This window comes from Pelodiscus sinensis, chromosome 4, assembly GCF_049634645.1.
Source record: "Pelodiscus sinensis isolate JC-2024 chromosome 4, ASM4963464v1, whole genome shotgun sequence".
NCBI lineage: Eukaryota > Metazoa > Chordata > Testudines > Trionychidae > Pelodiscus > Pelodiscus sinensis.
The window spans coordinates 57846959-57991137 of NC_134714.1; positions in this window are offsets into that span (position 1 = coordinate 57846959).

A 144179-nucleotide genomic window follows, 5' to 3' on the forward strand; every position below is an offset into this window, starting at 1 on the left:
GTAAATGTATGGATGTTGGCATGCTCTACTTATGTGCTGGGAATGGCCTTATATGCAGGTGGTATTAAAATAAAGTGTTTAAGAAAACTGATGCCTTTTTGTGTGTCTATTGTCACAGAGGTTAGCTGCCTGAATAAAGCTCAAAAGTGTTGTGCTGAACCCTACCCTCACATATCAGCTATAAGTAGCTCCTACAATTTTTTTTATGCTGTTGGTCACATCCGTCTTTTTCAAAGATGTTTCTGAAGTCTTTTGGTCTAATTAATTTTGTTTCCTATTCTTTTTCTCTTCTTGCCCCTGTTGTGTCCATGGGTTAGGGAATAATGTTGTTTAGCCAATGGACGGCAATGTGTATTTTGATGCTAGTGACAGACATCTCACTAGGCTTTAACAGGGAAGTGGGTGAGAAGGAAGTATTGAATTGCAACAGGCTGAGCGGGATTGCTCGAAGAATGGGGAGGGGAGCAATTGTTTGAATTCTTGTCTCCAAGTGTGAGCTGTGGAACCAGACAGCACAATTCAATGATAAAGATGGCATCGGCACACACTATCAGCCCTAGGTTAGGAGGAAAATCTCAGACTTTAAAATAACACATTATTTCCAGTGCTGTGCTCGCCCCTCCTTAATGGCAAGGTGCTCTTTTAAGTAGTCAACAATAAGGACTGTTTTGATGATGCCATTCTGAGGAAAAGGGAAGACAACATAGCTGGGATGTGAATTTAGGGGAGAGAAAAAGAAGGTATAACTAAGCCATTCCTTCTGGTTGCTTATGAGGTCTTGTTAGATTTGTCTTTGTCCCTTGCCTAAATTTAGCAGAATCCAGTGAAGCAAATCAAGATCTGAGGAGTTCATTACCCTGAGATGAACATGGATGAACTACTGACTTGGATGAAACTTGCTCCCTTCAGTTCACCTGGTATTGCAGATAGAGCCACTGCTTTTAGACCACAGTTGTCCCAATTCATATCTCCGCTGTGGACAGTGCTATATAGGACTCACATTGATACAGCATAGGAGAAGCCATTAATAATTCAATCCATGATACCATGTAGCCAATTGCTGGAAGGTATAGCATTGATCTGAACGTAGCTAAGGTATAGACACTGTGTGGTATTCTGAATTCAGGACAAAGCACAATAGACACCTATGTACTGTTATGCCACTTATTTCACTTCTGAATATATAATATGATGTAACAGCAATGCATTAGCCAGCTGATGAATGGGTCTCATCTGCTTCTTTGAGTGGTACTTTGATAATGGCTTCAGGAAAGACACGCAGGTTGGGGCTGACCTTATGGACAGTTAAAACAAGCAGATGTGTGAAGTTCTGTGTTGCTAAGATAACTATAATTGTTAAATTGACTTCCCAGCAAAAAATTGTTATTTATTTTTGAATCTACATTTAAATCATCCACTGTTTAGACTGGGCCCAGATGTCTGAACATTTCTGAAATATAGAAAGATTTTGATCCGAATTCAGATTCAAATTTTGTGGTTTAACTCTTCCCTCATATTTACATGCATCCTCTTCAGAAACTCAGCTGCTGTTTCTTGCATATCAATGATCTAATACAGGCAGTCCCCGGGTTACGTACAAGATAGGGACTGTAGGTTTGTTCTTAAGTTGAATCTGTATGTAAGTCGGAACTGGCGTCCAGATTCAGCTGCTGCTGAAACTGATCAGTTTCAACAGTGGCTGAATCTGGACGCCAGTTCTGACTTACATACAGATTCAACTTAAGAACCCCAGGCATCCCTAAGTCAGCTGCTGCTGAAACTGATCAGCAGCTGATTCCAGGAAGCCCGGGGCAGGGGCTTCCTGTAGTCAGCCACTGGTCAGTTTCAGCAGCAGCTGACTTGGGGACGCCTGGGGCAGAGCAGCTGGGGTGCTGCTGGGTTGGTCCAGTAGCGCCGCCGCTCCTCGGCGCTACTGGACCAACCCAGCAGCACCCAAGCTGCTCTGCCCCAGGCACCCTGATTCAGCCGCTGCTGAAACTGACCAGCAGTGGCTGAATCAGGACGCCTGGGGTAGAGCAGCTGGGGTGCTGTCGGGTTGGTCAAGTAGCGCCCAGAGCGGTGCTACGGGACCAACCAGCAACGCCCCAGCTGCTGTACCACAGGCGTCCGGAGCAAAGCCGCGGAGCACGGGCAGGGGGACAGCCCAGACGCGCCGTGGCTGTCCTGCTGCCCTCGGGCTCTGCGGCTTTGCTTCCTCTCCCTGGTCTGCTGGAGACCAGTGAGACGGGCCCCGTTCGTAACTGCGGATCCGACATAAGTCGGATCCGCGTAACTCGGGGACTGCCTGTATACAATTTACTTTGAAAAATGACTATACAAATGATGTCTTTTATTATGATGGTTTTCTATAATGTGTTCAGCTCACAAATAGTTTTTTCTAAGTTGCCTACTAAAGCTGGCTTTTGCAAGTCAAGTCAAGTTCTTTCCTTCTTATGCAGTAATTGAATGAGCTGCAATCCAAAATATACCGTCTGTAATACCTGTGCAATACCCTATCATAAAAAGACACCTTCACTGATACCTCTGCAATCTTTTTGCCTTTAAAAACTTTCCAAAATTTAACTGATTGAAACCTAGTAAAAAAGCCTCAGGATGCAAAAGGGGGAGTAGAATGCAACTCACTTTCTTTTTTCTGTCTTGGATTTACAAACCTAACAAGTAAAAAGTAATAAAATTAATTTTAGCTCCTAAAGCCAGCAGATCTGATGTCAAACATTCACATTAACATATCTGTTGAATATAGAAGTGCCACTTTTGCATATGGGTCACTTTTCATAGTCAAACTGCACTGTAATAATGGCTATAATTTTTTAATCAGCCTGGAGGTCAGAGGCTTTTATTGGCATTTTGTGTTTAAAATAAAAATCTAAAGCTACAAAATTACTTCAATAACATTTCAACGTTATGAATTCCTCCCTAACTGAAGTTGTTACTAAACTGAAAAGCTCTGTAACTCTGGACAAGACATTATGGTTGTTTTTGAAAAAAGTTTACAACCAAACATTGACTTATGTTTAACACAGTACTGTGCTGTACAGTATTTGCTTTTGTTTTATATTCTTTTTTGTTTCTGTTACCTGACTACATAATTCCAGTTCCAAATGAGGTGTGTAGCTGACCAATCAGTTCATAATTCTGGTATTCATAACTCTGAGGTTCTACTCTAAAACTGCTTCTCTCTGATCCACATAGGACACTCTGAACTATATGGTGTCAGGTGCACTAACAAGAATATGTTCATAGGTTACATGAGAAAGTGGATGCTATTTTTTGCTGTGACCATCACAGTCTGATACCACAAAGCATAAATCACCACACCCTGTTCCAAGTTTATTTACAGGACCACTCCTTTCCTCCACACTGAAAAAGGTTTTGAAATAATTTTCTCTTTCATGATAAGGATGCGCATTTTGTCCTTAAAAAAAAAAATACCTAAGATCTCGCATCCTGAATGGAAGGAATCATTCCGAATGTGTAAGTCTTAAAATGTCCCAATATACATAGATGTTAAATAGAATACTTAAGGGATTTAGAGCCTCTCAATTCTAGGGGTACGTCTACAGTACAGGATAAAGTTGGATTAAGATATGCAACTTCAGCTACATTAATTGTGTTGCTGGACTTGAAGTACCTTAATTTGACTTTTGATGCTGTCTACACTGCAGGAAGTCGAAGGCAGAACATGCTCCCTTCAACTACCCTTACTCCTTCTAGAAGCAGGACTATCGGCATTGACCAGAGTGCCCCTCTCAGTTCAAATCAGCATGTCTTCGCTAGTCCTGCTAATTCAAACCCTGGAAGATCAACAGCGGCAGCTTTGATCTTCTCTGTAGTGTAGACTTACCGTAAATGTCCAGTTTAAATTCAGTCCAGATAGCTGTATGATGGCCAATCTCTACCAATGTGAAATGAATTTGGTGATCTCAGCCTAGTATCCATTGGCAAACAAATATATGTTACACACACATACATAGAATACATTACAGCTTTGGACATTAATTAGTAACTTTCTTGGCAATCTGAGAGACACAGGACTGACATGCACAGATGTACTTGAAATACATTGCAATATCTAGAGGTGGTTCCTCCAGGATTGGGTTTGATGCTCTGTAAGAGGAGGACTGACTAAACAGAAGGCTTCTTTCAGCAAGTTTGTAAATGCAATGTTTTCACAAGCATTGTATTCATATGCACAAATTTAAACAAAAATTGCAGATAGTACAATGCTAAGCCTGAGGCATTATGGGTGTAGCTAGACTACATGGCTCTGTCAATGGAGCCATGTAAAGTAATTTACTCGACATAGTCAATCAAGTGGGGATTTAAATAGCCTTTGTCGACCACACCGCGTCTAGACTGCCACGCTGTGCCGGATTAGCTGATTGTCGGCGCAGCGCAGCAGCCATTTTTATTTTAATGAAGCGGGGATTATTTAAATCCCCACTTCATTGACTATGTCAAGTAAACTACTTTACATGGCTCCGTTGACGGAGCCATGTAGTCTAGACACACCCCATGTGTGGGCATGACACTGCAGGTGGCAGGACAAACACCAAATAGTAACCTCTGTCCCTCAAAGGTGTGTAGGATTTTGTGCGTAAAAACACATTTTGGGGCCATAATTCAAACCATTTTACTCCAGGAGGAAATGCCACTAACTCCTATCCCTTTGTGAGGTGCTTTTTGTTTTGGGTTTAGGTGGGGGTTGTTTGTTTGTGTACTGACTGTGTGTGTGGTGGGACCAATATATTCATTCAGATTTAGTTTATCTCAGGTTTAAAGTAGACATTTGGTTTAAATGTTCTCCAAAGGAAAGGAGCATTACAAAGAGGATCTTCACCCAGGTTTGGATGGCTGACAAGTGCTTTTGTTCAAATCTACTAAATTATTCACCACCTTACTTGTAATCAGAATATTTCATCCTCTGTTTGATCTGGAGCTTGATAAGTAAAGAAGACCACTGGAATGGAGCATTGTGTTTAGACTTGTTACAACAGGTCAGAAACCAAGCAGCAAAATCGATCACATGATTGCTATTAGAAGAAGAAAGGTAGCATTTTAGTGTGCTGTACTTTACAAACGTCATTAAACCCACTAATGAAGCAAAACTAAAGTAGATGTCTCAGGCATCTAGCTGTAGTTAACTTCCCATCTTTGAGATTTAATAATGGAAGTGAGTAGATTCAAAATAATAGTTAAAAGGAAGATGAAAATAAAACATACAATTAGTAGTTTCTGAAATAAATCTTGATTTTTTTCAATGTTCTCTTCCTGTCTCCTCTTCCGTGGCCGTGTCATTAGATTTGAGACACAGAATTGCATTCAGTGCCTAAAGAGGACAAAATCTGACTTTTGGAAGCAGCAGCCCAAAGGCAATGCTTAAAAAACTGCAGCTGGCAACTTGTTAAAATTCCATAAGAAACTCACCTGTATAGCAGGGTGTGTTTGCATATCAGCTCTTCTGAAAGAAAAACAAAACAAAACAAAACAAAACAAAAGCAGGCAAACAGAGAACCATCACACATTTGGAGAAGACAGATCTTACCTGAAGACAATAGAAACGCCTTCTGACTGAAGATTTTCAGAATAATTTCTGCTACTTAGAACGAAGCAGCAGTGTTTTTGATCCTTTGTGAGTTCATTCCCTGCAACCCCGACTCTTTGTTTAAACACACATTTCATTGAGGTTTGCTGTTTTGTTTTGTTGGTTTATTTTTCCAGACAGAAAATGTACTGTTATTCTGTAAATGGTTTCTTGCTGTCATACTTCCCAGACTATTTTCTTCCTATTTTTGGAGGCCTGAATCTGCCTTTGGTCACACTATTTGCTCCTCTATGGTCACCTCTGAGAAGATTAACCCTTTCATTAAAAAAGCTTGGCCAGGGTCAAACTACCGCCTGGCTCTGGACTCTTACATCCCTTTGATCTCCCAGCTATGGAGAAATTATTAGCAAATTCTAAGCCTTCCCATGTGATTTGTTTTTGTAAATTTGTAGAAATTATTCCTAATCCTATTACGTGGCCTAGGGCAAACCTGCATTAAATATATGAGACTTTTGTTATGTGGCAGATGGATAATAAAGGAATGCTGAATGCAGCCCCATTCCAAGTTATGGGAATCTGGACACTTCATCAGCATTCGCTTAATCCTCTGCCATGGCCTACGCCTTTGATGAATGCTCTCATTTATGACCACTGATGCCACTCACTTAATTTCAGAGAAGAAAAATAATACCTAGCTGTTAATGTGAATATTTGAGTTTATGGCTGTGCAATGAATAATTGTGACATTATCAGGGGAACGTCTTCTTATACATTATTCACTTGTATAGACCACATTAACCAGAGAAAGGAAACTTGCAATTTTGCATCCTCCATCTTCTTTGGAAGGTAGACACCATGCAGACAAAAGTCAGTGTCTTAACCCAAATTCTAGCTGACAATGCGTATCAGCCTTCACTATATTTTGCTCATTGTGGTGCCAATCTCCTATCTTACCAATGACATTTTTTCAAAGAAAGAGTAGATTTCCTAGAGACTCTACCCCATGCAACTTCCATAGCTTATTATTGAATAGGAAAATGTATCCCTCCTTTTTGCTTTAATACTCTTGCCACATAAGATGTCTGTAAGTTTAGGATGAAAATTAAGTTAGCATGTACTTAACTTTTTATTCTTCATAAAATCCAAATTTATTTCTGCTAATAATTTTACTACCATGCTTTTTAAAAATTTTAAAATTAGGGTGAGGGTATTTAAAATTCCCTATTGCTCTTTTATTTACTATTTTCAGCTTTCTCATTTAGATACACACATATACATGTGCAGAAAATACATAGTATATATTAAATTACTTGTTTTACACTCAGCTACATGGCCTAAGACAGCATTTTGTTTAGAATGTTCACACTACAGCTGATCTTTCCTCAGAAATTTTTGTTTCATCCAAGAGAAGATGTAATTGCACTGACTGATCGTCTATAATTATGAAACTTGTTAATTCAATATATAAATATATATATCCAGAGAAAGGAACGTGTGTGTGTGTGTGTGTGTGTGTGTGTGTGTGTGTGTGTGTGTGTGTGTAAAATGTGTATGTGGTTACATTGCTATGTTTAGGAGCAGATTTTCCCTAAAGATATTTTTATTCCCCATTTTAGTAAATCTAATCAGTTTGGCTAATATTCACCAGTGGCACAATTTCTAGAAGTAATACTTCTGTTGTCCTTTTGATTAAGATTTGTAAAATTGAGAGGTAGAATGAAGTGCTGATAAATCATCAGCATGTGAAACTTGTCTGGATTTAGTAACCATAATAAAAAAAGAAGTTGGACATCTTTTCCTTGTGGGAGTTTTCACACACGGTAATTAATGTATTGGAATCAACTGAAGAAATAAAAATAAATAGTTTGCTCATTTATAGTACATTTGCTATAGTACTATAGTACTAATTTAAAAAAAACATATAAACATATATCAGGGCTTCAGAATGAATGCAAATAGGGATCTCATGTAGAGTAGTTTCTTTAATCATCCCTTTCTAGTCTCTCACCAGATTTAACACATATGCTGTACAAGTTGCATACAAGCTTTCGCATGCACGTGGTACTACTTATTTGCTGTATGTTTTGAGATGTCTGTCAGAAATGAGAACACTGAAAATTTTTAAAAAATTATTTTGAAAAAGCGCTAGTACTATCTTTAGCACTGTGTCTTTATAATTATGGTTAGTCAAGGTGCGTTTTTTTTAAATGGTAGAAAGAAATACAAACAGTTTTGTGATTGTAAAGTGATACAATGAGGAAAGATCACAGCTTAATTGACTTCAGTGGAAGCAGGACATGGCCTTAATTTTAACATCATAATGAGCTAAGCTAAATTCTTTTCACCCTTTGAACAGCCCATTCTGATGCCTCTGCTTATCTGGTCTGGGTTGTTTTTTCTAATAATCAGAAATGAAAAATGTTCCACAAATCCATATTTTATTACTATTGCAGAGTTGGTTTAGGTTTTAGATGATTAAAAATTATCCATAATCCAAATTATGCTAGTTACCCTTTATTTTCAAAAAGCACTATATCCTAAATGACTATTGTAAATTAACAAAGCTAGCCTACAATCATATAGGATGTTATTGACTAGGTGTTGAAGCCTGCTCTTCATCTTTAGACAAAAATACCTTTAATTTCAATGAGAATTTTGCTTTAATTAAGAAATGCAGAATTGTACCCAGAGGCAAAAACCTATACATTCTGTAGAAAAAGTTTGCCAGAAGGAAATCTAGAAACAAGATCAAATCACACAACTCAGACCTGGATTTAAAACAGTGCAAAATTAAGGTGTTTTTTTAATCTAGGGGTTTTTTTGCCCCAATATAAAGAAGTGAAAATTGGCAAAATTCACATTTAGCTACATACCTTGGACATTCCTAACATATAGGAGGTTTTGGATTGAGAGTTTTGAGGCAAACTCATCTCTCATATAATCTCAAATGAAAGCTGTAATGTTTATGCATTTATGTGTAATGTTTGTGTATTACGTGATCTCTGTTTTCTAGAGTCCACTTCTCAATGTTATCCTTCATGGATATATTATAAAAGTAAAGGTTTGATCACACATATAAAATGGCAAGTGTTTGGGGCTTGTAGGAAAGGTTTTAAAGCAGTTATGACCAATAGGCCAACTGGTTAAATCAACCATTTAGTATCAGGTGAAGTACAGATCAAGCTATCATTATAACATTAAAGATCATTGTCTTATTACATAAGTTACAAAAATGGAAGGTAGAAATAGAAGAGAATAAAGGAAATGTTAAGATGTTTTGGTTGTGTGTCGGGGTTTGGGGTTTTTTTTTTAAGTTTACAGTTAAATTGGGACTTGCAATTAAAACATTTTCTTTTCCAGAAAGTGCATTGCATAATCTCTTCGCTTTCTAAAAAAGATGCATTTATTTTTAAAGCTGACTGATGTAAACTGGTTATTTTATTTTATTTTATTTTATTTTATTTTATTTTATTTTTAGAAAATATTATTTTAAACTCCACTTAGATGAATTTTAAATAAAGTCCTTCCTGAATTTACTACGGCTTACGGAAAACAACGCATTCTTTTCATGTCTGAAATAAAATGATGATGAAAGCACCAATGTTGTGGATCCAATGGTGTAATCCGAGGACGTTGCAGAAAATACAAGGGGAAGCAAGGCCAATAAAGATCAGAAAAATACCATCAACCTGGCCTTGGCTGTATTACACTGTGGGCACTGAAAGTAGTGTAAAGATGGCTTCCTGCCTATCATGCAGAGTTTTTATGACTGTTGTATAATTCCCTCCAAACCCTCTGCACCCAGAGGTTAAAGTGCTTTACCTGAAAAGAAGACATAGATGGCTTCCTTTCCTGATTTCTCTTTCCCATGTGATTGGCTTTGAAACATAAAGTATATATCACAGAGATAAATTATACTTTACTGAAATGTTGCCTTGCTAAAATATGCTAAGAAAGCTGTGAACAATATTTACAAATAGTTTAAGTGTCACAACAATACACCCACCTCTCAGGTTTTCATCGATTTTCCTATAATAAGAGTTGTAATAAAGGATACCACTTTTAAGTATTATGAAAGTATTCTTTACAAAGAAACATAATTGGGAGAAAATCTCTAAAATCTATATAAAAATCATTTTCCAGATCCTGCAGTCTCAACTGTCAAGAAAGCAACCACAATTTCTCTTGTCTAAGAAGAATCAGCAGACACTGTACTGTTATTGCCTATTTTTGTCTTTTTTCCTCCCAGTAAGTTAATTTACCAACACAACTGAAAACTGAGATTCTATTGTTTTAAATGGTTGAAAATATGTAGCTGTGAATTAATTTAAGCTGTGTCACAAGAAAGAGCAGTGCAGTTAGTATTACTTTTAGGAATAGTTTTTTGTTTTTAAAGCCTTTACTCCAAGAACTAAATCCTGCTCTCTTATCTCAGGGTGAGTCTAGACTACATCCCTTTTCTGGGGAAAGGTGTGTAAATTAGACACTTTGAAATTGCAAATGAAGCCAGGATTTAAATTTCCCACACTTTATTTCATAATGGCGGCTGCGGTTTTTTTCAACATGGGACTTTTCGATGGAAAAACAGTAGTTTAGACTGGGATCTTTCAAAAAGAAAATCCTTTTTCAAAAGATCCTGTAAACCTTATTTTTTGAGGAGTACAGGATCTTTTGAAAAGGTTTTATTTTCAAAAGATACCCGTCTAAACTACCGTTTTTCTATCAAAAAGCCCTGTGTCGAAAAAACCGCACCCACCATTATGCAAATGAAGTTCAGGAAATTTAAATCCCAGATTCATTTGCAATTTTGAAGTGTCTAATTTACATCCCTTTTTCGAGAAAGGGATGTAGTCTAGACACAGCCTTAGTGTAAATCTGCAGTCATGCCACTCAAGTTGAGAGAGCGACTCCAGATTTACACCCGTGGATCAGAGAGCAAAAAAATAGCTCTTGACCTCAATATGATGCATTCTAAAATTTTACACTCACCCCAGTGAAGTAGTTTTCTTGTATACAGACTTTTATTTTGCAATTGCTTTCAGAGTAGGGAAAATAGAAACATTCAAAAACAGGCTAGCTATTTTTTTCCAACGATGTTTATTTTCATTCAATATTTTAATAGAAGTCAGGGAAATTATTAAAATATTCTTAATTCAATAGGACCAGCTGCTGAATTTTGCCCAGTTTGTTTTGTTACGGAAAGTTACTATACCTGAGTATACTCACCATTTGAATTTTGACAGAAGCACAATCATATTATATGAGTATATACTGGAGAAGTAGTTAAAGTATATTTGAAAACATATACAGTGAAGTGGATCATTTTTTTCTGTCTAAAAAAGCAAGGTACAAGTTGAAAGCTATTTCTCTAGCTGGTGTTTGCTATTATTTGGTTAACCAAAAGCAAATATGGTGTAATCTTGAGCACTCTCACTCCACCTTCCAAACATACTGCCTTCTTTTCAAGTAAAATGGATCTATAGATGCAGTGACTTCTTGAACCCCTCTTTTTTCCTCATTCTGAATGTAGCACTTCACTTGTGAAAAGAAAAGCCTAAACACCAAGACTACATGAGTGTAAGTAAAGATCTACAAACAGACACTGCCAAAATGCATTCCATCTGCATTTTTAGCATAGCAATTGGGGATAACAATCAGGTGAAAAACTAATTTATGTCAGCATCAAACTACTTACAAAGACCAATCTGCATTTTTCAAATATTAATATCAAGAACTAAAACAGGCTACCACCCCTCTTCCAAGCTCATATTAGTGGAGAGTATACCCCCCTTCCCTCTTCTCTCCCTCCTCTTCCCCCCCCCCCCCCCCCCCCCACACACACACACACAAAGGCATAAGATGTCTTGCTTTGGTGATACTGGCACAAATAAGGGAGGGGAAGGAGGGCTTGCTGGGGTTTGCTTGATTAGATTTTTATTATTACATTAACATTTTCTTTTTAAATCATAAAGATTGACATACTATTAGCAAAACTTTCAGGGGCAAGTAACACTTGTGTTGAACGTCATGTACAAAGAATTCCAACAATCAGGGAGAACATTAGTTAAGATGAACTACTATGGGAGTTGGGATGGAAAGGACTTTGCAGGTGCCTGTTTAGAATTACATTTTCCATCTTGATACAATTGTTTTTAACACAGTTGATATATGGTTACACTGTAATAAATATAGCAGTAAAATCACATTTATATTTCATTTTAGATGTCTCCACTCCCCTAAGCTAAAAGCACAATGTGTGGTTTTACAAGGGTCTGACTGTAAATAATCTGGTTAACTAAAAGGTTACCATGCCTTTACAATAGAGTGTCACAAAATAGTAAGCTTCAAGCCCCTAGATGACGTCTCTTGCCTCAGACACAGCAAATGTCTTTGATTTTGATTTTTGTTTGTTCAGTAAAGAAACTGCATATATTTGCCCTATCTTTAAAGATTTATTTTGGTATTTTAAAGGAAATGCTTTTCAAGGCTTGCAAATTACTGAATAACTTATATATATATATATATATATATATATATATATATATATATATATATATATATATATATATATATATATATATATATATAAATGTGACACGGAAAAATATTTCTAGCTCTATTGTTCTACTTATTTGGAATTAGAAAGCAAAGTGTAATCTAGAAGATCAAATGAGATCTTTATTAAAATGGCACCTCTGTATTGTGTTTAAAGGTCTGCCAGTATTTCCATTACGAAACCCATTTTTCAGACTTCGAACACTTGTCTGTATTCACACCAGAGTGAAACTTGACACTCAGGATTACAGCCCAGGAGCAATTTGTGCTGCTGTTTACGAATGTCTCTTGGCATTCATTTGTAAAAATAAAAAATTCTCAGTTAAATGGTGTATGGTCATTTGGTTATTTAAAATGCAAGTGTGTGTGGAATTAAGAGGAATGCTAGGAATACTGTTACAGTCCCATTCTGCAGTATTGAGTTATTATATTAGGTCAGTGTGCAACACTATCTTCAAATATGTGTTTTATCCATTTCTTTAAAGCCTGTAGGAAAATATTGTGTATTTTCACCTCAGAAGGAATTTCCAACAGGTAAATAAATGTGTTTTAAAAATCATATAGGTCCATACTCAGGTGCCAGGTCTCCAAAAGGGATGAAGGCAGGTAAATAGTATGCTTTAAAGGTTCCTTTACATAATTCAGAGATACATATTTACCATGCACACACACACTTTGTCACAGATTTCTTTGATTCTTTATTCTTGTTCATTTTAACTTCATAATAAAGTGAAATACTACATTTGCTACCTAATTCACTGCAAAACCTAGGCAGAGTGGAATGGGTAAAGAATAGAGCCTAAAATGAATTCTCCTCCACACTCTCATTATTTGAATGTAGATTTATTGTGATTCAGTTATTTTGTTTATATGAAGGAACTTGTGTTTGCTCTTTACATATAAAATCAGTCCATTATCAAGTCATGACAGTTGTCAATATTTCAGTCTAAAATTTAAAATTCCGACTTATAGTCTCAGTTGGGGCAAATCTGCAGCAACGATGGAATTATTGACTTCAGTGGAAGAACTGTGCTGGCTTACACTAGCTAAGGATTTAGCCTGTTCTCATTACAGACATGGTTGTCTAATGGATCTGAAGAAAGAGATGGTCTGAAGTAGTTTGAGAAAAGTTATGAATGCACTGTCATTTACCGTTGCCGTCATACATCACCATGAATGGAATCCTGTTCCCTCCTCCTTAATTTTTTTTAACAGATGCAGAATCAGGTAAGAAGCTGAGTGAAATGTTCCCTATTTAATTGGTATTCTTAATTTTATGTGAAGATACATGTGTGAGACAGAGGAACTGCAAGCTGTCCGTTTAAAATGTCACAGATAAAAGAATGGCACAATCTTAGCATTCCATCTATTGTCAGGTCACTTTAGGTTTTAGGGGGCGGAAACTCCTTGTTGCTCAATATAGGCTCCAGAAATAATTCTGTAAAGTAGTTCTCTAAATAATATGACTTATAATGTAGAATTGTTCTTCATTCTGTAGTTTCTATCCCTCAGTTGTGGGGAGGAGGAAGTGTCTTGAGTTTGCGGATTTGTTGAGGATGGGTTGTTTTGGGTTGGTTTTTTTAGTACTGTGCTTTTTACTGCTGCAAACTTTTCTGAGAAATCAAAGGCTATTTAGAATACAATAAAGAATAAAAGTGTGATCAATTGTAAAAAGTATTTCCGTGAAGTCTGAACAAAGTGGGAATCTGAATTGCAGTCCCAACTATTTATATAAGCTATTACAAAAGGAGTGCTAAGAACCATTATATTGCATGATTTCTTGTGAATAATAGAAATGCTCTCTATCAGATATTTTTACTTAAATGGAATAAATGTTTGAGAGAGATGGAGTTCACCCATTGTAACCTTTCACGCCACTACTATTAGTATTGTTAGAACTTTATTTTTAAAAATATATATGCTTTGACTCTATTAAAACATTTTAAAACTTAGCAAGAAGTGTCATTTTAAACCCAGATATATTAGTATCTCTATCGTTTGGTAGTGCTTTAACAACATCAGTGTAGAATTTCAGCATTTCTACACAGAAAATGCCTGTCATACACAAACAACATTATGGCACACTTTTAGTATAATATGCCTGGAGTAGCTCTATTATTTAATGGTGTGCTTTTTATATTGTTCAAGTATGTTTTTAAGGGAAATGTAGCTATTGCATATGTGATGACTAGTCATAGGGCCTGCATAAATGGGACTGGACTGCACTTGATGTGAGAAAGGTGAACAAGGTTTAATCCTTAGTCATCATGGTCCTGGTCCAGCAACATTCAAGTCAATGGGTTGGTTGCTATGTATTTATTTCAATAGGAACAGGAACAGTGTCTATGTCCCCCATTCAATAAAGCATGTAAACACATATTTAAATCCATCCATTTTCAACTACAGAAATTATATTTGTGCCTAACTGTTTTGCTGAATTGTGGCCTATGAGCATAATCCTATGTCTTTATTCAGGCATAATTCCAGCTGACATTAAAACTCCCATGGGCATCAGTGGATATTTTGCCAGAGAAAGACCTGAAGAACTAGCCAAATGTTTTCTTGAGACTCTTAAAGTAAAATAATGAGAATAAACCATGCTACCTTGTTATAGTCAATGGCATGAGGACTGAAAATCAGATTCCACATCAGCAAAATGAGGGTCAGCTATGGAAATTAATGGGAAAAAATTCTAACTTCGGTGAGAGTTGTGCCCCAGTAAGGATATCTAGACCAAGTTCACCATTATTGATGCCAACTAGTTGAAATAGTGCCAAATTGTATTTCATGAAATTGAAATAATAGTGCATATAATCACAGGAATGGTTACATTGGACTTTGAGGGAGCATGCAGATTTCTAATCAATTTTCATGCACATAAAAGGGGGAATGCTTCTTTTACTTTAGTTCATTTGCTCTAGACCTCAAAGAAATATCTATAAAAGTGATGTTTTGGAAGGAATGCTGTTCAGTAGCAACACTCACTTTCTACATTTTTACTAGTAAATATTAGTGAAAATGGAGAAATGCTGTCTAATTTTAATGGTTTGATTATGATGCAGAATTTTCCCATTCAAAGAATAATCATTATAACGTTTTCCTGTTTTCTTTAGCTGTATTGGGGGTTGTTTTTGTTCATTCAATATCATTTTCATTACTTTTTTCTTACTTTACATTATTACTATTTCTGTTTTCTTGGAATGCATATGGTGGCCAATATTAATAGCAAATAACATGTTTGTACCTACTTCCCTATGCTGAATCTGAATCCTTCCTGCCCTATCCAACAACCATTAAGGCATGATCGCATTCTGTGAATTCTCTGTTAGCGCACAAGGTTTATTCTCCAGGCTTTAGCTCATCAGTTGACAAATACACATAACACTGAGTGAGGGAATGAAAAATGTATAAATGCCATTAGTAAAATCTGTTAAAATATTTTATTTTATATATAAAACACTTACAATGCTTGCCATTTAAATTAGTAAGACTTTATGTGTAAAGTATGCAAAGTCTGATAAATACGGGACAGGCATATACATCATAGTTATCAGAGAATATGACTCTTAATAATGAGAGTTGTTTCACACACATATTAATGCAGGTAGGTTGCATATGAATATTATAAGTTACTTAAACTCAATTAAATACCTCTTTTGGACTCCTCAGTGCTCACTTGAGCATGTAAGGCATGTTCCTTAGAGGAGGGAGTGCTTTTAAATCCTATTACCTTCATTGGGAGGGTTCTCAGCACCTCTCAAAGGCCTCCTATCTACTTCCGCTGAAGTCAATCATAAAATTCCTGTTAACTTCAGTGGTGAAGGATCAAGCCAAAAATCAGGCTTCTTTGTACATGTTTAGGAGCCTATCATGAAGATTTAGCTGTTCAGCTTTAGACCAATGAGTTTGAAAGTGTGGCCCATTCTTTTCAGTAGAATTGTACTGCATTTTAATAACTAATCACTATGATTCAACCTATCAGAAACATATGAATAATAACTTTTATTTAACACACAATAACGCTTTTTGAATCTACATAATTCTTTATGTAGATTTTAATAATCTTCATTAATAAAGTCATATGTTCTCAAATTGGAGTAATGCATAATTCTCCTAACTTTGGAAGGGGATTTTGCATGTTCAGATAATGTAGCTCTTCTTGAGTTGAGACCGTTTGCATGCCACTGATCTTTAAAATATTATCACACACATACACCACTGAACAATAGCAGATACACTGTTCTAAATAAGGCTTGTTTTACCTTCAAACTGTTATTGGCCTCTTTGTTGGACCAGGTGGGAAGTTCATTTGAACAGGAACACTTCAGTCCAAGTGTATAATATACAACACACCTGGCCTATGTTTGGAAAAGAAAGTCTCTCTTGTTTTGCTACAAACATAGACACAGAGAGCCAAGACAACCTTCATTTATCCATTAAAAATGTAGGCCCATATTTAAGAGTCATCCACAATAGAGGAAAATATACTGAATCATTTCAAGTGCATGCTAATCATTTAATGTAATAAATGGAGCAACTCTAATTATCTCCTGAGGAAATGATTTCACACTAAAACAATGGAAATGAAGAGGTTACTTCAGGAGCATTATACACAGCTGAAAATTACTCAAGTGAATCTACAGGATATTTCATATAAATAGAAAGAAATGCTCCTTCCTTTAAAGTATTCATTTACTGTTATGAGAGAAATACTAAATGATGTTAAAGATATTTAGTAATGTGCACACAGCCTCTGATGATTTTACAGGTACAATTATACAACCAAACTGCTTCCTTTTACTGAGACAGTGGTTAGCGGAAGATCAGTGCCTGTCATAACTGCAGGTTCTTTATGCAGGATATCTGAACAAAGCAAAGAAAAATGAATATATTTGTCTATAAGCTAATTGCAGTCTGCATTTGTAATTGACAATATGAAGGGCTCTTTCTCTGAGCTTTTTAGGACATTTTCTTTTTAAATGGTAAATGAGTCATTTTGATTTTTTTTAATAAATCCTATACAAGCTTATTTTGGAAATTTGGCACATTTTTAACCAAGGAATTAAAAAAATGGGGCAAACTTTTAAAGAAGATATAAAAATTTCTCAAGGAGAGAAGGTTAACTTACAACTGAGCTTAATTATTCAGTCCATTCCCTCCACAGGAACTGATTTCACTGTAAGCTAAGATGTTTTGTTAAATTATGTATTTCTGTTGCTTGGATGTTATATTTCTCTTGGAAAAGCACAGGATATCCTCATAGGCACTATCGTAAGCACTATACTTGCAGGCATTTTAAAAACATATCCATGTTAAATAGAATATATAGACAGTGGTTGAGCATACAATCCCTTTATACTAGATAACAAAAATGATTTTGACTTGTTTTAAAATCTTTTTTCCCTTAAATGGTTCCAAATCTAAAACTAAAAGACAGATAATGTGGGTTGAACATTTTTCACCTTGCTTTCAGTTTTGTAAAGAATAGCACATTAGAAGCACTTTCCTTTCTATAAGAATCATATTGAAACACTAGGAAAAAGCCATCTGTTTTGGCTAGAAATTTAACAGCATGCTTTCCAGAACTTCGTATTCATCTTTATTAAAAGCTCAAGTGTAGCTTGTTCACCTTTTTGTCCATTCAAATACCATACTACTATATATGTGCTAGTCCTTACTGCTAAAATTAGCTAACACTTTAGAGAATATGACTATTGTACACAATAGAAGATAAGACCAAATTCTAGACAAATTAATGCACAATGATTGTAAAAGCATAGATAGAGGACTTTAACTTTCTGAAGGTCTGCATTTATTCTAAAGCAGACACCTATATTTCACAAGGGAATATTTAGACAATTGCTTTTTATCATAAGATTACTGTTCATCATGTACAAGAAAACAATTGTTATCAGGTATGAACTTAATTGGAATCAACTGTACCAGTCTTTACAGGAATTTACCGAAATGTCTGCCATTCAGAGCTGGCTTACCATAATATTCTCTATGGAATAGTTGACCACAGGATTCTCATTCACAAACAGCCAGGTTAAACAGTTAAATGCTAGCAAATCCTGCATAGCCCTGTGGGAAATTTCACTTTAATCCCGAATTTATAAGAGGACAATCAAAGCCCAAAGCCTGGGTAACAAATCTGATCCTCTGTTGCAATCTGTGTCCTCATGGGAAGGAAAGAGATGCTCCCTGTACAAGCCTGAGATGGATAAATACCTAAATGATGAGATAGATGGGGAATGCAGAAGAAGCGTCTGGCTTCAGCCATTCGCTTCCAATTTCACATTACATTGTGAAAGGCAATTCTTGTGCAGCTCGGGAACAGCCAGTCCTGATTACTATAAGTTGAAGTGTGGCTTAAGGAATGATTAATGACAGTGTCAGGAGAAAACAAAGCACAATGAGAGTTATCTCTAATCCACCTGCTTGCAGATGCTATAGTAAGGGAATGAAAATGGCCCCGGCGAGCCCTGATAATAAAAAAATCAAAATAGAAAGGTGCAAAGCTGTAGATATGTATTAATCTGATATATAAAAACTAGGTCTTAGCTTGAATAAAGCATTAGGCATGAATGGAGCCCCATAGGTGATAGATATTAGAGCATAGTGGACTTCACATTGTCTGTATTTTTTAAATCAAACAGAACTGTTCCCTTCAGTATTGCCTTTGACATTAATGGGTTGGTATTTGAAAAGTCACAGTTCACTAGATGAGCGGGCTTGGGAGTTCAAGCTCATTAAACAAAACCTCTTTTTTGTTGTTGTTTTTTAAAAAGTGACACCACACCACCACCTTGTGGCTTTTTAATGAAGAAACACACAGACGAGAGAATCAGATATTCCCAGTTCCAAGCAGGATCCATCCAGGTAAAACATAATTATAAGAGCTACCTCTCTTTCCCCGCTCCCTCCCTCCCCCCGCCCAACACAGACATATTTATAAGCTAATTTAGTTAATACGAAACATCTGAAATAAGAGAACTAGAATATTTTAAATGGCTTTTTGGATAGGGATCAGAGCAACTCAGGCCATTCGAGTTATATTTGCACTAATTTATGTCTGCAGCTATCACAGAATTAAGGAGCTCACTGATCAGAGCTACAGTGGAATGTGAAAAGTACATTATTTTGCTTCAGCTTGATAGTTGTTGTCGTCTTCCACTCTGGAATGAGGACACGGAGGAGGGTCAGAACACAAGTCCTGCTTGGGTCCAAGTCCTCATTTCACAGTATAGACACAGGTCAAGCCATAAACTCAGGCCATAATGCAGCTATGAGACCAGGGTCTAGCAATTGTAAATACAGGTTTAAAATGCAGTATGAATCCTCAAGCACAGGCTTGGAACCACTGAGTCCATAAACCCAGGTGTCACAGACCCAAGTTTACAATGCACTATAGACTTACTCAGTAAAAATGCCTTTTGTTTCTTGGTCTAGACAGGCTACGCCTAGTAATGTCATCCAAACCAGAGCCCAGTTAATAATGGTGCAAGTACTCTGATTTGAATGATAGTGTCCCCAAATTATCTAGCTGTTTTAGTTTCCCTTTGTCCTTGTTAAAAAAATCTGATAGACAATTGTCATAGTTCCAATAATATTGTTTTTACTTGATATAATTACTCTACTTTAAGATGGGGGATAAAAATTTACATGAACCTAAATGGGATAGATGCCTAAATCACATTAATTTTCAAGAAATCTACTGCTTCTTATGTACCTAAGTCACTGCTGAAAATCGGATGTAGGATCCTAAGCCACTTAGGTGAACCTTTTAGCCACCTGGCTACATCTACTTCTACTTGCTACCAGGCTAAATATTTAGGGGGAATTCCTGGGCCCACTGACTTCAGTAGCAAAACTCCTATTGATTTGATTGTGCCATGATTACATCCCTGCTGGTTTCCCCTTTTTCTCAATATGACCAGCAACAAGTTAAATGTTAATTCATATTTCATGGAAGTATTTTAATACTGAAAATCTAATGAAGATTTAGCACTCAGTTTTTAATGAGGCTGACATAACTGTCGAAAGAAAGCAAATACATTATTTTAATTAATATCAATTCATAAGTGCTCCTGATTTATATATTAAACAAAGAGAAAGTGGCTTGTCATACACTACAATTTATTCTGTATTCACCCATCATTTACTCAGAATCTTTTTTTTTTCATGTGAAATGTATGATGGAACCTGCCATGTAGAACCGTACAGCTGCTGCACACACTGTAAGTACTGTGATCACATCACCCTTATTTTCTTATGACGTGCCTCAAGTCATTTCTATCTGTGTGTGTCTGTCTCCACCTGACACCTACTGCTATCAAATAATCATGCTGTATTTTAAGCTTAAAGCCTTTGTATACTGTATTTTTAATGGCACCGGGGAGCCAGACAGTTTGCATGTTATAAAAAGTATTGTTATAACTAGAAAGGGCCCAAGTCACAAAATTTTGAATCTGGATTTTAAATCCAATGAAGTTCAAGAGTGCTTAGATCTGGGATTCGGTTTGGTCCATTAGAGAAACAGACGAGACCAAAAAAATTGGATTCTGAACTCTTCTTCCCATATTCCTTAAATTCAGAGGTATCTAGAAAAAAACATTTTTAGTTCCACATTTAATTATACAGTAATAGAGTTGAATGCAGCTGAGAGTCAGGGAGAAAGTGGCCTTAAATGTAAAAGTGTTACAAATAAGAACTTTAAATAAAGAGAGGTGAGTACTTATACAGGTTGAACCTCTCTAGTCTGGCATCCTGGGGATCTGACTGGTGCCATCCAGAGAATTTGCCAAACCACGAGAGGTCAATATTGACTAGCAGCATTACCAACTCTTCCAGTGCTTACTGGACTTTTAGAAGACATTTAGAAATAAATTAGAGCCACTTACTGAGAGCCATGACTGGTGGCTGTAAACAAACTTTATGGGCCACAGGAAACTTGGTCACACCCATGATAAGTGAACATCCAACTAACAAAAATCATGCCAGACCACAAATGTTGCCAGACCAGAGTGCTGGACTACAAAGGTTCAACTTGTATTTGTGCAAAATTTAAGAGTGAGATTAAACCAAAACAGAATTGTATTGTAACAATGGTCGATTTTATGGCTATGATGGAACAATGCCAAAACTGAAATAATAAAGGTAAATAGTAATTTTGTGTGAACTTCATAAGTTCATTTTGAGTAAATGCAGAAATGTTTAGGGATCCACTTCTCTGTTGATGTTACTCCATTGAAAACAACAAGGCTACCCCAGCTGAGCATTTTCTTCCAGAGGCTTATAGAATTATACCATCTTACTGAGGCCTTGTCCCTCCTTCCCAACATTCTATTTTTCCTCTTCATTAACCCAACCCAAGCACAACTTTCTCATTTCCTCCAATCTCTCTGATGATGCCAACTCTCTGGCCAGGTATATACTAAAGGGGATGGTTGAATCAAGATACACAACTCCAGCAATGTTAATTACGTAGCTGGAGTCAATGGCCTTTTTTTCTAGTTTCCCTTCCATCCCCACAATGGGAGGCCAGTGGGAGCAAATGTAACTGTTGGCTTTCCTTTACTCCTCACAGAAGCAGGAGTACTGGCCACCAAGAGGTATGCCCTCTGAGTGTGATTTATCTCATCTTATCTAGACCTGATCAATCTAATTCCAGAAGATCAATTGCAGCAGCATCTATCTTCCATTTAGTGAAGACATGGCCTCTGTTTCTTGACTGTAAACCAGCAACTCAGCTCTACAACTCCATCTCCCAATCCCCAATAACTCTTCCTTAACTCAACAAATGTCTCCTGACAGGCCTGCTACCTATGGATACTATTCTAGTCATGGCCTTTGGCATCTGCTTAACTTTTTTATTTAATATGCATGAGCTTGAGTGCTTTCCACTCCTAACTGTATTGTTTTCCGAAACCATTCAAGCATAGCACCTTACCTTGCAAGATTTGAAGACAGCCTCTATCCCAAAATTGTATCAACAATCCCAAAATGGATTTGAAGAAAGATTCAAATCTTATTGTGGCTTGTTTGAAAGCAAGAAGTAAAAGTAAATGGAGAAATTATCCACACTGGATTCAGATTCATTCTAAGAATCTGTCTGATCTTCAAGCCAGCTCTGTCCATGATGGCTTTGTCTGAAGTGATTCACTCACCCCCCCCAACCTAGTGGAGCTGCCTTCTCTTTCACTAATTCAGAAAGCACCTCCACTAGTGATTTCTAATGGTCTTTCACAAGTTTTCTTTCTGAACAACACATAGTCCACCTCGTAAAGTCAGAAATCAGTCAAAAACTAATGTGAATAATTTCCAACAGGCTTCTTGACAACCGGAGTTGCTACTTGCAAAACAAAACCAAAGTTCTTTCATCCAGAAACTCTCTAACTTGGGTAAAGAATGGATCCTGCATGGATCAAATCCATTTCTACTAATGAATTTTCCTTTACATTAAATGGATCTGTTTTTTTTGTTTGTTTTTGCTTTTTGTCCCTCAGTTGTTGTTGTTATATACTGTTGCTGTTGTCATTATACTTATAGTGACTGTTAGCTACTTCTGGGATGAAATTTATGTTTTAGAAGTGGATGAAGTAATCTGAGGCATTGTGTAATCATTAATGTGAATGGCTGGACTGCTACCCTATTTGATGTTACCATGTAGTTGTTTTGCAGTAAGTCAGTAAATAACTCATTGTATCACTCTGTCCCATTTTCAGATGGAACATAAGATGCTATTTCTGCGTTAATACAAAATCCTTATGCCTCAGATTCCTATCTAAACTACATGCCAGGCAGCATCAACATTTTAGGAGTGTTGTTTATCTAAGCCCTGGATATATTTCCAGTATAATACAGTGACTTTTAAGCCATCTCTGTTCATGTGTGCTAACCTACTGCAAAAGAAAGTTTTGACTATAGATTTTACAAAAGACATCATGATACAGAATTGAGGTATGTTTACTTTAATTAGTAATCATTCTTTTCATGTATGTGGTTACTATTCCTGCTGGTGATTATGTGGAGCAATAGTAAGAAGCCATTGCCAACAATGAAATAGACTTAGAAAATGGATCACTCGTTGTTATTCAGTAGATGGCAAATATATTTAAGTGGTGATTTTGTGTTTGAGAAGTGTATATATTTAGGGTGCATGGCTTTAATCCTCCACTAACCCCAATGTAATGTACAGAGTTTTTGTGGCACTCCTGTTTAAACCCGAAAGACAAAGAGTGCTGGTCTATATAGTCGCTGTTTAAATAGAAGTATGTCAGTTATAGGTGTAATTTCTTTTTTAACCAGTATAAGTAAGGGAGGGATCTCATACTCCCAGCCCATAGGCCAGTCCTGGCTGGACCAATTGAGAAATCTGGCCCCGGACTCCTGGGGGGCCAGGGAGGGCCTATCCATTACTAGCACCCAACCTATGCTTCTTCCCAACATCCGCTCCCTTCCTCTCCTTCTCTCTATGGCAGCCCATTCCCCAAGCGCACAGCTTTGGGGATCACCACATGGGCCTGGCAATGCGGGGTGGCAGCATTTGCACCCTCTGCAGTTCCAATGGGGGCAGGAGCCATGAAGGAAGCAGAACACACTGGCCAGGCGCACTTGTTCCACTGCACTCTGCTCTCCTGCCACTGCTGCCGCTTCAGGAAGTGTGGGAGGGTACAACTGCTGCTGCTGCAGGGCACCAGCCCCTCCCTCCAGTGGTCCCCAAAGCTGTGTACTCAAGGGACGGGTTGCCATGGGAGGAGAGGGTGGGGCAATAATGAGAAGGGGCGGGCCTTGTAACTGGTAATGAACAGGCCACTCCCCAGCCCACTGGGGCTGTGTGTAGACTACATGCCTCTGTCGTCAGAGGCATGTAGATTAGACACATAGGTAAAGTCAAATGAAGCCGCGATTTAAATGATCGCGGCTTCATTTAAATTTACATGGCTGCCGCGCTGAGCTGACAAACAGCTGATCAGCTGTTTGTCAGTTCAGCACGCTAGTCCGGACGCTCCCCTGCCGACATCAAAGCCCTTTGTCGGCAGCCCCGTTATTCCTCATGGGATGAGGTTTACCGGGGCTGCCAACAAAGGGCTTTGATGTCGGCAGGGGAGCGTCCAGACTAGCGCACTGAGCGGACAAACAGCTGATCAGCTGTTTGTCGGCTCAGCGTGGCAGCCATGTAAATTTAAATGAAGCCGCGATCATTTAAATCGCGGCTTCGTTTGACTTTGCCAAAACAAGAAATCTACATGGCTCCGTCAACGGAGCCATGTAGTTTAGACGTACCCTGGGAGTCCTGGGTCCAGACTCCAAAAATGTTCTGTCCAGGACTGACTCATGCACCAGGAGTTTGAGACCCCTGAATTAAGAGAATAAAACTCGTAGCGTGACTACAGTTGTACTAGTTTAAAGGTGCCTTTATCAATTGTAACTTTTTCCCCATCCCACACAGGATTAGCCTATACCACTATATGTGTATTTATTCCAGTATAATGGTGCCTACACTATGGGGGAAAGGGGAAGCTTTAACTATACAGTTAAAGGTATACTGTAAAATTATACAGGTATAGTTAAAGTGCTACACTTGTGAGTGTCAAAGTCCTAAAAGAGGCTACTTCTGTCGAGTCAGTGATGGTGTTTAGTTTGGAAAAAAAACTGAGAAAAAGCATAAAGTGAGAATGCATTTAACATCTGCAAACAAAAATCAGTAAGCACTCAGATAAATGTATTTCCATGCAAAGTTCTTTTCCTTCTTCCTTTGTTAAGTATGAGCTCTTTTTTTACAGCTTGTGCTAGATCTGCTCCTGGCAGTATGTTATGTTCACCCATTAGTTTATTTTTTAAGACTAAGAAGAGATATTTCTACATTATAAATAATGTATAAATATAAGAACAAAGGGATTCTGTCAGGGAAGCTGGTACTTTGAGAAAACAAAACATAACAAAAAAAAGGATGATGAATTTATGAAGAATGCAGTTTTAGAAAGAGGGAGGGGGAACACTACTACTAATTATTATCATTCATCTGCAGACAGGGCCCTGAAAGGGCAGGATTAGAGAGATACATCTACATCTGTCTGTCACAAAAAGAAACCTCATTAATGGTTTACCAGACTCACAAAACTTCTTCTAATGTTAAACTTGAGGGTCCCTAGCAGGGGGAGAAAACTTACTTTTGGCCCATTTAGGAAAAAAAGTGATTTAAAACAAGAATGGAATTGACATTTTCAGTAGCAGTTCCAGAATGAGTGAATCTCTCTTGAGATGACATGAAGTTTCAAATGTAATTGAAAAAGTTATGGGTATTACTGAAAGTTTCCGAGCTTTCTGTTTATACAGCCATATACACTTTATGATGGGATGTTGCTGCAACAGTGTGATAGTTTTGATACTGAGAATCCCTTTCATCATCTGGACATTTCTTTTCATCTATAAAAAGAAAACTCCAATAAGTTGCTTTGATAATTCAAGATGCTGAGACACAGTTTCTCCTCTTTAAAGAACATTAAGGTTAAATATAAGTGTACAAAAATAACCTCCCATGATAAAATATATTAATAGGAAAAACTTGGATATATTATAGTGTTTGATCAAAGAGGCAGGCCTATGGAGGTAAAATCCAGTTCAGTTACCCTTGTCATTTTGTTTTTCAAAGCACATTATTTTATCCTGAGTACACATCATTATAGAAAATTCTAGAGCACTGTTTTGTTAGTATCTAATTGTTAGGTACATCCATTCTAATGCGGTCTATCCCTGGTGCTTGTTGGATTTGAAATCTGTGTTTCCTGGTTATGTATTCTGAATGTCATCATGTGATTTATACAATTAGCTGTATTAATGTATGCAAAGAAGTGCAGGAGAGTGTTTTCAACGTGAGCATTTTAGAACAGATTTTTAAAAGTGGCAAGATAAAATTCCGAACACTTTTTAAAACACCTAAACAATTCCCAAGCCAATAGAGGATCATTTCCAACAGCAGGACTTTGCAACAAAGCAATGACGATTTCCAGCCTAGGCTTCCCTACCATGGCCTCCACAGTCCGAGAAGAGACATTGCAGCATCAGCTAATGAGGAGCTATGAAAAGTTTGAGAGAAACAGGGAAGTCATCTCCCCCCCCCCACCCCCGCTATAACAAATGTCTTCCCCGATTCAAATCACAGAAAGATTAAGTGGTCAAGGTTTGAATCTAGTTTATAGGACCCACTGGAGTATGTATATTCTATGTGGCACACAAAAACACATTAGAACTGGGAATATAAAGGATGGTTCATATGACTGGAGTTGTGCAAGCAGGTATAAGATCTTTTATCTTTAACCTAGTTGTTCCTCCAACATTATCTGACAATTTCCTTCATCCAAAAACTCTTTTGCTGAACTATGCAGCTGAGTAATCCAACTGAGGTTCAAAAACAGTGTAGAAACCTCCCACTACAAGCTTTGGAAAAGTCTTAATGTAATCCTGACTGACTTTTCTAAATAAAAAAAGATCCAAACTGTAGTGTCCAGCAGACAAACTGTAGGGTCCATCAAATAACAGATGAAGATCACTGAGAAACACAGATATGTAGGTATGAAACACGATCATTCTCCTATTCTCCTTTTGGTAATATATTCTCCTGTCTTCTTTACTTTACCCTTGTCATGTCTTTTTGCGATTTCCCACATTTTAGAAGAGAAAAATTCAAGTGCTGAATTTAGTACTTTTAAAATGAGGGAAAAAAATCTTCCTACCAATATTCCCTTGAAGGTCTTAATCAACTGCTCTGCCCTGCATTCCTTACCAACATGCACTACAGTTTTTTATTGCTCTACTGTAAGAAATATAAAAATATACACAATGATTTAATATGGATTAAATTTCACATACAGCCAGAAGATATTTTTTCTCACACACACACAGAGTACATATAAGCCCATTTAGTCTTAGAATTCTGATAGAATGAAAAGATAACATAAAAGCCAAATCTCCATATTTTTGCACTAGTTTTCTGCTTGATATTTACAACTAGGGTGTAGAGAGAGAATAATTTTTATCTGGAGCCATAAATGTTTTTAGTTTCTGCTTCTGTAACAAATATGTGTGGGATGGACAATCATGTTAGACAGGATCCAAGTCTCCTAAAGTGTGCTACTCTGAAACTGAATAGCTAAGGGGAAAGGACATACCAGCAGACATTCTCTGTTTTAGTATATTATGTCTCCTCATAATAGAGGATTTCAGCTGAATGCCAGATATTTTAACTAATGCACATCTTGATATGTGTAGCACAAGACACTCTTGAGAAACATTAATGTTTTTATTATAAAATTCATTTTATATAAAATAAATGCAGTGTAAACTAATTTATTTCTATATTTTAAAGCAATTTATCATTAGATTTTTCTTCAGTAGAGGTGCTCAGAATTTTGCAGCATCTGGTAGATCTAATGTTGACCTCAGTGATACTAAGGTACATGAACAGTTCTTCCATGTAAATTAGTGGAGCTACACCACTATAGAAAAACCCACCGTCACTAAGGCTATGCCTACACTACAGAGCTTCCATCAAGAGCTTCTCCTATCGACATAACTGACACCAGACACAGAGGGATCCATGTAAGAGCTCTTTCTCACCATCTCAGAGCAGCTATATAAAGAGTTTACATCAGAGCAGGTGCATCAGTGATGCTCTGCCACTGTAAGCTCTCCAGCATAGCCATAGCTTAAGATCAAAATCAAACTAACTAGTGGAGCTCAATAAAGAGTGGTGAGGATTTTCCACATGCAAGCCTCTGTATCAGTGGAAATCCAGTTAGATAAAAGATGGATGTTCAAAAAGCCACTTAAGAAGAACATATTCTGAATGGGAATAGAGGGTATGTGTAGAGGGCAATGTAAGCCCAATGTCAGTGAAACTCAAGTTAGCCAATCCTGGCTTTGTTTACCTACGGCTTGTTATCTACACTCCTTTGTAACCTCAGATTAGAAAGTGTTGTAGCCTGGGATTCCAGGGTCTACACAGCAGTATTTGGGCCTGAGTGTAACCGCCCTATATCTCAGACTTTGTAGTGTCACACCCTCCCAAAATGTGATCCCCTCTAGCCCTTTATGGTGCACTGTGGGAAAACTTGACAGTTCAGAGGACAAAGAGATTGGCCCACAGCATTATGGAACTTTCAGAGAACCGCCAGAGCAAAAGTCTAGTGGTGCTGCATCAACACTGCCAAGCCATAAGGCTTGACTCATGCTCAGACCCTCCACCTCCATGGGATATTGGGGCCTTCATGCGGTGCAGCTTGTATATAGATGGAGGGGCTATGCTTGAGACTGAATTTAAACCCCAGCCTTACACTACAGTGTACATATGAACACCACCATTTGATCCTGGGATTAAGATACTGAATGCAACCCTGGTGTTCTGTGATTGTACTGATCAAGATCTTACTGATGAAGACTAGGTGTTAACCTTTCATTGTAACAAAGTAAAGCAGTTAGGTGACCTTAAATTGCTTGACAAATGTTAGATTGATAAGAAGAATGACCATGTTACCCAAAAGAAGCAAAATTCCAACAGAAGAGAAAAGGAAAGATTATTGTTATTGCAATGTCTGTTTTGAAAGCTGCTGTTTGCATTTGTATGGTGTATAAGAATGTTCCATAAGGCTTTTCCCTTCCTTCAGGATGCTGTCATATTGCAGCATGATTTTCCCCTAAAAGTATGTGTCCATTTTTTTGTCTGAAAAAGCCCATTGTCTAGGGACAGATTCTATATTGCTGTGTAGATTGGCGTAAAGTAGGAAACATTCCTAAAAAGTATTCCATGTACAGTTAGATTTGATTATTTTGTGGCCTCTGTACTGAGAGCTTCAGGTGCCCTCTTTTGGCACAATAATAGAAGTACAAGCTGATTCTCTTTGTTTAAAAAACTTTTGAAAATCACAGGTTCGCACTTAACAAATCTCTTTCTTTATGATAATCCTATCAGGAGTATTACATAGATGGAATTTGCCTCTAGTGCAAGTGCTTTGTTTTTTATGAAAACTCACTATAAGGCACACTTCATCATTTATCTCCCATCAGATCATACTTTTCCATTCTTTGTACTTTCAGATTGGGTATTGGATTTTAATTATGGTAGTTCAAGAAATATATATGCCTAAAGTCAACATGCTGGCATGAAAGTGGATATATAATTCAAAGAAAGCTACAAGCTGAATTTAAATATATGGATATGTCATCTTATCTATGTGCTTTGCCTGGCATGGGGATTCATTCAACAATGTGCATCATTTTTATTTTCAACTACTGTCTAACTATGAAGAACCAATTTCTTTTCTTTTGAGGGTCTTCATATGAAAATGGGAGATTTTGATTGATGTCCACTGAGAATATTTTTTATGTGCTTATCCTTTGTTTTCTGAGCATCTGGCTTTGGTAGATCTGACTATAGCTAGTATTTCTGCCTCCATGTATCTCACTAGCTGGACCAAAATTCTAGCTATCCTGGCTATGTATACCAGGAATAATCTTATCTATGTAATTTGCCCTTCCAAGGGGTCTCCTGTCTTGTTCTGACTTACAACAAACTCCCTATTCATTTCTTCACTCACAGAAGCACTGAGCATCTTGCAAATTTTCAAATAAAATTTGCATAACTGTGGATCAGTAGCTAAACTTAAATGTGCTTTATGTGATGAAGAGTCCTGAATAATAATTCTGGTACATGTCAATTTTTGGTGCTCTTATGTGCTTTTTATATGTACCTGGACTAGGAATTGCCTACTGAGGAGGAATGTATGTTAGGAATAGCAAGGAGGATCCAAGTGGGTCAGTACCTGAATGATTGTTCTTCAGATTATACTTTCTTAGAGTTAATGGAATGGTGGTGTTGCAAGAAAGAAAAAGGGGTGGTGCCTCAACAAATTAAAAAAAAAAGATGTACATTAGCAAACATGACAGGGTGCTTAGAAATTTCACAAAGCTGCTCAGTTATTTTAGGTATGTTCTTATTGCCCGCTAGGCAAATCACTTTCCACTTCTTAGATCATATCAACATCAAAATAGAGAGTAACAAGTCAATTCTTTATTTTTATTAGAAGATAGTCTTGCTCAGTCCACTTACGCCCTGCAACAAAGTGAATCAGTCAAAGATTTGTATCAAATGGGTAGAAAAACAAGGCTTTAACAGAAGATGAATATGGATCATGCTATTAGTTTACAGGTCTCACTAATAAAAGGAATGGCCATTGTATGGGTTTGTTGGTGTTGATGTTATCTCAGAAAGGAAGTGCTTCTTATAACTACAGCTAACTGGTGGTAGAGTATGAATGACAATAACATTTCCAAATGTAATGTCAATAACAGCGCATGCAGTCTGAGGGCAGCGGGCTATGATGCTGTATCAATTTTTAATCAGAACTCTCCAGTTAACTTTTAAGTAGAAGTCTACATTGACTTAAGAGTACAATATGACCCCATGGCTAGGCTTGATCCACATATTTAAAGGCTAGTGAAACTTACATGGATTGTAATTTGTAACATTGTCATAATCAGGAGAGCTGACCAATACCTGGTGACTAAGGGGTTACCCAGGTGCCTAGCAAAGTATCAGGTGGTCAGCCAATAACAATGCAGGTAGGAATTTCAAACTGGAAAAGGTGTTTTTCTATCTCTCTCCTTTGTTTAAGATCCAGAGCAGTTTCTCCCAGCTACTGAGGTAGACACTTCTTTCACCAAGAACAGACTTCTTACAATGTGCAAGCAGGGAAAAGTTTAGATAGTCTGTCAGAGTTTATTGTTTTCCTTGTTTTTATTTGGGGGATTTGGAAATAATGTCAGAGCTTGTGAAGTGTTTTGTTCTCTTTTGTAACTAAGCCTTCAACCCAGGGACTTTCCCTGCGTACCTATATCAAAGGTGGGTCTTTCCATCTGGCCAATTTACTATGCTTGCAACTGCAGTTTTGTTTTGATAATAAACTATTGTTTCTTTATTCTAATTAACCGATATTGGTTGCTTTTTGTGTCCTAGAAGGTCTGTCTGTGTGAATCTGCATGCCTGACTGAAGGGTTAGCTACCAGAGACTGCAGCTTGTTTTTCTCTTTTCTTTTTCAAGCTCTTTTGCAGAGAAAGAGCTTGGGGTACCCCTGGGGGTTGGTTTCAAATATCCACCCCATTTGTGGGTTCAAAAGCACTTGATGGTGACAGCAGGTCCCCCAAAATCTGGGTATTAGGATTTTGGGGGAAGTTTTTGTACCAGAGCCTATAGAGGCAAGGTTTTGGAGTGCTCTTGCGGGCCCCCAACTTCTGTATTCGTCATGCCAGAGTGTAGAACAGTCTTGACAACCATACATAAAGGAAATGGCTATCAAGCTCTCTTAATCACTACAAAAAGCAGAAATACAAAAACTGCAGCTCTTATGGCAAAATTTCGATCCAATTGTATATGCAATTTCTATAGCGTGGGATGTAATATATTATTCATGATGTGGTGATTAATCAGATGTGTGGCCACTCGGCACACACATTTTTTTTTCAGGCAGTTAGGAGACAGGGAATAATTGTAATAGACATATACCACTGTCGGGAAAGGAAGTAGTATTTTATCCCAGTATTCTTTCTCAATGATAGGAATACTATGAAAGTCACAGGAAAGATATCTAATTGTAAAGGCAAAACTGGAAAATGTTAAGTGTTACCATCCTGTAGACAAGAGCAGGAACATGGGAGCAAAAAGCTAATGATAATCATAACACGTCACGTATAAAGAAAAAGTATTAAGTGCCAAACAGACATATAATGCATGTGCTCAAAGTAATCCATAGACGTGGATATAATCCAATTGAGAAGACAAGAGGCAGCCTTGATAGGGAAGGGAGAGCATCTACAGGCATCTACCTAGAATTTTAATGGCTTTGGATATGAGTACATTGTTGCCTTAAAAGTACACTTAGTGACTGAAAAACCTATTAGGCCACCTGCTTAGAAGGTGGTTGCAATGAAATCCACCTGCAATAAGGTGGCCTTAGTTTGGCGAGGGCAACCAAGAAAATCAATGGGGTTGATTAGATGTAAAGAATTGTGCTAGTGGTGTGGTAGTTGCTTTTTTCCAGTTCTGGGATGGCAAGTCTGTAGTATGTGTACAACAGCATCTCTTGAAGTTGGCCACTGAGAGTAGGATTTCACTGGAACTGGATTTTTCCTAATTTGTAGAGTGCACAATATGCCATGAGAGGTTATGAAGGGACAAATTCTGAACTCAAGAGGGTTGTGCAAGATTCAAATGAGGGCAAAATATGGCCCTAAAGATTGTGATCAATATCTGTCATTAATTGAAATATAGTTTCATAAACATGTCCCCATTGTAAGGCTTTCCATTCAGTCAGGTGAAGTTTCATTGTCCCTCTTAATTTATTCATTTCAAAGCACTGAGTCATTGTGAAGAAAGCTATTTAAAGGAATCTTCATTTTGTCCACACCGCCTCTGATATAGATTTGTAAATTTCAAGGCCAGAAGGGACCACTGTGATCATTTAGCCTGACCCAGGCCAAAGAAATTCCCCCAAAATAATTCCTAAGCAGTTCTCATAGAATAAGCATCCAATCATGATTTTAAAATTGTCGGTATTGGAGAATCCATTGCAGCCCTTCATAATTGTTCTAATAGTTAATTACTTTCGCTGTTAAAAATGTATGTATTCTTCCAGTCTGACTTTGTCTAGTTTCACCTTCCATTGTATTGTGTGATAGCTTTCTCTGCTAGATTGAAGAGCCCATTATTAAATATTTGTTCCCCATGTAGATACTTATAGACTATGACCAAGTCACCCTTAACCTTCTCTGTGTTAAACTGAATATATTGCGTTCTTGGAGTCTATCACTATAGGGCATATTTTCTACTCCTTTAATCATTCTCCTGGCTCTGCTCTGAACCCTCTCCAATATATCAACACCCTTCTTGATGGCAAGTAACAAGTTATACAATGCCCTGGTAAATAGGCCATGGCTTGTAATATTGAAATAGAGCTGTGTTGAGGGGATTAAATGCTTGTTTTCAGACTTCCAATGTTATGAAATTCTTTGCCAGTTATGGGATCAGTGCTAAGTCTGCCAGTCCCTAGATAGTTTTCTGTAAATCTTCAGTAAGTTTTTGATTCACCTATACAAGGAAGGAGGATCACTTAGAACCAGATCTTTCTTCCTTTGTAGACAGTGACAAAACTCAAATTTATTTCAGTGGGAGCAAGATCAGAGCTTTAGTTTTATCCATATTGGTTCTTTGAAAACAACTGAGCCTTCTTTCTTGCTTTCTCGATTTACTAAATAGGAATACTGGCAATTCCAAGCATTTAAAAACAACAACCATTAATCAGCCCATCAGAAATCAAGAGATTGTCTTAAAAATAAGGTTTAAAAAAATAGAACATGGGTGGGTGTTACTTTTGTCTTCTAATTTTGGCATCTTAAGGGTCACATTTTCAAATGGTTTCTGCAAGCATGAAAACTAGAAATTTGTGTGTTAATAAAAGATGAGATTCTTGTCTAACAGGCTGAGTCCAGGAGTTGGAGCTTTAAAAAATACCCACAAGGATGAAATCCTAGTTCTACTGAAGTCAATGCCACTGATTTCATTGTAGCCAGGATTCCATTCCAAACCTCATGAGACTCATGATAATATTACATGACTTGGGCACATTGAACAAGTTGATTTTTTTTTCCAGAGAGATAGTGGGTATTATTATTCTATAGAACTTACTATGATTTTGGACATGGGGATTAATACTCTGCATCAGTGTCAAAATATCAAGGTCCAAATTCAGCTCTAGTGTTAACTCTATTTAGAGCAATGAAGTAAAACCAGCGTTGAATTTGACTTGGGGAACATAAATATATTAGCATAAATAGCAAGATTTTGCAATGTGGTCAAGGCTTTAATATTACTTTGTGGCCACGTAGACAACGTTTAAATAAATATGTCCTTAGCATTTTTAAGAAGATGTTTGGAAACGGATTGGTTGGAAGAAAAAAATTATCATGTTCTTTGTGGTTTTTTACCCAATGAGAGAAAGAGAAGTCAGATACTTGTTGATCATCTTTTGTTTTGTTGAAGAGACAACATTGCTGTGAAATAGCACATCCTTGTCAGTGGGAATCATGGAAATATAAGGCTAAAGAAATGAAGAAGTCATCATGTCCTGTCCCCTCTGCTGTGACAGGGTCAAATAAATCTAGACCATTCCTCACCAATATTTTGGCAGATTTGGTATTTGATCTGAGGAAGTGGGTCTGGCCCACGAAAGCTCATCATCTAATAAACCATCTTGTTAGTCTTTAAAGTGCTACATTGTCCTTCATTTTGCTTCAACTACCCCAGACTAACACGGCTACATTTCTATCACTGTTCCAGTGATGGGGACTCTCTGACCTCCTTTGAAATGTTATTGCAGAGTTTAACTACTCTTCTAGTTAGAAAGCTTTTCCTTATATCAAACCTAAATCTCTCTTACAGCAGATTAAGCCCATTACGCCTCGTCCTACCATGGACATGAAATTCATTACCATTCTCTTTATAACAGCCCATATTGCTACACAGTCTTCTTTTCTCAAAACTAAACATGCCTAATGTTTTAACCTGTCCTCACAGATCAGGTTTTTTAAATCTTTTATTTGTTGCTCTTCTCTGGATTCTTTCCAGTTTGTCCACATACTTCCTAAATTGTAGTGCCCACAATTGGATATAGTACTCCAGTTGTGTCCTCACCAGTACTGAATAAAATACCTCCTGTCTTACATATAACACTCCTGTTAATACACTCAACATCATATTGGCCTTTTTTTTTTAAGCTGCATCTCATTGATGACATCTACAATTTGTGGTCCATTATAAACCTCAGATGCTTTTCAGCACTATTACCACTTAGACAGTTATTTCCAATTTTATACACTTGATTTTTCTTTCCTAAGTGAATGACTTTCCACTTTTCTTTACTGAATTTCACCGTTGATTTAATACCAATTCTCCAATTTTTTGAGGTTGTTTGGAATTTTAAACTTGTTCTTCAAAGTGCTTGCAATCCCTCCTTGCTTTGTGTCATCTGCCAATTTTATAAGCATGCTCTCCACTCCCAATATCCTAGTCATTAATGAAAAATATTGAATAGTACTGGACTCAGGTCTGAGCCCTGCATGACCCTACTAGTCACACCTTCCCAATTTGACAACAAACCATTGATAACTACTCTAAGCACTCATGCACCTGATAGCAAATTCTTCTAGATAGCATTTCCCTAGTTTGCTTATAAGTGTGTCATATGGAATTCTTTCAAAAGCCTTACCAAAATCAAATTATAACATGTCTGTTGGTTTCCTCCTCCCCTCCCCCCTATCCACTAAGTCAGTAATCATATCAAAGAAGGAAATTAAGTTGGTTTGGCATGAAGTTGTTTTTGACTGATCCAGGATGACTATTCCTTATATTGCTATTATCCCCCAGATGCTTACAAACTGATTGTTTAATAAGTTGCTTCAGTATTTTCCCAGGTAGGTATTGAAGTTAGGTTGACTGGTCTATAATTTCTGGGGTTGTCCTTGTTTCCCTTTTTAAAGATAGGTACTGTGTTTGCCCTTCTCCAGTCTTCTGAGTTTTCTCCCAATCTCCATGGATTTTCAAAGATAATTGCTCATTGCTCTGAGATGTCATCAGCTAGTTTTTAACTATCCTAGGACCATTATTACTTGAATGCCTCTAACTTATTTAAACATTCTCCAACCTGTTCTTTTGCTATATTGCCTTGCATTCCTTCCCCCGGTTGTCAGTATTAATTGTGTTGACTATCTGGTCATGTTTAATCTTTTCAGTGAAGACTGGAGCAAAATAGCATTAAGTACCTCCACTCTCAAGATTACTGAGAATTTAGTATTTAACTAGATGAATAACTGATCTTTTGGTTTGCTGGAAAATCCAGAAAAAAATCTGAAATGCAGTGAATCAATAAAGTTTCATTTTGGGTCAAACTAAACAGTGTTTTGTTTGGGGCATTTTAAAAGATAAAAGCCAAAAGAAATTAAGGGCTAGACCCACAAAATGGTCAGAAGTGGCGATGGTGCCTTCCTTATACCCCTCAGCCCAATATTCACCCAAGAAGTGGAAAATTGCTGTTTAATTCCCTTCTTCTGAATGATGTGGAACTGCAGAAGGTCTGAACTGTGTTTTCCCATTTTACAGGGGTGTGCACTAACCATTTCAGCATGGGATATTCTGGGGGCAGTGTTCTCTGTCTCTCCTATTGAAGCTGTTACACTGTGTATAAAAATTAAATAGTCTTTGGAATATGGATTTACACTCAGGTCTTCTCCCTCTCAAGTAAGTGCCATAATTTTGTGGCTATCATGGAGTCTGGCTTGTAGGTTTCTCACTCCCTTCTGTTGAAGCTGTTCCACTTTGACAATTCAGGTATTTTGTATATTGGACCAGAAAGAAAGAAACAGAGAGAGAGAGAATAGGAATGAATCTACAGCCTGGGATAAAATATAAAATATGATATCTGTATATCTTATATGTACTGTGTTAATTTTTTCAATTTAACACATCAATGATCTGAGGCTATACCTGACAGCTCTTCAAGCTCAGCCTACCCATTATCAGTTGGCCAATATCTTGCAGAAAATGTAGGATGTCTTTTTTCCAGATTAAACAAATCAGCTATGTCTACACTGGCGGGTTCTTGCGCAAGTACCACAGTTCTTGGGCAAGACGTCTTGTGCAAGAACATGTCCACATATGGATGTGCTGCGGATTCTTGCACAAGAATGGCCATTGTTGCGCAAGAATCTGCCAGTGTAGACATAGCCATCCAGTTTTCTCTACCTCTTCTCTTAGGGTATGATTTCTAGACCTTTAACCTTTTTTTTACCTGCTCTTCTCTAGACTCTCTCCAATTCTTTCCTGAAAGTGGTATTTAGAATCTGACATAATACTCCAGTGGAGACCTAACAACACTTAAGTTGAGGCGTAAGTGAAATCAAAGTGAATACTGCCATTATCCACAAAAACTAGTGTGATATGCCACTCATTTATGAACCTATACATAAACAGTTATAATACAAGATAAGTAGCCAGTGAGAACCCTCCTAAGAAAAAATACGTTATCGAGAAGCAGTCAATGCACTGATGCTCTTTAGATGACTGTGATAAAACATCCTTCCCTGCAGCAAGTGAGCAAGAAAAACTGCTTACATTAAATGTCCTATGAAATGAAACTATAGAGATCAATTATGCTGCTGATTTTTTTTCCATTAACAAAGATATATGCATTGAAACTTTGTGACTTTTGGCTAATTGTGTTCAGACTGAGGGATAATCTACAAACAGCAGAGGATAGCAAACCATGAATCATGTTGCTCTGTATCTTCATTTCAATTGAAGTAATGCTATAAAAACAGTAAAAGTGGCACCCCCAACCTCCCCAACAAGAATAAAATAAGATTTAAGATTTTGTCACTATTACTAAAATATCACCAAAACGTTTTCATATATTACTTAAAATATAAAGAGCTATACAATAGAGCTGAGCAATTAATTCACAATATGCAACTTACCTGAGCCAATTAGCCTTTCTTTCTCTTGATGGGTTAACCCAGGACAAAATCAGATTGCCTTATCATTTCTTCACTAATCAAGTATGTAACTGATTTTATTTTTGAAACTTGTTTTGCCTCTTTTCTGCAAGCATTTTATGTTGTGCATTCATATTGTGTTGCTGAGCTATGATTGGTTGGGTTTGTGAATGACTGAGGGCCAATCTACCCTACTGTACTACCATGCAGCTGTGTCAATGTAATGCAATAGATGAAAACATGCTATATCAACAGGAGAGTGCTCTCCCATTGGCATAATTATTCCACCACCACAAATGGACTCTGCTTAAGTCAGTGTAACTTACGTCATTCCATTGGAGGTTGTTCTCACACCTTCTTGCAACATAAATTACATTGAATTCAGCAGTAGTGTATACCAACCCTAGGTAACATTACTAGATCAAATACTAAAATATGTGAAACTAATACTATTTAAATGAATTCTTGTACATGTAACTGAAATTCACAAGCGAATTATTCCAATGAAAGTTCATTGCACAAATGTTGACAGCAAGGGAACATAAAAGGGGCGCTAACTTAGCCATAATGAATTCATTTTAAAATATGAATGATCATTGACAGAAAATGTATTCAACTAGATACACATTCTTATTTGTACTAGGAAAGTTATCCATGAAAATATTGCTCCAGAAGTTCTGTGGCATTTCTTTTGCGATTCTTTTCACAGAAGCACTGTGTGAGGGGAGATGTTTCTGTTTTATTATTTTGATTTGTTTTTTGCTTTATTTCATGTAGCATGATTCTGGTGTTTGCTGAAAGCAGTCACACACTGGTGCAAAAATGATTTTGGTATGGAAGGAAGGAAAGAAGGAAGATCAGTAGGTAGGCAGGGGAGAGACTTGTCTATACAATGGCTTGTAGGTTAATGGAAAACGTGCTAATCTACCGGACCAGAGACTCTGACTATGTGCACACAGCAGCTTAAGTTGGTATAAGTTATATCTCTCAGATTGTGACTATGCTACACTATCGCCTGGAGTGGTGTAAGTTGCACTGACCTATGGATTGGTGTAGACACTGTTTTGTCAGCAGGAGAGCTTCTTCTGTTGATTTAGAGCTTGTGCCTCAGCTGCAGCTGCTTGCGGGGGCTGGAGTAATTAAGTCAGTGGGAGAGCTTTCTCCTGTCAGCTTAGTGTTTGCACTAGCAGCACCTCAGTGACACAGCTATACTGGTGCTGCTGTGCCACTGATCTCTGGTGTACTGCCATACCATGAGTTTTATTAATTCATCCTAAGTTTTCTGCTGACTTGTATGTTGTCTTCACTGTTACCCACACTAGCGAGCTCAGGAAGGCTAGCCCATTCACAGCATTTCCTGTGTAGGAATGAGTAAAACATATGCACAGTGTGTCCTCTGTCTCCTAGTATGGGCTGGTTCACATAGAGGATAACAGCTGCAAACTACTTCTGTAGTGGAAATGGAAAAGGTCTGTGCTATAGACGTGAAGTTCTGCTAGTGATCCTTACAGGAGTGAAAACCAATGTTCAAGGATCCTTGAGTTATTGTTGGTGTGATTTTTATATTGTAAAACATAATTTTGTATTCATGTCATATTTTTAGCATTTACATTTTGATTAATCCATGTTGCCCTTTCCAGAACAGGGCATAAGATATGTCTGAAAGAGAATGAGAGCAGCCTATGGGAGATTTTGTCCACTCACTTGGAATATGGGCACCTAAGCTCAAACAAGTTCCTGTTGTGCTGAATTATTCCAAACCATTGCAGCTTCCCTGCAGCATCTGATTTTCAGTAACATCCTTCATGTTGAGAGACAAGGTGGGTGAGGTAATATCTTTTTTTTTTGTACTAACTTCTTCTACCTTATTATAAAATATATTTCCTCACCAACCTAGTTTCTCTAATATCCTGGGATTGACACAGCTACACTGCAGCCTTAATGTTCAGCATTCTTTTCTTTAGTCACGTTGACTGAGAAACAAGGTCAAGTGACTTGCTCGGATAAATCAGTTTCTCATCCTGTATTTGAGGCTGATTCATAAGGCCTCATGAATCACAGTAACATTATTAGTTATTATAGATATTAGTTTAGCACTGACAAGATGCTCGGACATAACAAGAGTCCCTGTCCTGAAGAGTTTAGTCTAGCAGCCCAGGCCTGCAATTAACTCCATGAAGCTGCATAGGAGTATCCTATTAATATCAGTAAGGTTACAGAGGGAAGCAGGGATCTGATTATAAGATCAGGGCCTAGAAGAGAGGAAGCAGTGGGAATCCAGAGGAAAGAAAAACATAAGTACATGTTTATTATTGCTAGGAGCAATGCATATATTATGCTTTGTGGCACTGAAAAAAATGTCCTAGTACTATCCAGGCTACTTCCAAGGCTGATCATTATTAGGTAAAAAATAAGGCTAAAGTTTGGATTGTGCCCCTTTCTTTTGGGCTTTGGAGGCCATTACAAGTTACCACATAATTACTTTTAACATTTATGCAGTATTTTAAAATAAAATATCAATAAATAAAACACAGAACCCAGAAAAATAGTGGTGTTTAAAAAATATCAAAGTTCCACTGACTTAGATCACAGCATTATTGAATTGTATATACAAAATAAGCAGACCGTTAATTAGCCAGCATGTAATAGTCCACAAGTATCCAGTAATATATGAGACTTCTGGGAGCCTTTCAGTTTGCAGTGATTGATTTTGTCTCAGAGCCAAAAAGTGAATAGAGACTCTAATTTTTTTTTCTCCTCCAGAAATTTACCTGATAAATTTGGCAGTGGCTTTTCTTTTCATACCCTCTGTTCAAATCATCCCATAATTACTTTGGCATCAAGATCGGGCAACTTGGCTAGCTGTGAGAGATATCAGATGTTTTTCTCATGCTTGCTGAACCTCTCTCAGACAAATTTTGCATTGTTTTTTATGTCACTTTTATCGTGGAACATCGTGCTGCCATCTGGAAAGAAAAACAACATGGTACAGGAGCAGCTGGTGAATGAGAATGGCCAAATAAACATTGGCAGTCACTCTGCCATTAGGTGAGATAAGAGGGCTGAGGCTGAGCCAAAAGAGAGAGCGCCAAACTGCTGCCACTATTCTTCACTGTCCCTTTTCCCTTTATCCTCACTAGAAAACATAGTTATCGGTCATTTAGAGAAGGGAACCCTAGCTCTCAGATGTTGGATGTGGCCTTTGGAAGCCTGGAAAAAGGAGATATCCAGAGTTGCAAAGCATCTAAAAATGTTGGTGTTTGAAAGCTTTTGTGTTTTCTTGGAAAATAAGGAGAATACTTGGTGTTTCAATAATGGCTCCTGTCATAGGCACTCAAAGCACTTACTAATTAATATACTGAAATGCTTTGCAGCAGGCATGTAAGAAGAATGTCCTTTTTTGTGGACAAGCTCAGATACTAGGAGGCTAATACCTAATTTACTCAAGGGCAGGCAGGAAGTCTGTGGCAGAACCAGGAATAAGTCTTCATCTCCCATCTCCCAGTCCTGCATCTCAACCACATAATCAACCTTCTTGCAAAAACTTGAAGCTGGCTCAACAGTCTAGAGTCAGGCCAAACTGCAAAATTAAGTTCAAGTGTCCATCTAGGGAATAAAGAAGTGCACAGGTTGCATGCTTTATTATTTGCTTAAGAACTCTATTGTTTTCTAGTGATCCCTCCCTGTCAGACATACCAAGTGGTGCTGATAAGATTCAGAAGGACTTCATCCAAGCATCTTCTATGGAGAGGGGTGAATGCCTTTGCCATATGTGGGCACCACAGGCAGAGCAGGAAGATTCTCTGCTATTAGAACAGACCCAGAAGATTTTGTTTTTGCTTTTAGAATGTTTGCTTGCATTTTCAGTTTGGGTCAGACAAGAAGTGCTCAGGTTACATTTGCAGTCCCTTTTGCTGTCACTCCAACTGTATATATTTACATTCTCTGAATCATTGCAGCACTTGTGAAACATGCCTTCTAATTCTGGGATGTTCTATTTTAAATAAAAATCTAGTCTCTTTTTAAAAAATATTTTTCTTTTAATAATTATAATATATAATCAAAATAAGATGTAAAATTCTAGCGTGGCAGGTAAAAGAGGACTAGGAAAATATTAAATCTAAGGATTAGGTAACTATTATATTCTAGGTCACTGGATAAAATGTAGCCTATTTAGGCCAAATCTAGCTTTGGTACCAATAGTGACCAAAAGTCTTTGCCATCTGTCTTGTGTCTTACAGGGAATGAGTTTGGTGATCTCAGTTGAGTTCTCATCACAAAGCCACATGTAGTACTAACTGGGACTCTCGTCAGTCCTAGCAGAAAAGCCAAAATCTGAGGTCATGAAGACGGAATACCTCTTACTAATAAGTCATGTTTGCACAGCAGAGCTGAAGCCAAAATAAGCTACATAACGAGCTATGTCAAATGTGTAGCTTAAGTCAAAAGATTTTATATCAGCTTTTGTTGCTGTCTACACAGCAGGAAGTCAGCACTCTTTCTTCGACTTCCCTTACTTCTCATAAAATGAGGGTTACAGGATTTGGAGGAAGAGGTCCTCCAGCTCAACATTATATTGACATTGTCAAAATAATTGCTTGTAGTGTAGATGCAGACTGTTATTTCGGACTTATGCCAGTTACTCCAAAATAATAATGCGGTGTAGGATAGCCATAGAGACCTTCAGAAATAAAGCAATGTTCCTACAATAACTCATCTGGTATAATAAAAACTGACCCAAAACTCATTCTTGATCTTCTAGGGTAAATATATATTCTAAAATTTCCTACCACTCTGATGTTTCCATTGCTAATACCAAAAGAAACAGGAAAATATAAAGTGCCGTGAATTTCAAATTTTCTCCTTTACCTCTCTCCTTTCTCCCCTATTTATTTTGGGTCTGCATATCCTAAACTCAAAACTCTGGTCATCTGAAGAAGTGAGCTGTGCCCACGAAAGCTGATGATACCATCTATCTGTTTTGTTAGTCTATAAAGTGCTTCCAGAACAATTGTTGTTTTTTTTAGAAAAACAAAGTGCATATTGGCCCCAGCACCATAATCAGTGCTGTTTCTTGCATGAGCAGGAGACAGCATTGGCTATTGTCAGAACTCTTCTGGCACTCCTGTGACAGTGGTTGTGAAGAGCATTAAAGGACCCAGTGCTTTCCCTCCACCAACCTTTCCTGATAGTCACTGCTCACTTTGCGGGCTGTTCTGGCCCTTTGTGTGCACATCAGTGGAGGGAATGTTGCAGCAGCAGCTCTCCCCATCAGTGAACTTTCCACCACTAGAATTCAGGAAATTAGGCAGAAGCCAGCAGCCCCTTCCTTTAATTGAAAATGACCCAATATGTAGTGAGTTCATGGAATATCTTACATAGTAGTATTTAAAAATGAAGGGAAATCATTTGAGTAGCAGGCACTGAAAGGCAAGTGCTCTCTGAGAGAAAATTTTAGTTTGAATTAAAAAGCTGGAAGAGGCATCAGGAGGTGAAGCAACTTATATGTTTTTTTAAGTTGGAAAACCTCCAAAGACAGAGTTTCAGGAATTCAGGGAGGAAGTAACAAAAGCATGAATGAGCAACTCAGTCTTCACGTGAGAGGTAGTATAACTTTGCAATGTCTCTGAGATGATACAATACCTTCCAAGTGACAAGAGCTAATATGATCATTAGAAGATGAATTGGAGTCTGTGGCCCTTAGAGGTGCATCACCTGAAGAGCTAGACCCGCAACTTCGTGTCACTTACCTAGATTGATGAAGGGAATAGTTGATCTCAGGGTATGTCTAGACTGCAGCCCTCTGCCGACAGAGGGATGCAGATTATGCAGGTCGACATTGCAAATGAGGTAGGGATTTAAATATCCCATGCCTAATTTGCATAAAATGGCCTCTATGTTTTGCCGACTCAGCACTTTGTCGGCAAAAAGCAGCAGTCTAGAGGGGGATCTGTTGAGAAAGAAAGCCTTTTTCAACAGATCCTGTAAACCTCCTTGCAGGAGGCATAAGAGAGCTGTTCAAAAAGGCTTTCTTTCTTGATAGATCCCCCTCTAGACTGCTGCTTTTTGCCGACAAAGTGCTGAGTTGGCAAAAAGCAGCAGCCATTTTTATGCAAATTAGACACGGGATATTTAAATCCCTGCCTCATTTGCAGTGTCGACCTGCCTAATCTGCAACCCTCTGTCGACAGAGGGATGCAGTCTAGACATACCCTCAGTGTCATGAAGAAATTACAGGTTGAACCTCCCAAATCCAGGACTCTGGTCTGGAAATATCTGTGGTCCAGCAAGACCACAGATGTTGCTGGACCAAAGAGCCCTGGGATAACAGGGTGTGTGGAGTCCTGGCTAGGCAGGGAAACCCTGGTCAGCTGGACCAGACAGCATCTGGTAGCCTCTACCCCAACCGGGGAGCCCCTCCAACCCCTGGCATCAGTGAGGACAGGAAGCCAGAGCGGCTCCAGCCAGGGAACCCTGAGAACTCCCCAGAGACATCATGGCCATGCAGTGGCCCAAGACCCCTGACCAAGGAATCCTGGTGGTGGGAGCCACGCGGCAGCCCCAGAAGGGGAATCCCCAGTGGCAGTGGGGCTGGCCTGGCAGTCCTGGCCAGGAAACCAGGAATCCCCCCTATGGCAGCAGATTTGGAGGCAGCCCTGGATGAGAACCCCCAGGTGCAATGGAGCCGGGCTGCAGCAAAGGGCAAGTAGCAGCCAGGCAGCCTTGGCACCAGGAAATCCCAAGGAATCCCCAGGGGTACCATGGCCAGCAATGGCTGATGGGGGCTGGTGGTCACCAAGCAGCCCTGGCTCGGGGACCCTCAGCAGGGCAGCCGTGAGAGCCTCAAGGAGAGAAGCCGGCAACTGGGCAGCCCGCAGTGGAGCATTGACGTCCTGGTTGATTGAACTCGCTGATCTGGGATGCCTCTGGTCCCGAGGGTGCCAGCCAGAGAAGTCCAATCTGTACTAGTAGCAGCTCTATTTTACCAATAGTAATACTTGGGCAATTCAAAGAGTGCTGGGAAATATTATTGACCTACGTAAAGGACTCTGTCAAGACTAAAATTGTACAGGATATTAGGCGGATAGGGGAACAAACAGAATGGCTATAGTAAATAACAATAGGTTTTTAATGAGTAAAATATTTCACCCCGAAGAGGTTTACTATGTGGACAATGTACTCTGAAGACCCAAAATAGAACTACAGGAAACTTATGAGTGTTAAAGCAGAACAGGGCCATATGAGTAACCAGGGCTCGCTGAACTGCGGCGAGCCCCGCTCGCCAGCTGCGCTGTCCAGCAATCTGCGCCATGGGCGAGTAGATTGTATAATTTGTCGAGCCCTGTGAGTAACGTATTGGCAGAATGTGAGAGTCCCAACAACCAAATTTGTCTCCCTATACTGAGATGAACCAGGCCACTGCCAAGTGCCCTTCCCAGTAGTAGAAAGAAAGGATAGCACCCATTTTAAGCAGTCACATTAAAGTTGAAAGGAGAAGAAGGTGAATGGGAAGCAGGAGAAAGAGAGAGAAGAAAAGTAGGACATTTGGGGTGTAAGTGAAGATTGGAAGGAACAGAATTGCAACAGTGAATGTTGGTAAAATAAAAACTGACCTGAATCTTGGCTCTGATGCTCTTGTCAAATAATTTTTAGGATATGGCATTTCTTTGTGACTATTTTGCAGTTCTTACACAGTCATTTCTTAAATCAAACTGCCTCAAACCTACGTTGATAAAATGTGTTCTTTTTAAACTACCCTAACTAGCATTTTCACTGCACAAAGAGGTTAATAGAGCCAAAGAACAGTCTTTGAAGTCCCCTAGGGATTTCAATATTGCTTTTTTAATTTGACCTGGGAAACAATCACATGCTAGGAGACCTTTAATATCAGTGTTGTTTAATCATTCTTCTGTGATCACCATCACCTATACCCTACTTTAGTTAGGGATTTCAGCATATGCCTGTAGTGCAATTGAGGGTGTGATTGCAGCTCATGTTGGCACACCCACGCCAGCTTTAGTTTAGCTAGCCCAGCTAAAAATAGCAGTGAAGGATGCTGCTGCACAGACTACAGTGGGAGTGGTACAAGCCCACCCAGAACCCTGGGTATGAGCATGTGTTGCTAGCTCATACCACTGTGTCTTAATTGCATGCTAACTAGAATAAAGTTAGCATGGTTTTGCCTACGCACCTGCAGTCAAACTTCCAATGGCAGTGTAATTACACTTTCAGTGGACCTTGACTGTAGGGCATAGTGACACTAACTGGTCATAACTGAGACTGAAAGTCCCTATCTTGGATTGCAAAGTAATGTGTTCTGGGGGTTGCTTCTCTCCTTTTTCCCTCCAGGTTTTCCACTAGAAGGGAGCAAGTTCTGAAATGTTGGTTTGCACAAGGGATGTAATAGTATAGTCGATTAACCGATTACCAAAAGGGGAGACAGATCCAAGGCAAAGGGCAGGAGGTGTGCAGCAATGGGGGGAGGGGCAGCTGAAGTCCTGTGCTTGATAGCCTCTTACCCAAACCAGTCAAGATCACCTGTCAAAGGCTCCAAGATCTACCAGTAGATTCCCTCCTACTTCCTGCCCTTTGCCTTGGAGCTATCTCCCCTTGTCCACACTTGCTGTACAGGGAAGGGAGAGAAGAGGGCGCTGATGTCAGGGTGCCCCCCTCCCAACCTGTAGGAGGAAGGACAGGGGAGAGAGGGTGGATGGAGTGAGCAGAGGTAGGGCCTTGGAGAAGGGACACAAAGGAGGCAGGGCCAGGGTATTTGGGTTTGAGTTAGATCCTGGATTGCACTTAAATTCATAAAAGTGAACTTGTGCTTAAAAAGGTTGTGGACCACTGGACTACACACATTCCCCCACCCTCTTTGTGCCAGTAAATTTTTTAGCAGGCTGGCTAGCAACCCAGCTCAGTCCTGACTTGCACTGGGTCCTGGACCTACCCCCCACTGCCTCTTTGTATTTAAAGTGTATTAGGAGCCAGGCAGGTAAGCAGCCAAGCTCAGGCTGGGTCCGGGAGCTCATACCTCTCCCTCCCGTCTCCCTTCCTCTCCCGCACAGGGGCTGCCCTGGGACTATAGAATAGTCGACTAACCAATAACAATTCATGAGGTTATTTGACTATTCAATTGAATGATAATTATCATCTCTAGTTTGCCCAAAGCAAGCATTTCCCCTCTGATTTTGATCCATGGTGGATTTGCTATTCTATTCCCACATCCCCAGTTCTGTTCTGGAGCTTCCCTTTCATTTACAAGTTTGGTTGAGACAAGTTTAATTGACAATGGATTATCTGCCAACCCCATGCAAAGTTTGCAAAACCATACAATGGCGGTGGCCCAGACGGCTTCCCTAGAATGGTTCTTGCACCTTACTAAATCTTTCCATGAACTTGATGTGAGTTTCTAGTTTGTACCAAATTCTAAAAGCCAGTGAGTTTCATGTGGTTTGGGGTTTATTGTGAACTGGCACTTCTCAGCTTCCCCATCAACTGTCTGATTCCAGATATATTCCTCTCCTTTTTTTCTTTGCATTTATTACACACATTAATATGCAGTGGGGCCAGGACTACACACTGTCATGCCAGCAGTGGAATTGAGGCAGCTGGCCAGCAGCCGGGTCAAAGAAGCTGGAAGCAGGGTGGAATGGCAGGCTGAGGGGGCTGGTGACAGGGGACCTTTGCTACTCCGGCAAATTCCCTCATCTGGGACTGCTCAGGTTATGAGGCTTCTGGACCAGGGAGGTCCAACCTGTAGCAAGAGCTCCATAGGCCCTCACTTGGATATCACAAAATTAAAATAAATCCTGACTCTGGTTTTCTTAGTAGCAGGGAGCACTCAAGCCTCATCCTCCTATATAAGATGATTATTGACTGATCCTAGGGAAGGTACAGTTGGTGCTAAATGACCCACTGAACTCCTGAAAGATGATTCAGGATGAATGCATATGAGTACAGGCAGTCCCCGGGTTACGTACAAGATAGGGACTGTAGGTTTGTTCTTAAGTTGAATCTGTATGTAAGTCGGAACTGGCGTCCAGATTCAGCCGCTGCTGAAACTGATCAGTTTCAACAGCGGCTGAATCTGGATGCCAGTTCTGACTTACATACAGATTCAACTTAAGAACCCCAGGCGTCCCCAAGTCAGCTGCTGCTGAAACTGATCAGCGGCTGATTCCAGGAAGCCAGGGGCAGAGCAACTCTGCCTCGGGCTTACTGTAGTCAGCCGCAGGTCAGTTTCAGCAGCGGCTGACTTGGGGACTCCTGGGGCAGAGCAGCTGGGGTGCTGCTGGGTTGCTCCAGTCAATGGGTTCAAACTACAGCATAGCATCTTTAAATTAAATCTCAGGAAAGACTTCCTAACTGTAAGACCAGTATGACAAAGGAACAGACTGCCTTAGGAAGTCATAGACACTCCTTCACTGGAGGTTTTCAAAAGGAGGCTGGCTGGCCATCTGTCTTGGATGGTTTAGACACAACAAATCCTGCATCTTGGCAGGGTGTTAAACTAGATGACCCTTGCAGTCTCTTCTAACCGCAGGGCTCTATGATTGGACACATTGAGCAGATATGACTAAGATGTCTCCCAAGAAACAGCTCAACACCACCATATAATAAGGTTGGTTTTTACTGTGGCACTATTGTAGCCCACATTGCATTTTAATTACAGAGGTCCATGTATTCTGCTGGTGTAAATCAGCATACCAACAATGAAATCAGTGAAGTTATGCCAATTAATAGAAGATGAGAATCTGGCTCACACACTTCAATGTCCAAGCAGCAGAGTTCGTATGCAATATTCCCCATACACACAAGATGGCACTGCTCCCTAACAATTACCATCTATTATGACCACTGTGCTTGAATAGAGATGTGACCTTATGGGTACCTCTACATGGCAAAACATTTCCCATGGTAGAAAGTCTCAGGGTACACTACACTGTGATAGAAAACTGGTGGCACAGCCACAGCTAAGCCTAGTCAGCTGACTCAGGTTGAGGAGCTATAAAACTGTAGCATAGACATTGACACTCAGTCTAGAGCCGGAGCTCTGAAACCCCAGGGAGTAAGGGTGAAGGTCTCAGAGCCTAGACACTAACCCAAGCCCAAATGTCAACACTGCAATTTTTAGCCCCCCAGCCCATGCTACATGGCCCTTTACATTGCTACCAGAGCACCTCATGGCATGGTTCAAAGCCTGGGTGGCACATTCCAGACAGCACTGAGGGGGAAATCGGTGTGGACCGGGAGGTGCTGAGGGCCAACTGCCCTTCCCCTTCCACCTGAGATCCCACCCCTTCCAGCAGTGTAGAGCTGCCACCTCCCACTTGCCCAGGGGCCTGGAGACTCTGTTGCTCTCCTGACAATGCCTAGCACAAGGTGGTCCTGAGTCTGATTGTAATAATTAATGGCAATAATGATCCCGATCTGCCTGTCCTACAGAAATACCCTGGGGGTAACCTTTGTGACATTTTGTTTGTCCTGCTCACAAGCCTGTGGATCCTTAGGAATCTGTGGAGGCTATCTATGTGACAGATTTGTGCCTGAAACAAGTATTGCACTAAGCTCACCTCTCCTACCTCCCTGGCAATGCATGACCTCAAGTTCCTCAGGATGCTATCATGGGAGTCCAGTGGGGAATGCTATATATCCTACATGTTGTATTCCATGCAAAGGAGTACAGACTGCATCAGCTATGAACATAAGGAATCCTTCTTTGCACTCATTGGGGATGCTGGCTGCACACAGACACAAGCTGTCCTTAACTCTCTAACTCCCAGACAGGTGGCTGTTGTCTATATCTTTAAACAGTTGCCACACTGGGCCTGCTTAATCCTGCACAGATCAAGCAGTCAAGAGTAGAATGCTTGTTGTACTACAACAGCCATTCCTCTTGGCCTGCTCATTCACCAACCCCTCCCCCTGGGCTGATCATGGACTTACAGAGAGGCTTCCACATGGGTCATGGGGTTTCCACTTAGGGGACAGGGAACATTTTCTGGAGTTCTCAGAGCACCCCTTCCACATGGGGGAAAAGAGATATGAACTTGAAGGGTCCCTTCCACACACCCATTTGAGGAAACAGTCCAGATCAGTAATAACAATTGCAAACAAATAAATCAAATGGAACATGATCGTGTTATATCTAACAGTAAACAAATGAATTTCTGGATCAAATTTAACCCTGACATTTGGCAGTGGCATGCTTTAGATGTCAATAGGAGTCATAGCTATTGTCACCTGGACTGAATTATCTCTGTTAATCTAAATCTGATAATATTAAAGGTGTGATCATCACAAATTAAACAAATGGGAAGAAATACAGGTATCACTACAGCACATTGTACCTATTCCTTCTGATTTAACCACAGATAATTTCATTGTACTGCTGTGGTTTGTACTAACCTAATAGAAGGCCTAAAATTACTCTGTTAATACTCCTTGGTGATGTTTTAATGATACAATGCTGAATAAATACTGCACTTGGTATGGACCAGATTCTGCACTAACAAGTGTAATCAGGAGAAACCAATTTGAGGTCAATGGACTTTCACTGAGGTAAAATAAGGGCATGACAAAGATGGCAATTTTCTATAATATCCTTGAAAAAACTAGTAGTGTTAAGTTGATGTATTGTTGTGGGCCAGGAGTATATGTAACTTCTCTGGTAGAGAAATATGATTATAAGGCCTGGAAAGTCAAAGGAAAACAAATGAAAATGTGCCAGAAAAGAATGGATTTTGGGGGTAATGTGACATGGATTTCTTGGGGGATAACTAGGGAGACATTAATACAAATTTCCTACCTCTGGTTATCAAAAATCAATGCTGAGGAGAGTGGTCATTGTCTACAGATTATCTGGCCCCAGTAACTAGAAATCAGAGGAGCGACAAGGTGGGACCAAAAGGGTTGTTGATCTTGGATGGAAAGAATGGGGCTGGGAGCTGTCAGCCCTAAGTGATGCCTGGAACATGCCCCTTTCCCCTACCCTGGCCACCAGCCCTTAGTGCCTCCTGGAATGCACCACCTGGGGAGCTCTGGCAAGTGATTTAAAGGTGCAAAATTCTAGCCATCACTGCTGCCATGGTAGCAGAGGCAGTTGGGAACCTGGGCCCTTTTTTTGAATTGCCAGCCCTGGGGCAGTTGCTCCATTTGCTTCCCCTGTCAGCAGGCTTGCTAAAGATCAAAAGTGTAAAAAGGAATGGTTGAACTGTCTAGTCAGTATTCTGGTTCTGTATCTAAGATGGTTATTAACTTGTTACCCTGAGGAAAACCTAGCTGTGGGGTTTGAAGGACAGAATCATACCAGCATCTGAGGTTGCAGTAGAAGGTGACCTCTGGCAAGCTTTTAGCATGTGTGTAAGTTTTTCTATTAGTTTTATATACTTTCTCTGTCATGTTTTCACCTTAAAGGTGAAAGTGCTTGCTTAGAAAGAGCTGTGTAATAACTTATAACCATGGGCAATGTACCAGTCATAGCCCCTGGTGAGAAAGCAAAGCCCAGATGTAGGACTTTTAGCCAGTCTGGCTAGCTGTAGATACCTCCATGTAGGCCAGAAGCTGTGCACCCATAAAGTTACCCAAATCAGAAGGGAGTGAGAGGCATGTCTCCACCCAAACCTAAAAGTGGTCATGCTTGGTAGATCAGAGGAGGAATACAGGTTCAGTTGCCCTGAAACTGTGACATGGGGTAAGTGAGGTCAAACTCAGATACATTATGGATATACATATACCAATCTAGTATTCTTAAATCACAGGAACAACATTTTCACTCTGGTCTGATTTTGACTACATTTGCTTTCTATCACCATAATCTCCCTGTGTTGCTTAATTCAGTCTCACCTCAGTAACAGTGGAAGTGTTAGCACAGACAAGTCTTAGTTGACATAGTGGTAAAAATGCCCATTTTACACTAAAGCTTCTCAGATTTTCCACATCTCAGCAGGGATAGGGAGTGTGTGATTGTGAGCAAGGGTTTATTGGTGTGCCTGGGAAGGGAGAGATTAAGGTCCGTACTTTTATGGCATTCTTTTGGGATGAATAGGCCAGCACTTGTAAATATGTTTCAATAATATGGAACTGCTGCCAGGTTATCAGATGCCAAGTTTTGCCAACTGCCTGTTCATTTTTTTCCAATTTTAATATTTTGTTTTAAAGGAGAATGGTGGAAATGAACTGAACACACATCCAGTGTTGCGACAAGAGAAACTAAACGTGTCCTTTCTGGAATCTTTCACTGGACCATAATCAACAAAAATCCATAACTGTCTATCCTACCCAGCTGATTTGGAATATCTTGAGTTTCAGATCCATCTGTATCTCTTTTTCACATCTCAAATGCACTTAACACCATGGAGACTAATTCTGCTCTCTCTTACCAGTGTAAAGCAAGTGACATTATTACAATATAAAACAGAGATCAGAATCAGGCCCATGGAATCTAATTGAATCCCTTTGGTGTGCCTGCATGTCTTGTATAGGTGGAACTGAATTGCTTCTCGTGTACACAGGAGTAAAGCTGGAGTAATTCCAGAGCAGTAGATGTGGGTATGCTGGTATAAAACCGGTGTGAAAAAGAAATAGGGCACTCAATGTTTATAAAGTGCTTTTGAGATCCTCAGATGAAAGGCACGATGGAAGTGCCAAATGGCATGTTCTGCCAAATGTCCCTCTTGTTTGCATCCTGCAGACAAGTGGTAGTTAAATTGCATCATGCTTAGAAAGTGCAAGGAGCTTGTAAATCTTTTTTTAACTTTTTATTCATAACATTTGAGTTTTATGATTCTAATAATATGTTTCAACTTTTCTCTGCCTGAGGGAGGCTTCAGTAACTCAATCATATGCCTCAAAAAAGCTTATGCCAGGAAATCAGAGACATGCATCTATATTACGTATTTAACTGTACATTGAGAGGGGAGAGAACAGAGTATTTTCTTACCAGTGTATCTTAAAGGAGCTACACCTAAATATATATCTTAGAAATTGCTTCTCTCCTTTCCCAGCACAACACTTGCATTTTGCAGTCACGATTCAGTCCCAAAGATAATGCTCAAATGAATTGGTCTTCTTCATGGTAGCCCCCACCCTCTGGAATTTGATAGTGCTTTAGACATCCAAGTGTAGCTATTTCTAGAGCTCAGTATAAGATAAATGTAGGTCCCATTTTCCACTAACTGAAGGTTGGAATTCCTAATTTTTCAGCCAATTTTTCAAAAGAGGACACTGATTTTAGGTGCTATGGGATATCTCCATCTTCATTTTGTCCTTAGCTTACTGGCTGCACTGACTGAGATTCTATTGTCTGCCATTTGGGGATAGCCAGTTCTGTGCCATTTATGAATGCATAATAAATGTTCACTTCAGTGCTTCCTGGTTCCAGCTGGGACTGGAAAGCGCTGGGGGAAAAAAAGATATATTTTTCTCTTAGCCACCTGAGTGGAGCTGGTGGAAATCTTCTTTTAACAGAGAATGGTAGCTGAGTATTACATGGTATAAGAGAAGTCAACAAAAATCTGTACAAATTCAGCCTAATCTTTTGTGCCCAACTAACTTGGAACACCCTTTCTTAGTCTCTGTCTCTTATTTTGAATTACATCTAGCACTACTGAAGTGATGTTTCCTCTCCTTTCATTCACCCTTCTATAAGAAGTGAAATAGTTAACAATGTTGACCTTTAATATATGCTCATTGGCAGCTGAGATGGCACCTACTAAAATGAATGGAGCGGTTTTCCCCTTAGAACTATTGTTTTAGGCTCTGTGCAAATTCAGGCAGGCATCTCTTCATCAGTTACACTAACTTCATGATTTGAAGATTTTCTTCACAACCACAATTTCTAGTGACCATGTATTAAATGAAATCTGAGACTCTGGAGGTCTGACTGATCCACAGCTTCTGTCTAGCTCTTTCCACCTTTCTCTCAAGACAAAAAAGCCCCACATACACACAATCCTGCCCTTGTGGGTAACTAGGGAAATTACGTAGTTCCTTAAGTGCAGGAGGAGAGACCTTGTGTTAAGTGGAGGATGTGGCCACCAGCATGGCTAACCTGCCACGGGACAGCATTGAAGGCCCCCTATTACAGCTGTCAAGTGACACCCAGAACAAGACAATCAAGCCAAGCCCAAACTTGTGTAACCAAGAGCCTATCACTGTTCCTTGCCAGAAAGGTGGACTGAAAGGGGCATCTTTAGCCTTGCACCTGTTTCATTACCATAGAGTGTGGCTGATTGCAGATTAAGCTGAACAACAAGAACTTTATTAAATCTTGTGCATTGCTCTGTCCGTGGCTGAGTTGCTTCTAACCTATCTCTCCTGTTCCCTGTTATCCTGGTGTCCCCTCAATAAAACTCCCTAGGAAACATGAATCCAGTTTTACTGATCTTGGTACATGTTCTCTTTTTTAATATAAACATATAAATGATGCTCAGACACTCACTCCATGCCCCTTCAAAGGTTGCTAGCTTACAGCTGAGTTTCAGTCCTGTCTTTTCCACAGACTCAGCTGAAGTGACTTGTCTCTCTATCACCTGTCTGGGTATGTGAACACTACAAAGTTAATTCGAACTAACGGACGTTAGTTCGAATTAACTTTGATAGGCGCTACACAAGCGCTCCGCTAGTTTGAACTTAATTCGAACTAGCGGAGCACTTAGTTCGAACTAGGTAAACCTCATTCTACAAGGACTAAGCCTAGTTTGAACTTACTAGTTCGAATTAAGGGGTGTGTAGCCCCTTAATTCAAACTAGTGGGAGGCTAGCCCTCCCCAGCTTTCCCTGGTGGCCACTCTGGCCAACACCAGGGAAACTCTATTGCCCCCCTCCCAGCCCCGGACCCCTTAAAGGGGCATGGGCAGGCTACGGTGCCCGTGCCAGGTGCAAGCCTGCCAGCACCCAGCCAGCAGACCCTGCACCTGGCACGGCTTGAGCCAGCCACCCGATGCCCCCCAGCCCTCTCCCTCTTCCCGGGACCAGGCTGGCGGCTCCCGGGAGCTTGCCCGGGACTGCAAGAGGCGGGCACCCGCCTGGTCTAGTGCAGACATCGTGGACCTCATCCACGACCTCCACACTAGGCACAGGAAAGTGGCCGTCTAGGGCAGGAGAGCTGCCAGCCTGGCCACCCAGGAGCAGGTGTGCATGAAAATCAAGGTGGTCCACTGAGACCCCCGACCCTGAGACCTGAGCTTACAATGGCCATACTAGGTCAGACCAAAGGTCCATTTAGCCCAGTAGCCTGTCTGCTGACAGCGGCCAACCCTAGGAACCCTGGAGGGGATGGACCGAAGACAATGACCAAGCCATTTGTCTCATGCCATCCCTCTCCAGCCTTCCACAAACTTTGGGCAGGGACACCACTCCTACCCCCTGGCTAATACCACTCCATGACTTTATCTCACTTCTCTTTAAACTCTGTTCTAGTTCTAGCCTTCAGAGCCTCCTGCAGCAAGGAGTTCCACAGGTTGACTCTTTGCTTTGTGAAGAACAACTTTCTGTTACTAGTTTGAAGCCTGCTATCCATTCCTTTCCTTTGGTGTCCTCTAGTCCTTCTATTATGGGAACTAATGAAGAACTTTTCTGTATGCACCCTCTCCACCCCACTCATTCTTTTATAGACCTCTATCATATCCCCCTTCCATCTCCTCTTTTCTAAGCTGAAAAGTCCCAGTCTCTTTAGCCTGTCTTCATATGGGACCTGTTCCAAACCCCTCATCATTGTAGTTGCCCTCCCCTCTCCCACTCTCTCTCTTCCCCTCTCCCACCTCCTTTTTCCAGTCTCCCCCAGTTTTGTTCAATAAAGAGAGATTCTATTTTTGAACATGTAGAAGCTGTTTTATGTTTAGCTAGAAGCCATCTTGTATATCAGAAACCATTTCAGCTTTTCTCTCAAGCACGTAGACCAGAGTGAACTTTCTGTCACCCCGTGAGAAGAGGCCTACAGGATGGGCTATTGGTATGTGTTAATTGGGCTGGTTGGGACAGGAGATGTGCTCCCTCGTACCTGTCCGCCATCTTGTTGATAAGGCTTTGTTTTTTCCAAATTTAATTGAGGATTTCTGTAATTGGATGCCCTGACGTCAGACTGTTTGGCTAAGGGTATAAAGATACTAGGATTGATTGTATTAGCAGCCTTACTGGGCCCGGCTCTGCTGTGACCACGTTTGGCTCATGCTGTGCTTTATTAATTAATAAAGCTGTTTGTTAGCTGCCTAAACACAGAGGAGCGTGTTTTTGCTTCGACAAACACAATCGTCCTTTATTTTGTACATCAGGAAGGGGGGCTAGGGAAGGGTAAGTGGAAGGAGGTGAGGGAGGAATGGGGTACGAGCCCCTGATGGGGAGGACTGGGCTGGCTCTGCGGGCTTCTGGGGGTGGAAGCTCTCCTGCAGCCCCCCAATTGCCCCCTCTCCCCAGATGGCAGCCTGCGGCAAGTGCAGCCGGTCTGATGGCCGAGTGCTGTGATGTGCCCAGTGTGGGTACTCCGGGTGATCCAAGCCAGGACTGCTTTGCAAGCGGGGCACCCCTGAGAACTGTCTGTCCAGGGTGGGGGTCGGGACCCTTTAAGCACAGCCCTCGGCTAGCCTGAGACAGCATCTCCACGCTCTAAGTCCTCCTCTGATGCCCTGCCGGCACTGCTTCCGGCCATCCTTAAGCCTGGTTCAGGGTCCACTCTGTGTGGACATGCTAGTTCAAATTAGCAAAACACTAATTTGAACTAGTTTTTTAGTCTGGATGCGTTAGTTCGAATTAGCTTAGTTCGAATTAACTAATTCGAACTAAGTTAGTTTGAATTAGCGCTGTAGTGTGGACATACCCCCACAGAGTCTATCAAACTCTCCATGGAATTTCCTCCCTCCCCAAAGTGGGCTTTCAGTTTGTCATTTGTTAATTGGCTTCTTGCATCAGGCAGGACATTGACTTCACAAAACTGTGAATAGTCGTCCTCCATAATCAAGTACTGCTTTTCACTGAGGGTAAATGTCTGCTCCCACCTTTTCCTGTGGTTGACTGGGCAACTCATGTGCTAACAGAGTCTCTTTCTGCTGGCAGTTATCACATGATCATTAGCTGTCACCCCTTTTATCAAACAGCAGAGTTTTATATTCATTCCTAGGCAGTAAAATGCACTGTCTAGCCCACCTCAGACCCAGGTGTGAGTTGTGTATGTTTTGCATCGGATCCTTACATAATGAAGCAGGGATATCAGCCCTTTGTCCTGGAAATATGATTTCATCCTTCACACTCAGCTCATCTTTAATTTGAAATTATGCTTCTGAACCTACCGGCAGTTGGCTTTTGTCTTCCAGCCACCTTATGGCATCCCTCTTCGCTGCCTATATCTGGATGTCCTTTTCCATAGCCTCTTTGATTTCTATCACCTTTGCTCTTGAAACAGGGAGACTGTGTGGCATGTTAATACATTCAATGTTCAGATACCCTTTCCCCAGCTTGCTGACATTGGTATCTGTGCCTAGCTCAGGGTGACAGCTAACACCAGCAATTGTCCTGCACAATATCTGAGCTCAGCTGGCAGAACTGGAGGCACCTCAACAAGAGCTACAATTGCTTTGGAGCACTAAGATGACTCTTTTTTATGATCGTCTCTAGGGCCGTGTCCAGACTCAGGGGTTTTTTCGGGAAAAGTAGCCTTTTCCCGAAAAAACTTCCCCTGCGTCCAGACTCAAGCCACGTTCTTTCGAAATTATTTCGAAAGAACGCGGCTTTTCTTTCGATGGCGGTAAACCTCGTTTCACGAGGAAGAACGCCTTCTTTCGAAAGTTCCTCTTTCGAAAGAAGGCGTTCATCAATGTAAATAGGGCTTCTTCAAAAGAGAGCATCCAGACTCGCTGGGTGCTCTCTTTCGAAAAAGCGGATTGCTCTTTCGAAAGATCCGCCTGCAGTCTAGACGCGATCTTTCGAAAGAGGCTCTTTCGAAAGATGCTTTCGAAAGAGCCTCTTTCGAAAGAAGCCTGCAGTCTAGACATAGCCTAGGGGTTTGTGGTCTGATTGCACTATTGCTGGTGGCCATAGGTCCATAATGGAATTGCACCATCCTAAAAATATAGCCAGTAGCTCTTTTTGTATGTGGGCCTATCCCTGTTCGGTCTCTGTCAGGGCTGTGCTGGCATAAGCAAAAGGTTGCTACTGCAAAATAGCTATATTCTACTGTTTCTCTGATGCATCACACTGGAGCGTCAGGGGTTCTCCTGGCTGGCAGTACTTCAGGTCAGGGGCATCTGTTATCATTTGTTTCAGTGCACCAAATGCATGCTGTTGAGGATTTGCCCTGTCCCACTCAGAATCCTGACTTATGAGCTGACGTATGGGTTCCACTACTGCCACCAGGGATGGATAAACCTGGGTCAGTAAATTGATCATTCCAAGGAAGCACTGTAATCCTTTCCCATCCAGTGGAGTTGCTATGTCTCTGACTGTTGTGGGACCTGTTTCCACTCCTTCATGCTGTGAGCCAACGTCCAATGTATGTCACCTCACACAGTCTTGGGTGCTGTCCCCCTCATGCATGAATCTGCCTATCTGAGTTCTTCCAAGGTTGCAAAGCTTTCCTAAGCCTTTCTTAAGTCTTCCCCTGCACACTCCATGCCTAAGCATCTTTGTTTAATGTGAGATCGTATTCCTCGAGCTCACAGCTCGACATCTGTGGAAAGAAGCTCTAGCCACTTACTGACTTGTCACATGATTATGAGAAACTAGCATGAAAGCTTTGTGTAGCGCCCCAAATGTTTCTTGCTTACATAATAGAACAGTGTGTATATAAGTGTGAAATCTGAATGAAATTAAAGCAATATAAACTCAAAATCTGTAACCCTTTTTCAAAAAATTATACAGTGGAGCAGTGGCAGAATGTTATCTGGCTGGCTGAATCTGTTCAACTGAAGTTACCATCTGTCATTGCAATGTCATATTATCCAATTAAAACAATGTGGCTGGACTGCAGTATTTGGAATAGTATTATTGGCCAGATTGGCAATGGTTCCACAATGTCTGTAATTCCTGCTGATTGCCTCTGCACCTGCTAATGCAGGCAGAGTTAAGAAACTTCAGGTTTCTAATTTGTTAATAGTGTTGTCCATAAGCTAGTCCTGAACCCAAAAAACATCTCTGCATTTTAAACCCTGGCAAATTTTATACATGAATAATTTCTCCATCTCAGGGGGAAAAAAAGTGTAAACTGAGGTATGAGAAAACGTATTGCAACGATTCTGTGTCCATATAGTACAAGGCTAGTAAGAGTGTCAAACAACCAGGATGAATAAAAATTATGACACTTTTAAAATTAAAAATTCATTTTAATTTACATATATTTTAACATTTAAAACAGTATTTTAATATTGTTATTTTTTACTTTTATCACATTTGATAGTCTTCAATTGATGAAGTTGGGAAGTTTTGTACTTATGTCTTTAATTAGTTCTTTCATTATTAGTAACATTTCAGATTGTAGATAGTCACTTTTCATGCTTAAAATACTCATCTGTACTTAAACAGACACATCTGGGATCTCCTTAAAATCTTTACTGTAAAATCAACACCAACTTTCAGCCCATCTTTAACTGAATCTCCATTTTCACTTCCTGTTTTCGAAAAAGCATATATTGGCAAGTCCAAAATGGAGGTCAGCATTTGAAAAAAATCTGTGCATATAAGAATATAATCTTCCAATGGCTGGGGGAATTAATGTGGTAACTAAATAGGTTTTGCCATCTCTGATTACAAGATCTAGGGTTTTAAGGAAACATATTAATCAAAGACCTTAAGATTTTAGATCTGTTAAAGACATCTTTATTTTACCTGAAATAAATCCCCTCATTTGAGAACTACAGTACTTTTCCTATACATTTATTGGACAAAAATTATGTTAAAATATCTTTGAGATGTTTGAGCATTTTATTTTAATGATTTGTTGTTAGAGATTTAGCTAATAAATTAGAACTCTATGTTGAATTGCACTTCTTAGGATTATGACTAAATTATTATCCGGGCCAGTAACTCATTTTTAGGACTTTGTTGTTGGGTGTGTTTTTGTTCTTTTAAAACTTATTTGTATACAGCATTGCTAATTCTTGGTTATTTTTATCACAGGTCTCATAATATTTGGTATTTAGCAAAAAGCCATATCTCCTGGCATTACATGATAGTAAGAATTCCAGCTTTTATTTTAAAAGAAAAAGTTTCCAGCTCTAGTGGGTTCAGAGAAAAGCTTGAAAACATACCCAGAAAGACTCAACCAGAAGGCACATGAAAAGAACCCCACAATTTTTTTTTTGTAAATGTCTTGATATGAAACCCAATCTCATGACTCATGATTTTCGAATACTTACAGTTAGCAGTACTGAGTATATGAGGGCTAAGGACAATAATCCAGCCCCAGTAAATTCAAGATTCTGACCAGGTATTCACTCTCACCACAGTCAAGGAAATTAAGGCTATTCTTTAGGCCCTTGGTATTCTGAAATGTATCAAAGTATCTATGGAGCAAGCAGGAGAGTTTTGTTTCTTGCTGCTGAAATATGAAGATACTTCTGATTTACACCACAGTGAGATCAAAATCAGCCCTAATGTATGCAGAAGAAAGAGGTTAGTTTGATACTCATTTCAGTTTCCACCAAAATTGTGGTTCCCATAAAGTTCCTCACATGCTTAAAACGGAAACTAAGACGAGGTTGGAAGTTGCATTTTGAAAAGAATATTCACTGCAAGTGTGGCTCACTTACAGATCCATCTGAAAACTCTAAAGAAAAGCATTCTAACCATGTTGATATTGTACAAGGAATACAGAAGGCCGTTTAAGCCTGTCCAAGTACCAAATCCTTGATGTGCACCAGCAAGGGGATCATGTTCTCCAAAGTTTTAGGAAGACTGTATTATATAGTTTAAGATGACTTAAAAAGGAATGAAAACTATTTTTGTTTGTTATTTCAACAGCTTAAAATCTTCTGAGACTAGTGTTTAGGGTTCTTGTCCTCTTCAGAAACTTTCAGAATGGAAAAAATATGGACCCAATCAGGCAATAGCATATCTTTTTTCCCTAGGTGGAAGCAAACAACAGCATAAATATATATATAGTTCTTCTTTGCTCTTTTAAATCCTAACCTTAGAGCAAGAACTATAGAAATGCAACAAGATGATCTAAGCATCCTGACATGATTGAAGCAACAGTGAGAAACAATAACACCAAAGACCCTTGAAAAAGCAGGCCTATTGCTGCTCATGACAGTTGCTCTCAACAAACCCACCTCCACTGCTATTTATAGAGCTGCTACTGAAAAAGATTCCATTTCAGCTTTAATGGGCCAATTTCAGTAACAACATATGGGTCTTTCTTTATTTGGGGAAAAATCCATGCACTTACAAATATTTTCTTCTTGGTCACCCCTAAATGTGCAAAATAGCAACCTCACAGCTGTACTTTTAAAGGAAATGCTTTCTGTGGTTGCTAGATTAGCATTTGGTAGGTTTACCAGGAAAATAAAAACAACTGAATGAATAATTTCATAGTAGTAAACACTTCTTTCCTATGAAGTAGATTTGATTTTTCTGAAACTGTATTTCTCCTGATGTGTAGTGCAAGCTAACCCTCCTTCTACTATATTCCTTTCTAAAATTGCATGTAGAATCCATATCCCAGGTACAAACTTCATATTTCCATAATCGACTGTATTAGCATTTCAGTTCTGAACATGTTCAGACCAGGAGGTTCAAAATTCAGTTTTTAAATTCAGGATGTTCAGATTCCTTATTCAAATTCAGCACATAAGGGAGGAAAAAAGAGAGAGAAAGACTTAAGATGCAAACTTGGATCAAAACCTGAACCCAGAATTTAGAACTGGGGTTTTGGTTTGAGCTCTAGAACTAACAAGATGTAAACTACTTCTCCAACTTGGCAACTTACATTTCCAATACTTCACTAGAATCCCCACTTATTGTCAGACCTTCTTGTTATAATTTAACAGTAATTTGCATGTTGTAACTACAACTTTTGGAAACTTTCATTACAAATTCCAGATGCTAATGAAACTTACTTTCTTACTTTAGTTTTGGATTTTATCAGAAACTCAAAATTCAGTTGCAGTTTTCAAATCTTTCAAATATGGTCAAAGTTTCAAGTGAACCTGGACCTATTTCTGGCTTTTCACTGACGCCACATAAGTCCATGTGAAAGACAGTGGTTTGGGCTGTGTTTTGCTTTGAGGATTGATTTAATTTAAACTGAAAATTTGAAATGAACGCCAGGGAGCTGGAGATCTATGTGAAATGGGTCCTTGAACTCCTATTAACTGGAACGACTGGAATCCATGAAACTTACTGTAACAATAGTGTTTTTGTTGCATATGAATGATGGAGATCCAGCTTGGTCAAAACACTGGAAAGATAGGCTTCTATTTCCAGCTCTATGACTGACTTGCTTAATAATTTTTGGATATGTCACTTATCCCCATTCTGCCTAAATTATATTAATCTCTGTAAAATGGAAAAAAAACAATACTTATCTATCTTTGTCAGCACAATATCACTGGATAAACAGTGATATCTGTAATATGCATCATTGGCTAAGTTTAAAATTAAATTACATTGTATTGAATTGCAATACATGCAGTTAGAAAGAAATGTTGAACTTTATATTCACATGGGGCTTCCTCAGTATTTCAAATATTTTAATTTATGAAGTTAACACAGACTTCAGCATGAGGCAGTCACGGGTGAATTTTCTGCTGTTGCGCTAAATGAATTCTTAACATTAGTAGAAAACAACAGATTTTCCAAGATATTACTAACTAACCAGTTCTTAAATTCTTTCCACTTTGATATTAAGCTTTGTATATTCATGGGTTCTATACATGTATATTACAACATGCATCTCATCCAGTGCACTAAATGCCCTAGTAACAAATGTGTGGGTGACATGAGATGAAATGCTCTGAAATGAACTCACGCAGTAAAATTGAAGACATAAAAATCCATATTGCCTGTGGGTGAATACTCTCTATTTGACTTTATCAGAGCTCTACCTCAAAGGAAACCTGTACAACAGACAAGTATGGGAGCTTAAATTAATAACTTTACTAGACACTAAAAATCATGGTCTTACTAAAAATACTGGAATTATTGGCTAATTATAACTATATGTCACACACTGACTAACTTGGCTACCGCTGAAGCTTCACCAATAGAAGTTGGTCCAATAAAAGATATTGTCTCATCTATATTCTGTGAAAAAAACTCAATATTTTTGTTGTCAATTTACTCTCTAATACAGAGTCCTTTACAGAAATGAAAACAGTGTTAGTAAAATGAATAAATCTACTTTGTATGTCCATTTCATACAGCAATTATAAGCCCATACATCTCGAAAAGCCATTGATCCAAATGTCTCTCTCTCTCTGCTACAACAGCTTTGCACTGCACCATTGACACAAAGCTGCTACAGAGACTACTTCCCTGGCCAGAAGACGATAACCCCTGTGTAGTGGGATCTTTGGTTGTTGCAGAGCTGCTGTAGCATCCCTTATATTGCATGATAAGTGAGGTTACCAATGGTCTAGTTTTATCAATGCCAGATTGGTGCCTAATTAAAAAAAATGACAGTGGACCAAATTTAGAAATGAGTCTAGAATGAGTCTGTTATTCATTGAGGGAATTATAAATCTTAGCAATACAGATGTCTTCTACTCTCCCTTACATTTATTTGGTGCTCTTATACTTGCTGACTTCCATTTCTGAGACTCATCCATTTTCCATTATGCAAGTTATATACACACTCCTTAAATATTGCTTTTGAGCCCTGGTTTTGAAATAACGACCCCCCCCCCATCCCGCACCCCCTTACGCCACACACACACTTATTTTGAAATAGTAAGTGGAGCATCCACACTACCAAGCCTGTTATTTCAAAAGAACGGGCTGGTTATTTCAAAATCTGTACTCCTGCTTTCCTCAAGGAATAACGCTTATTTCAAAATAGCTTAGTGTGGACGATCCAGTGCTGCTAATTCAAAATTTTGGCTTCCAGAAGCCTCTCACAGGTGCACTCCTGACCACTCTGGCCACAGTTGCCATCTGCACAGCTCCCCTTCTCCTGAGGAGCTGAAAACTATGAGCAGCAGGAGAAGACTTGTGCCATATGGCCAACTTTGCCAGCCCCATGCCATACAGCAGCATCCTAGGGAGCCATGAATGACCCCAACGCTCCCTCAGCACCTCCCATAGCTGCCGGCACTGCTGCTGCTCCCTCGGCTGCCACTGGCCACGGACATAGGAGAGATCTGGCCTGGACTGGTGCAGAGATCCTGGACCTCATTGAGGTCTGGGGCGAGGAGACCAACCTCCAGGATCTCTGCACCAGAAAGAGGAATGTGGATGTGTACAGTTGGATGACTCTCAGCCTGGCTGACAAAGGCCACAACCGGACCCTGGACCAGGTCCAGATAAAGGTGAATTTGCTGCAGCAGGCCTACCCAGGGAGCAGAGAGGATGCCTTGTGGCAGCACTGCACACATACCACTACTTCAAGCAGCTGGATGCCATCCTGGGAGGGGGGCCAGTCACCTCCCCACCCTGCCGTTGTGGAGTCTGGCCAAAGATATGCCCAGAATCAGCCTCCATGAGGGAGAGGTTGTGAACAAGGAGGAGGAGGCAGCTAGGCAACCATGCCCACCCTCCAGGACCTGCTCCCCACCCTGGAACCAGTTCCCCACCTCCCAGGATGTCTCCCAGGCCTCAGATGATCTCAGGGAAGGCACTTCATATGAGTTCTATAACTTTCCCTATGTACACTTGGGGACAGGCTCCTCACTCAGCCTACTTGGACTGAGGGCCTCACAACAGCCTGTGCACATGGGTGTACATGAAGTGCCAGTCCGGAGCACTTAGCCCCATGACGTGCTCTCCCCCAGAGTGCTTTTCGAGGCTCTAAATCTGAGGAAGGCTCCAATCAGTGTAGATGTGCTATTGTGAAATAATTCTGACTAATTTTGATGCTCCCCCATAGTGGGTACATGCAGCTTCAATGTTGTTATTTTGGGAGTGATTTCGATTTTACTAATTTTGAAATAATTTCCTAGTGGTAGACGTGCCGTGAATGTGGCCTGCTGTTTGTAGTTCTCATCCAATAAAACATGTAAGCAAATGCCTACATTTCAGAAGGTGAGATTGTATAATAGTCTTGGGGCTTGTCTCCATAGCAACACTCACCTAAATCAACCCAAACTAACTAATGTTGTAAATTTAAGTTTATTTAGTTAAACCTCATCAAACCTGTTGGATCCTCTCATTTATAATTAAACTGAATTATGTGGAAAACTTATATAACAAATTGTCTGGTATCACTTTAAAGACTAGCAAAATATGTAGATGGTATCATGAGCTTTCGTGGGCACAGCTCAGTCATCTGAAGAAGTGGGCTGTGCCCATGAAAGCTCATGATACCATCTACATATTTTGCTAGTCTTTAAAGTGATACCAGACAATTTGTTGTTTTTGAAGTTTTTCCCATTGCAGACTAAGGGTAGTGTGTATGTGGAACGAGGTGTACCGATAGTTCGGAATAGGAAGCCTAATCCGAACTACCTAGTTCGTGCCACGTGTAGCCGTGGGCATGGAGTCTGAACTAGCGGACATTTAAAAATGGCGGCGCCTGGCAATATGCAAATGAAGCCCGGGAAATTCAAATCCCGGGCTTCATTTGCAACTCCAGTTGCCTACATTAACCACCTAGTTCAAACTAGGGTGGTAGTGCAGACATACCCTAACTCAGTTACCCCTCTGAAGCTTTTGAATTAAGTGAGTGTCCCAATGTAGACAATCCCTAAAATGGTGTAAGTTCTACTCCAAAGGAGCCTAAGAAAAGAATGCAGTAAGTAAAGCAGCCAATTATCGTCCAGAATCCAAGCTAGTTTTTTTTTTTTTTGTTTGTTTTTCTGTTTGTTTGTTTTGTTTGTTTTTAGTGTTTCTCTTTTACAATCAGATGGAAAACCCCTTTGGAATGGAAACAAACTGCAACCAATCCACTTACATCTACCTGAATCTTCATGGACTTTGAAACAATAGCTTCTATTTTTCTCAATGGGGTATGAATGCTAAAAAATACTGCCAATTTCAGTATGCAGACCAGAATTAGTCACATGTAGGCAAGTCCCACATATTTCAGTGTAACACATCTGCAGTGGAGATTTACATAAGACCAGATCTGTACTTGAAATTATTGCCATTATAGGAGTGTCGGTTAAGGATAGGATATTTTCCCCCAGTATTTCTATACTTGAAAAATTCCTATTATAGATGAACTGTTATACCAACATAAAAGGGCTTTTACCCTTATAGTTTATTTTGCTTGCCAAATTAGAATAAACTATACTGTCAAAAGCAATTTTTTTTTGCTGGTATAAATGGTGTTTACACTATAAAGTTTTGCCAAGATGGTTACACTGATATAGCTGTACTGGCAAAACTTTTCTAATGTAGTGCTGGCCTGAGTATAGCTAGGCCAGTGCAAATATCTTTGTCATAAACAAGTCCCTAGTATATGTTGCCTTAATAGCAGAACGAGTACAACACAATTTAAGTTAGCTTGCCATTTTTAGTCTGTTACTGAAACTTGCATTACACATTACTTCAAAATGGTAACAGATCAGTTCTCAATTAAGTCGCCTCCTTTTATGGTGCAGTTTTTTCCCTGACTTAACAACATAAGTACAGTAGTTCAGTGCCAGATTTCACTAGCAGGCGCCACCCAAAATAGAATTAAAACACCACAAATTGAGAAACTTTTGCAGACTTTAATAGTGAACTCTGTTCCAATAAGTATTTGCTTTCCATCCCTCATGTTGTCACTTAAGCATGTTGCTTATGCAGCCTTTCCCTTAATCGAGGTGCAGTACTATGGCAACATTTAAAATGGATGCAGTGGCGGTGTAGCTCTGCTGGTGCTAGGCTATTAGAGAGACAAGGTGGATACGGTGTTTTCTTTTATTAAACCAACTTCTGCTGATGAGAGAGACAAATTTTCAAGCTTACATGGAGCTAAAGAGGAGCTCTGTGTGAGCTCAAAAACTTGTCTCTCACCAACAGAAGTTGGTTTATTAAAAAATATTACCACACCCACCTTGGCTCTCTAACATTCAACATGAAAAGTTGCTTCAGGATTTAGCATGGATGGGACATTTCTTTAAGATGATACGATTTCCCAATACAATTCGTTCAAATATATCTGGAACTCTCAAATGTAAGGTTATTGAAAACACTTGCTTTTGACTCCTGGTGGCCATACCCAAAATAAAAACCCCAACCAGCTCTTTGCCCATGCATCAAACTCAACCTGAAATGGATCTTTGACAAAGTCTGAAAAAGGCAAACTTAATTATTTCATTTTTGCACAGCTCTCCATTTTCTCAGTCCATTTAGACTTCACATCCTATAGTGCCTCCATCTCAGCACAGTGGATGGAAAATTAATGAAGCCTTGCCACATTTAAGCCTTGAAACACCCTTCAAGGTGGGGAAATATAACTATTCTCATTATGCAATCCAAAGTCAGTGGTAAAAACATGGGTTGGAAACCGATCTCCATACTCTTATTTCTGTGTTTTTACCCCAAGACTGTCCTTTACTAGAGAAACCTCTATCCAGCTTTTGAAAATTACAGAAGTTTGGATATTGTATAGAAGATGAAATGAACCTCAAAACAATTAATTTATCTGAATCTAACCAAAAAACCTTAGAAAAAGAAAGATATATTTCTTGATGTCTACACAGAAAATTTAATTCAGAAATCAGCCAGAAGAGAGTATCGTTATTGATAGAATTATAGCACAACATAACCTTAAGGGTAGACTAGAGTGATGCATAGGTTGTAGAATGTTCGGAATGGTGTATCTTCTATGGAAGAGAAATGTCAAGCACAATCAACAAAGAAACCACACTAAAACTCCCAGTGGCATCTGAATGGAGAAATGGTGTTCATGGGCTGTAATCCTAAAAGGCATTTGGAAATCTGCTATGATGCAATAAAGATTTGTTTGCTTATGGAATGTAACATAATTGTACAGCCAATGAACATCTGACATGAAGAGTATGAATATTTGCATTTCTTGTCCAATGTCAAAGTTTCACTGTTCCCAAAACTAAAAGTTGAAATGTCTAGTTTCAAAAATGTAAAATGTAAACATTTTGACTTTTTAAACAAAAAAACCCAGCCAAAACTATTTGCTGTGTTTAACCCAAATTAATGAATAGCTCCGGTCAACCCAAACCTTCATTTTTTGGTGAGTAAACTATTTATCTCCCCATGAATCACCCACCTCTACATTGTAAAATGCAGAATATTCTCATTAGGGTAGAACATGGCAGAAATGACCAGTGTCTTGCTTCCAGTGCTTAATCATGCTGACTGACTCTCATAATCAAGCATCCAGGCCACCTAATAGATTATTCTTGTAACTTTACTGCTGTCCTGTGGGATATTAATTTAATCTCTGTTTTATCCTGTATCATGGTCTTCTATTGATTCTTTCATTGGTAGCTACTTCCAATGTTTTTGTTGTGTTTCTTAATTGTATTTGTAAAATCTTGTTTTCTTTATGTTCTTAGTCTGAAAAAGTAATCTTTTAAAATTCTTGCACAGTATGGTCTTTCCATGCTTTGCACCCTATTCAGGTTGTTTGTGAAAACAATGGTATAGTTCAGTCACTAGGTGGAGCCTGAAACCTCTGTTCTTTTTTGGGTACTGCAGATTCATTTGCTGTCACTTTAGGAGGAAGTTCCTCAGCCATTTCTGTCCTGTAACTAGGCAACTTCTAAACCATTTGAAGTAAAGCTGGTTGTATAATCTGTTGTATGTTATAAGAAGTATTAAAAGCTTTTTTTACATATTGAGTCATGTTTGCTGTGTGACTGAAGTTGGATTATGATCAAAGAGAAAAGTATAAATACTTTCCAAATGTGGGTGCATAATGTAGCTTGTACATTAAATTGCTGCATGTTCGACCATTCTTATATTCTACCAGGAAAATAGATTAAATTAAAAGAAAATATGGTTGAGATGCTGAGAGAAATCTATTTTATAATAGTCTAGATGTGGACATGATTTGAAGCCAGACATAATCGAGCCTGGTTGAACAATGCTGAAACCAGGGTCCATTGACAAGCAGAGGGGACAGAGTTTATATATAAGGCAAATTAAAATGGTAAAGTCTGGATGCAGATTGAAGTGAGGTTCGAGTCAGTGCAAATGCTTCTGACTCAGGAGGCAGTTGCAGGGCTCAAGTGGGTCAGGAACAGACCTGGAGCAATGTCAGGATATGGCATTGTGGACAAGGCTGAAATATGCTGGAATAAGGTTGTGGAACAAGTTGCAATGGGGGAGGTCTAGGTTGGATATTAGGAAAAACTATTTTACTAGGAGGGTGGTGAAGCACTGGGATGGGTTATCTAGGGAAGTGGTGGAAACTCCATCCCTAGAGGTTTTTAAGTCTTGGCTTGACAAAGCCCTGGCTGGGATGATTTAGTTGGGATTGGTCCTGCTTTGGGCAGGAGGGTTGGATTCAATGACCTCCTGAGGTCTCTTCCAGCCCTATGATTCTATGATTCTGAGGCTGGGATAGAAACAGGAACAAGATCAAGAGTAAGCTGGAAGAATAGCAAGGTGGTAAAATCATGACAGCAGAATTTCTAGCTGAGTAGTACTGTTGCACAGACAAACTTGTGGCTCTGGTAGTAATAGTGAAATACCTATGCCTGCAGTGGCTTTTACCAGACACTGCTTAGAGATACTCTACTCTAGTGTACCTGAGAGATGAGTCACTGTAGCTGAGTGAGCAGACCTGGACTAACTCTGCTGTATAGCATGGGCCCTCTGTTTGTACCTAAAGTATTTTAAAGTTTTAATTTTTCTGAAAAGTGAAGTGGTGACCTACACATCCAGGGAATAAAGAACAACTGTAGAAAAATACAGAACAAAACTTATTTTTAAGGCATCCCACAATCATAGATTCATAGGGTTAGAAGTTACCACAAGGACCATCTAGTCTAACCCCACTGCCAAGAAGCAGGATCTGTGGTGTCTAAACATCTAAGACAGATGGCCAACCAGCCTCCTTTTGGAAACCTCCAGTGAACGGGTTTCCACAGCCTCTCTAGCAGCCTGCTTCATTGTCCCATTGTTGTTATAGTTGGGAATGGGAAATTTTTCCTGCGATTTAATCTAAGTCATCTGTGCTGTTGTGTCTTGTAGCCCTTTGTGGCAAAAGAGAACAACTTTTCTCCATCTTCTTTGTGGCAGCCTTTCAAGTATCAGAAGACCACTATCATATCCGTCCTTAATCTCTCCTTTTCCAACTAAACATACCCAGCTCCTTTAGCCTTTGCTCATATGGCTTTCATTCTTTTGCTTTGATCATCTTTGATGTTTGCCTGTGAATCCTTTCCAGTTTCTCCACATGCTTCTTACATTGGTGACCAAAATTGGAGACAGTACTTCAGCTGAACCCTCATGAGCATAAATGAAGTGATACTATTACCCTCCATGTTTTGCATGCTATGCCTCTGTTAATACAACCTAACATTTAATTATTTTTGTTTGCTTGCTTGTTTGTTTGCAACAGCATCACCTTGCTGATTCAAGCTGAGGTTGTGATCGACCACAACTCCCAGATCCTTCTCATCTGTGCTGCCGCCAAACCAGTTATTCCCCATTCTATATTTGTGTATTTGGTTTTACTTTCTAAGTGTAGCACCTTACATTTGTATTGTTCAATTTCATTCTTTTGTCTATCACCCTACTCTCCCATTTCTCTACATCCCTCTGAATCTTAGCTCTATCCTCCCAAGTACTGGCAACCCGCCACCCCATCCCCCAGCTTTGTTGTAATCTGCAAATTTGATCAGTATGCTCTCCATATCTACATCCAGATCATTAATAAGGTTGTTAAAGAACAATGGACCCAGAACAGATCCCAGTGGAATACCCATTGGGACCTTCCTCCACTCGGACAGCATTCTATTAATTATTATTCTTTGTTTGCAGTTGTTTAACCAATTATGTATCCACTTATTGGTAGTTCTGTTAAGCCCACATTTCTCTCTCTTACTTATCAGAATATCATGTGGAACTGTGTCAAAAGCCATGCTGATGTCCAGCTATAGTAAGCTAAGTGCATCCCCCATCTCCAATGTTACCCTGGCAAAAGAAGAAAATCAAACTGTTTTGGCATGATTTGTTCTTGGAAAATCCATGCTGGCTGCTATTGATTACCCCCTTCCTTCTCCAGTATTCTCAAACTGTTGTTTTGTACAATGCTCTAATATCTCTGCATCAAATTCAGACTGACAGGTCTGTAGTTTCCTGGCTCCCTCTTCTCCCCCTTTTTAAAGATCGTCACTATGTTAGCTCTTCTCCACTCTTCTGAGACCACTCCTGTTTTATTCATGGTACAAAATTATACATTGGTATCAGAGTATCATCATTTGCATAATTATTGCTGAACTGGAGGACAGAATGCATCCTATATATACTTGATAGAGGATTACACCCTTGTTAAAGTATGTGCATAAAAAAGAAACTTTCCATTTGATGGCCAGATAATTTCTTATGTTATATTGGGACTGGTATGCCAAAAGTGCTAACTAAATAGATTGGGCAGTTTGTGGCTGTTGCCCACAGTGACTCCTGGCTACATATGATTCTCCAGGGAGGCCTCTCAGAGGCAGCTGATCCACCCTATAGGCAGGTCCTAGGATGGGTAACCAGCAGGGCCATGCAGCTCAAAGGTGTGAAGTCTGATTGGCAGAGAGCACCTGTTGAGCAGGACGAACAATAGGAAAGTTAGTACTGGGGCATTTGCAGAGTGTGTCTGTCTATCTGTTTGGCAGCTGTTTCCCTTGGCAGTCCCAGCGGAGCTAGGCAGAGGGTGGGAAGGAGAGGTGTTAGTGGTGCCTGTTGGTCCCTGTGATGTGAGGTTTGGGGGTTGTAGTTTAGTAAAAAAAAGCTTTGTGGAACCAGGCTTATTTCAAAGAACCTGCAGTGTATCAGGCAACTAAAACTGTATCAGTTGATATAACAGCTATGTAACCAGGCAACAGTGTTCACGACAGAATTAAGAAAAAAAGCAGCTAGGGCCAGATGCTGGAGAGAAGCTTCTGTTGACCTGCAAACAGATGGACTGACTTCCACAGTTCTTTTCTTTCATAGTCTTTGACCCCCTCCCTGTATCACATCAACATTGCTTCACTTAGGGCACGTCTACACTGCAACACTATTTCAAAATAACTAGCACTATTCCAAAATAACTGAGGGTATGTCTACACTAGCCCCCTATTTCGAATAGGGAGGCTAATATAGGCATTCAAAATTGCAAATGAAGCCCGGGATTTAAATATCCTGGGCTTTATTTGCATGTTCCCATCCGGTCACCATTTTAAAATTTCACTAGTCTGAAATAACTGCCCGCGTCTACATGTGGCAGTGAACTGATAGTTCGAAATAAGGCTTTATTTCGAACTACCAGTTCACTGCCGCGTATAGACAGACAGCTATTTTGGACTAGTGAAATCTTAAAATGGCGACCGGACGGGAACATGCAAATAAAGCCTGGGATATTTAAATCCCGGGCTTCATTTATAATTTTGAATGCCTACATTAGCCTCCCTATTCCAAAATAGGGGGCTAGTGTAAACATACCCTTAGTCCGCGTCTCCACAGCAGGCAGTTATTTTGAAATAGTGTCAAAATACTGTCAAACTGGAGGACTTCTTACTCCGGCTCCTGTAACCCTCATTGTTCAAGGAATAAGGGAAGTCGGAGGAAGAGTGCTCTGTTTCGAAATAAGCTATTGACATAGTTTAATTTGTATAGCTTATTTTGAGTTAGCCCTAAAGTGTAAATGCACCCTTGGAGACAAAAACCATACTAACACCTGATATACCAGGGTGGGGAGAGAGAGGAGGCTGTTTTACAGAAATGTCCTTCTAAATCCTCCCCGGTATGCATGGACTTCTTTGGAATGGTACTTGGGGCTGGATGGAATCTATCCTTTAGAAGCTAGTCTAAGCTTCATCATGATCATACACACATTATAGTATCAATGAGGGAACAGGGAGTATATTTGTCCTTAGTATCACAATATACTTTATTTGAGGGTTTGTTCATGTACCTAGAAATATCTTTGTTAATTTACTGATTAATTTGATGTAAATTTTAAGAAATAATTTGTGCCTCCCACCCACCTAATCATGGACATATTCTTAATCTGTATATGAAAGTCCCATCCCTATTAAAGGCAATTCCAAAGATGGATTAGAAATACATTAGAACCATAGAATTACAAATACCAAAGAAATGGAGAATGTCCAAAACCCTGAAATGTTCATAACTCTGAACAAAACATTGTTTTTTGGTCCCCTGCCTCCCACCCTTCTGCTGCCTGATTATATACTTTTGGTTCCAAATGTGGTGTGTGGTTGACCAATCAGTGTATAACTCTGGTTTCTACTATAGTAACAGTCCCACAGTTTCACTTGGAAAGTCTTTGGGGACAGAGAATTTGTTTTAACTTCTGGTTAAAGTACCTACCGCACTTTGATCCATGTTAATGAACATGGTATAAATGCTTTTTAATCAATACATATCTTGATTTGCATTAAACATTTTGTTTGCATCAATCCAACCTAGCTGTTTAAAATGATACCATTTAGAAGGCTAAGTTCAAGTGTATTCTTTGTTCTTATCAGTTAAATAGCTGATACGTTCTCTGTGTGAGAACTGGATATGAAATTTTTTCAGAAGTTAGTTTGAAGCTTAGTAAAGCAGTAGTAATTTGTATAGGTCTAACAGTGGTATAGAAGTCACAAGCACATTCAGTAAAGTTCCAATATGGTAGATTTTCAAGAATTTTACTCTCTTCTGGGTGAAGGCCAAGTTTGATCTGTTGAGTAAGAAGGTTGTGAACTAGGGTGGTAATGTAGGCAACCGGAGTTGCAAATGAAGCCTGGGATTTGAATTTCCCGGGCTTCATTTGCATCTCGCCAGGCGCCGCCATTTTTAAATGTCCGCTAGTGCGGACTCCGTGCCACGCGGCTACACTCGGCACAGACTAGGTAGTTCGGACTAGGCTTCCTATTCTGAACTACCGTTACTCCTCATTTCACTAGGCTTCCTATTCCGAACTACCGTTACTCCTCATTTCACTAGGCTTCCTATTCCGAACTACCGTTACTCCTCGTTTCATGAGGAGTAACGGTAGTTCGGAATAGGAAGCCTAGTCCGAACTACCTAGTCCATGCTGCGGGTAGCTGCGGGACACGGAGTCCGCACTAGCAGACATTTAAAAATGGCGGCGCCCGGCAAGATGGAAATGAAGCCCGGAAAATTCAAATCCCGGGCTTTATTTGCAACTCCGGTTGCCTACATTACCACCCTAGTTCGAACTAGGGTGGTAGTGTAGACATACCCTAAGTTATTAGTTCAGAGATAAGATCAGGTCTATATTGAGCATTTCTTTATTAAAGAGTCCATAAATTCTATACCTGCTTCATCCATTTTTGTGTCAATAATGTCTGAACATGTGAGGGAAGATACAGACAGAACTTTAAATAAATATTTTATGTATACTTGATCTTAACATTGGCCACTTGTTGTTCTGCCCTGTAATTGTACAGATTATAAAGTAATTTCTCTTTAAACATATGTCTGGATTACTGTGCTATATAAAATATTCATTTTCAGATTGATCCAGGTATTCATGGCTGTGACAGAGTGCTGGAAATCAACAGCTCAGCCAACACTCTGGTCACTTAAGCACCAAATAATTCCCCCTGGGTGGACCTGACACAGCCCAATTAGAATGGGCTGGGAGAAGACTAATACGCAAATTGGCCTATTAATCCAGCATATAAAAGGCACAGGATGGAAGTGCGGAGCTGGATCTAATCTCTGAATTAAGAAACATCCCATATTTAAGTATGAAAACAATTTTCTGTTGCATTGTGGTTCTTCTGGTTATTATTATTGCTACATACGTAGACAAATATCAACAATGCCAGGATATAAGGTGTATGAGGAAGATACTATTGTAAGTCTCCAACAGTTTATAGGATGTAAATCCAGTTGAGAATGAAATGGAGGTGATGGGGCCCACTCTTGCATGAAGTCTTGGTCTTATTACGGAGGTACAACTGCTTGTGTGTGTGAAATGAGCCAATGACATCAGAAAGGCAATGAACAAAAAGGTGGGTCCTGTCTTATGACCTACAGGTGCTTCTATCTCTCTGAGGCCTTCCATAGGCCAATTACTTCAACAGGAATGGCCATTTAATACATTTCAGGATGACTCAGCGCCTCATAGGAAGATGCCCAAGAAGCTTTGCACCAGATATTCAATATGAGCAATTATTTAACTTCCCTATTTTTCCCATTCTTCACCTTTTAAGTCTAGAAGCTCAAGCTCAAGTTAACTTACTGTTATATAACTATTGAGCAGAATGACCGCATGAGAAATTGTTAAAAATTCAAGTGTGAGAAGCATACCTATTTTTCTCTCAGTATTTTTCTTTGTTAAAGCTGCCCAACGTACACTATGCAATTAGCCTTGTGTGGTACCATCGGCAAGTTTGTGCAAAGGGAGAATTAAATTTTTCTTTTATGGTCAGCATATTTATGTTTGTCATTCACCAAATGAATAAGCCTTGGGAAAGGCCTTGCTTACAGATGGTATGGGACTGACTGAACACTCTGAGCAGCAGGAAGGTGTGGGGAACTGGGTTATAGCCAATCAATATGGGGCTGGCTCCCTACCTTCTTAAGCAGTGCCTGCTCCAGAGCAGGGATGGGCCAGAGGGAAAAAAATAGGTTAGATAAATCTGTGTCTCCCTCCCCATTATTGATTATATGTTTTTAAAATTGTAGCTTAAAATATGTACCCATCATACTTACTGTAAACAGAAATTAAAAATCAACCCAAGTTTAGAAATAATTAGCCACAAAAGATTGTGGAGAGGGGAATATGGTACAAAACAGCTTGTTGGGGGGTGGGGAGTGTTCAGGTTGGCAATCCCTGCTCTAGGATGTTACTAAATCTGAGGAGTTGTAGCAGAGGATATGTGCCTTAAATACAAAAAATGCATCAGTTAATCATTTTAATAGAAGCCAGTTGAATGTTCTCAGTACAGCCACAGAGAGAGAAACAGTAACAAGAAACTTGGAAATGGCAGAGATGCTTAATGACTACTTTGTTTCGGTCTTCATCGAGAAGCCTGACATAGTGAATGCTAGTGGAAAGGGGGTAGGTTTAGAAGACAAAATAAAAAAAAGAACAAGTTAAAAATCACCTAGAAAAGCTAGATGCCTGAAAGTCACCAGGGCCTGATGAAATGCATCCTAGAATACTCAAGGAGCTGATAGAGGAGGTATCTGCGCCTGTAGCTATCATCTTTGGAAAATCATGGGAGACAGGAGAGATTCCAGAAGACTGGAAAAGGGCAAATATAGTGCCCATTTATAAAAAGAGGAATAAGAACAACCCAGGAAACTACAGACCAGTTAGTTTAACTTCTGTACCAGGGAAGACAATGGAGTAAGTAATTAAGGAAATCATATGTAAACACTTGGAAGGTAGCAAGATCATAGGGAACAGCCAGCATGGATTTGTAAAGAACAAATCATGTCAAACCAATCTGATAGCTTTCTTTTATAGGATAACGAGTCTTGTGGATAAGGGAGAAGCAGTAGATGTGGTATACCTAGACTTTAGTAAGGCTTTTGATACGGTCTCGCAAGATATTCTTATCAATAAAGTAGGCAAATACAACTTAGATGGGGCTACTATAAGGTGGGTGCATAACTGGCTGGATAACCATACTCAGAGAGTAGTTTTTAATGGTTCACAATCCTGCTGGAAAGATATAACAAGTAGGGTTCTGCAGGGGTCTGTTTTGGGACAGGCTCTGTTCAATATCTTCATCAACAATTTAGATATTGGCATAGAAAGGACGCTTATTAAGTTTGCAGATGATACCAAGCTGGGAGGGGTTGCGACTAATCTGGAGAATAGGGTCATAATTCAAAATGATCTGGACAAATTGGAGAAATGGTCTGAAGTAAACAGGATGAAGTTTAATAAAGACAAATGCAAAGTGCTCCACTTAGGAAGGAACAATCAGTTTCACACATACAGAATGGGAAGTGACTGTCTAGAAAGGAGTACGGCAGAAAGGAATCTAGGGGTTATAGTGGACCACAAGCTGAATATGAATCAGCAGTGTGATGCTGCTGCAAAAAAAGCAAACACGATTCTGGAATGCATTAACAGGTGTGTTGTGAGCAAGACGCGAGAAGTCATTCTTCCGCTCTACTCTGCGCTGGTTAGGTCTCAGTTGAAGTATTGTGTCCAGTTCTGGGCACCGCATTTCAAGAAAGATGTGGAGAAATTGGAGAGGATCCAGAGAAGAGCAAGAAGAATGATTAAAGGTCTAGAGAACATGACCTATGAAGGAAGGCTGAAAGAATTGGGTTTGTTTAGTTTAGAAAAGAGAAGATTGAGGGTGGACATGATAGCAGTTTTCAGGTATCTAAAAGGGTGTCATGAGGAGGAGGGAGAAAACTTGTTCATCTTGGCCTCTGAGGATAGAACAAGAAGCAATGGATTTAAACTGCAGCAAGAGAGGTTTAGGTTGGACATTAGGGAAAAATTCCTAACTGTCAGGGTAATCAAACACCGGAATAAATTGCCCAGGGAGGTTGTGGAATCTCCATCTCTGGAGTAATTTAAGAGTAGGTTAGATACAGGTCCATCAGACATGGTCTAGACAGTATTTGGTCCTGCCATGAGGGCAGGGAACTGGACTCGATGACCTGTCAAGGTCCCTTCCAGTCTTAGTATTCTATGATACAGTAAAATGAGAAGTAGATACCATCATTTTTCTGCTTAAGACAACGTTTTAATGTGGATTAAAATCTGGGTGAAAGCTTTCTAAATCTGGCCAAATGAGTGCAAACTCCTTGTTGGAATCTGTAAAGAGAGTTACAATAAACCAACTGGATAACAAAAACACGGATGAGCAATTCAGCATCCTTCAGGCAAAGCTGCGATGCAATCTCTAAATGTTCCAGAGATGGTAAAAAATGCCAGTCTTGTGTTCAAGTTTGTGGGATTGTTAAAAGTCTGACTAAAATCCATGATCAAAGTTAGGATTTTCACCCCTGCAGATGTAATAAAACCATGCTCCTTATCTGAACAAAAGGAAAACTTTACAATATGGCCTTAAAGTCTTGCCAAAAGCCTGAATTTGTCTCTGCTGGCTAACTCTCAGGGCTTTTTTCTACTCTGGATAATTTACAAGCATCTCTGAGGTAAGTATGTCAGCATCTATTTCGCCCCCCTATTCCCTCCATTTAGTTCCAATGCAGGTGATAGAATCACAAAGAAATAGCAATTTGCTTGAGGGCACACAGTGAGTCAGGGGCTCTCTTGAAATTTGAACCAAAGAAGTTTCTGCCTGCTGGACTTTTGTGTGACATGGCATTCTAAATAATATGGACATGGTCTGTGAATAAGAGAGAGCTCATAAAATAAGAGAAACATCTTACTAAAAGAAAGCCAATAAACACATCTGATTGAAAAGCCTTGAGAAGTCTGCCTTCTTCAAGATTCTCTAGGACTCTTGTGGTACTTAGAGTTGAAAGCAAATGATCAGTTGCTGATGTAGCTAATCCTGTCCTACTGTCATCTACTTTATAAGTGATTTAACCATTTTGTAATTTGGTTTTTTATTTGGTTAGATTAGCCTTTATAACGTTCCTTGATTTATTTTACTATATGGAAAGGACCATTATTTTGATTCTTTTAAAATCTGGTTATTAAACATAGGTCATATAAAGCAAAATAAATTTGGAGGCGGGGGAGTCTTCATTGGAATGGAAAAGTCAAGCCTGTTTTTTTAACATTTAAATGGTTCAAGTAAAATTGATCACTAAAAGTGAAATAATGTTTTAGTTACATAGATTTATTATAGGAACAAACTGATGTGCTATCACTTGCATTTTCTGTTCCTATTCATTCATTCAGGGCTCTGGCCATGAGAGAGATGTGAAGAGTGCCCCAAATTTTTCAGACACTGCGGCCTTGTCCACCAAGTCAGGCCTTGTGTACCATAGCATTTTCAAAAATCTGCCACTGTGGTATTAACTTAAGTATAGCTCCACCAGTGGCAGCAATGAAAATGAAAATAAGACATCATATCTATGTCTAACCTCACTCAGAGCAGGTAGATAACACAATGGTAAAAATGCCAGTGGTCAGTGACACGCTACCACAGGTGGAGCTGTCAGAGAAGGAATTTTTTTTGTAAATGCCAGTGGTAAATAAGGGAGTAGAGTAGAAAATAGTAGTGAGCACCTGTAAAAGAGACTATGATGTGTCTCTTTGAGGACTGAAGATGGAATGGACTATAGAGTTTTGGTAGGTTTTACCCATATTTTTAGGAAGTAGATGCCAAAATACTCTAAAGCAGAGACATGTATGTTTACTATTGGAGAATTTTGTCATTTAATTATCTGCCTCAAGGGCTCATGTTATGTACTGACTGATATGCACATATCATTGACAATAGCGATTAGATTTTCAGATGGTACACAGTTGATTATAGAGCAACCGAACTTTAGTGTGGATAGCTCATTAACAGTTCTGGAAATTAAATGAGCTAGCTGTTTCACAGATTAATGAATTGGAGAGCTGTTCTTATCTTTTATTTGTCAAAATAACACAATATAACCATGTCAGTTTCAATTGTTTTGAGAATTTATTTCAAAATACTTGTAACAATACAGACAATGAAAAAGATTCCCCTAGAAGTAGATACTTAGAGAAACCCCCATGACAACTTTGTTCCTTTTTTCTCTGTTATGTTTTTGTTGGGTGTCATGTCTCATTATGAGTGTGTCACACTGGCCAGCTGGGAATCTCTCGAGAAAAAACTCTGCCCATCGGTACTCAGACACCCACACATTCTGCTCCCCAGAGTCTAACTGTAGGGTGCCATTTAACCCAGACCCCTGCAACTCCTACTGCCCAGGAATCCAGAAAGAGAAACAACCTGATGCTAGGTCCAGGACTTATACAGGGTTTCTTGCACACTGACTCCTTTTTTCAGGATGTGCTGGGAACTACAGCTGATGGGAAACCTCCAACTCCACCATCACCACATCCAGTGTCCTGTATTTCTGAGTTGGAGAGCTCGGTTTTGTTGGGTTCTGTGGCCCTTAGTTGCAGTCAGTGGCTCTGCAGCACCAATTCTGCAGAGAAATTCTGCACAGAGCACTATTTCTCTGCAAATCCTGAATTGTGTGGTGATGCAGAATTCTCCTAGGAGTTAAGACAGAATGGAATTTTTGGACCTCTGACCGAGGTAGTTAACCTGGCCTAACTTTCTAGAGCAAACCTCAATTTTTAAAATCTAGTATAGTCATGTATTCAAGATGCCACGCTTGTCTTTTGAAGGTGTTGTGCAATTTTCCTTTGAGGATGAGGACTCGGGGATTGGTTACTATATGATCATTTTATGAAAAGTTTTTTCCCCAGGTGATAAGATGTGTTTATCTTTTATAATTTTTCTGTGTGAGTTCATATGAAAGCATCTTCAACCTGCAAAGACTCCCCTAATTGGAGCTGCATTATCTGTACTCTCCAAAGGTCTGAACTTCTACCCCACTTCTATCTTACTAGCCTGCAAAGCACCAGAAGAATGCTTTTGATAACTCTGACTCAAAGAATTTTCACAAATAAAAAAGACACGTCCCCCACTGACAGTCATAAAAAAAAAAAAAAAAGAATCATCTGACCGGACATTCTGAAGTGGACAAAACCACACACAAGGTCATAACATGACTTGCTTCAGGAGAAAAAAATCAACTGTGAAATCCTTTACAAACATCAAACCCACCACAATCTCTCCACCACCGAGAAGCCAGCCACAGAGTCCTTGCTACCCAGTCACCAGTTACTGATTGAACCAGCAGATAAACAGGGCAACCTCATAGTCCTCAATTGTGATGACTCTTTCAATGAGGCTATCCAACAATTTTCTGACATCTCCTACTATAAACAACTTGAAGAAGAGACTATGCCACAATTCACATGGAAATTTAAGAATATCATCAAACAGTTTCAAGAGACTCTCAATAACCTCATCCCACATGTTTCCCAAGACAAATAAACAAGGGAATCTAGGCAGACCCATCATATCTGACCACTGCACTCTTATGGAAAGAATGGTAGGACTCATAGAAACCATTTTCAAACTGTTCATTACATAATAAGTCAGTTTCCTCTAAGACAAAACTGACTGCCTCCAAAAACTCCATGACATTAACAACCTTTCTCTATATTCCATCTTTGTTACCATTGATGTTACCTCCCAATACACCAACATCCCTCAGCATGGCAACCTGCCCCAAACATCTACAAGACAATACACAACACCCAGATATCTATCCCAAACATATCACCACACTCATCCCTTTCATCCTCACCACAACTTTTCATTCAACAACAAACATTTTGCCCAAACCATCATAATAGGCATGGGTGCTAGGACGGCTCCCCAATATGCCAAACCCTTTATGGAATCCCGAGAAAGGCTGTTACTGCTGTGGTGTTTATGGAAGAAGTCAGTTGTGTCCTAGAGAAAACTGATCTTTTGTGTGGCAAATTGAAGATGGTTTCTTTGAGTCCTAACTAATATTCTTTCCGTAAGAGTGCAGTGGTCAGATATAATGGGTCTGCCTCCTTCAGGTAACATTTCTAGAAAATGCACCACAAAACCAACGATATATTGAGCAACGATATGTACATCCTCTGGATAGATGACCTAAACTCTTTCATAAATTTTATCACAACTTCAACAATCTCCATACATCTATCAACCTCTTTAGAGAAAGGCAGATTATGGTTTTGGGGAACTCTGGAATATAGCAATTAGGAGATCCTCCCGACCCTTTATACTTGAAGTGCCCCCTTAGGATTCCCTGCTAGCATTCCTGCTGGGGTAATGTGGAAAATGTGTGGAGGCTTCCCCTGGTCCCTAACAGGAGAACCAGGTAGGCACAGCGGGACAAGCCCTGACCGTACTCTCCTGTGGGAGAGCTGAGTGAACAGGCAGAGCAGGACAAGTACCGACATCCTGACGCTACTCCCCATCAGGCAAACTGCGTGGATGGAAAGGGTTGTTTGGGTGCTCATTTTTCCAGGGCCCCCCAAATGGCCAGGACCCCCTTGGTCCAGTAGCAAATATGCCACTGTTTCTGTCACCACACATATCTCCACAGATCCCATAACCACTAAACACACCAAGAAGCCTGTTACCAACAGCTAGGCACAGAGATACCACAAAATATGCTTTGTTGAAAAAGTGAGTATTCTTAGCACTTTTAAAATCTCTTTCACCAAACAAGGACACTCCACCAAAGAAGTAAATTGAATTATGGAATGTGCACCTCAGAACTTGATTGCGAACTATGGAAGTGCCCTCAGAACGTGATTCAGTACAATACAATAATTTCGCTCAAACCCTAGTTATCAACTGTCATCTCACTCTGGAATAAGTATGGGATATCATCAAACAATTACAATCCATATTTGAAAGGGAGTGCATCCTCTTCTAACCTTCAGACCTTGCCACAGTCATCAGAAGCCAAGTCCCTGCAGACCACATGAGGACACATTAAACCAAAACAATACCAGGCCCTTCCAGAACAACAAACGTAAAACCTGCAAACATATCACCACTGCAGTGATGAGCAGTGGCCCTAACAGCACACATTTCAAGATCCATGGGTCTGATAGGGTATGTCTACACAGCAAAGTTATTTCAGAATAACTGCTGTTATTCTGAAATAACTATGCGAGCGTTTACACTGCAATTCCGTTATTTCGAAATAATTTCAAAATAATGGACGGTTTATTCTGACTTCTGTAAACCTCATTCTATGACGAATAATGCCTATTTAAAAATAGACGTAGCCAATATGGGCACACTTTATTCAGTGCATCAAATGCCCCACTATGGCTACGTCTAGACCGCAAGCCTCTTTCAAAAGAGGCTTTTTGGAAAGATACTTTCGAAAAAGACTCTTTCGAAAAATAGAGTCTAGACTACAACCAGTACTTTCAAAAAAGCAAGCCACTTTTTTGAAGAGATCACCCAGGCAGTCTGGATGCTCTCTTTCAAAAAAGCACAGTTTGCATTACATAGCACATTTTTTTGAAAGAGCTCTCTTCCTCGAAAAACGAGGTTTTCACACAGTTGAAAAAACTGCCGCGTTCTTTTGATTTACTTTCGAAAGAAAGCAGCAGCAGTCTAGATGCGGGGGAAGTTTTTTTAAAAAAAGGCCACTTTTTTCGAAAAAAAAAAACCCTGTAGTCTAGACACACCCCATAGCTATGTAGGCGAAACAAGACAATCACTATGCTCTTGGTTCACACAGAAAAATTATAAAAGACAAAATCACCTACCACCTGGAGCAAACACTAGGGATGTAAGCGACTAGTCAACGAGTCCCCTGAGTAGTCACTTCTCCACCCACCCCTCTGCCCCACCTGCTGCCTCTATCAGAGGCAGCAAAGGGGTGGAACAGGAGTCAGTGCTAGGAGGAGTTGGCTTAAAAGCCTGTTCCCTCCAGCACTGTCTCTGTGGAGGACAGAGAAGGCCTGTTTCCCCCACTTATCAGCTGATTCTGGGCTCATGCCCAGTCTCAGATGCTGCACCTCTGCTTTCTAAATGTATTAAGAGCTGGCAGTCTCTTAATACATTTAAAAGGCAGATGCGCTGCAGAGACTCCGGCACAAGCCAGGAATCAGCTGTCCCGGCTCGCCCTGAATCCCCAGCACTGCACACCAGCCTTTTAAATGGATTAAGAGCTGGCAGCCCCCACCACAAACACACTTCTGCTTTCTAAGAGCATTTAAAGGCTAGCATGCAGCAGGATGAACCCAGTCTGAGCTAGGAATCAGCTGTCCCAGCTCACGCTGGGTCCTCCACACTGCGCTTCAGCCTTTTAAATGTATTAAGAGCCTGCCAGCTCTCATACATTTAAAAGGCAGGGCCACTGCAGGGCTAGTTCCAAGCTAGGCGCTAACTCCGCTGCGGCTGCCCCGCTTATCAACTAATCAGCTAGTCAATGGAAATTATATCGACTAGTCAATTAGTTGATTAAACTAAATTTAACATCCCTAGCAAACACTTTTCATAAAATCATTGCTCTAAAAATCTTGGACTAAAAGATACTGGTTTTATGTCTCTTTACCACAGCTAAGCTTTCCGTGTCCTATAGCTGCCAAATGTTAATGGCCCACTTCCTTTTGAATGGTCCCTAACAACATGGATTATCTCCTATGATTAATAATCTGTTACACTTTGAATTGCACAATGATTTCCTTTCCTAGAGCTATTTTCCATTAGAGATTGGTTTTCCTGCATATTTGTTTAACCCTATCAGAATCTCTACTGTGATGTCAATCATAAGAGAGGGCTCAACAGACTCATGAGACATAAGATAAAAGACTCCATTCGCATCACCTGCCTTCATTACAACCATTCAAATTGTATACAAAGATTCAAGTGTAACATGGTGTTTGAAGGATGAAATGAAGGAATTCTATTGTGTGGCTCCATCATTTGTGCAACTAAGCTGGTGTGCCACATGAAGTAATCCATTATGAAGTTAGCACAGATTACTTTTACACACACACACACACACACACACACACACACACACACACACACACACAAAGAAGAGCCAAGAATGCATAGAAATCATTGTTTTGCAGTGTGCTCCTGTGGCAGCACAAGGACACACTGCCTCTTGCTTGGGGCAAAGTCACAGGTTAGGTGTAAAAGACTTAAAATTATGTTATGTTTTAAAATTTAGATTTAATTGTTGGCTTAAGGTTGGTTAATGTTAATATCTAGAACAAGGAGTCTAGAAATCATAGAATAAGCAGCCCTTTAAAATATGAGTCCTTTAAAATATGAGTGAACCAAGAAACATTACTGGCTCAGTGGTGTAACCTTGATTGGTAAAAGCTTTGTTATGTAAGTATCCCTGCACTTTTAATATATTTTCTGGGCCACTCAAAATACAGTAGTAAATAATGAATCACAGGAAGCCCTTTTCTTGACATTTATGTTTATGTGATTTATAAAATGTGTCCATCCCTGAAGCTCATATGTGGAATTAAATAAAATAGCTCCACCTCTTTCAGAGGCAAAAAAAAAAAAAAAAAAAACCCATCCTCTATAAACAACTTATCTTATTCCCTGTGGTAAATGTGTTAGCAGAGATGGGGCTCGTGTTGTTCCAGAAAGATTAGTAAACTTCAGCTCTGGTAGATCACAGTATGGCTCAGGAGAAAAAAGTTAACACCATGAGATGCAACCAGATAGGAATAGGAACAATGGCATAATTGAGGAATTGATATAATATGCTTTAATGCCTCCTATCTAGTTATCACTACATGGCTTCCTTCACTTCCTGTGTGAGAGCTTGAGCAATTTACTTAATCTTTTTACACCTCAGTTCTCTATATGAAAGTAATATGTATGTCTAGCACCGCCCAAAATGGAGCTCAACCTACTGTAGCACAAATAGCAATGAATTCATATACTGTAACTGGATAGATGACCAAATTAATCAGAGTAATTACAGTGTAACTATGCTATAAATAATGTACCTGGGATTCTAAAAAAACTATAATAACTAAGGCCGTGATATATATACACTTTGTTGAATAGATATGAACTGTTCAGAATGCAGTGAAATACTCTACTGATTCAGTGCCTAATTCTTGCAGTTAGCTTTTAGGTTTTAAGAAATAATGTAAGTTATCAACAGCCTAACATCACTGTAGTTTACGTTATAATAGCAATTCAGTTATAGTTTGCATAAAGTGTATCAATCTAGCTTCAAGCAACTACAAGTGCTGAAATGTTTCTCCCTACTCATAGACATAGATATATTTAAAACTACTCTGCAGCACTGGAGAATATTTGCACTATCATAATAAATGCATAGGGGGAGGATTAGCAGTCTAGTATATTTCTCCAGCTGCCTTCCCCCACCAAAGCCACATTTTTCCTCTATCTTTTGAATTTTGAGTGTTCTGGTCCCTTTATAAATAGTGTGAAATATATGAAGTCACTTTTCCCTGTTCCAAATTGCCAACATTTATTTACAGAATTAGCCTAAAAAGACACTAGTTAGTGCCCCAAATCCATATAAGTTCCAGTGTTGGTACTGGAACATTTGCATTAGTAGATATAGGTAGAGTATCCCACATATCTCTGTACAGACTTCCTAATCTGAAAAAGACAGTTACTTCATATGAGAGAGCTGGGCTGGACTTACATAAAGCCTGAAAGTGGTGATTTGAAGGGTGTTGTGAGGAGAGAGTTGGGGTATGTCTACACTATAGACATTCAGAAAAATGGCATGGAGGAAACACCAGTAAACTGTTCAATTTAGAGAGTGGCTGGCTCATAGTTCACCCACTCATATGAATTTAGTTGAAAAGCAACTGTAATTTTTGCCTCAGTATCTCAAATTCATCCCAGCATTGTCAATGAGGATAGCTCAGCAAGTGAAGGACTGGGGATTGTGCTCCCACATGCTGAGGCAAAGATCAGAGCATAGATCAGAGCAGCTTCAGCGGCTTCATCCACACAACTTCAACAGTGCCAGAAATAGAAGGGGTGTTGGGTCTTTCTGAACATGCTCCCATGAGACACTTATGGCAGACTCTCTCTGTCTATACAGGAAGTTTTCCAGGAGGGGTTCCTTATGACAGCTTGCCAGGTCTTTTACACCAGCAGTACCAGCATAAAGGAGCCGCAGTATAACCATGAATTCTATTCAAAGGCTATACGTGAATTGGATGCCAGAGAACAGAGTGTAAAATTTATAATAAACTATTTTTCTTCTTTAGTCATAATATACTCCTGGGAATTAAACAAGGAAACTCTCTCATGAGCTGTTGCTTTTAGATGAGTGTTATTTAAAAAAAAATCTTTTTTTCTTTTTTCTTGGAAAGGTCATGATTCATTTCTAATAGATCAGTCATGTTATTAAATAATTTTGGATGAAAGACATGATGCATCCAGAGCTCCAACATCCTGCTAGCTAGACCTAGGGGCATAGTGTCTTAGCACGAGTATTCGTTCTTCAAAGTATTTGAAATGTATTATCACAGTTTAAAATGTCACAACTTCTGCCTATGAACTTTCCCTGGCTAAGGTTCGCTGCAGCTAAGCTCCTGCTTGACAAAATTTTCTCCAGTGTTATCAAGCAGAAGCCTTAAACACACATTGTAGAACTAGATTACTCAATCTCTCTTTTCACCCTCACGACAACTACAATTATGAGTCAATATCTATTTTAAATATGAAACAGGAAGTTTTATTTTTCCCTCTGACTGTGTGTTAGGCTTGGAAAAGGGAGGTCTTAAAGCCTGTCAGTTTGGGGATATGATATATACTCGTAGTCACTAATTTAGCTTTGAACAAGATGATGGTGTAATTAGATGCAGCATAGCACTGCATGATACACAGATGTTCCCTTTATTTAACTGTTGCCCACATAGTTAACAAAAATAGATTTTTGTTTCTGTCACTAACAGCTAATTTCCGGCCTCTGGTCCTCAAATCCTGATAAAATTCCCATAAGTAAAACATTACCTATTAGCATGTATGTTACTATAAATAAGTTTTAGTTCATCCTTCTGTGTTTCCTTCCATAATGCCTTTCAGCTTTGCAGCTAATAAGAAATTGAGCTTCTCTGTCAAAATTGTGTTACAGTCTAATAAGGCATACCTAGTTGTCAGTGGACCAGTATTTGGGTAAACATTGTCCAACCCCCCACTTACTAATACAATCGCTAGGTAAACAGTGAAGCATTCAGAATTGTAGGGTCGTACCTAGTGGATGAATAGGACCCCACCTCATTATTGTTCTAACAAAGCAAATAAGAGCCCCACCCACAGCTCAAATGATATATGATTGGACCTAGTTAAAAATAACTGGTGTGCCATTGGTTGGTATGCTACTAAATAAATAAAGGATAGGCTTTGTCCTACTTTCCTAGTCTCTAGGTAAATAAGCAGTGCAGAAAATCATTCAAGAGTTAATAAGTAAATAATGCTGTTAACCTCTGCTACATTATGCAATGCTGATAACTTTTTGAAGTTATCTTTAGGTGTATTGCTGATTTCACCAGTCTTTAATAAGAATATTTATTCTCCATTCTCTTGCAATGCAAATTGCATTCTTTATGCATCTGATTTTAAAAGTAAATGCAGAAAGTTCTTGTGCTTTACTCTAGAGATAAAAGAATGTCGATGTACATTTTTAAAATTGACATTTGTCACTTGCCCATTTTATTATTTCAGCTGGAGCTGGGAGAGTCTTAAGTTTATGTTATTCACATATGCTGGTCAGAATGGGCCAAATTTTCTGCTGATGGTACCAAAATGTGCATTCAGCTCTAGTTTTAATACAAAGCAGGGATTAATTTGGCCCAGTATTTTAAAATGCAAACTCAAATAAACAATGTATATGAGGCAGCCTGTGCAATAATGGCACAATGCACAATTGTGGTCACTATATGAGAGATTTTCAGCATTCAGGCTCTAATGTACTAACCTACTTTGAAAATCTGGATCTGTCTGAGCTTTTTAGTTGTGATAGAAACCCAACTGGAAACTTTTCCCTCCTGACTTCAAATTATTTGTTCATAATTATCAGTCCTAGCAATGTGTGGTAAGTAGGGACAAATTTCCCTCACATGCTTCATCCACCTCCAATTAAAAGAGATTTCATTCTAATCAGATTGCCTGCAAATATGTGTCTACATGAGCAGTTAACCAGTTAGGACCTGCTCCTGTAAGGAGCTGAGAACCTCCTGCAAGTTGGTAAGTGCCCTCATCATTGGGTGGCTACTTTTTAGCTGCCCAGTAGTAGCTACCATCCCAGAGGCGAAGGCTTTGTTGAAACACCCTATTCAGGAGAGTAAGAGGGCTCCGTACACTCCTGTAATTCCTTTGCACAGACACACAGCTGGGCCCATGATGGAGCTGTGAGGAAGTAAGAGGCCTGTCCTGCATCCTGTGTTTGTTTACATCAGTGGGACTCCTCATTTGAAAAAAAGAGCTAATAATGTAATTGCTTGCAAGATTAAGCTCTAAAATTTTCCATTACCTTTCATGGCCATGTTCTTCAAACTATTTCAGTTCTTAAAGGAAACCATATAGATTCTTCCAACCAGTGTAGGTCTAGGAACCTAAAATAATAACTTTAGAAATATCATAGCATGCACATTATAAAGGAGAAACAAACAAATCATAGATGTAGATTGAACAGAACAAAGGCAGAGCAGATCAAAACAGCAAAAACCTGTGTAATTGAAAATAACATAGTGCAATAAATGTTGCCTTTGCTATCATACAGCATCACGGGAAAAAAACCAAATACACACACAAATAACCCTCTAAATTTACTATCAGATACTCCAGTTTTAATATCTCAGAATGTATGTTCACATTTGCTTTTCAGTTCTGATTCCTTCAAGGGATGGTCCTGAAGATCCATTTTACAGACAGTTTTGGCTGATCAGAGTTTCACACTATTAAAGTGAAAATGAATCTCTCAAAATGTTGTCTTTCTAAATTGGAATCTAGAAGATAGAATTAGCTACGAAAAGGAAGCAGATCCTACTGTTCAGCAGTAGAAGCAGAAATGAATGGCATATTATACAGCTACAGTCCACATCCAGTGAAAAGATTATATGATGCGATGTGCCTTGAGGACAACATATCCCACTTTGGAAAAAGGAAATTGATGGCCACTTGATGAACACCTTCCTTCCAAACTCACGTTTTCTTCTACCCACAAAAAGATTGCAACAGGTGTACAGGTCAGCGGTTAATGGTTTAACTTGTAATTTGAGTTGCAGGTACCAAAGTAATTGTTTAACCTATAGGTCAGCTCAGCAGGCACTGGAATTCTGTTAAGTGGTCTAACACACTTAAACAGACCTGTTTGCAGGTAGCCTCTATCAGATTGTAAAATTTCTCCCTTTAATTTGTCAGAATTTTTTGTTCCATTCCACAAAGTAACAAGGTACATATGTGCTCAACTATGATAAATTTTACTTTCATTTTTGTTAAAGCATTTGACTCAATAAGGTTTCCGAGAAATGAAAACATTGCTCCAACCGAAGGGTTATTTTTCTAGCTGCCTGCATTCCTTTGCAGTTCTAGTGGAAAAGAAGCAAGACTTTTGGAGGAGCCAGAGTCTCATTTCCATTCCGTTCTCATACAGCCACTGTTGTATCTGCAGGGCCTGCAGAATGTAACTGCTGCAGCAGGACGAACAAAGACACTATTCAGTATGGAGAGCAGCTTCCCTTCCGCACCACTCTCTGACCACAGAGAGGTTGGCTTGAGCACGCTATCTGACAGACACAGGATTCGCTGGCTGAACAAAACTTCCAGTGATTCCAATTCAGTATTCTGAATTTGTCTAGTGGGATGAAGACTTCCTTTTCAGTACCAGCCTGAACAATGAGAATCAGCTGTAGCTTGCTTTCATTTCTGAACTGTGCATATACAGAAATCTTTTCTTTGTGGTAATCCTCAGCTCATTCACTGCTCATTATAGTTCAGATGTCAGGTTTCACTACCCCTATTTTTTGTTCTGGGTGGTATGTCCCAAAGTTACAGAAGTTGTAAGAACACATTGTTTCTAATCTACCGCCTCTGAAATCCCATCGCAGGGGTCATTTCCTGACTTTTGTGTCACTTCAATCCAGTCCTTTAAAAGTTCCTGTCCCCTTGTGATTTAGCAAACTGAATACATAATTGCTGTGTTTTCCCATACCCGCTCTATGATTTATACACAAAAAAGGTTTTATTTTAAGTTTGTGATTTTGCATGTAAGAAAATAAATGTAGTTTGATAGTGATTTACATATCAGTAAAAGAAGTTATAAACTTAGCATTGAAAAAGAAACGGTCTTATTCATAGTCCTTATGCATCTTCAAATCTGATTAAGGTTGGTGGCAACGTCTATAAAAGTTTTTAAAGTTCAATAAAATCCTTAAAGGTTCTTATCCAAACCTTATGTCACCCTTCAACACATCTGTTTCTTTAATGAGCAAAACCAAGTCTCAACTTTATTTTAAAGTCCTAAATTACAAGTGATCAATATTAGCCTTGGAAGTCTAGCTTTGCTTTGCAGATAAACAACAGATACGGCTGAGCTAGGCTAAGCCACCATAACCATAAACACTATCCCAACACAGAATTACCATCATAAACAAAGCCATTGCACTATCTGAAGGCACTGATTAAATGGAGAGAAGAAAAAAGCAAAGAGTGGTGGGCCAAATTCATCTAAAATGCAACGCAATTGAAGCAAATATAGGTTATACCATGGATGAATTAGGCCCAGTGTGTCTGGGATTTGACTTCCTGGCATTAATGGGGGAGGGTAGAATTCTTCAAGAATTTAACTCCATTTACTTCAGTAGTCTTCCTCTTTATTTACACCACTGTAATCAGTGTAGTCTTATTCATGATAAATTCCTAACTCCATGATGTTTTCAGGCACATGTCAGATTTGTGCATTATTCTACACTCATTTCCCTCCAAATAAAACTATTTGTCATACATTCACCACCCCAAGAGAGGGAAATGGGTAATGGCAAGAATTTGGAGGGTCAATTCAGACATTCTTCTTGAAGTTCAAATGCTTTTCCAAAATGTATCTTATCTCATCAGGGTGATCTGATGTCCTATTTTTAATATATTTGCCCATATTTAAGCAGCCTGACTTTTTCTTAAAAATGGGCAAATTGTCCCATATTTTCTGTCTTCTCTCCTTTCCCTATCATTACCAGCAAGATCTGCTGCTGGCTGGATCCCTGCTCACTATCTCTCTGCCTATCAGCAGTGAAGGGGGGGAGATTTTCCAGTGGCAAACGATGGGGAAAGGTGTGCAAGGCTGGTGATGACACAAAGATGCAGTGTGCAAGGCTGGACAATCCCCCTGCTGGTATGTCAAGTGCTGGGGCCAGCAGGGCCCTGCCTCCTCCCCATCCCATTTCCAACTGGTGCTGGCTGTGCACTGCAAGCTGCGGTGGCTGCTGAATATAGGCAGGTGCCAAGTGGGAACTAGTTATGTGATGCCTCTGCTGGCCACCAATCAGCCCTTTACTTGGACCTCTTCTCACTGTCCCCTCCCTGCTTTGCCACTTCACACACACTCCAGCCCTATGGCTTCTCCATATTTCCCCTGTACAGAGAATCAGCCCCAATTGGAGTGCTCAGCTTACCAGAAGCCTGGCCGGCAGGCTCCTTCCTTCCCCTATGGCCTCTGGCGTGGCTGGCACCCTGAGAAAGTCCAGAGTCCCTGACACAGCCAGAGTCCCTGACACAGCACTGGCATGGAGAAGCCTCTCCACCCTTCAGCTAAGCTCTGGAGTGGTAAGTAGAAGTAATTTTCAACCTATTCTCGCCCCAAAATTTTAGGTTCCACAGCAGTCCCCAGCCTGGGGTTTAGCACCCTCTTTGCCTCCCTCCTCCCTCTGCCATTATCCTGAGTCCTTCTCCTGGGGCTGATCCATTTCCTCAGCACCTCCACTGCTGAACCACTTCTCTGGCCAGGCTCTGTGGCCACTGAAGCCCCTGCAGTCAGGTTCCTTGGACCCTGGTGCACAATGCATCCTTAAGTTTTAACCCTGCCCTCACCACATTGCCACCGGGGACAGAAGGTGTCTGGGTTATGTTGGTGGCCAGCAGCAGCCTGGAAGTGTTAGCTGCCATTTGAAACTGTGCTGGCAGAAAGAGCTCTGTAAAGACATGGGCTGAGTCATTCTCCTCCCCACCCCCACCCGCCACCCCCACCCCTTCAAGGCTGGGAGCAGCTCCTGCCCCCTTTCTTTCTGCCTGGTGCCAAAAGGCACTGCTAGCCATTTTCTGGTATGAACCATGGCAGAAATATGGGGGAGGGGATGTAACTCTGACCTCCCCCCTCCCAAATGTTGCTTTGGGTCATGGTGTGAGGTTCTGGGAGAGACAGGTCTGTCCCCAGGGGCCCAGCCCAGCATGGAGGTCACTGAGTGATAGGCAGGGAGTGTAGGATCCATTGGTCACCACCTCTGTATGTGGGTGTGGATGTCACCTCTTCCCATGTGAACACTAAAGCCTTAAAGATCAGAAGGTAAATAAAAATAATCCATCTGCACAGGATTTCTTTTTAAAAGAGGCTTAGTCAACTTTATGTTAATTTGAATGTTTGTACTGCATGGTTCTGACTGATTGCTGTTGAACTTGTTTGAATACGAGTAATTTAAACAGGTGTCCCATATTCAGGATAGGAAAATATGGTCAATCTAGTTCAGTCTGGAAACTGAAAATTGAGCTGAAAAGTCCATAAAAACAGTCATGAGATTTTTCAGTACTTCCTTGTTTCATTGAGATCAGCTGTAGTGCAAGGACAGCCTTTCTCACAGTTTGCTAGTATTTCCAATTCCTGTTCTGCCTGAAACCAGGAAGTGAAGGGGCACAAGAAATAACCTTACAATAGTTTACAGAACACTTAAAAAACCTCATAAAATATTTGGGCTTGACTTAGTTTGAGTTTACGGCTAGTTTTATTTTATATCTAGTTTATCCATCCCTCCAAAGAGTAGTTTTCCTATCTTCATTTCATAACCAAATTTTGTCTGAGTATTTTCCATGACCAGAGTGATTCAAATATAATTGAAGTACAATTCTATGGAGAAATTGTAAGAATGTTGATAAATAATATTCCTATTCTTCTCACAGCTCCAGATATGTAATATGCTTCTTATTCTTTGACTGATTCCTAATAGGGTTATTAAGGTCTCTGTTACTCTTTAAATCTAGGTCACCTGTCCTGCTGCAGACAGAGGACAGGATCCTGCAAACCCTTGCCCACAGGAGTTGTCCTCATGTAAGTAAGGAAAACTGGTGTGAATCAGGAGTTTCAGGACTGGATTTCTATTACAATTAGTGCAAAAGAAACAATATTTTAAGAGCAGTAGTGCCTAAAGTTTGCTTTATTCTTCCCTTCTTTGACCCTGTACTTTACTGAAATACTTCATATGTCTTAGAATAAACCCGTTTTGGGGAGTCAATCATTGTTTCAAAGATCCCAAAGAATGAGGGCAAAATATTAACTTTACTCATAAGCATTAGCACAAACATATTTGATTGCTTGATTTATGCCCTACTATTTCTATCTGAGACTGTAGCTATTTACATATCGTAACAAAGATTTTAAAGGATAGGTGAGACAAACACTTGTCAGAAAAGGTATAGGGATATTTAATCCTGCCTCAGCATGGGGGGGATGGATTGGATGACCTCTTACGGGGTCCCTTTTAGCCAACATTTCTGTGCTACTGAGCAAGTCGATATACTCACAGTTCCACTCTTATCCCAGAAATCCTCTCAGACATGAGGATTTGTTTACATTCAAGCTGGAAGGTGTAATTTCCAGCTCAAGGAGACATAACTGCACTCACTAGCACACTAAAAATAGAATATAGGCATGGGAGGGGCTAGCTGCACCGTGTACACACCCAGTATCTCAGACAGTACTGCACTCATGCTACCATGGTTACTCTGTATTTTTTTTTCTTGTGAACACCTGCCTCTGAGACATATGTTGACACCACTGTCTTATTTCATATGGTCCCCAAACAGTCATGAAAAATTTTGGCCAGTACTATACTAGGCCAGATTTTAAGCAGCGCCATAGATATGAAACATTTCATAGCACATTACCAGTCTCTTGACTCTTCTCGTGTTCATACTTTGAGTATTAACGATCATGAGCTATGGACATGTCTACAAAGTAAAAACTGCACGGGCTAGCATAAATGCACCCAGAATGGATAGCAGTAATGGTGAAGACAGCACAACATGGGCTTCAGCATGAGTACTACAAGCCCAGCATAGACCCTGGTTATGTACTTGATTCATTAACTAGCTCTGAAGACTGTGTCATCTTCACTGTTTTTGATACCTACACTACCTGGTTTCAAGTTAGCTCAGGTAGGCTAGATGATGCACAGATTTTGCTGCAAAGACATGCCCTTAACCTACCCCCTTGTCTTTTTCTCCAACTATCTGGGCTTATCTCCATTAAAATAGAATATTTTTTAGAGCAGGTCAAAAATTTTCTGGCAAAATTATTTTGATGGAAAATGTAGTTTCCACACAGTCAACTTTGGTTTTCTATTTCACAGCAGTTGAATCTAAATTAAAATAGCTCAGTTTGCTTCACCTCAATTTCAGTCAGTTAAATATTAAAATTCATTTCCTTATTCCTCAAATATTGCTACATGTGAGTTGTCACTGTTGTGTTTCATACCCACATTCGCTCTTGTGGGCTAGGCTTGCCTGTCAGGCTACATCTCACATGATGAAGCCACATGATGCTTCTGAGAATCATTTGGTTGCAGGTTAACAAACAAAACATTTGAATTCAAGGCATATTAAAATATTTTGCTTTGATCAAAAACACTAAAATGAAACATTTTGTCATTTTCAAATTGATTTTTTTAAACTTTTCATTTAATGAAAAAGGAAAGTATTTCAATAATTTATTCCAATCCAAGATGAAAAAATGTTAAAATATCACAATTTCCTGCAATATGGAAATTCTGATTTTTGCTACAATTATAAAAAGATGTTTCCCTCTTTATCTGTAAAAGTTAAATCTATATATCCATTGTATTGTCCTGGGGATTTTCCTATGACTGTTTACTGGTTTCTTGTTTAAAAGTAATTTTGTAATCACAGTAAGACACAGCAGTAAGATGTGTATTTGTGATCTGATGACACAAGTCTGCTTCCACTGAAAAGAGTGGGAGTTTCATTGTTGGCTTCCTTAAATTAATATCAAGGGTATGAAAGCAAAGCCACTGGGCATATGGCTAAGTATCTCCCAATAAACCACATCCTGCTGTGCATTTTTGCTTACGTGCATCATGAATAATGACTTTATAATGGTGTTAAGAGTTGGCCACAGCCCTGTCATCTTATAACAAAGAACTTTTTAAAGAGGAAGCACTTTTACTTTACTTGTGATTTGATCTGGATTTTAACCAAGCTTCATACAGAGAGGGAAGACAAGTATGCTACACAACTTTCTTAAGGTATATTCCATCTTCTGATATGCTACTGAGAAGATAGTGAAGATTTTTTTTTAATTTTTAAGGGTGATCCCTTTGTTTAAGCAAAATATTTCACAAATGCTTGTGTGAAATAGAACTATGTGAGGGGGGGTTCATTCAGAAAAAAAGACTGATATGTTACAAGCAAATATATTCAGGGGAAGTAATTAAATTGTGTAATATCTGCTTTGTAAAAACAATTGCAAAGTTCCCCTATAAGTTCTGTTCCTCAGCCAGCAGCAAATGCCTGGAACGAACTGTGTGGGATTCCTTTGGTTTTGATGTTTCTCTCTTTCTCACCACTAATTGGGAACTACCCCATATTGCAGCAGAAACAGGGAACTAGAAACTCACCAACTCACCATAAAATGATCAGGAGGTTAAAGTAAAGCCCTTGAACTTCCTAGAGGTTGAAATGAAGTTGCATGGTTCTAAAGAATGGAATTTCAATAAATTAAAGAAAAGCACTTGTACATTAAACCAATTTTTCAGGGGTAAATACAGCTATCTTGACCTACAATCTCATTTAAGTTAAAATAGAGGGAAATCCCTTCAGTTTTACATTGATAGATCATTTTTAAATGGTCTTTACAATTATTATATATCATGGGATATCTTAGGATTGTTTTTTGCTAAATAAAAGTAATACCATTATCTCCAAAATAATTCTTCTTTTTCTTTTTTATAAGTTTGAAAGCTATACGGGATCTGCTTTATTCATGACATTAAATCCTTGATAATACCCTTTTTTTCCTGCAGTAGCAGTGAGGAATAAAAGAGGTACAAGGGAGATTGCTAGTTTTAAGTCTTCAATACGTAAATCTGTTTCAGCTGAAAATTCCTCCTTGGGTGATGGGGGTCTCCTGCAAAAGATTACTTTTGAAGTAAATTATATCTAACCTTGTACTGATAGAAATGTAGCCGTGTTAGTCTGGGGTAGTTGAAGCAAAATGCAGGACAATGTAGCACTTTAAAGACTAACAAGATGGTTTATTAGATGATGAGCTTTCGTGGGCCAGACCCACTTCCTCAGATCAAATAGTGGAAGAAAGTAGTCACAACCATATATACCAAAGGATACAATTTAAAAAAAATGAACAAATATGAAAAGGACAAATCACATTGCAGAACAGGAGGGGGATGCGGGGGGGGGGGGAAGGAAGGTAAGTGTCTGTGAATTGATGATATTAGAGGTAGGGAGAGTGGGATGTTTGTGAGTTAATGGTATTAGAGGTGATAATTGGGGAAACTGTCTTGGTAATGGGTGAGGTAGTTCAAATGTTTGTTAAGTCCTTGTTGGAAAGTGTCGAATTTTAACATGAATGACAGTTCAGAGAATTCCCTTTCAAGTGCAGATGTAAAAGGTCTTTGTAGCAGAATGCAGGTGGTTAAGTCATTGAGAGAGTGTCCTTTCTGGTTAAAATGGCAAGAAACTGTTTTCTCTTTGTGATATCAGACAAGATATTACAGATATCAGACAAGATATTACAGATATCAGACAAGATATTACAGATATCAGACAAGATATTACAGATATCAGACAAGATCACAAAGAGAAAACAGTTTCTTGCCATTCTACATTTTATGCGTAGTAAAGCAAAGTCATCAGCAAAGTCAAGGCCATAGAGCTCATCTCCACTAATCCATTTTATATCATCCATGGTGCTTTTTGTAACCCACTTCATCACCCAGACTGTACAAAAAATGGATTGGTGACAATATACATCTTTGTCTGACTCCATTCACAGTATCTAACCACTCACACAGGCCTGCATGCAATCTTAGGTTATATATACACCGCCAGATTATTTATTTCAAAATAATAACTCCCAAAGTAACTATTTTGAAATAGCGTGTTCACACCACAGGGAAACCTCGAAATTAGTCTGAGGTAGGCTCCCTTAATGTGGGTGGACTATCTTGACTTAGAGCCCCAGGAAGCACTTGGGGAGTATTTAGTTTGAATGACTCTGGGAAGTAGTTATTTCCAAATAACAACAGCTGAGGGTCCACACTAACCCTATTTTGAAATCACAATTTCAAAACAAGTGTTATTCCTCGTAGAATAAGGGGTTATTTTTTCAAAATAACAAGCGCATTATTTCAAAATAATTTTGAAACAACAGGCTTGCTGTGTGGACACTATCCTGTAGTGTAGACATGCCCTTGTTGTGCATCTATTGCCATCATATAAACTCTTTAATAGGTTTCTCCTTATTATTAACTCTGTATAATATTTTAATAATAAAACTCTGTAATGAAATAGGGAAGAAAGAACAACTGCCACAAAACTAGAAAACATGTTAGCATTGCATTGACAAAAATTATGCTCTGAGTATGAACTGTAGAGGTGTTGAATTGGTACTATCCTGGGCAGAATATTGTCTACAGTTATGCCATATAAAATGAAGAAGGCTGTCGATCAAATATTATGTGATCGACAGACTGGGTGCCATCCAAGTAGATCATGCTATGAACTATTCACCGTCACAGATTTTTTTAAAAACTGCTTGGCCAAAAACTCATCTTAATCAACTCTATTGACTTCAAGAAAGTGTCCAATAGTGTACACAGAAAGACTTTCTAGTATATTGCTAGAAATTGTGAGTATTAGACAAGCTGTTCAACATAAAAAGTTTACATGAAAGAAGCAGGTGTGTCAATGTAGGTAACCATGAAAATTTGTCATTGTCCCCCTCATTTTCACCATCTTGTTCCTTCTATTGTTTATCACATCACTTGCATTTTGTCTTAAATTGGATTATGAACTGTTTCGGGAAAGGGCCAAGCCTTCCTTTACGTTTGTACGGCAATGAGGATATTAGAGCCTTATTTCTAACAATAATAAGATTCTGGGATCTGTACCTAATCAGGTGAGGAATAGGGATGAAGCCAAGCAGAAACAACTAAGATGTCTGTATACCAGTGCAAGGAGCCTGACAACAAAATGGAGGAACTAGAATTACTGGAGCAGGAAGTAAAACCAGATATTATAAGGAAAACTGAAACATGGTGGAATGTAGTTCTGAATGAACTAGAGATATTGAAAAGTATGTGCTGTTCAGGAAAAGACAAAAATAAAGATAAATGTAGTGGAGTAGCAAAGTAGATTGCAAAGAAAGTATACGTGATGGAATGGGTAAAATGGAAACTGTAAGGGTATGTCTACACTTGCCACCTAGTTTGGACTAGGGAGGCAAATGAAGCATACTGAAGCTGCTAATGAAGCATGGGATTTAAATATCCCACGCTTGATTAGCATATTCGTGGCCGGTCGCCATTTTAAAATGCTGGTTGCCCAATTTAACTTGTCGCGTGTAGTCTGATCCAAAACCTTTCCCTCAAATTAATTGTTACTCCTCGTGCAATGAAGAGTAACAGTTAATTCAAGGGAAGGGTTTTGGATCGGACTACCATGTCTACATGCAGCAAGTTAAATCGGGCGACAGGCATTTTAAAATTGCGACTGGCCGAGAATATGCTAATCAAGCGCGGGATATTTAAATCCCGCACTTCATTAGCAACTTCAGTATGCTTCATCTGCCTCCCTAGTCCAAACTAGGGGGCAAGTGTAGACATGCCCTAAGAGCTTACCCATGGAAAGAATTATAAGACCTTTTAATGTCATGTGCTATAAAGCTTGTTTTTAGGGACATCGGAAGTACAAGCCACATGGCAAAAGAAGATAAAAGGCAGCTACGTCATCTCCATTTTGTCTTCATTACCTCTGCATTAACTTTTCTACAAACTGACACTCTGAACAAAAGACAGAATGACCCATTTCAAACTGTTGATGTGTTTCAGGGGGACTTTCAGGCCAGGAAATTCACCAATGCTGCTAAGAACCTGGCATATTGACTTGGAAATTATTGTATGTATGTAACTGCTTTAACATGTATCATCTCTCCTTTTTCTCTTTCTTTTTTATATACATACTAAACTTTTATTATTAGATGCAAACAAATGGTATGGCAAGATGGTATTTTGGGTAAGGCCCAATCTAATATTGACCTGGCAATTTAGCTGGCCTTTTGGGGTTCAGAACGTTTTGCAAAGTGAGAAGAGTTTTTAAATAACTCCTTACTTTACTGGACCTAGGTGCTAACTAGGAGCCAGAGCCCTGGAATGTAATTAAAGAGGGTTGTGTGATTTCTTTTTTAGCTTCTTGACAACCAGTATGGGGATTAGAAGCACAGTTTGTGACTGACTGAAAGGTTATGTCTACACTGCAGGCTTCTTGCACAAGAACTGTTTTGCACAAGAGTTCTTGTGCAAAAGATCTTCCACAAGAACACATCCACACTGCCATGTGCTTTTGTGCAAGAGCATCCATGGCAGTGTGGACACTCTCTTGCACAAGAAAGCTTGGATGGCCAGTTTAGCAATAGGGGTTTCTTACACAAGAAAATCATGTTGCCTGTCTACACTGCATTCTTGTGGATAGCTCTTGCGCAAGAGGGCTTATTCCTCATGGGGAGAGGATTAACTCTTCCAGAAGAAGCCCTGTTTTCTGATGCTTTACTGTAAATTTACTTGTGCAAGAACACGCGTGCAGTGTAGTCACCCGACAAATTTTTGCACAAGAACAGCTGTTCTTGCACAAAAAGCCTGCAGTGTAGACATAGCCAAAGAGTTTAACTCCAGTTTTGGGAGTATCTGCTCTCCCTTTGGCAGCCTGCCCTGACTTTGGCATTTCCAGTAAGGGCTGCCCCAGGCCCCATGGGTCACAATGTCATTTTAGTATGTAGATTTATTATTGTTGAGAAGTGAAGCCTTCACAGAAGTACTTAGGTTGTGAGATCATGAGCTAACACAGTTTAAACTAAAAGGAAGGATAAATAAAAATAGGGCCCTTGATTTCAAAAGGCTTGAAGAACTCAGGGATCTGAATGTGGAGTAAGCTTCAAATTACTTCATCAAAGTTGCAAAAGCTATCTAATGCCTGAATACCAAGTAAGGGGAAAAAATTTAGAGAGGATTGCAGACCGGACTGGATGGACAAGCATCTCAAAGATGCCAATAAGGAATAGAAGATGTGATTAGCAAGGAAAGCTACCTCTTGGAGAACAGAAAGTGTAGAGAAAAGTGAGAATTTACAAAAGCCAAGCAGTGTTGGAATTAAAACCAATAGCAAAAACATTTCTTAGCCATTAAAGCAAAAAGAAACCAAGGAAAAAATAAGTGGTACTGCTAAGCATTGAGGATGAGGTGGCAATTAAAGGTAATCTAGGCATGGCCCAAGACCAACAGGGATATTTTGTCCCAGTTCTTAATAATGGTAATGAGGACTTGAAGATAATAGCAGGGTGGCTAACAGGGAGGAAGATATGGAAGTGGAAATTACCACATTCAAGGTGGAAGTCAAACTCAAACAGGTTAATGGGACCAAATTGATGGGTCTAGGTAATCTCCCTACAAGCATATTAAATGAACTGACACTTAAAATTTTAAAGCCAATAGAAAGGATCTTTTAAATTAATCCATAAACTTGGGGTCATACCTTATGACTGAGAATAGCAAATATAATATCTGCTTTTAAGAAAGGGGAATGGGAGGAAGTGATCCAGCAAACTACAGGCTCATTAGTTTGACTTCAGTTGTACAAAGTGACCTAAAGACGAAGTAGTTCAGGACATAGTGATAAACCGCAACTAGGACAAAATACAACTTTGTTTTACAAAAGGCAGATTGTGCCAGACCAACCTGATCTCTTTCTTTGATAAGATAACAGATTTCCTAGACAAAGAAAATGCAGTAGATCTAACATATCTGGATTTCAGTAAGGCATTTGATACAGTTCCACATCTGAAATTATTTGTTAAATTGGAGATAGATGGGGATTAATATGAGAATCAAAAGGTAGACAACGAAATGATTGAAAGGGAAACTATAACAGATCATACTGAAAGGTAAATTATCAGGCTGGAAAGAGGTTATTAGTGGAGTTCCTTAAGGATCGGTCTTGGGATCAATTGTACTTAAAGAAAATGTTAATAACCTTGGCACAAAAAGTTGTGACTGTGCTAATCAAACTTGTGAGAGACACAAATTTGGAAGGTATTGCCAATAAGGGGAAGGACCAGAATAGATTTGGATTACCTTGAAAACTGAAGTAATAGAAATGGGATGAAAGTTAATAGTGCAAAGTGAAAAGTCACGCAGTTAGGAACTAACAAGAATTTTTGCTGGAAGATAATAATTTATCAGTTGGAAGTGACAGAGGTGGAGAAAGACTTGTGGATACTGGTTGTCCACAGAATGATAATGAGGGACTAATAGGATGTGGCTAGAAAGAGGTTAATGCAGTTCTAGGGTGCATCAAGCAAAGTATTTCCAAAGGACAGGGAAGTGTTAGTACCATTATACAAGGCTTTTGTGGGAACTCATTTGGAATACTGTGTACAAATCTGGTCTTCCATGTTTAAGAAAGATGAGTTCAAATTGGAACAAGTGCAAAGAAGGGCTACTAGGATGATGAAAAGAATGGAAATCCTACATTATGAGAGAATACTCAAAGAGCTTGGCTTGTTTAGCCAAACCTAAAGAAAGCTGAAGGGAGATATGATTGCTTTATATATATATTAGAGGGATAGACCCCTATAAGGGAGAGGAGTTTATTTAAGTTAGGGGTCAATGTTGGCACAAGAACAAATGGATATCAACTGGCTGTCAAAAGGTTTCTAACCAACAGAGGAGTGAAGTTTTGAATGGAGACATGCTACTTTGGACTACCTTCAATTCTTCCCCGCAGTGAGGACATGGATCTTTGAATTGGGTGGCTGGAAATTGACCGTATTACATTTGACCTTATGTCGTAGTGCAGACATTCCTTGAAAAGCCTTTTAAGGAGAGCAGTGGGAACAAAAATCTAACTAGTTTCAAGACTGAGTTTGATACATTTATGGGAACATGGTGTGATAAGATAGCATACTGTAGCATATGGCACATACACGACTGCTAGTAGCAAATATCTCCAGTGGCTGGAGATGGTGCACTGGATGGGAAAAGCTCTGAGTTACTACAGAGAATTACTTCCCAGGTATCTGGCTGATTGGTCTTCCAAACATGTTCCAGATCTAAATGATAACTGTAACTGGGATTGGGAAGAAGCTGTCCCCCAGATTGGCAGAGACTCTGGGGGTTTTCTGCCTTCCTCAGCAACATGGGCATGAGTTACAGGCTGTTTTGAACAAAAGAAAATGGTGGAGATTCTTTATAACTTTAAAATCATCAAATCAAAATTTGAAGACTTCAAAAATTTAGCCAGAGATAATAGGTCTATTATAGGGGTGAATGAGTGAGTGAGGTCTGCAATGTGCAGGAGGTCAGAATAGATTATCATGATTTTCCCTTCTGGCCTTTAACTCTGAGGCTGTGTCTACACTGCACCCCTTTTCCGGAAAAGGGATGCAGATTAGACCAGTCGGAATTGCAAATCCGCGGGGGATTTAAATATTCCCCGCGGCATTTGCATTTACATGGCTGCCGCTTTTTTCCGGCTTGGGGATAAGCTGGAGAAAAGCGCCAGTCTAGACGTGATTCTCCGGAAAATAAACCCTTTTCCGGAGGATCTTTTATTCCTACTTGAAAAGGGTTTATTTTCCGGAGAATCACGTCTAGACTAGCGCTTTTCTCCAGCTTATCCCGAAGCCAGAAAAAAGCGGCAGCCATGTAAATGCAAATGCTACGGGGGATATTTAAATCCCCCGCGGATTTGCAATTCCGACTGGTCTAATCTGCATCCCTTTTCCGGAAAAGAGGTGCAGTGTAGACACAGCCTGAGTCTATGGATTTGTGTGCCTTTTTAACAGTTTCACTTATTTGAGCCCAAGTGCTTTCCTCACTTTAGCTCTGTTATCTCATACCCACAACTTTAAATCAGCATCCATAAAAGTGTGCTCATGTCAGAGATATGATCCGTAAGATATGCTGTACAATAATCAAGTACTGGTCAGAGCCATTTTTATAAATAAAGACTGGGGAATATCACAGACAAAGAGGGTCCTACAAATTTATTTTTATATAGACTCTACCCACTAATAATACTTTTTAAAAGTGTTCAAAATCAATAGTTCTGATACCTCCCAGCAACTTAAAAAAACAGATGGTTTTCATCTGATTATGCAAATTCACAGCATTGTCTATAGCCAGCAAATGTTATATAAATGGATTGGTATTAACTTTCTGAAGGATGTTTTTTCAGTGCTGGCACCAATAACTTAGACACGTGTGATAACTCTCAGTTGAACATCTCAAAACTGGAGAAGAAATCCATCATGTGTTCCACCTCCTGTGTGCACCAGTAAAGAATAATTTCAAGTATGTTGCAAACTTTGTTGGAAAGCACCTGATGTTTGTTCATATTTATTTTTGGCAAGTCACTTCCAGAATTTTCTATAGTAAAAATTGACCTATGATCCACTTGAAATTTCTTTGTGTGCATCAGCCTTGTAATTGCAGTGTAAGTAAGGAAAACTGTCTATCCTACCACCTCTTCATTCCTCTTGCAACACTGAGAAATTTGATTTTGCATGCGCTGAGCTCCAAACATCAATATTTTGTGTGACTAGTAACTTCAAGACAGTCTTAATTTTATCCTACTTGGCAGTATGTTTGTTTGTATGCTCCTTGATGAAACCTTGGAAGATAAAATGGAAAATTATAACACAGCAGCCTTATCAAATAAGGAAATCCACCTGCAATAAAAATAAAAAGACCAATGTAACAATGTTTTATACTCATTCCCCAGGTCATTCTTCTGTAATTATGTCAGACCAAAGATCCACCCCAACAAAAAATACTAAACACCAACCTTAATTTTTTAACACGGCATTCTTCAAGACTATACTGCTGCTGCTTTACCTTCCCCCCCCCCCCAATTACATTACAGTGGGAGACTTAAAGACTATGTGATGTCAAATGATGCCTGATTGTATTGTTACCAAAGTTTCTCTCTCTATTTTCTGATTTATGGTTAAAAATAAAATAACCTCCTTAAATGCAAATCACAAGTGAGTAATTCTAATGAAGACTTACATGCACACCCATTCCTAGCTTCAAACTTGGCAATTTTCTTCTTCTTCTGGCCCCATCAATGTTTATGTTACACCAGCTTAGACTCCATCCGTACTATGATTTTACTTATTTTGCCACTCACTCGCAAAGGTTTTTTCACTTACTTCTCCCATGTACACATCTTCATCATCTGGACCCATGGGAAGGAGACTCTGGAAGAATTTCACCATGATTTCAACAGCTTCCACCCCACCATCAACCTCAGCATGGATCAATCTACACGGGAGGTCCATTTCCTGGACACCACGGTACAAATAAGTGACGGTCACATCAATACCACCCTATACCGAAAACCTACCAACTGCTACACTTACCTGCATACCTCCAGCTTCCATCCTGGACACACCACACGATCCATTGTTTACAGCCAAGCACTGAGGTACAACCGCATATGCTCCAAACCCTCAGACAGAGACCTACACCTACAAGATCTTCAGCAATCATTCTGTAAACTGTGATACCCACACGAGGAAGTGAGGAGACAGATTGACAGAGCCAGATGTGTACCCAGAAGCCTCCTGCTATGGGACAAGCCCAAGAAAGAAACCAACAGAACACCACTGGCCATCACCTACAGTCCCCAGCTAAAACCTCTCCAACGCATCATTAGTGATCTACGACCCATCCTGGACAATGATCCCTCGCTTTCACAGGCCTTGGGAGGTAGGCCGGTCCTTGCCCACAGACAACCCACCAACCTGAAGCATATTCTCACCAGCAACTACACACCGCACCATAATAACTCAAACTCAGGAACCAATCCTTGCAACAAACCTCGGTGCCAACTCTGCCCACATATATACACCAGCAACACCATCACAGGACCTAACCAGATCAGCCATACTGTCACTGGTACATTCTCCTGCACATCTACCAACGTAATATATGCCATCATGTGCCAACAATGCCCCACTGCTATATACATCAGCCAAACTAGACAGTCCCTACGTAAAAGAATCAATGGACACAAATCTGATATTAGGAATGGCAACATACAAAAACCTGTAGGGGAACACTTCAATCTCCCTGGACACACAATTGCAGATCTAAAGGTAGCCATCCTGCAGCAAAAAAACTTCAGGACTAGACTTCAAAGAGAAACTGCTGAGCTACAGTTCATCTTCAAGTTTGACACAATCAACTCTGGATTAAACAAAGACTGTGCATGGCTTGCTAACTACAAAAACAGCTTCTGCTCTCTTGGAATTCACACCTCCAAATCAGCTGCTAGAAGTGGGCCTCATCCTCCTTGATTAGATCCACCTCGTCATCTCCAGCCTGATCCTGGCCTGCATATTTATACCTGCCTCTGGAAATTTCCACTACATGCATCTGACGAAGTGGGTCTTTGCCCACAAAAGCTTATGCTCCTATACTTCAGTTAGTCTATAAGGTGCCACAGGACTCCTCGCCGCTTTTGCAGATTCAGACTAACACGCCTACTCCTCTGATACATGTACACACTGTGGGCCAAGTAAGAATCTAAGATGGTGTAACTTCCATGCCAAGATCTCTGAAGACAAGAGGGTAGCAAGAAAAGCATCTAGCAGATGGATGCAAAATTAATGTTACAACCCCTTACTTTAACATCTTCCTTCTTCCAGTTCCTCAGTATTTAAGTTACTCATACCAACTTCACATCCCTTATGCTGACTCATGAGTAGGTTCATGGGTTGGCCTAAGGGAATTTGTATGAGCCTTAAAGAGTCCACCTTATATCCCTTTATACATCATCTCTGAATTTGCCCTTCCTAGGACTTCTTAGTTCCTTTCATAGGCCAGTTGATTTCAATGGAAGCTGTAGATGTTTTTAAAAGCCCTCAAAAGAAGCAGGTCATCATCCAGTCCACGCACTCCTATGAAGGACTAGCAAAGGGGCAGGACTCATCTTGTCTCAGTAACAGCTACAAGGAAGCATTTCCAATATCTACATGTGTGCAAATCCCTAATTTGTGTGTGTTTATTGGACACAGCATTGCACACTAAAGAAAATCTGGGTCCAGATAATGTACAAGGCTCTGCAGCAAAGAATAGAACTAGCAAACAGAACCCCTCAACAGAGAATGCAATAGAATCCAGAAGTCCCAATACCTAGTTCTCTGTTCTAACCACTAGACTTCAATCCATTCCAACTTTAACACTACTGTGGTACCTACTTTGTCTTCTGTTCTGTGTGCTTGAATGTATAGGAATGTATGGAGACCATTAGAAGTTACGTTTATTGAAGAAGAAAATTATGATATTATGTTTATCCATCATGAAAATCTCAAATCCCTGCATTCAGGGTTTTGCAAGTAATTAAAACTATTACCTACTCCAATTGCTATCTTCGCAGTTATATACTCTGAACATATTACCATGGCCGCTCAATAGAAAAGGTATTTGCAGTTGTAAAGGTATGTAATATAATTCAAAAGCAAAATATCTATGACCAATAGCCTAACAGTATCATATATTATTAGTCACTATTTTTAATTAAGGATCAAATTCCAGACCCCTTTCTTCTAGTTGGTCTGTTATTTTAATGAGATACTATTACACATTAAAGTAATTTCTACTTCCTTAAATTTGACAGTATTTAGCAGAGTTTTTCAGGAAACATATTGTAAACCTGAGTGGCTGCTAGCTTTTAATCATGTTAATTTATATTCAGGGAATGGAGAACTTACACTTTTTTTTAGCATTTTAAACAAGGAAGGAGATGGCAATACATCGGTGTAGCAGATGTCTTCTCATTTCACAAAGTTTACATATGTGAATAGGTTTAGTGTGGTATCTGTACAAAGCTGATCCGTTCAGTTGATTATTTATCTAAATTAAAGGATGGCTTAACGTAATTTCAATCATATGTGCCCTATAGCTATGTGGTTAGCTAAAAAGGTCAGTACTTTTGCCTTCTAGGGGCTCAGGCTGGAGTTCTGCTACTTTTCTGCCAATCTTTTGCTGAATTTCATGAGGGACAGTTTACTTTGCTGCATATAATGATCTAATCAAGGAAATAATGCATCTGACATGGCTGCCCTTTGGTTTTCTCCTGCATTCCTCTGAGGACCAGTTGTAAAGGGCCTCTGAAAGAGGAAATGGAAGCCTACAGGAATCAATCATGAGGGCCAGCCCACTATAAGGGGTATAATTTTAAGAAGCTTGAAGTGATTGCAAGAACAGACAAAACAGATGTTATGCGACCTAAAGCTATGCAATATGCTGACAAGATTGTGGCATTTGTGAAAGCTGAAACTACACAGGGGATATTGGCTCTTCCAACTGACTAAAAAAGGGGAAAAATATTTTAGGTCTGGTCTGTGCCTAGATTAAATTCAATAAAATAGCTAAAAACTCTAAATTCTAAGCCTAATCTGCCAAACGTCCACTGCTTTTGCATCATATTGCCACAAGTTCTTTTGAAAGATCCAAGAACCTGATCTGCATTACAAGTTCATAAAAAAACCTAACCAAATGAATTTTCAGGTGTTGTGATTATCTTGCACAATTCTGCTAACTAATGTGTCTTCTTTTCCCACTTCCTGTAATTAACATTATTTTAATTAAATACAAATTGGCTCTGGCTTTATTTTATTAGCTAGGTAGCCAATAGAGAGGGACTATTTTCATTCTAACCATGTGTTTTCAGGGCACATAAGCAATTTCTGATGATCAAAGCCAATTTGAGTATCTTTCTCTTAGTTTTGTTTAATCTATGTGATTAGCACCAACAGCTTTGGTTAGAGGGTGGATGGATGGGGAGTGCTGAAGAGTGCAGGCAGGGGTTGGGCCACTTCTAGGTTATTTATTCATTTCTAGGTGGTTAATGCAATCTTTAAACATGTTTTATTTATTTGATGTGGTCAGAAGGGAACTTGAATGGTAAAGGGAAACTATGCTTGTTTCAAACTGTCTACAGAGCTCAAGGGAAGAAAGCAGAAAGCAGAAGTTAGATTTTTTTTCCCTCCTCTCTCTCACCAAGGAACTGTGGTACATTAACATCACAAATTCAAGCCACAGTCTTGTGATGCGGAAGTGAAAGCCTCACCTTTGGTTAGTGAGTCTGGAGGTGATGGCTCACTCCAAGACATGCAGGAAACTTTCCATTAGCAAACTGATAGTCTGTGAGTCACACTGCTAGCTTTTGATGACAAATCTGAATCACTGTCATCCAATTGTACCAATTTAAGATGCACATTTGGAGATAGCTAAACTGGAATTGCATCCACAGGGAGAACGTGAGGACTTTACTGAACTTGTGCAAGTAGGGAAAGATGCTTGCAACAATTACAGTGATGGTTCTCAAACTTTTTTATACCAGGGACCAGCTTGCTGCCCTTTTATACTGTATCAGAGAGATCAGCCAAAGAGCATATCAGTCCCATCAAGTTTGGCAGGCATATTAAGCATTAAATTATTGTAATTCTATTGATATTCACGGTAACTGCATATGCAAACTACCAATTATACCTCTAATTGGCCACATATTTGAGCTGTTACTACAAATGAATGTTCAATCATGGTAATTATATACATAATTTATGGACAGTTATGAAAATCTGGCCCTGAGGATCCTGTTTCCATAGTTTGTAAATCACACTGAAAGCCCAAGTTTTTAAAATCTGGTCTGTTAAATGTAATCACATTTTACATTCAAGAAATATGAATTACCATATTTCTACTGGAAAAAATCTGAAATAATGTCTGTATCACCAAGGCAACCCCACAGCAGTGGTAAAACACAACCTTCACACTTTGATGTATCACAAATAGGACACATCATCATCAGTATAGAAAGATCATCCTATAATCCTATACTTAATAGGCAATACACTTTACATTGCTTCATCTTTTCATTTTTGAAGCCCTTTGAGACGCTGGGTGTTCACTTTACCAAAATGAATGGATCCTAGATTTCCTACCAGTTAATCTCTTTTCTTCTCTAAAGTATTTTCCTGCTCTCTGCTGTGTTTTGAATTGTACAGAAGGGCAGGAATTTTGGGAAAGCCTTTTTGATGAAGTGCTTTGAAAATTACTAGCCCTATGTGAGTCATAAAGGAGGTGAGCTATAACTAAGCCTGTATGAGAGGGATAGTCAACAACCAGCAGCAAGATCAGAGATCAGATTTTAGGGGGTTATTTATATTTTAGGGATATTTATAGAATGAAAACTTTACAGATGTGATCATATTAATGAATTGATGCACTACAATGGCTATGATATGCCTTTTATGGCAGATACACTTCTGGGGCCTTTTTGTGCTCTCTTTGAATTTAAAGGAAAATCTGCCATTAAATTCACTGTAAGAAGGCTTGAGTGCACTTTGAGGGCATGTCTACACAGTAGCATTATTTCAGAATAATAGACGTTATTCCGAAATAACTTTGCAAGCATCTATGCAGCAATTCCGTTATTTCAAAATAATTTTGAAGTAACAGGCGGCTTATTCCAGATTCTGTAACCCTCATTCTATGAGGAATAATGGCTATTCTGGAATAATTATTTCAGAATAGCACTTGTGAAGACAGAGCAGCTGGAGTTATTTTGAAATAAGGGGCCTCCAGCCCTTTCCATAGGTGCCCTGCTGGGTGCTCTGTCCACACTCTTCAGAACTCTATAGCTTCCCTTCCCCTGCAGCTCTTAAAGCTGCAAGCAGAAAGGAAAGGGCTTGTGGCATGAAGCAGGCCCTGCTCACATTGTGCCACACAGCAGGACCCTGCATAGTCTTCCTTGCTAGCATGGCTGAGCCCACCGCTCCAGCTGAGCCCCCCCCCACAGCCACCAACACTGCTCACACAGTCCCCAGGACCCTGCCCAGGGATGAAAGAGGCATGCGCCTGCCTGGTCTGGTGTGGAAATCCTGGGCCTCATTGAGGTCTGGGGTAAGGAGAAAAAGCTCCAGGATTTCTGCACCAAACACAAGAATATGGCCAATAACCTGGCCACCAAGGGACACAACTGCACCCATGAGCAGCTCAAGATGAAGAAACTGAGGAAAGCCTATACCAATGCCAGGGAGCACAGCTCTTACTCCAGGACAGCACCCTATATCTGCCCTTATTATTCCGAGCTCCACCGCATCGTGGGGGGCAGGTCAGTCCCTTCCTACTGTCGTAGTGGACTCAGAGCTAGAAAAACACCCATCATTTCTCTTCCAGGGAAGCAGAGACACTGAGGAGAAGGATGAGGCCAGCATCATCTCTGTGCCCGCAAGCCAGGACCTCATGCTCGCCCTGGAGCTGGTACCCCACAATGTAGTATTTAGTGTCCAGTCTAAGGGCGCGTCTACAGTGCAGGGCTTAACTTGAAATAAGCTACGCAAATTGAGGTACACCAACTGCGTATCTTCTTTCGAAATAGCTTACTTCGAAATAGGAAGCGTCTACACAGCACTTATTTTGAAATAGAGCACTCTTCCTTCCACTTTCCTTTATTCTTCATACAAAGAGGGTTACAGGAGTCGGAGTAAGAAGTCCTCCAGCTTGCCTAGAATACCTCACTGCCTCACTGCCTGCCTAGAATACCCAGAAAATGGCAATCACCATGTGCTGTCAATTTCACAAAGTATACATACTGCAAAAAATACATGAAATCATATTTTTCTCCAATCTCTTTCTGATGTAGAAACCTTAGGGATTATGTGTAAAAACAATATGTGAAAAGAAGGCAAACAGAAATGAGACTTTAAAGTTGATTGTGTCCCTTTAAGCATGCAGGTGAATGAAAAAATAGTGTTGTTATAAAGAATTGGACTGGTGGCAGCAGCATGGGTTGTGAAAATGATGTTGAGAGGATGCAAAAGATGCCATTCGTGGCCTCATACAGATCCTTTTATGGTGACTGAGCTGCTGTAGAAAGGCCATAAAGCTAGTTCAGTTTTGGCATAAATGCAGGAATAGAAGACAATGGTGCATTTTACATTCTAGCATCTAGAGTGCAAAGCAGTGAGCAGCTGCCATAGGTTAAAGCAGACCTTGGTCAACCTATTGCAGATACTATGCTAGCCACTGGACCAACACAGAAACACCTTTGCCCTCCCAGTTGCAACTTCTGTACACATTGTGCAGGGAAGTTGGCCCACAGAACATCCAAGTACAGGTGCTTGGCTCCAATTTTGTTCCCACTTGCACCACTTTTGCACCAGTGTAATTCCATTTGATTTAGTGGGATCACTCCTGATTCATGCTGGTGTGAATGGAATAGTAAGAGTGGTAGAATTTAGCCCAAATGAAAAGGTGAAATTACAAATGAGAAATAATAGTAAAACTGCAATTCCAGGATAGGTGTCACTTGCATCTGAAATTTTTAAACACTTTCATAAACAAGGCTTATGACCTTCATAATAGGAAAATAACATTATATTCATTTTTTAGATAGTATTATTGTGGGTCCTGCTTCCAAATGTTTTTAATATTATGCTTGAGGTTGTGGAGCTCCCAGCAAGCATGTTTTTAATCTGTGAGCAGTCACAGATCTCACTGGTACAGTTGGGCACGTTAATCGCTTCCCATTTAGGCAAATCCAGGAAACAAGCAAATGCCCTGTTGTTTAGTAATAGCTGAAGTAATGGAAGCCACTGTCCAAAGACTACACTGAATGCAAATGTGAAGGATAGGGATTGATTTTGATTGCAGAAATGTGTATCAAGCAGTCAAGAAGTAGCTAGAAAGCAAGCAGAATATCATAGAACCATAGGGTTGGAAGAGACCTCAGAAGGTCGAGTCCAAACCCTTGCCCAAAGCAGGACCAACTCCAATTAAATCATCCCAGCCAGGGATCAGGAGATAGCAAGAGAAGGACTTGTAGTGTGGCTCTGAGAGAAAACCAAGAGAGGTTTTGTGAGAAAGGGCTGAAGGAATGTTAGGAAATTGTGAGCATGGAAACTATGGCCTGTTGTGTGATCTCACTGTGTTCATGGAAGCAGGACTCTGGGTACACTCTTTGTAAATAAACTGGATTGCATCAAAGGATGAATCTATCATCAATTTCTCCTTCCAATGAAGACATCCCTCAAGACACAGAATATTGGCTAACTGCTCGGGCGAAGAGGAACCACAGTAATATCAAGCAAAGATATATTGGGATTGATTGGCGTTGCAGAGACCTTGGTTACATCTATCTGTATCAAATTTCAGGGGAATATTACCCAATAAAACTCCACCACAAAGTCCACATGCCATGTGCAACCCATCAGGGTTCCCAGAAAACATTTTGTTTACTGTTGCTCCCATGCAGAGTTGTCAGAGTCCACTAGTTTCCATCTGTGTAGGCTTTTTTTCTTACTGGTATTTCTAAAGTGACACACATGTAAAACAAAGACCTGTGAAGTGAGGTGTGTACTGATTCCCACAACACTGACTGTAAGAGCCGTGCGCTCCCTCTGCATCCAATCCAAGTGCTGCTACAGTTCAATCAGCAAACCACAATTAGAAAGATTACCCTATTCCAGAAGACCTTGTCGGTTACGACCATCTTATGGCCCTCTGAGATGGAGAAGGATCACTCATGAGGCCCACTCATCAGCCTCAGTTTTCCATTGCTGCTATAGACTGTATTTATATGCCCACCAGTATTAATGGTCCTCTTAAACACGAAAAACTGAGAGTCAAAGTCAAACCAGGTATAACTGAAGCCAAGCCACTGTGTTAACTAGGGTTAAACTAAATGACATCAAGTCATTTGAACCAAATTCTGCTTCCATGTACATCTGAAGAAGTCCATTCTCCTATTTGACATTCTTCTTCAGTGCCAATAAGCTCTTGATAAAACATAAAGGCTACATCTACACTGCACGCTTCTTGCACAAGAATGGCCGTTCTTGCGCAAAAACTTGCCGGCTGTCTACACTGCACTCACATTCTTGCACAAGTAAATTTACAGTATAGCACTGGAAAACAGGGCTCCTTGTATGAGAGCTCTGACACTCCATATCAGGAAGAAGCCTTCTTGTGCAAGAGGCCAGTGTAGACAGACAGCCAAGAGTTTTTGCACAAGAACTGGCCTCCCAGGAAAAAAGCCAAGTGGTCACTTGGACGTTCCGTACCCGCTCTCGCAGCTCCTTAGTTCCTGGTTACCAGACCCCCCCCTTAAAGTCACATGCAGCCTTCAGAGTCCGTGCAGCAGCAGTAGCAGCACCCAAGAGCCCACCAGAGATATCTGCTCCAGAGGCACCCCGAGAGCCTGCACCCTCCTCCCAGAAGCCACCCCAGGGCTCCAAGGAGGCCCAGAAGGGCACAAAGCGGTGTGCCCCTTGCTGGTCCCAGGCAGAGGTCAAGGCCCTTCTTGATCTGTGGGCCGAGAAAGAAGCTCTCCACAACCCCCATGCCCGTCACCAGAATGCGGACATTTTTCGCCGCATGGCCCAGGCGCTCTCCCAGCAGGGACATCCAGCCCAGACCCTTGAACAGATCCAGGCTAAGGTGAAGGAGCTGCACCTGGGCTATGTCCGGGCCACCAAGTGCCAGGGGGCAGGAGCCAACACCTGCCCCCGCTATGACCACCTCCATGCCATCCCGGGGGACACAGCATGGAAGGACCCTCGGTGCCTGTCGACACCAGCCTGCACCCTCCTGTCACCAGACCAGCGAGCCAGAGGAGGAAGGTGACCTTCCCACTGGGTCTGGGTCGGAGGAGGATGAGGCTGACCAGAGCAGCACTGTCACCCTCCACCTGGAGCCAGTGGTGAGCAGCCAGGATGTCTCCCGGGCTTCATCCAAGGCCGGTGAAGGATCCTCCGGTGAGTGTTGTGCTTCTTACTCGCACGGGCTGGGGGAACCGGGTGCCCAGGGGGGAGGGGGAAGGAGCATCGCTCAGGCAGTTCGAGCTGCACTCTGTGTAACAGTACACAACACGTGCAACCTCGTGCAGCCTGTATGGCATGTGGATGCAGCAGGCAGCTCCAGGGCATGCTTAGAACCCTGCTGCTCATACACATCCTGCCTGGGGGGAGGGGGAATGCCAGCTGGAAGAAGCCAAGGCCCCAGGAGCTCAGGCCAGACCCCACACTTCCCGAAGGGTGCCACACTCAGACAGCACACAGCCATGCTGTGCGACAGAGCAGCTGCTCCTGGGAAAACTGCAGCGAGCCAGCCTTGTGAGCACGGCCCCCACAGAGCCCCTTGATGGCCACACACTTCCCTGGGCTACTTATGTGAGGGCTAGCAGGAGGGGGATTGGGGAAGCAGTCGGCCTGGCCCTATGGCCATTTGAGTTTTGCTGCAAGGACGGTACACTCCCCAGTCACCCTGGCTCCATCTCCAAGGACATCAATTGACAGGGGTCCAAGAATCCAGACCCCTTCCATGCAATGTGGGGATGTGCACGCAAACATGACTACAGCATCAATGGTGTGTTGCTCACAGACAGTGACAAGAGTCGAAGCCATGTACTCTACCTTGTGGAGAGAGTATGCACAGTGCAATGCAGACACACATAAGAACATTAGAATGGCCATACTGGGTCAGACCAAAGGTCCATCTAGCCCAGTATCCTGTCTGCCAACAGGGGCCAGTGCCAGGTGCCCCAGAGGGGGTGGACAGAAGACAATGATCCGTTGTCTCCTGCCATCCATCTCCAAACTTTGACAAAAAGGGGCCAGGGACACCATTCCTTACTCCCTAGCTAATAGCCTCTTATGAACCTCACCTCCATACATTTATCAAGCTCTTTTTTTTAACTCTGTTATAGTCCTAGCCTTCACAGCCTCCCCTGGCAAGGAGTTTCACAGGTTGACACACCACATGCCAAGTGGCCAGGACACAGACAAGGGGTCTTCATTCACAGTGATGCCTCCCAAGAGTTACAATCAGTGGAGTCCTGTATGCAAACATACACACAGGAGACTGATTAGGCCCAAGCCACAGTAGTGTGGTGTCGCCTGGGGCTCAGGGCAGAGGGCATGAGGCTCAGGGACAGTGTGGGCAGGGCTGCCTGACCGCCTCATCATTTTCTGGTTCTCTGCAGCAGGACCACCCAGGAGCAAGGGACCCTCCAGCCCTGCGGCGGCAGCACCACCAACCACGTAGGCACCAGTCCAGAGGGCCAAGCAGCAGGACAAGCTCCTCCGGTGCCACATCCAGGCCATTGAAGGGATCGAGGTGGTGGTCAGCAGAAAGATCGAGGCTGATCTGGAGTGGCGGAAGCAGGCATGGGGGCAGTTCCTGCAGAAGTGTGACTGCATGTGCAATGCAATTACCACACTGACATCACACATTGGTCACGCCATGCAGTACAGCATGGCCTTGCCACATCCCCCTGCCCTCCCTGCCATGCCCGTGTCCCTCCTGCTGCCCCTCTAGCCACGCCTCCAGCTACTGCCATGCCCCCACTGCTACACCCCGTCCTGCCCACATCTCCATCCTGCCTGCCCCAACCTGGCCTGAAAGACAGCCAGGCCTCCACACCTGCGGAGGCACTGGCAGGAGCCACCCTCCTAGCAATAGCTCCCCCTCCCAGTTGAGAGCCCCTTCCTCCTCCCGCTCCCAGTTGAGAGGCCCCTCCCGCTGCCCACCGTTCTTCCCTATAGTAAATAAAAATAAAAGTTGCCTGGTTTTTGAAGAAAAAAAGATTTTGTTTATTGGGAGGTGAGGGGAGGCAGGGGAGGGAAGGGTTGGGGATGAGAGGGAGATGTAGATGGGAGACAGAAGTGACTTTACTGTGGGGCATGGGAGAACATCTCCCTCAGGGCCTCCCAGATGTGCACCCATCATGGTGTGCCTGGCGGATGGTGGCTGAGCGGGGCTGTCCAAATGCACGGCCCTCGGCTGCCATCTACACCGGGAGGAAGGCCTCTCCCTTCCGCTCCACGATGTTGTGGAGCACGCAACACACTGTCACAAATTCAGGAATGTTCTGCTCACCCATGTCGAGACAAGTGAGCAGACAACAGAAGCGTGCTTTCAGGCAGCCAAAGGTGCACTCGACCTGGTTGCGGGCCCGGTTCAGGTAGTCATTGAAATCTGCCCGGCCAGGATCCATCCATCCTGTGTAGGGCCACATCAACCAGGGCATGAGGGGGTAGGCCATGTCCCCCACAATGCAGAGAGGCATGTGGACATCCCCAACTGTATATTCCTGCTGTGGGAAGAAAGTACCTGTCTCCATCCTGTGATGCAGGCTGGAGTTACGAAGGATGCGGGCGTCATGTGCCCTGCCAGACCACCCCACATAAATGTCTGTGAAGCGGCCACGGTGGTCCGTGAGGGCCTAAAGCATGATGGAGAAGTACCTTTTCCAGTTAATAAAATTGGCCACTCGATGTTCTGGGGCACGGATGGGGATGTGGGTTGCATTCATGGCTCCCCCGCAGTTGGGGAACCCCAGAGCAGCAAAGCCAGCCACTGTTGCGTCCATGTCCCGAAGGCAGATGACTCTCTGGAGCAGGATGTCACTGATGGCATAGACAACCTGCAGAAGGGCACACAGAAACACAGGGAACACACCGAATGAGGCAGTGTAGGTGCATGATCCCTTGGGGAGGTACCCGCCCCCCCTGTAGTGCCCTCTGGTATCCTCTGTCCCCAAATACACCAGTGCCCCCTTCCCCCATAACCCGCCCTCCCCCCCCGCATACCAGCAGGCCTGTGTGAGGGAGGGATGGCACAAACCCCTGGGCGATGGGGTTTCCCCCACTTTCCCCACCCCTCCAGCCTGGAGTCTTTCCTTCCCCCGGGCAGAGAGTGCAGCACCTCCCTCCCCCCAGGACTTACCTGCATCGCAACAGCACTGACTGTGGACCTGCCCACTCCAAACTGGTGTCCCACTGAGCGGTAGTTGTCCGGGGTGGCCAGCTTCCAGAGGGCGATGGCAACCCTCTTGTTGACTGGGATGGCGGGTCGCAGCTGGGTGGTACGTCTCCAGAGCACAGGGGCGAGCCAGGCACACAGCTCCAGGAACATCTGCTTTCGCATTCTGAAGTTTCGGAACCCCTGCTGGTTGTCCCATTGCTTCAGGACCAGCTGGTTCCACCAGTCAGTACTGGTGTCCGGTGTCCCATAACGCCTCTCCATGGTCGGGTGGGGATGCCACAGGGACGCCACTGCATCCATGCAGAGAGAGTCCATAGTGAGCTCTGTCTCGAGCTCCTGCAAGAGTAGCACAGCAGCTTGGAGAGCAGGCACAGGGCTACTCCTGGCTCCATGGCACAGCAGTGAGAATGCCAAAGGCACAAAAGACACTATGGCAGAAGCTGTGGTGTCCAAAGAGGCTGAGGGCAAACACAACTAGAACTGCTACTGCTGTCAGTCCCTACAGGAGGTCTCAAAGCACACAGCAGGAGAGAAACGGCTGTCATGGGAGATCCCTTTAAGCACGTATCTCAAAGGAGCTCCAGCCCCCACTCCCCAAAAGTCCTGATGCCCTTTTGCCCTCTGCAAAGTAGTTCTGGGCTGAGGTTTTTGCACAAGAGCATCCTGCCAGTGTGGACACTCTCTTGCACAAAAGCACATGGCTTTTATTATGCACTGTGACCAGTGTGGATGCTCTCTTGCGCAAGTACAAAACAGTTCTTGTGCAAGAAGCGTGCAGTGTAGATGTAGCAGAAGTGTTAGAGAAATACAGTAACAGAAAATGAAGCTCTGGCAACAAGTATGCTTGGAGACACCTGTATCACTAAATGTATTAATCTTGGTTCTAGCACTGTAGAAGAAAGATCAGTGGCAGTTATAATTATAACCATTTTTTTGCATTGCTGTAACAATGAGGGTTCAGTGCCCTCAATGTCTTGGTCTTATACCTTATACACAGGGATAATGCAAAGATAGTCCCTGTCCTAAATTGTTTCCCATCTCTCTAGAAATGACTTGTGTGATTTTTCTCTTGCTTCCTGAACAAAATGAAAAGTATTAGATAAATTTAAGGGTGGCTCCAATTCTGCATTCAGATTTGTGTGGGCAGACCCTTGCAGAACTGCCTTCAGTGAGGTTCTGTACAGGCCAAATGTTCTTATTACAAAATAAACATAAATCAGAAGTGCTGCATTTTTCCAGTGCGTTGTTATGGCAATCCCTATGCTATGCATACACAGTTACTGTTTATTATCCTTTAAAAGGCACAACCAACATAAAACATCTCTCTCATTCATCTCCTCTGCTTCAATATTCCATGCCAAACATCGGGCCTTCACCACTGCCTTCCATCTTTGCCAGTCTCCGATTGCAGTCTAAGCTTCTTCCCTTGTCATTTTTATAGCTTCCAGTACCACTTCTATTCTTTGTTTCCATGTTAACCTTGGTCTACCTCGTTGCTTCCTGACCTGGGGGTTCCAGTCCAATGCTTGCCTTGTTACATTATTTGGGTTTTTCTCCGTGTATATCTTAGCTAGCTACCTCTTGGCTAGCTTGGTTTATTGAAGCATAACATTGAATAATGGGACACTTTTTGGAACTTTGATATAAATCATTCTGTTAAAATCCATCCTGACACTGGTGCCTGCTCTATCAGGCTTTTGGCTGCTCACCTTGACAGTATCAGACCCAAGCCTTCTCTCACAGGTATGCGGTAGCCCAGAATATAGTTGGATGTGTGCAGTTGAAAGTGTTATTTGTCCTAGTGTTACCCATCTCATTTCACATAAGCCTACTATATCTAGTTTATTTATATCTAGTTCATTTCTTTTGTTAGTTGGACTGTTTGCCAGGCATATTACGAGAACCAATTTAGGTAATGGTACAGCAAACTTATCAGTGGAGTAGCTTCTTTGTTGGTTTGGCCTCTTAGATTCATCATCTCTCTTCTAGTTCTGTTTGAATTGAGTTGAGTTGGGTTGAGATTGTTGAACTAAGCAGTTGCTCAGATTGAGGTGTGATCGCCTTTTAAAAAATGAGTTTTAGAGGGAGGGGTTTTCTGATATTGGCCCAGAAGCCTCTTTCTTCCTCCTGAGAATCTCCTTGCCATTTTTTGTGGTTTACTGTAACATATTTATGTTTCTCTTTAGGATTTTCACTCCCCTTCTGCTTCATAAAAAACAAGAGAAGCTGGCTGAATGACTATGCAGTGGAAATTCTAAAACTGGTTACACACTCAGTGCTGTCAGATGACAAACAAATTGAAAAATTCATTGCTCCTCATCTCTGTCACTTATAATCTTAGGTACCTAACATTTTTAGATACAAATTAACTGATAGTGTTTCTTTGGATGCACAGTGCACTTTAATAATGCAGTACTCTGTTTTATATGCTGAAATAAAAGATTTCTGCCAATGAATTGAATGTACAGAGCTAAATAATCTTCAACTGTTTTACAGCAAATTTAAGATAATCAACCTTCTCTCTTTATATATCCAGTCTTTTTGGTCTTGTTTTACACATTTCATTTTTTCTATCAGTAGAGAGTAATTATTAGATAGTGCAACACAATACTAATTCTACTGTATACATATGAGTCACTAAGTATCCCCATATTTGATGGCGTCTGAATTTGACAGCTTGATCCACCTCCTTGCATCTGCTGTAGCTTCTATATTAGAAGCAGCGAGGTAAGGCTTGCCTAGCAGGAAACACAGTAGGAAGAGAGTAACAGGGAGGCAAGAAATGTATATATGTGCAGTACAAACAGAAGACAAACACAACCCAGGAAAATCTCAACATTTGATGGTCCCACCAATACATTTATTGTGTGAAGCGCCCTGTCAGTCTGTCATTTAAAATGGACACATCAGATATACTGAACATTTGGGGATTCCAGAACAAGAACAAAAAAAAAACCCCAATGAATCTAACCTAAATTTCAGGCACAATTATTTTAAGATGATTCGCACTGCAACTATGGACTTCCAGTTACTGGAAATTGGTACTATCCATACCAGAGATTTCATAGTATATAACTCAGGGGTGGGCAACATACAGCCCGGGGCCAGATCCAGCCCATCAATCCGCTTGATCCAACCCGTGACCCAACAGAAGCCTCAGGAAGGCTCCCTGCCTGTCCTATCCCCACAAGCCACTCAAAGCAGGTGGCTGCAAAGGCCATGTGCCTCCCCAAGTGCCACAGTAAATTGGAGGGGGGAGAGACTTGGTGCACTGCTCTCACCTCAACACAATCTCGCAGCTCCAATTGGCTGGAAACCAATGAGAGCTGCCTGTTTGCAGGGCATGCAGTGAGTGAAATATACCTCTCCTCGGGGCTCATGGCGCTCAGTGCAGCACATGGCCCTTGCAGCCAGCTACTCTGAGCAACATGCAGGAGTGTGGGAGGCAGACTCTGTACCCCAATCCCCTACTTCCAGTCATAAGCCAAATTCCTCCACTCCCTCCTGCACTCCAATTCTTTGCCCCAGGTAACAATCCTCTTCTTCACCCAAACTCCCTCCTAGACCCCACACCTCCTCCTGTAGTCCAAACTCCCACCCTGAACTCCCTTCAGCACCCAACCTCCATCCCAGACACTACACTTCCTCCATTAATAACATGAAAGAGTGCAGCCCTGAGCACTTACCAAATTCTTGAAGTGGTCCACATCAAAAGTTATTGCTCACTCACCCTGGTAAACAGACCTGGTATGGGTCTGAGGCCTAAGCTGAAAAGGAAGAAGAGAATGACACAAAATGGCATTCACTTTGCCACCTGAAAACTTGTTCTTGGTACAGAATGACTGCCATATTCCACCTCTGATGTGGCTGCAGTTCAGTTATAGGGAAACATTTCATTTTATTAAGCACATTGAGCTTCTCTGGGTGAGGAGATTTCTATAAATGTCGATTTCTAAAAACAACATTTTTAAAAAATATCTAAAAGCAAGTATTTGTTTGGCATATTTGCTATCCAAATGACAAGCGAGTCAAAACTAGAGAGAAAAATCACCCAAGGGAGAAAAAAAGAGGGAACAGCATGTAGGCAGCAGAATTTTCTTCAAAAGGAGAGGCAGGTTTCTTTCCCCTGAGAAGCACATTTCTTCCAAGAATTACTTCCTGTTTCTTGTTTTGTGCAGATTGTTTTCATGATAGCTGTATAAATCAATAGGTCACCAATTTGCCCAAGGAAGCTCCCTCATACTAATCACAAGAAATGGCTTGATTTCAGTGGGCAAAATGTGTAAGGGAGGAAGCAAATAGAGGTTTTTGGCTAGCAAGTAACTGTGAGAGAAAAACTTTTTGGTCTAACCTCTGTGAAAAAGGAAGCAGTTGTTGATACACTGTGGGGTTTTGGGAGGTCTGTAAGGTTTGTAAGTATGCCCAGTTGTGAGACCTAATGTGGGATAAAGTCCTAACATGAACTCATAGAGGAAATTACATAGGAACAGCTCTTTAACCTGTGTTTCATGATTCAAAATTTCTTATGAAAGCAATTTACTATAAAAGAATTGAGAACACTAAGTCCATGCAGGATAGAGGTAAAATTAAGTCTAAAATATGGGCTGTTCCTCATAATGAGGTATGGGTTTGGGTGTGGCAGATGTTTGGGTGGCTGTGTTTGAAATTAGCTCTGTGGCTGAACTGTATGGGAAGAGTGAGTGCAGGAGTTTTTCTTCATGTTATATGGAAAGTACAAAATGCCTGAATCTAGTGACTCAGTGTCTGCTTTGTATTTTAAGAATGGTTTTGTTGTTTTAATCTTCTTTACTTGAAAGAGCCTTGGGCACAAGGCTTCGATGACAGGCCTCCAGTCCCCCACTTCATAGGCTATGGTATGCAACATGCTCTAGTGAAAACAAAAGTAATTGCAATGTTACCTCACTGTATCAGTAAGATAGCTCAGGTACCTTCCATGCAGTTGTTTCCACCATGCCCCTGAAAACAGCAAGAACAGGGTTTTTCCTCTTGATCCAATGCCTTCTTTGAGTTGCTGAATAGCACCTCTCCTCACACTGCCCAGCCCTTCCTTTTTCTATCCAAATTTTGGCTATGTTGCATAGAGATATCCTTTACATAACAAAGTACCATCCATTTCTTGTAGGGAGACATGAGGTCCTCTGCTATTTCAGGAATATCAAGAATATTCAACACAAATCTTTACAGATACAGTAAACTTCCAATAATCCAGCACCTTTAGGACCCAGGGGGTGCTGGATTATCAGATATGCCGGACTATTAGAAGGGGGGGCTATGAGGGGTCTGGAGTGGGGTGGGAGGGGATGCCACCCCAGACCCCTCATAGCCCCCCCTTACGATAGTCCGGCTCTGCCCCAGGAGTCCCTGATTCAGTTGCTGCTGGTCAGTTTCAGCAGCAGCTGAATCGGGGAGGCCTGCAATAGAGCAGCTGGGGTGCTGCCGGGTTGGTCCCGCAGCACCGAGGGGCGGCGCTACGGCACCAACCCAGCAGCACCCCAGCTGCTCTTGGGGACGCCTGGGGCAGAGCAGCTGGAGTGCTGCCGGGTTGGTCCCACAGCGCCAAAGGACGGCGCTGTGGGACCAACCCGGCAGGACCCTAGCTGCTCTGCCCCAGGGGTCCCTAATTCAACCGCTGCTGAAACAGATCAGCGGCTGATTCCAGGAAGCCCGGGGCAGAGCTGCTCTGCCCGGGGCTTCCTGGAATCAGCCGCTGATCTGTTTCAGCAGCGGCTGACTTGGGGACCCCTGGGGCAGAGCAGCTAGGGTCCTGCCGGGTTGGTCCCGCAGCGCCGTCCTTTGGCGCTGTGGGACCAACCCGGCAGCACTCCAGCTGCTCTGCCCCAGGCGTCCCCAAGAGCAGCTGGGGTGCTGTCGGGTTGGTCCCGCAGCCCCGAGGGGCAGCGCTACGAGACCAGCCCGGCAGCACTCCAGCTGCTCTGCCCCCGGCTTCCGTGATTCAGCTGCTGGTCAGTTTCAGCAGCAGCTGAATGGAGGAAGCCTGTCCGGCTGCCCCAGCACTTCCGGGTTCCTGATGGTGCCGGACCATCAGGAGTCCCGGAGCATTGGATGCCGGACTAAAGGAGTTTTACTGTAATAAACATTCTTTGCAGGACCTCTCATTACTGGCATTACACTGGTGACACTTTGGGCACACTCTGCCCTATCCTCACTTTTCACCAAAGCAATAAAATCCATGGGCTATATGAATTAAAAGTGGGAAGGAATGGGCCTTACGGTCTCATACTTAGAAACAAGCCCAAGCAGGATTATTTCAAACACTGATGCCAAGCCAGTTGCTGCAGGAGGTCTTCAGGTCTGGAAGACACACATTCTGTTGCAGTGCTATGTACGTACTGAATATTGCCACCACAATGCTCTTCCTTCCATCCTTTTTACAAACTGGACAGGAGTGTGAAGGCAATTCTGTCTCTTTGGGTATCATTTTATCACCATGGGACCTAGCCAGTTCCTAAAAGCTTTTTAGGTGCTGGTAGGGGTTTTTCAGGAGAATGGACTCTGGATACTGGGAGGCGGAGTCATGTCAATACTCTTCCCTAAACTCACCCTGGGTATGTCTACACTACCCTCCTAGTTCGAACTAGGAGGGTAATGTATGCATACCGCACTTGCTAATGAAGCCCGGGATTTGAATTTCCCGGGCTTCATTAGCATAAGCGGGGAGCCGCCATTTTTAAATCCCCGCTGCTTCGAACCCCGTGTAGCGCGGCTACACGGGGCTCGAACTAGGTAGTTCGGACTAGGGTGCCTATTCCGAACTACCGGTACACCTCGTTTCACGGGGTTCGAAGCAGCGGGGATTTAAAAATGGCGGCTCCCCGCTTATGCTAATGAAGCCCGGGAAATTCAAATCCCGGGCTTCATTAGCAAGTGCGGTATGCATACATTACCCCGCTAGTTCGAACTAGGAGGGTAGTGTAGACATACCCAGGGTGAGTTTAGGGAAGAGTATTGACATGACTCCGCCTCCCAGTATCCAGAGTCCATTCTCCTGAAAAACCCCTAGACATACCCCCAGTTAGTAGTTCCCAGCTGCTCCCTTGGCCTGGAGATGACCAGAAAGGAAGCACAGAGTTGAAGGACCACAGGCAGAGTATGCATATACAGGCTTGTAAATGTATCAGCCATCTAAAAGAAGATGAGGCCCCCAGCATTCAACAGGGACACCAGGAGAGGCAAGGGAAATGAGAATTGTCTTATTTCTGAGTGATAGGGAGCAGAAAACTTGCTCAGAGGGAAAAGAAAAGGAGGAAAGGGACACTATCCTTCAATCTGAACTTTCATACTAAGTATATGAATTTAAATCTATCACATATGGTTTTCATTAAAGAATGCAGATGTTCTGTTCAACTTCTTATCATAATAAACTATATGTATTTTTAAAGGCATCTTTCAATTGCATTTGGCATTTCTGAGCCTAGTGCGGTAGGTAGACACTGCTGAAATGTGATGTCAGAGTCCAGTGTAAGAGACATCAAATCATTGTGGATAAAGCAAAAACTAATCTGAACTTTGAATATGACAAGTCAAAAAAGTGATGTTAACTATGGCCATTTCTTCCTTTAGAATCTATGGAATTCTAAAAATGTATTATTCATTTTGATCTGTACAAATATGATAGGTGCACTTTTAGAAAATAAGTGGTTACAATTTGTTCTGATACCTCACAATTTTGCAGCACCCTAAGTGCTAGATAATAGAAATTAAGGTTTAAAACAAATTGGATAAATGGGGCCAGAACACTATAAGGCAATTATCAGTTGTAGGGTAAGAGCCTTACATATTTTTAAATAATAAATTCCAAAGGGACATATTAAAGATGCTCACATATGTGAGTCTGGTTTTGGCCAGTCCTAAATTTTGATCCTGGGAATCTATAGTTTTTGGAACTTGGGTTTGATGCAGACTCCTCCCTTCAATAAATTGTGAAGATTTTCCTTCTGATGTTTAGACAAATAAAGCAGGTTGAAAACTAGTTTCCAATCCCCTGTTTACAGGATATTACATCAGACTCTCAGCTAGTATGAGTGATTGTGGTTCTCAGTATAGCCACTCCAGCAAGGATTTCAGAACTGAATAATAGCTCTTCTCCCTCCACTTACAGGAAGCAGACCTTTCCTACCAGGATACATTACCTTTTGCTGATATCACGATCCCACTTGGCACAGCAGAGATCTAAAAACAATATTGAGGAGGGTACGGTATAGAATAAATAGTTGATTTGCTTCTCCCTCTTGACATCATTATGTTGGCCCAAAATGTCCTAGGCACTGACATGTTGGCTTATATTCAGTCCTTGAATAAAGCATGTGGCACCAGCAATTCTGTCATTGATTGTGCTGTAGGCATATGTTGAAAAATGTATATAGCTGTCTTGTCAAAGAAGGGTGTGGTTGCCAACATTTAGCTGCCTCAAAAGTCATAATGGAGTTTCTAACCTGGCCTTTGGGAAATGATACATAATCTCTCTCATCTGGTACATACAGCAGTTTTAAAGTAGTATGCCCCAGAGGATCAAATTATTCAGGAAGAAGAAAGAGAGGAGACACAATCAGCCAAAGATTCTGAATATATATACTACAGCTGCAGGAAATGAGTAGCAGATATACAAAAAGGAGAGACCAGCTAGAGAGCTTTGAGAGTAGTAAATGCATTAAATCTAAACACACACAGGATAAAAATCTACCTGATATGTATACAGGAGAAATCAGTGTACAATGTGAACATTATAGACACCAGTATACAGTGGCTGTGACCTAAAAAGGGATACCTGCAAAACATCTTGACTTTATTCTTACCATCATTTTATTTGGAAAATTTGAACTAGCTGTGCTAGTTGAAAGCCAATTTTATTACAGGCAGGTGTTGTGCAGTCTACAATTCCCATAAATCTAGTGATACACCTCAATCCACATCTATATCCTCTGTTGCTCTTTTTGTGGGTCATTCATGAATAGCCACAGGATGTCAATTTGCTGAGCTGGGTGGTGTTTTTGTTATGGAGGCAGATGTTCAGTAGTGACTAGGAAGAGATCCAAAACTTGCTTTCATTAAGAATAGGTGGTTACGATGTCTCCCATCTTACATACTTCTCAAACACTGGTGGCTGTTTGTGGTATAAAACGACAATCTGTTTGGGGTTGGGTTTTGTTTTGTTTTTTTACTTGTTTTGTTGGAGAGTTTGTGATTGATCCTACTCCTATGTAACTAGATGGAAGTTTTGCCACTTATTTCAGTGGAGACAGCATTGGGTTCTTAATTTGTATTTTTATCAGTTTCTCCCTCCATTTCCTAATTTGAATCAAGTGCTGGGTGTCTCCATAGATGACATAGAGAACAGGGGTAAATTCAACATCCCATGATCCTTCTCTAAGGCTACATCTACACTGCAGCACTATTTTGGGATACCGGAGGTATCCCAGAATAGCTATTCTGCTTCTTTTGAACATGTCCATTATTTCAAAATATAATGGACTCACTATTCTGACGTTTCTATAAACCTCATTCCATGAGGAGTAAGGAACATTTCAGACTAGTGATTTATTTAGAAATAAATGTGCTGTGTACACAGTGCCAAATTTTGAAAATAACATATTTTGAAATAACATCGAAATAAGATACGCAATTTGCATGGCTCATATTGTGTATCTTATTCTAGAGTGTAGATGCACTCTAAAAGTCCAAAACACCACAGCTGGATAGTGGGACTCCTGCTGCTATTGTGAATCAAGCAGAATAGGCAAATCAGTGTAAAAAAATGAGGGGGGAGTTTTGTTCATGCAGTAGCAGTAAGAGCAAGAAAAAGGCTTCCTCTAAGTGTGGCAAAGGCAGTAACCATCATGCAAGTCCCAACTTCTCCAGTCCTCCATGCATGTGAACCAAAGAGCAAAGTGGGTGGTGTTCCTAGACCTGGGGATTTCCTCCTTTCTCAACATGTCTTAGACAGACCTGGCCCATCAAGACAAATTTGGGGCTCCAGTACATCATGTTCACTTGGGTCCTACTTCTTCCCATTTCACTCTGTTTACACAGACTGGATATTTGGGGGGAAGGGCACAATCAGAGCCCCAGTACAGTTGTCTCTTTATCCCCAATTTCTTCAAACCTGCTTATAGAAGCAAATGTTCAGCCTGACGGTCCCCTCCTGACTGGTTTTGCTGCTCCTTCTTATTAAAAATTGAACACCCTCATCCCTAACTAGAAAATTGTGTCTCCAGTCATTATTCATCCACAGCAGGTGTCTTCCTCCTTATACAAGAATGTGAGGAGGGTACATGGCTCTAACTCACTGTGATATCTACCATAATCTGCCCCAGCTTATGTTATAAACAGATCCCACTCCTGACTAACCCAAAAGTAGGAAAAGACATATTAGGCCCTGTTTTGCATATGGAACCTCTATTTTTTAGAAGCTCCAATAACTATGGATGCAATTAACAGCTCTTAAATGCTTCCATGCTTGATTGTACTAACATTTGGAAAATAACATTTTAACTCCTGATTATTTTTATTATTTATTATCCTGGGGGGGGTTCTTTTGGTTTTTTATGAGGCCTGGAGATGGAAGTACTGAAGCACTTCAGGGAAGGAGGAAGGCTATTAAGGGAGGAACAAGAATCATGAAAACTCGCTCTTATGAGCTCTCCAATTTGATTTTTAGACCAAGAAGGAAAATCCTCTGCCACAACCCTGCACTCCGAGGTCTAGGGAAATTCATCCATTCTGCAACCTCCTAAGCTAAGAGAGGAAGAAAGGGAATCCACTCTAAGGCAGAGAAAGAAGATAACACAAACAATCACAATATTACATCTTACTCAGCTTTCACTCTGTTTTTTATTAGTTCTCTGCTCAAGCCAACTTCTACTGAAATCAATATGTGTTGACATAACCCAAAATAAGGGTCGATTAAAAACTGAATAAAGAGCTCAGGATTTGCCCACATAATAATAATGCTTGGCACTTGTCATTCCACATGATAAAGCTGAGAAAATGTTGCTAACCCATGTGACAGGGTATATAAATCCTGCACTGATAGAGAAGGGGCTTGGAAGATTCTGTGTCTTAAGGTAGCTCTGCCCAGTCATGCATAGGGAGGAGGGGTTTAAAAGGAGGAAGTTTCAGTCAGCAAAGGGGCAGAGAATTCTGCAGCTTCTCTCCTTGAGGTAAGGGAGAAATGAGGATGGGTAGAAACCTATGAAGAAGGGTTTACATAGTAAGCCTAAGGGAGAGAGGGGTGATAAAGGAGGAGCTTAAAGAAGCATGGTAGGAAGTAGTCCAGGGACTATTTAGTGACATCTCTACCCTACTATAGGCCACTATAGAGCCCTGGACTGAAGGGCAGACCTGGGTTCCTCTGCCACCCATTGCAGAGTGGTATTATAGGAGTAGCAAATGGAAAGCCTGTCTAAGTCATTGCAGGAATGATGTTGTCAGGGCAGCAGGTCTGAGAACTGCCTGAATGGGAAACCAAAGTGAGACCTGGCTGGAGGTCTGAATCAAGAAGAGCCACACTGTGACTCCATTAGTAGGAGGAGAGCTGCAGCAATGGAAGAACAGAAAAAGAATGCTGAACCAGAGACAGTTAATTGCTGGAAGGGGGTACCACCCTATGGTGACTAGTGTAACTTGTGATATTAGGATTTCAGCAGAATTGTACTTGGAGAAGTTAACACACTAGCTCAATCAGAGCTACTGTTAGTATGTCTGCCCAAGCTGTAAGTTACACCTCCAGCTCCTGTGTAGATGAACCCCAAGTTAAGTGCCTATCTTCAGACATGCAAGTTTGAAATCCAGTGTCTTAATGTCTGTTACTTTGATTCATTGCAAAACACAGAAAATATACTCAAGGGAGGCCACAGAGTTCTTCAGTGTATGTTATGACTCCCTTGATCTTTACTATAACTGCAGTGCACAGAAACTACATGGGTCTGCAAACCATGCTCCTTCATGCCTGGACTAGAAGACCAAGAGAGTCTAATTTATTTTTTACTACCTTTTAGAAGCATTCCTCCCATAATATGAGGGGGTAACATTATAATATATTGGCAGACAGTAGGATATTCCTCCTCAGCATGAGTCATCTAAGTCTGCTCCCAGGAAGTTGCAAACCCAAACAGAAACTTTTCTATGGTCGGTTAACTTTGGATTTCTGTTTCTTTATATATAAGGCACAAACTCTCTTCAGCATCCCTTGCCTGAGTCAGTCTCCAGCCTCAAGATGAATCAAACACAGAAGAGGAAGTCAGCGGCGCTTCCTTTTTAAAAAAGCAAAAACAAACAGCAGCATAATTTGGAGCAGTAAATGCAGCCTTTCTTGGGCCATTCTTCTGCATTTTACATATTTTCTGTGTAATTGCTCTAAAGTGGTGGATATATATATATATGCTAATGACTAAGTCAGTTAACAAACTACACATGAGAATTTGTGCACAGACCTCAAAAAAAAAAAAGAGAGAGAGAGAACAAGGACTGCTTTTTACACATCTGGCAGTCATTTATTCATTATAGAACTGTTCATCTGAAAATATTGCATAATAGATTTACAGGACCAGATTCATCCCTAGTGTAAGTCCATTGACGTCAATGCAGTTACGCCAGGGATGAATTTCTCACATGGTGTGTAAACACTTTTCTTGAAAGACAGAGAGAGGAAACAGTTTAATATGAAGGCTTCTCTTTGCCCCCTCCCCCTTAAAACAGCTGGCAGCTGGTTAAGACTGGCTGACTGGCCAAGAGCAATTAGAAAGATGGGTCCTGAAAAAGAACAAGAATAGGGAAAGTTACTGAAAGGAAAATGGGAGTGCCCTGATGTTCTCACTCGGAGTGAGTGGGGTGATCTTTATTTTTAAACTCTCTTTTCTAGGTGAGAAGTAAGAAGAAATTGTGTTATAACTGTGTTATGCATCAAGAACAGAAGCAAATTATCATCTATTGTAGCCATTTACAGACTGATATTAATCCTCTCTCTAATCTGTTGATGCTAGGCCCTCCACCAAGATTTCAGTAAAATACATGTGAGCAATTGAACCTCATGGTGTATGTTTGTTTCGCATAGGGAGATCATTACAAAGGTTATTAGTATGACCATCACATAGTACAGGCAGAGGCTTTTGATGCTATTTTCAGTTGCAGAGATCTACCCAGTTTATAGTGCTAATTTGAGTGACTGCTGTAATAATCACTCTTAATGCTGGTTCACTGCCAAATCATGTTAGTTAACTAAAACTATGTTCTTTCCCTATCCATTTTAGGTAATGTGTGTGCCTGGACTCTGTCAATGACTTGCTGTATATCTTGCAGTGAGTCACTAAACCTTTCTATGCCTTAATCTCCCCATTTGTACAATAAGGAAAACCATACTAAGCTAATCACTATACCTCACTGGGGTAATGATAGGATGAATTAGTCCATATTGGTTGATTTGTCATGGAAATGTACAGTATTGAACATTTCGTTTAGTTGGAAAGTATTATGGCTCAGGAGTTTCTCGGGAGTTTTCCTGTACAGGATTTTTTCATCTAGTCATGACAGGGGGTGTTTCTGTTTCATGGTTCCTTTGTTAATTCAGCTCAGTCACATTTCAGCTGGTTCATGCTTTAGCACACCTCTCGCGCAGGCACACATATACTATCAAAGGGGATACCAATGCTGCATTTGTGTTTTTTTCCAAATCCCATTACTGTCCATGCACATAACACTCAAACATTTATTTTTAAAGCTCTGAACCTGTGCTTGCTTGTCCAGCTGGGGGGAGGGGGAGTTAAAGCCTGAGCTTGAAGACCAGAAAGCAGAGGTGTTACTAAGATGGAAACAGTGTGTCCTGATTTCACCGTGTGAGATAATGGGGATTTCCCCTGGTGCACTTGCTCAGGTCTCCAAGGGTCTCATGATCAGGAGTGCCCCAGTGCCCGCCCCAGAACCACGTTGCACCCAGACCCCTTTTCCACCCTTGTCCTGGTTATAGAAGGTTCAACACAGCCTCTGTTTTGTGCGTTGTTGTCTTTTAACCCCATTGTCAGGGCCACAGTTCACAGTGCCAACTCGTCTACTGCCGAAGGGAAGGAGGACCTGGGCCCACCCACTCTACACGTCCTGACCCAGGACCCTAAGGACATGGGAGCCACTCCCCTGCCCAGTTGGTGGGGCTGCACCTCGTAACTCACTCACCCATGGGATCTGTTGACTCCACATCACCCAGTCCTGGGTCACTTCCTTCCCTCCATTGGCCTCAGCCCCCAGCCTGGGTTTTCTCTCGCCCCCGGGATACCGGTCCTGGGCGTCCTCCGACTGGGGTTCCCCCTCCCTCTGTGGACGTTCTGCACCACCTTTTCAGCGTGGCGTGTTGCCTGCTCTCTGACACTGCATGCCCACAGCAGCGCCAGCGCTTAAAGACACCACGCGGCACCTGGTGGCCCTACGCCCATGTCTGGAGCTGCACATGAGCAAACCCCGAACTGCTGTGGTAGGGCCAGTAGTCAGCCACAGAGTGCCTCTGTCTCCTCCTGGTGAGTGCAGGGGTCGGAGCGCTCATCCGGCACAGAGCCCGACGCCCTGTCACACAGGACCAGAGACAGGCCAGGGCTGGATCTGGGGTGCAGAATGCAAGGTGTGGTCTGGAGTCACAGAAGGACAGAGGTGCAGCCACAGGTGGGCCTGGGTGGGCTGTGACCAACCCACTGAACATCCAGACCCACCCTGATTGTAGGGGGGACATGACTAGGTATTGTAAGTGATCAGATCTTGGCACCAGTCATCTAGACTAATTGTGCAATGTAGAAATGCTGTTGAAAATAAGTACCTGTATGAGAGCCAGTCTACAGGCAACCTAATGAATACAGCTGTCCTGTAGTAGACTGCCTGATTGGTAGCAAGGGTCAGCAGCCCAACTCTTAAGCCCAGCAGCAGCAAATCAGTAGCTGATCAAAGCATTTGTACCCTGCCTTGCCTCACTCCAGGTAAATGACCCTTTACTCTGGCACCTGTGCTTGTATTCCTAGCAGCTGCCTCCTTCTCCACCTGTCCCCATCTCTGAACATCTGGATGGTCCTAAAAACACAAGCAATATGGAAACTAGCTCTGATATGTCAAGCATGGATCTTATAATATCTCTGAGGGAGTGGGAGCCCTATAAAATGTACAGGCCCAGAATGCAGCCATGGAAGCTGAAGCTACTCCAGCTTCATTCTAACCCCTGCACTGTATTACCCGAAATGTCCTTTGGCTGACAAGTTGAATCGTGATCATGAGAAATTTTGTGAGCTCTTAAACCAGTGTTGGCTCCTATTTCTGCTATGTCAGTAACTGTACCCCACTGACCAAGCCTGTGTACGATTGATTATCAGCCTGCTGACTTGGCGACCCTGTCTTGGGAGTCTCTGCTCCTGGAAAAAGCAATCCAGCTTCTGGGACAATCTGAGGACTTAATTTGCATTATGGAGGTGATCTTAGAGGACCCAAATAGCAAGTATACAGCCAAAGCCCTGTTTTAGGTGTTGTGGTAGGAAGGTCAGATAGTTGCTCCATGCAGTGTAGTTCCAATGCTTGGTAGTAGACACCAAGTGGAAGGAGGCCACTCAGTGTTACCATTTCCAGCTTGGCTTACATGACTATATTAACGATAGACAGGCATATATGTGTAACCCCTCCCGTTCACTAGCCCAATGTGAGGTTATTCAACATAGAGGAAGCCTTGTGACTTCTTATACAGTTGTGGAAGGCTAGGCCTGAGGGTCCTTTGTGTGCTCTGCATTGTGTATTCTGTGTGTGTGCCCCACACCAGACCCACTCAGACAAACCACCAGGAACAGGCTTGATTCTGTAAATAAAAACATAGAACAGGATCACAGTTCAGCAGCTCCTCCTCTCTGCATGCTGCTTCTAACTCAGTCCCTGCTGAGACCCTGCTGGGAGTAGAGGTTACAACATACAACACAGCCCCCCTTACAACATGTTCTAATTCCCACAGTAAGTAAGCTCCACAGCAACCAAGTCCATGTTTTCCCTTTTGTGTCAGCTAAACTCCTCTCAGGGTGGTCCTACCTGTAAAAAAACATAGAACGGGATCACAGTTCAGCAGCCCCTCCTCTCTGCATGCAGCTTGAATGCTGCTTCTAGCTCAGTCCCTGGGGGTAGAGAGAACATCTTAGCAGGAAGTTCTCCCAACATGCTGCAGTTTATAGTCCACAACTTGTAGTTCCCATGGCTGCTGTTGAAGCACATTGAACCTTGGGCTACACATGGAATCCCTGTTTGCCCTGAATGCCTTGTTAACCTATACATCAAGATTTAGGACTGTAACTGAATGCCATCAAGAAAAATATGGCCTCCCACCAATGCTGCTGGCTCTCCCAGCACCAGTCCCCTCGCCATTACAAACCCATGCTAATCCATCCAGTTAGGCCCTCCCTCTGTGACACAGAGAAGAATCAACATAGGGCATCAGGGTTATGCTAATGCTATGGGGACCAAAATAGTTTGCTTTAAGCCTGATCAGTGCCCTTGTCAATGAAACACAAAGTCCCATCTCTGAGAGGGGGGTCAAGGCTACATTGGCACTCCTCCCTCAAAATCTGCAACAATGTTTGTCTATTGATTGGCCACCACCAGAGTATCAGTGTCCAATGCCTCTCCAACTCCTTCTCTAGCACCAACACCATGTGAGACTCAGTTAGTTGGTAAATGACTGAAGAGGGCATTTACATCAGCATCCATCCAATAGTTCACCTACTCAGCTATTTATGATTGAGGTCAACAGTTCAAATTTTGTCATAGATGCAGTTTTATCACAGCATGCAGGCCCTCATAACAAACTGCACCCCTATGTCTTTTATTTTTTGGAAGCTAACCTGGCAGAAAAAAATTATACTTGGGACAAGGAACTATTGGATGTCAAGTTGGCTTTCAAAGAGTGGTCCTATTCCCTGACCTGATGAGCCACGAAAACCTGAAATACTTGCATACTGCTAGACAGATCCACTGGCATCTCTTCTTCGCTCACTTCGACCTTAGTGGTAAACTATAGCAAAAGGATGAGAAACAGAAAGGCAGATGCACTAACCTGCAAAGGTGAATATCTCAAACCTTGTGAAAAGCTATCCGCCACTGTACTAAAGTGTCCTACTGTGACAACAGGATGAAAAACAATAGTTTGATAGCCTGTGTCTGCTTTCTGGTGACCGGTTTGTAACCCAGATTTGCCAGATCCTGAATAATAAGATTCCTGTCCCAGTGGCAAGTTCCAATTCCAGATCAGCTTCTCTCCTCTGATCCCACCTTGGAATACCAAAAGAAATTACTCTGTCTCCTTAAAAGCCTCCCTACAACTATTCGGGAACAAATCCACACAGAAACACCTTCTGACCCCCGACCAGGATTTTTCTATCTGCTTCCCAAGATCCATAAACCTGGACATCCCGGACGCCCCATCATCTCTGGTATTGGCACACTCACTACTGGTCTATCCAGCTATGTAGACTCTCTCCTCAAACCCTACGCAACCAACACCCCCAGCTATCTTTGAGACACTACTGACTTCCTAAGGAAACTACAAAACATCGATAACCTCCCCAATAACACTTTCTTTGCCACCATGGATGTAGAAGCACTATACACCAACATCCCACATGAAGACGGATTACAAGCAATTAGAAACACTATCCCAGAAGACACCACTGCTAACCTGATAGCAGACCTATGTAACTTTGTTCTCACCCACAATTATTTCCAGTTTGAGAACAACTTATACCTCCAGACCAGCGGCACAGCCATGGGTACACGCATGGCCCCACAGTATGCTAATATCTTTATGGCTGACCTAAAACAACGTTTCCTCAACTCCCGTCCCCTTTTACCCCTTCTCTACTTACGCTACATCGATGACATCTTTATGATCTGGGCGCATGGCCAAGAAACACTGGAGACATTCCACAGAGATTTCAACAACCTACACCCCACCATTAACCTCAGCCTGGACCATTCCACACGAGAGATCCATTTCCTGGAAACCACAGTACAAATCAACAATGGAAAACTAGACACCACCCTCTACAGAAAATCCACTGACTCATACAGTTACCTACATGCTTCCAGCTCCCATCCAGCACATACCATATGATCCATCATCTATAGCCAAGCCCTTTGATACAACCGCATCTGCTCTAATCCCACTGACAGAGACCAGAAACTTCGGGATCTCTACCAAGCATTTATAAACCTCAACTACCCACCCGGAGAAATACAAAAGCAAATTGAAAGAGCCAAACGAATACCTAGAAACCATCTACTACAAGACAGACCCAAGAAAACCAACAATAGAACACCACTTGTCAACACCTACAGCTCCCAACTTAAACCTGTCCAACACATTATCAATAAATTACAGCCTATACTGGAACAGGACACTAAACTCTAAGAAGCTCGGAGACAGACCCATAGTCTCCTATAGACAACCACCTAACCTCAAGATGATTCTTACCAACAACCACAGGACATACCACACTAATACCAACCCTGGTACTTTCCCTTGCAACAAACCCCGTTGCCAGCTTTGTCCACATATTCACTCTGCTGACACCATTATTGGGCCTAACCAAGTGAGTTATAAGATCAAGAATACATATTCCTGCTATCATGTGCCGAAAGTGTCTGTCTGCTATGTACATTGGACAAACGTCTCAGACACTTCGCCAAAGAATCAATGCCCACAAAACAGACATTAGACAGGATCACAAAGAAAAAACAGTTTCTCAAAACTGTCAAAGGACACTGTCTCAATGACCTAATCACATGCATACTACTCCAGAAGACTTTCAAATCTGCACTTGAAAGGGAATCCTCTGAACTGGCATTCACGCTAAAATTCGACACTCTCCGCGGGGGGCTGAACAAAGACCCCAACTACCTTACCCATTACAAAGATAGCTTCCCCAATTATCACCTCTAATACCATTAGCTCACAGACATCTACCTTTCCCCACCTCTAATATCATTAACTCACAGACATTTACCTTCCTTCCCCACATGCCCCCCCCACATGCCCCTTCTGTTCTGAAATGTGATTTGTCCTTTTCATATGTGTTCACTTTTTTTTTAATTGTATCCTTTGGTATATATGGTTGTGACTATTTTCTTCCACTATTTGATCTGAGGAAGTGGGTCTGGCCCACGAAAGCTCATCATCTAATAAACCATCTTGTTAGTCTTTAAAGTGCTATATAGTCCTGTATTTTGTTTCAGCTACACCAGACTAACACGGCTACATTTCTATCACTCTTTCACAAGGGTTGTGTTTATGTTCTGGAGGAACAATCTAGATTTCAGATATTGAAACTGACATGATTCATCATTTGCTGGCCATTTCAAAATGGGACAAGTGTTCATACCCATCTCTTCTTCATGGGTATGAGGGCAATCAACAAAGTCTGTATCCTTTGATATATTTTCCCAATGGCTTATTTAGTTTCATTGGGCCTTCTTGTATTGAGTTTCCAGTATTTTACATTAATTTATGTTTCTTTCCTGTTTGAGTTACACAGTTACAGATGCTTACAAGGCAAACATTCAATATAAGTTCATATGAGACCAAGACATGCAGTATCCTGAAGCATTTCATCAGAATGAAACACATTCTTATAAACTTACCATCTGTTTTAGCAATACTAACGCACAACTGAGTCAGAGTAGTTTCCAGGTATGCATTTGTCAGTGTTCAGTGAGGCCTAGGGGCCATGGTATGAGCTAGCACTTTATCTGCCAGTATCACACACGTATCTGATCCAGGGGAATCCCTGTAAAATCCTATGTATCCCCTGTGCCAATTGACACCAAGAGGTCTCTTGGTCATAGTATGCAAATAAAGACAAAGGAAGAGTCATGCTCAGGCTAAGCAGCTACATTCAGCCACTGCTGCAACATCTATGTTCATTGCCTTCCTTTGTGTGTTTGCACTATTGTGTGTTTGATAAAATTGCAAATTTTGTACATGTCCCTAGTTTGTTAGGCAACTTTCGCGCAGATCCTGGTGCAAAGTAGCTTATTCCGGTACATTATTTACTATCAGGAGAAACAGTGGAACAGTTGCTATTTATAATAGGCAAGATTTTCAGCAGCACTTATGTGGCTTAGACTTTTAAGTCTCATTTTCAAAAGGTTTTACAACTAGGACTCAGGTTCCTAAGTCATATAGGGACTTGTGAAAAGTTTTCCTGATATTATCATATTTGTGCTTGTCAGAAACCCAAATGCTTATGATAGCCATAAGTAGGTCATCACACATGTGGTAGGTACCATAGATGAAACAAGATGGCATAATTGTTAATCAATGTCTAAAACATTTATTCAGAAAACCTTAGGCACAAAACTTAATGATGGCTGTATAACTCCAGTGCAGTGGATTAAGTCTTTGATTAAATATATAAAACGATTTAATAAACTACAACTATAGTTAAGTACTTATTGTGAAGATAAAAAATGATCTAGCCCATGATACGGCTCAGCTTGCTTCATGGCCCACTTATGCTTTACTGCAAACACAGCCTGTAATTTACCACTAATGGGCCTTTATTGTCTCTCATTGGTAGAATCAGAATCATGGGGTTGGAACAGACCTCAGGAAGTCATCAAGTCCAACCACCTGCTTAAAGCAGGCCCACTCCCAATTAAATCATCCCAGACAGGGCTTTGTTAAGCCAGGACTTAAAAACCTCTAGGCTACGTCTACACTGGCCCCTTTTTCGAAAGGGGCATGCTAATTTTAAACTTCGGAATAGGGAACTCCCCGCGGGATTTAAATAAAGATGTCCGCCTCTTTTTTCCGGCTTGGGGAAAAGCCGGAAAAAAGCATCTAGACTGGCCCGATCCTCCGGAATAAAGCCCTATTCCGGAGGATCTCTTATTCCTTTGAAGTAGGAATAAGAGATCCTCCGGAATAAGGCTTTATTCCGGAGGATCGGGCCAGTCTAGATGCTCTTTTCCGGCTTTTCTAAAAGGCGGAAAAAAGCGGCAGACATCTTTATTTAAATCCCGCGGGGGATATTTAAATCCCCCGCGGATTTCCCTATTCCGATGTTTAAAATTAGCATGCCCCTTTCGAAAAAGGGGCCAGTGTAGACGTAGCCCTAGGGATGAAGATTCCACCACCTCCCTAGGTAACCCATTCCAGTGCTTCACCATCCTCCTAGTGAAATAGTTTTTTCCTAATATCCAACCAAGACCTTCCCCACTGCAACTTGAGACCATTGCTCCTTGTTCTATCATCTGTCACCAAGAAATACCCTGGCTCTATTTCCTCCCATACGCTTTGTACACTGTTAGGAGCCCAGAGATCCATGGAGCAGTTTCCCGGGCACAGACACTACAACTGGCATTTGTATTGGCCACACAAGAGAGGAGAGGTTTCTGCATAAAACCCAGCTACAGATTGGCCCTGAACAGTGAATTCAGTTTCTTGCAGATAAAAATCTTTTCAGTTCCCAAACATTGTAATTTTAAGGCTACAATATGTGCTGTGTTAATGAGCTGCAATTTGTAACAGGTTTTCTGTATTTTTCTTGTTTTAATTTATTTACCTTTAATAGGCCCAGTCTTGTTTCCATTCAGTGGGAACATGATCAGCGTCCATAGAGATGAGACTATTAATGGTGAATATGCTGGGTTTGAGTCCGCTATCACACTGTTTAGAATCAAGAGCAATTCCATTGAATTAATATAGGTTGCAGCAATGTAAACTTTCATAGAGTGAGAGGCAAATCCCTGTTACATTTTTCTGCACAATTCAGGTATTTAACAAAAACTGAGGCTGTTACATTATTTTTTTAAAAATCTGCTGTTCTAACATCAACATTTCAGGCATCAAAATTCTACAGTGTCTGCAATTTTGAGGGTGGGAGGGAACTGACATCCTCAGTCTAGTCACAGCTAACCACAAAGTGACTAAATATAGCTTCAGCTAATCTTCAGGATGTGTCCACAATAACAGATTACCCAAAATGTTCTACTGCTATTCCCTACCTAATATTATGCCTACAACATAATATGGAAGTTTAAAATACCTCTGTAATTATGGTGTAAACAGACAATAACCACTAAAATTGCAGAGTACTATTTGCTGTTCCTAACCTACATCCTGTATATAGAAAGCTAAATTAAACATTTCTGCCTGTCATGTGTAATTGGTTATGTGAATTCCAGGTGTTGCTGAAGTGTAGGGAATTCACATTGGGGGTGGGGTGTACAAAATTCAGAATGAGGGAGGATTTGGTTGATTTTACAAAGATTAAGGTAAGGATTTTGTATGATGCCTGATTTCCTGTTTATTTTCGCATCATTTCAATAATTTTCAGGTAAAACTACTGGAAATTAACTAACAAAGACCACAATTTTCAATGGGAATTGTACATTAATTGTCCCATGAATATTAGCTTTGACTTGGCCATGCTGGAAATATATGTTGCTCAAGGGTCAGAACCTAAAGTCCAACAACATATCCATTGACTGAGTAAATACTGAGGAAGGGAGCATTTTCTCTGAGTGAAATTTTCTCTGCGCATATGAATAGGAGGCACCATTACCTTAATGACACACCCTTGCTCCTTCACTCTGATCCTTGTTGCCTGATTTTAGGAGTTAATATTACTATATAGGCTCACTAACTGATCTGACCAGAAGTTAATCAAGTTAGGCTACACAAAATTAAACGTAGGCTACACAGAATTAAATGTAGTGCGTTCAATATCTTATAAGGATTCTCGGAATCTATGGCAAGAAGACTCATGAAGAGCAAAACATATAGAGCTCGTCTACACTGGCCCCTTTTCTGAAAGGGGCATGCTAATTTCACAGGTCGTAATAGGGAAATCCGTGGGGGATTTAAATATCCCCCGCGGCATTTAAATAAAAATGTCCGCCGCTTTTTTCCGGCTTTTAGAAAAGCTGGAAAAGAACGTCTACACTGGTCCCGATCCTCCAGAAAAAAGCCCTTTTCTGGAGGATCTCTTATTCCTACTTTGAATAAGAATTCCTACTTTGAAGTAGGAATAAGAGATCCTCCGGAAAAGGGCTTTTTTCCGGAGGATCGGGGCCAGTGTAGACGTTCTTTTCCGGCTTTTCTAAAAGCCGGAAAAAAGCGGCGGACATTTTTATTTAAATGCTGCGGGGGATATTTAAATCCCCCGCGGATTTCCCTATTACGACCTGTGAAATTAGCATGCCCCTTTCGGAAAACGGGCCAGTGTAGACGTAGCCATAGTCTTAAAGACTTATTAAAATAAATAAAAAAGTTATCAAAGCTCCCAGCCACAGAACAAGAAAGGGAATACACGGTTCTGGGGGAACACGTGGTACAAGCTTTACAAAAACTTTCCCAGTTAGTGTGCTCACACGCGGGCTTGACAATCTCCTGATAAGAGATGAAGGACCAGTCTCATCTCTGACATGCCAAATGGGTCTGATGGTCCAGGTTACTCAATGCTCTTGAGACTGACAGTGAATAATAGAGTTGAAGGGCCAAATGCTGAGTTACCAATAAACAGCAGAGAGACTCAAAAGCTAAAGAAGAAAAAGCTGTCTCCACATTGTGGTTTGCCCTCTTATGGAGCCTCGCTATTCATGCAAATATCCAACTTTCCATGCCCAAATGTAACTTCCTCACCCACATAGTACTGAGGTATAGTTGTTCTATATGTTAACATAGTCATTCACTTTAACAGCAATTAGCTCATTCTCAAAGTCATCATGTCTTGTCCAAACTGCCTTATGACTGAAGTTCCATGTTTCTGTGGCATGCTCTGTGGTCACTGTTAAGTCCTGAATTTCATAGGTAAAAATGTTTAGGTTAACTAAAAGGGTAACTGTTATCTATGCCAACAGTTATCTATCACAAGCAGAGACGCCAACTTTCTGAGGCAGAAGATAGAGTGCTTATTTGCATATCTCATGCTCTTGTTTGCATATCCTCTTCCATTCCTTTTTGCGGAAGAGGTTTTTGCAATAAAAAGCCCTATGTAGATGGGGCTATTTGTCAGGAAAACCCCTTTTGCTCAAGAGCCCTTATTCCTCAAAAAATGAGGCTTACAGGCTCTTGCTCAAAAGGGTGTTTTTCCGAGAAATGGACCTGTCTACACAGGGCTTTTTATTGCAAAACCTCTTTTGCAAAAAGGATCAAACGAGGATATGCAAATGAGTGCTTCCTTTGCATATCTTCTGCCGAAAAAAATGCAGTGTAGACATAGCCTGAGTTCCTAGAGGGTGTTCAACCCCTTCTCTGCCCCATTCCATTCCCACTCCACCCCTTTCCCCAATCCTCACCCTGCCTCCTCCTGCCCTTCCTCCATCTCTTCCTTACCCCACTATTCTCCCTTCTCCCCAGTGCCTCCTGAACACTGCTGAAAAGCAGATGAGTGGTGGGCAGAAGACACTGAGGTGGATGGAGAGTAGCTGATTAGCAGGATGATCTTCAAATCACCAGGGCCTGATGAAATACTCAAGAAGCTGATAGAGGAGGTATCTGAGCCTTTAGCTGTCATCTTTGAAAAGCTTCAGGGGGTAGCCAAGTTAGGCCGTGCAGAATAAACTTAAAAAATAACAAAAGGTCTGGTAGCACTTTATAGACTAACAAACATGTAGAGAGTATCATGAGCTTTCATAGGAACAGCCCACTTCTTCAGATGACCAGAGTCGTGGAAGTCAGGAGAAATTCCAGAAGACTAGAAAAAGGCAAAAATAGTGCCCATCTATAAAAAGGGAAATAAGAAAAACCCAAGAAACTATATACCAGTCAGTTTACCTCTGTACCAGATTAACTTCTGTGCCAGTGAAGATAATGGAGCAAGACAATGAATCTGCAAACATTTGGAAGATAATAAGGTGATAGGTAACATCCAGCAAGGATTTGCAAAGAACAAATCATAACAAACCAACCTGCCAGCTTTCTTTGACAGGAAAACAAGCCTTGTGGATAAGAGAGTGGTAGATGTGATATACCTAGATTTTAGTAAAACATTTGATAATTTTACATGACCTTCTTGTCAATAAACTAGGGAAATAAAACCTAAATGGGGCTACTATGAGGTGGGTGCATTACTGGCTGGATAACCATTCTCAGAGAGCAGTTATTAATGGTTCCACAAGGGTCTTTTTTGGGACTGGTTCTGTTTAATATCTTCATCAACAATTTAGATACTGGCAAAAAGAGTACAATTTAGATACTGGCATAAAGAGTACAATTTAGATACTGGCATAAAGATATTGGCTGTGTCTAGACTGCATCCCTTTTCCGTAAAAGGGATGCAAATTAGACATATCGCAATTGCAAATGAAGCGGGGATTTAAATCCCCCATGCTTCATTAACATAAAAATGGCTGCCGCTTTTTTCCGGCTCAGAGCTTTGCCGGAAAAAAGCGCCAGTCTAGACGCGGATCTTTTGGAAAATAAAGCCTTTTCCGAAAGATCCCTTATCCCTCATTTTAATATAAGGGATCTTTCGGAAAAGGCTTTATTTGGTTCTGCTATGAGGGCAGGGGACTGGACTTGCTGGTCTCTCGAGGTCCCTTCCAGTTTTAATATTCTATGATTCTATGATTGCCAGTGGATGCTGAAAATCCACTTTTTTGTGTGAGTGCTCCAGCCCCAATGCACCCATGGAGATGGTGCCTATGGTCACAAGCCTATTTAGCCATACTTATGCTAACTTGCTTAACCTAATCATACAAGATACAGGCCTGTTGATTCCTTGAATTGCAGCCAAACATAATACATTTATCCAATACAAAAGCACAAGCCAAATACAATGAAACAAACAGCAGACCAGTAAATAAAGGCAAAATATAGTATAGCAAGCCAGCGGGTTAGCCATACTGTCTATGCCCTACAGATGCCCTTCTGCTTGAGCTTCATGCAGCCTGTGAGGGGGCACAAGAAGAAGTCAGCTATTCCCTAAATCTCCATCTTCTCTAGATTTCTGTGTAAAAGTTTATTTGGAAGTTACTACGGGGTGGAAGCATATGAAATAATCTCTGCAGCTTCTAGTGAGCAAATGCACAGTGACCCAACCAGTTTCAGCATGGCTCTGGAAGGAGCCATATTGCTGGGAACCAACAGAGTAGTGCAGATGAGCAGTTGTCCATAGCAACAACATTTGTCTTTAAGGTTCTATGGGGCCTTTATTCTATATATCTGCAAAATGCATGAGATTGGAAAGCCACATATTCAGCAACTCTTTTGCTTCCAAACCCATTTCCCTTGAGGCAATAATTTGCAGGAAAGTCCACATGATCAGCCTCAGAGACTTCCTGCCCATCTGGCCCAATAGAAGATGTACCTGAGTAGAAACTGAGTAAAAACTGAACAGATTTCAGAATGTGAAGGT